A 144,179-nucleotide genomic window follows, 5' to 3' on the forward strand; every position below is an offset into this window, starting at 1 on the left:
CTATTCCTGCCTTGGTGCTTTTTGCTCGTATGGTTTCTTCATGCCTTGGAAGTCCTTCTCTTTTCTGTGTCAATCATAATCCTAGCCTTCCTTTCAGTCCCCTTTCAAGTCCCGCCTCCTAGCACAGTGCCTGGCACATAGCAGGTGCATAATAAATGTTCATTGACTGACCAACTGACCTGACCTTTGAGGCTTATAGTGATTTTTCCTTCTTTTAGATGCAGACTTTATGGTGCAATAGACAGTCTTCTGGTGTGCTTTCTATGGCCACTCCAATGCTATTTTCATTTTTCTTACACAGGAGATTTGTTCAGAAAAGCTTTTATGATCTTCAGCTTCACTAAGAGAGGGCTAGCCTCAGGATTCAAGAGGCACCAGTCCTGCTGTCCTGTCCTAGTCAATTAATAAACATTTATGAAGTGCCTCCTATGTGCCAGACATTGTGCTAAATGCAGGGGGGTACAAAGAGAGGCAAAAGAAAGGCCCAGGGATAGCCAGGTGGCACAGTGGGTAGAGCACTGACCCTGGATTCAGGAGGACCTGAGTTCAACTCCAACCTCAGACACTTAACACTTACTAACTGTGTGACCCTGGGCAAGTCATTTAACCCTGATTGCTTCATCAAAAAAAGAGAGACGGGGGGGGGGGGGGGGCTATCCTCAAGGAGCTCAGTATCTGATGGTCAGATCATATTGGGAATCTTGTGTTTAGTTCTGGATGCCACATTTTAGGAAATGTTAATAAGCTGGTGAGCATCCAGAGACCAGGATGGTGGAGGGCCATAAGGTCAAGGGCCTGCATGGGGAAGCTAGATCAGCCTGGCTCTCTTTGGCCCCAGAGGGGCAGAACCAGGAGCAATGGGGGCTGGAGGTGGGATGGGCTATGGTTCACAAGCTCTTAATATCAGGAAAAGCTTCTTAACAATTAGTGCTATTTATTCATGGGGAGAATGGGCTGTCTCACATGAGGTGACTTTTCCCTCACTGGAGGACTTTAAGCAGAATATGGGTGTATGCTTTGGCTTAGAGCATGAGGCTTGAAATCAGGAAGACCTGAGTTCAAATCCAGCCTCAGACATTTAATACCCGTGTGATCTTATCATTGTCATCATCAAGCAAATTATTATTGTTGTCATTGTTATTATTATTATTAAGCAAATTGCTTGCCTCAGTTTTCTCTTCTGTTAAATGGGAATAATAACAACACCTACCTCCCAGGGTTGCTGTGAGAATCAAATGAGATAGTGATTGTCAAGTGCTTAGCACACAACCTGGCAAACAGTAAGTGCTATATAAATGTTAGCTATTGTTGTTGTCATTGTTATGCTGGGATTCTCCTTGTGGTATAGCTTGGCTTGCCTCTGAGATCCTTTACAATTCTGAAGATTCTGTTTTTCTGGGACCCCGGCCTCCTCAAGGGCAGGTATTCAAGTGAGCACACTCTAAAAAAGGGAGCATGTGTGACGTATGCCTTTTTGCATTGTCCATAGGAGCTAGCTCAGTGTTCCTATATACCTTAGGTGTACAATTGATAGGTTTTATTTTAGGCCATTCTGGGGCATGGGCTTTCTAGGAGTTCTCACGTAATACTCGTTAGTTGGGTGACTATGGGCAAGTCACTTCACCTCAAAGCTTCAGTTTCTTGATCTATAAAGCTGGAGAAGGAGTATGCCTAGTGGATAAGGTGCTGGGTTCAAATTCTTGCCACACATGGGGCTTTCCAGGCTGCAGGAATCACAGAGCCTTCCTAATACCTGGAATGTGAGAGTCAGCTGAAATGCTCTATGTGAAGGGCATTGCAAACATTAATGTGCCATAGAAACATCAGGCAATTTGTCCCCCTATGGGAGCGGTCTCGGGAAAGTTGGCAGCATGCATGCGAGAGGTCCAGTGGAAGAGAGCCCCACCCAAGTTTAAGTTCGGGTTGTGCCATTCCCTAGCTGTGTGATCTTGGACAAGTCCTCATTTGTAAAATGCATGTCGGACAAGTTGACCTCCGAGGTGCCTTTCAGTTCTCACTGGAACTCCAGTCCAATCAAGTCAGCAAGCATGTTTTAAGATTACCCTGTACCAAGGACTTTGCTAAGGGCTGGGCAAACAAACAAAAGCCAAAAGAGGCTGTGCTCTCAAGGCACTCACGATCTAATGTGGGCTACAACATGAAAAGAACTATTAACAGGCAAGTTAGATCACAAGATAAATGAAAGATAAATTCAGGGAAGACACTGGCATTAAGGTGGACCAGCAAAGGCTTTTTGCAGAAAGTGAGATTTTAGCTTAGACTTGAAGGAAGCGGGGAAAGACAAGAGAAGGAGATGAAGAGGGAGAGCAGTCCAGGTAGGGGGCACAGCCAAGCTAAATGCATCGAGGCAGGAGATGGGGTGTCTCGTGCAAGGAACAGCAAGTGTCACTAGAGCACAGAATATTGCTCCTCATACTGCAGTATACGAAGACGGGAAAGCTAGGAAAGGGCCAAGTTATGACGAGGGAAGATTTTGTATTTGATCCTGGAGGCAATAGGGAGCCATAGGAGTTTATTGAAGAGGAGTGACAAGGCAAGATCTGCACTTTAGGAAGATCACTTTAATAGCTGAGTGGAGGATGGGCTGAAGTGGGGAGAGACTTAAGGCAGGCTATATGGCACTAGGCCAGGGCGGGGGAGGAGAGCAGTTGGCTGTGTTAGAAGAGAAGAGGAGAGATGAGATTTTAGGAAGGTGGAATCAACAGGACTTGGGAACAGATTGGGTATTGATGGGGGAGGGCCTGGGTGACTCAAGGGAAAGATCTGCTTGGGGAGGGGTGTCAAAATACAATGCAATAACCATCAACTCATACTTGAAACTTAATAATGAGGTCTTGGGAAACTGCCTGTGAGGACATTTCACTGGACTTTTGGGAAGATTTCTCCAAGCCCGTCCTTTCCTCCCTTATCTCATTTTGACTTGGGAGGATGGGTGTGTGTGTGTGTGAGAGAGAGAGAGAGACAGAGACAGAGACAGAGAGAGAGACACACACACATGTGTGCATGCAGGACACATGTATGTGACACTTTTTATCCTAGAAAGCCAGGCACACTGGCAATGAAGCTGTTGCGGGATCTCCCAGGCTGGCAAGGCTTCCAGTATAAGCTGGGGTTGTTTGCTGTGTCTGGCCACCCCTAACAGTCGACTGACAGGCTTTGCAGAAGCCCAGCCCTCGGTATGACCACTAACCCCAGGCCTCTGTAAGGCTTGCCCTAGGGAGTACCCTCGCTGATGAAACCACAGTTCCTTGAAGGCTTTAGGAAGGACAAAGGGGAGCCAGTCCCTTTTTTTGGGAGGGGAGGTGCTTCCAGTGGGTTTTGTGAGGACAATTTGCATGCTGTTGACAGAAGCTCCCTGCCAACCACCCCACAAAGGGGACAGAAATTCAAAAGCCCCCTCGTTAGTTTCTTGCCAGGGAGCTCTTGCTTAGGAAAGGGCTTAAGTTTCCCCACATTAACTAGTGACCCGCTTGGCCCTTTGCAAAGTTTTGTGTCTGGTGAGCCTGCAGCCCCCACCCCTCAACCCCCGCTGGGTACATTTGCTTGGGGCCAACTGTTGCACTCTCCCTCCAACTCTTCCTTGGGAAAGCTTGGGGCAGAAGGGAGAAAAAAATATTAGGAGAAGCCCTCTAGCAACCCTCCCTCCCTTCGATTGCAGCCAGGGCAGGAGGGAAACCTAGGAGCATGTGCTTTACCCCAGCCGAGGGCTCCCAGGCCCGCCCGCCCCGTTCTGCCCCTGGAATGGTTGGAACCTCGCAGCCCCACCCCTTTGTCCGACCCACAATTGAATACGCAAATTTGGAATCCCGGCGAGCCAATGGCAGGGGCCCTGGTCACGTGACGCCCAGCCCCACCGAGGTGAGCCCGTAAGAAGTTGGGCAGCTCGCAGTCTGGGAGGCAGTGCTCCGGGAGCAGCCGAAGCGCCCGGAGGCAGCGGGCTGCTGAGACTGCCGAGGGGGGAGTGGTGGCGGCGGCAGAGAGGGCGACGGAGAGCCCGGAGGAGCGAGAAGGGGTGTCGGCACTGCCAGCAGCCAGGAGAGAGGGATCGCGGGGTGAAGGCGCCCAGGGGAACACAGACGGTTCCGAGAGGAGAGGAGAGGCTCGGGATAGACCTGGCCGCCTGCGTCCCGTCCCGTGCCACTCGTGCCCTCCGCCCTCCCTCCTCCAGCTCAGGGAGCCCCTTCCCTGGCTCTCCGCGTAGCCAGGCAGGCAGGGCTCCGGGGTCTTGGCCGCCAAGATGCCGATCCTGCTATTCCTCCTAGACACGTCCGCGTCCATGAACCAGCGCACCGAGCTGGGTACCACCTATCTGGACATAGCAAAAAACGCGGTGGAGGTCTTCTTGAAGGTAAGAGGGGCTGGGACCTGGGGGGCTGAGGGCGGGTTGGAGCCGGTCCGCGCAGGTCGGTCCGCGCAGGTCGGGTCGGCGGCCCCGGGCAACCCGGAGAGGGGCGTGGCCGAGCCCAGGCTCGGGCTAAGCTCCGTGCATTCCCCGCACCCCCCCCCCTCCCCTTAGCTCCGCTCACAGGACCCATCCAGCCGGGGAGACAGGTACATGCTGGTCACCTCCGAAGACCCGCCCTACTGCATCAAGGTGAGCCAAAATGCGGGAGGGGGCCCGGTAGGGCCCTCCTGCCAACCCCGTTCCCTGCCCCTCCCTTGGCCCAAGCCGCCCCGACCCATCCTAGCAACCTGTCCCATCAGGGTTTGTTCCCCGCTGCAAGGGATAGGGAGAGACTGAACGGAGCTGGGAGCTGGGGATGGCACGGTAGCTCATTGCAGCTTCTCAGGCTGGCCCGGGTACTGGAGGGGACGGGCACACTCTAGCTTGAACTAGACCCTGCCTGGGAAATGGCAGACATTTCTCTTTGGTGAGAAGGGTGCTGCAGACATGAGAGGGTGGGGTGAGGTGGGGAGAAGTTGGGGTCGGGGGAGGCCCTACCCGAGGTGGTTGGATACTGGGGCCCAGGTTCCTGGCCCCTATACCTGATTTGCCCTCCTTGACTATTGCTGTTCCACACCCTCTCCCTGCAGCTTCCCTGGGCATTAGCAGATCAGTCCCTTTTGCTGGAATCTTCCCGCCTCTTCCCCACCCCCCCAACCCCTATGCCTTAACTTTTAACTTATGAACCTAAGATCGCGCCACTCATCGTATAGCCGGTGAAGCTCCCAAGACTGCATGTCTTTGGAACTGCCAGGCATTCAGTGAGCCCAGAATACAGTGCAATTCTGCAACAATTCTGCAAAGCCACGTGCGTGCGGAGCAATGGGCGGGAATGTGCAAGCTAGATGAGACCCGGGACAGGTCTGTATTCCCGCCGGCGGCACCCTGCGCGTGCACATGACACAGAACGCTATGATAGGCAACATTCTGCAACAAGTATACTGTAACATAAAACATTCTACTACTGTGAGCAAATAACAAGTTCCAGGGTCAACTCACTATACAGCAAGGGGGTATATAACCTTGCAAGCCAAAAGGGCATTAGTTTGAGCCCTGCCTCTGATAGGTCATTTAACTTTTCTATGTCAGTTTCTTAATATAAAATACAGATAATAATTCCTTTAGGTCTTTCCCCTCTCTTCCCCCTCCCCCCCCCCCATAGGATTTTTATGAGAACCAAATGAGACTGTACAGGAAGTATTATATAAGTGTCAGCAATTATTATTAAGGGCCCTTTTCAGAAGAGAGCCCCAAAATGCTACTGGCAGTAAGGAATAGCTTATATTGATAAGGATGTTCTCTGAAATGCCATGCCCTTAGAATCTTAGGATGAGGCCACAGGGCTGGAATCTACTGTGAATTCAGTCCAGAACATCTTGTTCCATCTACCTACCTCCACCCCCAGCTCTCCTGAGTTGGGAATGACCAGCAGTCTATCATATTCTTTTTTTTTGTTTTGTTTTTTGGTTTTTCTTTTTGTTTTGGGGTGGGGGGCAATGAGGGTTAAGTGATTTGCTCAGAGTCTATCATATTCTTGAAATGACTCTGAATTCACTTGTCTCAGGACCTTTGGATCATGGGGGCCCTGATTATTTTACTTCTTCTGCCCCTATCCATATGGAGGAAAATTCTCAACTCTTCTCCTTAAACTTGTGGTATAGTCACTCCTGAGGTTATAATCTTCCTTTCTCTACTAGTCTCTCCTCCCTGTCTACCTCAGCCTACTCGAACCCAAGGTTACCTATCTTGTTCTTCCCTCCTGATCTATCCTCTGAAACCTCCACTCTGTTTTCAACCAACTCCCCTGTATCTCTTTATGTCACACTCTTTCCATATTTTAGAAGTAACAGAAATACGGCTTTCTTCAGAAGCCACTCTATCCCTGGTTATTTTACTTGTGGGCCTGATCTCACTCTGATTGGCTTGGGAGCTTTGATCTGCTCCATTTTCAACCTGGGCTGGTTTGCCCCTCCTTAGGCAACCTGGCGCCCTATCCCCTTCCCACTCTCTCTCCTGTAAGAATTTGGTCTGCACCCTTGTTTGGGCTAAGGCCCAGTGTATCTCAAGAGAACCTCCAGCACTCAGTTTCCCCAGTAGCTAGGGTTACAGGGAGTGCACCACCACTCTCAAACTTCACTCTCTGGCTGAGCAGTTCAATGTAAATTACGTCTGCTCTTAAAACCCTTGTCTAGTTAAAATCTGGCCTCAGGCACTTGACACCGACTAGCTGTGTAACCCTGTGTGACCCTAGGCAAGTCACTTAACCTTCATTGCCCCCGCAAAAAACAAACTCAAACAAACAAACTAACAAACTCTCTTCTCCTTGTTCTCAGTTCTCATTCTCCTTGGCCTCCCCAAAGTCCATGACAGTGTTGACCATCCTCTCCTTTTGGATACCCTTGACTTCCAAAACCAAATTTTGTTCATAAAGTTGTGCTAAAAGGCAAGAAAAGAAAAGCCACTGAAATGAATTGTTTTTATAACTGGTTTGGGTGGACTCTACATTTTTCTTTATAGGTATGAGCTCCACAAGCGATTTAAAAATGCCTACCATGTACTATACTGTACTGGGCATTGAGATGTATGCTACTATTTTCTGTGTTTTCCTTCCCATCTCCCTCCTCCTTTGGTATTTCCTTGGCTCACTATCCTCATCTTCTGTCCATTCAGTAGGGGTGTCCCCCAGGGCTCTTTCCTAGGTCCTCTGCTCTTTTCTACCATCCTTGTTACTCATGTTCACAACTTTGGAATCGTCCTTGACTCTTCCCCTTCCTTTACCCTTTATATCCTGTCAGTTGCCAAGTCTTAGACTTGCCCAATACCTTACATTTGTTCCCATCTCTCTATCACAACCCCGCCTAATTTAGGCCCTCTCACTTGTACTATCTTTTCTCTCCAATCCAATCCACACGTGCCAAAATAATCTTCTAAAATCACAAGTCTGTGAATGATACTCCCCTGCTCAGAAACTTTCAGTGGCTCCCTATTGCCTCTAGGATCAAATGCCAACTTCTCAGCTTGGTGTTTAAAAGCCATCACAATTTCTTCTAATCTACCTGTCTAGGCTTATTTCATATTAATCCCTCTAGGTTTTAGTCACATTGGCCTATTAATTGTTCTCCATACTTGATGTTCCATTTCCTGCCTGCTTTGCATCAGTACTTTTATGTTTGGAAGGCATTTCCTCCTTACCCCTAACTCTCTTAAGAGTGCTAAGCTTCTTTGGGCTCTTAGCTCAGGTATCATCTTCTACAGAAGGTCTTTCCTAATTCCTCCTTTCCCCAGTTTGTTAGGACTTCCTCTTTCAAATTACCTTGCAGGTCTTATCTGTCTACATGTTGTATCCTCTGCCTCTTCACTTTCTTCCATATTGAATGTAAACTTATTGAGGGGAGGTAGATGCCAAATTGTCTTTGTACCTCCAGTGCCTTATACACAATAGAGACTTAACTAAATGACTGACTACATTGGACTGAACTAAATGACTTAACTAGGGTCACCAGGCTAGGGTAGTAGGTGTAAGTCAGGTCAAAGGGCTGGTACCTAGATCAGCTTCCTCACCTCAGTCAGTCAGTCAGCCAGCATTTCTTAAGCACCTACTATGTGCCAGACACTGCTATATGCTAATAAAGGGATGTGAATGCCTATATGACCTTGGGTAGATTATTTAACCTCTCTGATCTTCAGTTTCCTTATTAAGAGGATTGTAGATTTAAAGCCAGAGCAGTCCCTTAGAAAGACACTAAGTTCAAGGTCCTTATTTTACATGAGGAAAATGAGGCATGTAGAAGTTAAGTGACTTGCCCAAGGTCACACAGACACGTATGTGGCAGGATTTTAATCTAATTCTTCCCAAGTCCAAACCCAGTTCCTTGTTCATTGTTCTATGCTTTGCTGTTGTTCAGTCGTGTCCAACTCTTTGTGACCCCGTTTGGGGTTTTCATCGCAAAGATACCATAGTGGTTTGCCATTTCCTGCTCCAGTTCATTTTACAGATAAGAAACTGAGACAAACAGGGTCAAGGGACTCGCCCAGGGATCACACAGGTAGTGTCTGAGGCCAAATTTGAATTCAGGAAGATGAGCCTTTCTGACTTCAGGCCTGGTGCTCTATCCATTATGCCACCTAGCCACCCTTATTCTGTGTTTCCTCTTAATAAGTTAATAGGGGGTGTAGCTAGGGTGGCGCAGTAGATAAAGCACCGGCTCTGGATTCGGGAGGACCTGAGTTCAAATCCGGCCTCAGACACTTAACACTTACTAGCTGTGTGACCCTGGGCAAGTCACTTAACCCTCATTGCCCCACAAAAAAATAAATAACATAATAAGGGTTTGGACTAGATGGCATTTGAGGTCCTTTTCAGCTAAAGATCTATGATCTTGTGATTACACTGCTCCTTATTAAGTCACTGGTTTTTTTCAATGTTTTAAACTAAGTTTTTATTGATATCCCTTTTTTAAAATTTTGTTTTGGGGTGAGGCAATTGGGGTTAAGTGACTTGCCCAGGGTCACACAGCTAGTAAGTGTTAAGTGAGGCCGGATTTGAACTCAGGTCCTTCTGACTCCAGGGCCGTTGCTCTATTCACTGCGCCACCTAGCTGCCCCTGATAATCTCTTTTAATATCACTGTATTTCCCCCCAGTATCCTTCCCTTTATTCCCTCACATATAATAAATAATATATTCATAAAATTATTAATATTTCCCCATATAATAATGTTTATAAAAGACAAAAAAATCCAAGGGAAAAATCAGCATAACTGATCAGTACATCAGAAAAAAATCTGAGGGGCAGCTAGGTGGTGCAGTGGATAAAGCACCGGCCCTGGATTCAGGAGTACCCAAGTTCAAATCCGGCCTCAGATATTTGACACTTACTAGCTGTGTGACCCTGGGCAAGTCACTTAACCCCCATTGCCCTGCAAAAAAATAAAAATAAATTTTTTAAAAATCTGAAAATATGTGCAAGGTGTAATAGTTATAGACCTCCCAGCACTCCAGAGGGGAAGGGAGGGGTATTGTGTCATATCTGTTCTTTCGAGCTGTGCTTGTGTTTCATAATTCACAACATTCACTTGATTTCCATGTGTGTGGTTCTTGTATTACATTTTTTTACTCTGTTCACTTCATTCTTTATTAGTTCATGAAGATCTTTCCATTCTTCTCTGTATTCATCACATACAACAGTACTTACAGCATAGTAATATTCCAATACATTCACATCCCACAATTTATATAGCCATTCCTCAATCAATGCACACCTGCTTTGTTTTCAGCATTACAAAAAGGGCTGCTATAAATATTGGGTGTATATGAGGACTTTCTTCTTCTCAGTGGCCTCCTTGGGTTATAAGACTAGTAGTGGAATCTCTGAGACAAAGGATATGGGCAATTTAGTCACTTTATTTGAATAATTCTAAATTGCTTTCCAAAATGGTTCTACTGATCCACAGCTCCACCAACAGTGTGCTTCTCTTCCCACAGTCCCTCTGACAAACAACAAAACTGGGTTTTAAGAACATGGTATAGCAAATGCCCCAACAGAGTTTTGTCCCTGGTAGGAATCAATTTATACCTACCAAGCTGGAAAGGGTTTGAGTCTGGGTCTAGTAATGGACTATATGTATGCTTCTAAGAACTAGCCTAAGTTCAGAGACATTCATCATCAGGCTTATCACAGGGGAATAAATTTTTAGCCTGGGCAACTCAAAGACCCTCTCAGTAAGTCAGTGAATACCCACATTAAAGATCCTTGAAGCACTGGAGGTCCTTGGAAATAGCCTGGAATCAGAAAGATCTGAGTTTAAATACAGGCTTAAACACTCGCTAGGTGTGCATGAGATCCTGGGCAAGCCTCTTAACGTTGGTCTGCCTCAGTTTCCACATATGTAAGATGGGAATAATAATAATAGCACCTACTTCGCAGGACTGTTGTAATGATAAGCTAAGATGAGATTTATAAAAAGTTCTCAGCACAGTGCCTGATGAAAAGTAACTGCTATAAAAATGCTTATTCCTTCCCACTTAAAGGTCACTTCTTGCAGAATCCTTATTTCTTTTTTTAATTAAAAATTTTTTTAAACTTCAAACATATTTTATTATTTTCCAGTTACATATAAAGATAGTTTTCAGCATTTGTTTTTATTTTTTAAAATTATTCTTTTTTGGGGGTGCGGAGCAATGAGGGTTAAGTGACTTGCCCAAGGTCACACAGCTAGTAAGTGTCAAGTGTCTGAGGCCAGATTTGAACTCAGGTCCTCCTGAATCTAGGGCCAGTGCTTTATCCATTGTGCCACCTAACTGCCCCAACATTTGTTTTTATAAGATTTTGAGTTCCAAATTTTTCTCCCTCCCTTATTCCCTCCCCAACACTGAAAGCAAACTGATATAAGTTATATATGTACAATCCCATTAAACACTTCTGCATTAGTCATGTTGTGAAAAAAGAATAAGAACAAAAGGGAAAAACCTCAAAAAATAAAAACAAAAAAAGTAGAAATATTATGGTTCAATCTGCATTCAGATTCTACAGTTCTTTTTTCTGGATGTGGAGAGGAGTTTCCATCATGAGTCCTTTGGAATTGCCTTGAATCCTTTTCTTTTTTTTTAATCATAAAAGTTCTTTATTATTTTCTACTTACATGTAAAGAGATGGTTTTCAACATTTGTTTTCATTAGATTTATAGTTCCAAATTTTGCTCCCTCCCTCCTCCCCAAGACAGCAAGCAATCTCATATAGGTTATATATGTACAATCACATTAAAAATATTTCTGCCTTAGTCATTTTGTGAAAGAAGAATCAGAACAAAAGGGGAAAACCTCAACAAAAAGAAAAACAAAAAAGTAAAAATAGTATGGTTCAAACGACATCTAGTAGAATACTTGTTTCTCACATTGATTTTTTTTTTTTTTTTGCGGGGCAGTGAGGGTTAGGTGACTTGCCTAGGGTCACACAGCTAGTGTCAATTGTCTGAGGCCAGATTTGAACTCAGGTCCTCCTGAATCCAGGGCTGGTACTTTATCCACTGTGCCACCTAGCTGTCCCAGACGTTGAGTTTCTGTTGTTGATTTTGTTCATCCAGACCTGTGATGTTGTTAATGCAGCGAACTCCCAGTGTGTTAACTTCTTTCATCAATGCAGAACAGCATCAGAGGTAATTAATTTACATAGGGTCACCCAGCTAGCCATCAGAGGTAGGACTTGAACCCAGCCCTTCTAACTCCAAGGGCAGCCCTCTTTCCACTGTACACCCTGCTGCTTTTTTATACCTCTTGACCCACAATTATTTTAATGAGTGAAAAAGCTGAAGCTCCTAAAAGAAAATTTTGCTTTAGAAACAATAGAATGAAACCTTATATAATTTTTTTTTTAGTGAGGCAATTGGGGGTTAAGTGACTTGCCGAGGGTCACACAGCTAGTAAGTATTAAGTGTCTGAGGCCAGATTTGAACTCAGGTACTCCTGACTCCAGGGCCAGTGCTCTATCCACTGTGCCACCTAGCTGCCCCAACCTTTTGTAATTTATAGCATAAATTGGCATTCTGATTGTTTTTTTTTTCCTTAAATTTACTGCTCTATCCACCTACTTTCACTGCAGTTTTTTTTGTTTGTTTTTTTTGCGGGGCAATGGGGGTTAAGTGACTTGCCCAGGGTCACACAGCTAGTAAGTGTCAAGTGTCTGATGCTGGATTTGAACTCAGGTACTCCTGAATCCAGGGCCGGTGCTTAATCCACTGCACCACCTAGCTGCCCCCCACTGCAGTTTTTAAAAAATATTTTCATCATTTGAGATTTTCTATTTAGGAAAAACCAAGTAAGCAGATGCATTTCTGAGGGACTCCAGATTTCAAAGATGTCAATTTTTTTCTTTTTTTTCTTTCTTGTTTTAAATCATAAAAGTACTTTATTAATATCCAGTTACATGTAGAGATAGTTTTCAATATTTATTTTTTTATAATATTTCTAGTTCCAAAATTTTCTCCCTCCCTCTCTTCCCTCCTACCTTTCCAAGACAGAAAGCAATCTGATATAGGTTATATATGTACAATCACATTAAACATATTTCTGCATTAGTCATGTTGTGAAAGAAGAATCAGAACAAAAGTGGAAAACCTGAAAAAAGAAAAGAAAGAAAAGCAAAAATAAGTAGAAACAGTATGGTTCAATCTGCATCCAGATTCCACAATTCTTTTTTTCTGGATGGGGAGAGCTTTTTCCATCATGAGTCCTTTGGAATCATCTTGGATCATTGTATTGCTATGAAGAGTTAAAGTCTATCACAGTTGATCATCCAAAGATGTCCATTTTTAAAAATGGGTTTCCACCCAGACTAGGAGATAGCTTCATAATCCTTCTTCTTTTTTTGTTTGTTTTGTTTTGTTTTGTGGTGCAATGAGGGTTAAGTGACTTACCCAGGGTCACACAGCTAGTCAGTGTTAAGTGTCTGAGGCTCGGATTTGAACTCAGGTCCTCCTGAATCCAGGGCCAGTGCTTTTTCCACTGTGCCACCTAGCTGCCCCCCATAATTCTTCAAGATCCATATATTTTACTTGTGTAGAGATAGTTTTCTTTTAAAGTTACTCCTTTTTGCTCCTCTTTTTCCCAATTGTCCTTCTTTTCTGTGTATATATTTCTTCTCTCTTTTGCTTCTGTGGAAAGACTCAGCACCATAGATTCAAGTTTTTCTATTCTGTCACTTCTACTGTGTAGGCCATAAATTCTGATCTCATGATTCTTATTTCTCCCTTCAATCAGAAACAACCTGCTGTGGTTCTCTTGGGAATCCACAGGGTCCTTTAGCTCATCAGGTGTTGATTCAATTTCATTTGTCTTGCAGTATTTATTCAGAGATGTTTGGACCTGTTTAGATGCCTTGGTAGCCATCTTCTCTTTTTATATCTTTCTTGTTGACTTAAATGCCCGTGTTCAAGGTTTCTGAGTTTTATTCTTCCCAAAATCTTTGGTAATTTCAGTTTTTCCCTTCATTTCCCCTTGTCACTCACTTTATGACTCCTTCCCTTCAAATCCCCTCAGGCTGGACCTCAAAGTGGACTGTCTTCTACACTGAGGGATTCACTTTTCACCAGCCTCAATCCCTGCCTTAAGTGACTTCTGGGAGTACAGAACTGGATGCCAGTCCCTGTTTTTTCAGGCTTAGGATAGTCTCTCATACATGCTGATCTCTTTCCCTAGTTACTTCTATTCTTTATCGATCTGGCTAAGTGTGGCTATAGCAATGTGCCATAGTCACAGGCACAACACATGTCCTCTTTAGACTAAGGTAACAGCAAGGTGATTGCTGAGTGGCTCCTAGAGCACAAGCCCATGAGTCAGGTTTCTAGTTAGGGGCTGGGAGGGAGGGAGGGAGATGCTGAGTTAGCCTTTAAGGATTAGAGATTAGCCTTCTTTGGTGTTAATTTATCAGATTGTTACTTTATTAAGCTTTTTGGTGCCAAGATAGCTGCAGTTACTTGACTTGCACATAATTCTTGTTTTAGAGAATTTGGGAGAATCAAAGAAAATGTCTAGTCCTCCATCTTGTTGGTCAAATGACCCATAAGTTAACTTGGGACTTTGTATATACCTCTACATCCTTTCCTAACTACAAGTTACAGATATACTTGGACCATTTTAATGTGGCAAATGTGACTTAATTTAAATAACTAGGAAAAAAGATATATTCATAAGAGAGACAGTGTGGTACAGTGGAAAGAGCTGAAATTGGGTGTCACAGGCTCTGAGTGTGAATCTGGGCTGTGCCACTTAATAACCTGTGTCATCTTGGGTAAATCACTTCATCTCTCTGGGCCTCAGTTCTCTCATCTCTAAAATGAAGAGGTTGGTTCTGGTGGCTTCTGAGGTCCCTTCCATCTTGATCCAAGGTCCCGAGTCCAACCTGCATCCTTTTTAATTCCTACCTGTCCTTTAGAGATAGTCCTTTCAGCATTCCCTTGTCCTCCTTGGCCCCCTACCCCTTACTCAATAATTCTCCTCTAATACAGGATGTATCCCTAAGTCTGAGTGAAGTTTTAAGCTATTAGAAAGAACTTTGGGGATGCCCTGTATATTGTGCTCCGGATCTTTTTTCCAAAATCAGTTCCATTAATTATTTTTTGTTTTGACACCAGTCATATACTATCAAATGACTTCTACCCATGGGCCTACTATTTTAAATCTTTTGTAAGGCAATAGTCATCCCCTAATTGATCAGTGATTAGCACTGGAGGAAGGATTTTAGAGAACAACCAGTCCAAAGAGGAAAAGGAAGCTGCCCAAGGCTGCACAAGGAAGAGTATCAGGTACAGGATTCAAACCTGAGTACTCTGGCTCCTAAGCCATTGCTCTTGTCACTGTACTCCACTGCCTTCTTTGGGAAGTCTTCTGGGGAGGGAAGCCTTAACTAATCATCAGCACCTCCCCCAGTACCTAGCACAGTGGGTGCTCAATAGAGATTTCTTCCTTGATACTAGAATTGGACCGAGCAGAAAGCAATTTTTTTTTCTTTTTTTAATTATAAAAGTATTTTATTATTTTCCAGTTACATGTAGAGATAGTTTTCGACAATTTTATTTTGGTGAGGCAATTGGGGTTAAGTGACTTGCCCAGGGTCACACAGCTAGTAAGTGTCAAGTGTCAGAGACTGGATTTGAACTCAGGTCCTCCTGAATCCAGGGCCCATGCTTTATCCACTGCGCCACCTAGCTGCCCCCTTGACATTTGTTTTTATAAGATTTCTAGTTTCAAATTTTCCTCCCTCCCCCTCCCCAAGACAGCAATTAATCTGATATAGGTTATATATGTACAGTCACATTAAACATATTTCTGCATTAGTCATGCTATGAAAGAAGAATCAGAGCAAAAAGGAAAAACCTCAGAAAAGAAAAAGAACAGCACCAAAACCAAAAGAAACAGTATGGTTCAAAATGCATCCATATTCCACGGTTCTTTTTTTTCTGGATTTGGAGAGCATTTTCCATCATGAGTCCTTTGGAACTATCTTGTACTATTGTATTGCTGAGAAGAATCCAGTCTATCACAGTTGTTCAGCCATTCCCCAATTGATGGCAACCCCTCAATTTCTAATTCTTTGCTACCACAAAAAGAGTAGCTATAAATATTTTTGTATATGTGAGTCCTTTTCCCTTTTTAATGATCTCTTTGGGAAAAAGTCCTAATAGTGATATTTCTGGGTCAAAGGGTATGCACAGCTTTATAGCCCTTTGGGCATAATTCCAAGCTGCTCTCCAGAATGGTTGGACCAGTTCACAGCTCTACCAACAATGCATTAATGCTCCAATTTTTCCACAGCTTCTCCAACATTTATTATTTTCCTTTTTTGTCATATTGGTCAATCTGATAGGTATCAGGTGGTACCTCAGAGTTGTTTTAATTTGCATTTCTCTGATCAATAGTGATTTAGAGCATTTTTTCATATGGCCATAGATAGCTTTGATTTCTTCATCAGAAAACTGCTTGTTCATATCCTTTGACCATTTCTCAATTGGGGAATGACTTGGATTCTTATAAATTTGTTTTAGTTCCTGATATATTTTAGAAATGAGGCCTTTATCTTAGAAATACTGGCTATAAAAATTGTTTCCCAACTTTCTAATTTTGGATGCATTGCTTCTGTTTGTACAAAAACTTTTTTATTTAATGTAATCAAAATCATCCATTTTGCATTTCGTACTATTCTCTATCTCTTGTTTGGTCATAAACTGTTCTCCTTTCCAAAGATCTATTCCTTCCTCTCCTAATTTACCTATGGTATCACCCTTTATGTCTAAATCATGTACCCATTTTGACTTTATTTTAGTATAAGGTGTCAGATGTTGGTCTATGCCTAGTTTCTGCCATACTGTCTTCCAGTTTTCCCAGCAGTTTTTGTCAAATACTGAGTTCCTACCCCAGAAGCTGGAGTCTTTGGGTTTATCAAACAGGACATTACTAAAGTAATTTACTACTGTGTCTCCTGTGCCTAACCTATCCATTGATCCTCCACTCTATTTCTTAGCCAGTACCAAATAGTTTTGATGACTGCTGCTTTATAGTAAAGCTTCAGATTTGGTACAGCTAGCCCACCTTCCTGTGCATTTTTTTCATTAGTTCCCTTGATATTCTTGACCTTTTGGTTTTCCTGATGAATTTTGTTATTATTTTTTCTAGCTCTATAAAATAATTTTTAGGTAGTCTAATTGGTATGACACTGAATAAATAAATTAATTTAGGTAGAATTGTCATTTTTATTATATTAGCTCTGCCTATCCATGAGCAATTAATATTTTCCCAGTTATTTAGATCTGATTTGATTTGTGTGGAAAGTGTTTTGTGATTGTGTTCATAGAGTTCCTGGATTTGTCTTGGCAAGTAGACTCCCAAGTATTTTATATTGTCAACCTTTACTTTAAATGGATTTTCTCTTTCTATGTCTTGCTGCTGGACTTTGTTGGTCATGTATAGAAATGATGATGATTTATGTGTGTTTATTTTATATCCTGCCACTTGGCTGAAGTTGTTAATTGTTTCTACTAATTTTTGAGTTGATTCTCTAGGATTCTCTAAGTATACCATCATACCATTTGCAAAGAGTGATAGCATTGTTTCCTCCTTGCCTATTCTTTTTTGGGGGGGGCGGGGCAGTTGGGGTTAAGTGACTTGCTTAGGGTCACACAGCTAGTAAGTGTTAAGTGTCTGAGGCCGGATTTGAACTCAGGTCCTCCTGAATCCAGGGCCGGTGCTCTATCCACTGCACCACCTAGCTGCCCCCTCTCCTTGCCTATTCTAATTCCTTTAATTCCTTTTTCTTCTCTGCTTGCTAAAACTAGCATTTCTAGTATAATATTAAATAATAGAGGTGATAATGGACATCCCTGTTTCACCCCTGATCTTATTGGGAAGGCCTCTAACTTATCTTCATTACATATAATGCTTGCTGATGGTTTTAGGTGGATACTGTTTATTATTTTAAGGAAGGCTCCACCTATTCCTAAGCTCTCTAGTGTTTTTATTAGGAATGGGTGCTGTGTTTTGTCAAAAGCTTTCTCTGCATCTATTGAGATAATCATATGGTTTTGGTTAATTTTCTTATTGATGTGGTTGATTATGTTGATAGTTTTCCTAATGTTGAACCAGCCCTGCATTCCTGGTATAAATCCCACCTGGTCATAGTATATTATCCTGGTGATCACTTGCTGTAATCTCCTAAAAGTAATATTTTTTAAAGAACTGCTTTAGGGGCAGCTAGGTGGTACAATGGATAAAGCACTGGCCCTGGATTCAGGAGGACCTGAATTCAGATCTGGCCTCAGACACTTGGCACTTACTAGCTGTGTGACCCTGGACAAGTCACTTAACCCGCATTGCCCCACAAAAAATAACTGCTTTGCATTTATCCTGTGCATATCTGAGTCTAATATCCAACTTTCAAAGCACCAGATAGTATTTTTATAGTTCTAGAAGGGAAAGTAGAATTTTTGGCAGAAAAAAAAAGGGAAAGTTCAACCTCTAGTCATATCATGATGGCACAGGAAGAAGTTAACTAGAGTTTGATTTTACACTTGTACCCAAATCATTTAATTGGTTCCACATCTTATTTGTACATTTGAGTTATGGATAGCAGGGCTTGCTGTTGTTACTTCACAATTAGGAATCAATCATTTTCATTGCCTGTTCTTTAGATTGCCCCAACTTTCTTTAGTATCAAGTTATTGTTCTTTCTCAGTTGAAATGTCTAAGAGTGGCATTGTGCTTAGGTGACTAGAGAGGAGTGGACCTATATTTAGGAAGACTTGCGTTCACATCTCTCAGCAGGTAATCACAACGTCATGAGACTTACTATAGGAGGTTTATGACAAGAGAAATGAACATGCCTGGGAACCCAACAGGCTTGGAAGTTTTTACAGAAGTTTACACTTTTATAAAAAGCAGGACATAGGGAGGAGGGGATACCAGGAAGGGGTGTACCATGGGAGGGGGAACAGTGCACCAAAGGTGTAGGACACCCAAACTGCTTCCCCATGGAGAGGAGCAGGGTGACAGCAAAAGCTGGGTTCTTTTCCCTTGGGAACTGCTGAACTAGGAAGATAGGAGGGTCTTCTTATCTGCAGAAGACCCCAGCTGCACAAGCAGTATCCCAGCCTGGCACAGACGACTGGCGCCTGTCTTGCCTCCCAAGGACACACAGGGAGTCCAGCTTGAGGTACAACAACAAATGATGTCAGCTTAGGGGAGCTTCATCCTTGACACATTCAGGGCCTTCTGCATGCTTGAGTCCAGTGTTTTCTGAAAAAATATGGCAACTCAAAAGGACAAGTTCAAGGGATGCCTTTAACAGATCCTGTCTTTGACAATTCTTATCATTACCATTTTTATTGTTGTTGTTGTTATTGTTATTATTTCAGACTCACGTGTTGTGTGAGTCTGAACAAGTCACTTCAGTCCTCTCAAGCAAAACATTAAGTTATAAATGGGGTTATGAAATCCGGACCCTTAACGAGTCCCTCAAGTCAACCTATGAGGCTTCTTAATTTAAAGAAATAAGCTTTGAATCTTTTTTCAACTTTTAAAAATCGTACTTCCATTCTCCCTACCACCATTTCTAAGCTTTTATTTGTCTGTTTAGTTGAAAAATCTTTCCCTAAGATGCTTCGTGACCATTCTCTGAATGTCTCCACTCTGGAAGGGCTAATGTTGGAGAATATCTGCTAGATTTTTCTTACTGGAAGTTGAGTGAGCATCTTTTACTTGCTGATAACTCCAAGCCCCAAATGCTGGCCTTTGGTCAGACTGATTTCCAAAGTAGACTCTTCTCAGGTTGGCAGCAGATGCATTGTTTCTGCTCTAAATTTCACTGCTCATTCAAACCTGAGGTCCCTTCAGCTATATCCTGTTAGGTGGTTTAATAGAATCTGTAGCCCAGTCTTAGCGGAGCGATGTGCTGTATGGTTTTCTAGTTATTTACTCTAGGTTCTAAGCAGTACTCTTTATCTATTCATAATCGGAACTTGCCATTTCCCGGGTCTCAATTTATATAGCCAGCTCTAAACATCAAAAAAAGCATTTTTTGGTTTATTTTTCCCCTCCTAGAAAAATATTTTCGCTTGGCATTGGAGTAGGTGGAAATGTTGCAGAAGATGGTTTTTGTATAAGTACTCCCCCAGCATCTCTGGAGTGAAATAGCTACATGATCCAGCATGACAGTCATTCTTCATGGGAAGAATTCCTTGCAAGTGGAATTTGGCTGGAAGTAGGTAGTTTGGAGTGCATGGGAAAAAAGGTTCTTTAAGAACTGATCTCCACAGAGCACTTCTTTGCAGTCAGCTTTGGTATGGACTCCAACCTTAAAGCGTTACATAAATGTTAGCTGTTCTATTGACTAGTCATAGAGGCCCAGCTCCAGCTAATCCATAAGAATGATTGAGAGTTAGCACACCAAAGCATTAACCAGAGCTCGGGAAGGCTCTGCTTATCCGTATTTGATAGGGAAACGCATGTGTCTGAAATGTGTGCAAACAGCCTTTCCTCCTGTAAGAGATCTTGTTCAGTCCCACTTAAACTGACCTGATCAGCAAGTCCCTTTGCAGAGAAGAGGTTAAAAGCCAACCCTCAACCCATCCCTGTCTAAATTAACTTAACATCCTAAATTAGAGGGTTGTTGATACTGAGGATTAGGAAAATAACCCATTGGCCTTTATTGTTTGAAAGAAGGCCTAGGATGAAGGAATGAAGAATTTATTAAGCACTTACTACATGCAGAGCACACCTGCTGCCAACCTAGGAAGGGCCTAGTTGGGAATTGGTATGACCCAAAGTCCCTATTTATGGCTTGGAGTTAGCAGCAGGCAAGTTATCATCTGAGCCCTGGGGTTACCAACAGAAAAGGGAGAGACACAGATGGCACATTTATCAGATTTGCCAATGAGACAAAGTTGGAATCCAGAGTCAGTCTCCCAGAAAATCTTGCCAGGCTACAATATTGGGCCAAAGCTACTGTGATTGTAATTTACTAGAGATAAATGTGTAAAGACTTGGATTTAGGCTCCAAAAAATCAACTTCAAAAGCCTGGGAAGAAGGCACTTTAACAAAGATCTGGAGTTTTAGTAGATGGCTGGCTCAGTAAAACTCACCAGTGTGACAGAGCTGCCCCAAAAGGCTAATCTGCTCGTAGGGCCTCACTTCTAGGGAAAAGGAGGTGAGGGTCCTATACTGGGCCCTCTGCAGACCTCAGCTTGAGTATTAGGTTCAGTTCTCAGTGGCAGAGAGGAGGAATGATGTTGGGAAATTTGAGAACATCTAGAAGAGGACAACCAGAATGGTAAAGGCTTTTAGTTAAAGGGATTGGGGATGCTTAGCTTGGAGAAGGGACCCCCTAGGAGAGGGATCTAAGTGCTGGGATTTGAAGGACTACCCTGGGGAAGAATGCCTAGCCTTGTCCTGCTTGGCCCAGAAGGCAGAATAGAAAGCACTTGGGAGAAGTTTCAGATACTCACTGGAGGTCCTAACAAGTAGAGAAGTAGACAGTTTGGGGAGTATGTTACATGATGTGCTAGATAAAAGAACTAAACTAGATGAAGCACGTTATGCAAACAGGGCCTTTTATTCTCTACTCTTCTGGAATGTATGAATGACCAAGCTAATGGGCAGTGTCCTCTAAATGAAGAGGCGCCCTTTTGAAAGTGGGTTTGGAACTTTGAATACATTTTCCTACAGGAAGGGGGAAAAACACCCATTTAAGTGCTTATCTTGTGCCTGAGCCTTTGCTAGGTACTGATAGAAGTGAGGCAAGTCCCTCCCCTCAAAGAGCTTACATCCTACTAGATGCTGGCAGAAAGTTGTGAGTAGTTGAGAACAGAGGCTACATGTTAAATGAAACGAACCTTTGTTCCCCACAGTACTATATTATCACAAATGTGAAACATTCCACTCTAACTCTCTGGGGTGGATAGGCTCTCAGGTTAGTCCACAAAAGTATATTCAGGGCAGTTAGGTGGCGCAGTGGATAAAGCACTGCCCCTGGATTCAGAAGGACCTGAGTTCAAATCCTACCTCAGACACGACACTTTACTAGCTCTGTGACCCTGAGCACGTCACTTAACGCTCATTGCCCCACAAAAAAGCAGGGGAAGTATGTTCAACTCCTAAGGTAAACGACCCCTGAGAGGCAGCAAGATGTGGGATCACCTGCGCTTAAGTCCTGCCTCTAACAGCCCTAGCTATGTGAACTTGCCAACTGCCTTAAGCTCTCTGTTAGGGAGCAGGGGCTGCTGGGATAAGCCAGCATTGGGACTTGGAAATAGGGAGGATTATCACTGCCATATCCTCAGGGTTTGGAAGTTGAAGACTTGTCTTTATTCATTCTCTGGAGAGAATTTGTTCTTGCTATCCTAGAAGTCATTTCCCAGAGGGAGGAGCTTATCTCCTGAGGTTCTTACTCAAATAAACAAATTAACAGGACTGTCAAAAAGAATGAGTTGGTAACTAGTCTCTGCAAATGCTATGAATGCTATTCTCATTTGTATTGAAAGCTAGTTTGATTGCTTTGACTAGTTGGGTTGGACCTGGATTTTTCCATGCTAAGGATGCTAGAATTCATGCAATGAACTTAACTGTTGCCATTCAAAATTTGGTTTTGGTTTTGTTTTACATTTAATTTTTATTTTATTTTTCTCTCAAACATGTAAACAAGTTTTTTTAATAATTTATAAAGTCTGCTTCAATTTGTATTCAGATTCTTATCAGTTCTTTTCTCTGGAGGTGGATAGCTTTTTTGGTAATAAGTCCTTTGGAATTTTTTTTTGGATAATTGTTATTGTTGAGAACTGCTAAGTCATTCACAGTTGATCATTATTCAGTATTGCTGTTAACTGTGTACAATGTTCTCCTATTTCTGATCATTTTGTTTTCTATCAGTTCATGTAAGGCTTCCCAGGTTTTCCTGAAAGCATCCTGTTCATTATTTCTTATAGCACAGCAGTATTCCATCACAATCGTATATAACAACTTGTTCAGCCATTCCCCAATTGAAGGGCATCCCCATAATTTCCAATTGCTTGCCAGTATAAAAAAGAGTTGCTATAAATATTTTTGTACATATAGGTCCTTTTCTTTTTTCTTTGATCTCTTTAGGGTACAGAGCTGGGTATCGCTGGGTCAAAGGCTATGAATAGTTTTATAGCCCTTTGGGCATAGTTCCAAATTGTTTTCCAGAATGGTTGGATCAGTTTACAACTCCACCGACAGTGTATTAGTGTCCTAATTTTTTCCACATCCCTTCCAACATTTGTCATTTTCCTTTTCTGTCATATTAGGCTATCTGAAAGGTGTGAGGTGGTACCTTGTAGTTGTCTTAATTTTATTTCTCTATTCAATAGTGATTTAAAGAACCTTTTCATGTGATATAGATAGCTTTGTTTTCTTCTGAAAACTGCCTGTTCATATCCTTTGACTGTCAACTGGGGAATGCCTTATATTCTCATAAATTTGACTCAGTTCTCTTTATAGTTGAGAAATGAGACCTTTATCAGAGAAACTTGCTATAAAATTTTCTTCCCAATTTTCTGCTTTCCTTCTAGTCTTAGCTTCATTGGTTTTGTTTGTGTAAAACCTTTTTAATTTAGTGTAATAAAAATTATCTGCTTTATATCCTGTAATGCTTTCTCTCATTTGGTTATAAATTCTTCCCTTTTTCATAAATGTGACAGTTAAAATATTCCATGCCCATTACTATTTCTTAGCCAGTATCAGATTGTTTTGATGTTTACCACGTTGTAATACATTTTGGTATCTGGTACTACTAAGCTACCTTCCTTCACATTTTTTAATTGACTCCCTTGGTATTTTTTTACCTTTTGTTCTAACAGATGTATTTTGTTACTATTTTTCTAACTCTGTACGATAATTTTTGAGTAATTTGATTGTTAGAGCATTGAGTAAGTAAATTAATTTAGGTTGAATTGTCATTTTTACTGTATTGGCTCTACCTACCCACGAGTAGTTAATATTTCTACAATTTTTTAGATACGGCTTTATTTCTGTGAAAAGTGTTTTGTAATTGTATTCATATAGTTCCTGGATTTGTCTTGGCAGGTAGACTCTCAAACATTTTATATTGTCTGCAGTTACTTTAACTAGAATTTCTCTATTTCTTCCTGCTGGAGTTTGTTGGTAATCTATAGAACTGATGTATGTGGGTTTATTTTATATGCTGCATCTTTGCTGAAGTTGTTAATTTTTCAACTAGTTTTTTAGATTTTCAAAGTATATACCATCATATTTACAAAGAGTGATAGTTTTGCTTTCTCATTGCCTATTCCAATAACTTCAATTTGTTTTTCTTGTCTTAGTGCTATAGCTAGCATTTCTAGAACAATATTAAATAATAGTGGTGATAATGGGCATCCTTGCTTCATGGACCCTGATGTTATTGGAAAGTCTTCTAGTTTGTCCCCATTACAGATAATGCTTGCTGATGGTTTTAGATAGATACTAGTTATTTTATAGAAAGTTCCATTTATTCCTTTGTTTTTTAGTGTTTTTAATAGGAATGTGTTGTGTTTTATCAAAACCCTTTTTCTGCCTCTATTGAGATAATCATATGATTTGGGGGGGGGCGGGGCAATGGGGGTTAAGTGACTTGCCCAGGGTCACACAGCTAGTAAATGTCAAGTGTCTGAGGCCGGATTTGAACTCCGGTACTCCTGAATCCAGGGCCAGTGCTTTATCCACTGCGCCACCTAGCTGCCCCAATCATATGATTTTTGTTGGTTTTGTCATTGATATGACCAATTATACTGATAGTTTTTTTTTCTAATATTGAACCAGCCCTGGGTTCCTGGTATAAGTTGCACTTGGTCATAGTGTAAGATTTTTGTTCTATATTGCTGTAATCTCCTGGCTAGTATTTTATTTAAAATTTTGTGTCAGTATTCATTAGGGAAATTAATCTATAGTTTTCTTTCTCTGTTTTTGCTCTTCCTGGTTTAGGTATCAATATTTGTGTTGTAAAAGTTCTTTGCCTATTTTTTCCAAATAGAATATATAGTATTGGAATTAATTTTTCTTTAAATGTTTGGTAGAATTCACTAGTAAATCCATCTGGTCCTGATGTGTTTTTTTCCCTTAGGAAGCCCATTTATGGACTTTTCCATTTTTTCCATAAAATGGGCTTGTTTAAATATTCTATCTTATATTAATCTGGGCAATTTATATTTTTGTAAACATTCATCTATTTCACTTAGATTAATCAGGTTTATTAGCATATAATTGGGCAAAATACCTCCTAATAATTGCTTTGATTTCATCTTTTTTGGTGGGGAATTTACATTTTTGATGCTGGTAATTTATTTTTCTTTTTAAAACCAATAATTTTTCTATTTGGTTTATTTTTTATTAAACCAGCTCCTAATTTTATTTATTAGTTCAGTGGTTTTCTTCCAGTTTTATGATTTTTCAGGATTTCCAATTTGGTGTTTCATTGGGGATTTTTCTTTTGTTTTGTAGGGGTTTTTTTCATGAAATTATTATTTCTATGATTTGTTCTTTGACCCACTCATTTTTTTTAGTGAGGCAATTGGGGCTAAGTGACTTGCCCAGGGTCACACAGCTAGTAAGTGTTAAGTGTCTGAGGCCGGATTTGAACTCAGGTACTCCTGACTCCAGGGCCGGTGCTCTATCCACTGAGACATCTAGCTGCCCCGACCCACTCATTCTTTCAGGTTAGATTATTTAGTTTCCAATTAATTTTTATTTGCTTTTGTGAGGCATTCAGGGTTAAATGACTTGCTCAGGGTCACTCAGCTAAAAAGCGGCAAGTATCTGAGGGCAGATTTGAACTCAGGTCCTCCTGACTCCAGGGCTGGTGCTTTTATCCACTGTGCTACCTATCTGTGACCCTCCAATTAATTTTAGTCTATATTTCCACAGCTATTTATTGAATGCAGTTTTTATTGCATTATGAGCTGAAAGGGATGCATTTAATATTCCTGCTTTTATGTATTTAATTGTGAGGTTTTTTATGCCCTAATATATGGTCTTTTTTTGTGAAGTTGCTATGTACCACTAAAAAAAGGTATACCTCAGCTAAAGCAAAATAGATTCTGGTTCAGCCTCTTATTTTTACTCTGTGTGTTTTTCTGTTTCAAGTGTGTTTCTTGTAAACAACATGTTGTTAGATTCTGGTTTTTAGTTCATTCTGCTATCCCCTTTTGTTTTATGGGTGAGTTTATCCCATTAATAGTTAAGATTATTAAGTATTTCTCTTCATTCTATTTTTTCTTTTCTCTCTCTCTCTCTCTCTCTCTCTCTCTCTCTCTCTCTCTCTCTCTCTCTCTCTCTCTCTCCCCCTCTCCCCCCCCTCTCTCTCCCTCCCTCCCTTGCTCCCTCTCTCTTCCCTGTCTTTTCTCAAAAGTCTGCTTTACTTCTGACCACTACCTCCCTTAATCTGCACTCCCTTCTATTAGCCCCCCTCCTACTTCTCTGTTGGTAGATTACTCTACCCAATTGAATGTGTATTCCCCTCTTAATTTGTTTTTAAGTTATATTGGTCTCTTTTGTATTTACTGTAGTCATTTTCCTATTTACTACTCACACCTCCCACACATGCACACATGTGCACATGCACCCCTTGAAAAAAAGTAAACAAATCTGATAGACAAAATGACCATGTCTGACAGAATATGTCAGGTTTTGTACCTTAGGCCCCCATCTCTACTGAGGAGATGGGGAAAAAAGTGTTTCTTCATCTGTCCAAGGTTGTACATTGTACTTAATCTGAATTTGCCTGCCTTTAAGTGGCATTCAACCTTGGGGTACACTCGAAAGAGCAGGGTTTGGAGTCAGTGCCCAAGTTTGAATCTCTGTTTTGTCACATACTTCTGCACCCTTGAGTAATTAAACTCAACATGTGTTTATTAAGCCTCTGGGCCTCCGTTTATTTCATTATTAAAATGATAGCATTAGATTAGATCTACTTCTTAGGGTCCCTTCCAGCTCTAAATCTATTAGTCTAGTCATTGTGGAGATTATTCTCCTGATTCCTTACTGCATCAGTTCATACAGATCTTCCTAGGTTTCTTTTAATTCTCTTTCCCAATTCAGAATTTGAATTACAATAGAAACTTCACAAACCAAGGCGATTCAGACACTTCTATAGCAACTTTTCAAGACTAGAGAAAAAGGGAGCAATTTTTTCTATACTATTTAGCATCATTTAAAATGTAAGAAAGGAAAGAGCTTTGTTTCATTCCTGACTCCTGAAGTCTTCTGGGAAAAACACTCCCTTCGGACTCCATTTTGTTCTTGTTCTCTCTGTCTGTCTCTGTCCCTCTGTCCCTCTCTCCCCTTCCTTCTCTTTTTCTTCCTGCCCATTCTCTCCCCCCATCCTTCTGTCTCTCTGTTTCTGTCTCTTCCTCCCTCCATCTCCCTCCCTCCAGCTCTCTCCCTTCCATTCTTCCTTTTTCTCTCTCTCTTTTCCTCTCTCCTCCCTTCTACCGCCATCCTCTCTCCCCCCTACCTCCTCTTTCTCTTCCTCCCCCTCTACTCCTCCCTCCTCCCCTCTCTCCGCCTCTCTTTGTCTTTATCTCTCGCCATCTATTTCTCTCCTCTTGTGTCTCTTACTCCCTCCCATCTTTCACTTCCTCCCTTCCTCTCTCTTCCTTTCTTTTCCTATTTTTCTCTCCCCTTCCTATTTCTTTTTCTCTCTTCCTTTCCTCCTTGCTCCCTCCTCTCACTCTCTTTTCTTCTCTGTCTTTCCCTCCCTCCCACCCCTCTCTCTTCCACCCTCCTCTCTGTCTCTCTTTGTCTTTTATTTCCTTCCCTCTCTTTCTTCCACTCTGTTTCCCTCCCTCTCTTTCTCTGTCTCTTTTGCTTGCTCTTCCTCCTTCTACCCTACTCCATCCCTCTCTACCCACTCTCCTTTCTACTCTATCTTTGTCTCTCCCTCCACCCATCTCTATCTCCCACTTTCTCCCTCACTGTCAGTTTTTTTCCTCTCTGTCTATTCTTCTGTCTCTGTATCTAACCTTTCTTCTCTCTCTCCTCCCTCTGTCTCTCCCCCCTTTCTGTTTCTTTCTTCCTTTTTCCCTCTCCGACTTTCTGTGTCTCCTTTCCCCCTCTATATCTCCCTCCTCTCCTTTTCTGTTTTCTCTCCCTTCCTCTGTCTCTTTCCCCCCCTTCTCATTTCTCTCCCCTCTTGCCTTCTGTCTCTCCCTATGTCTCTCCTTCCTGTCTCTCTCTCTTCCCCTCTCTATCTTTCCCTTTATCTTTGTTTCTCTCCCTCATCTCTCTACCTCCCTTCTCTGTCTCTATCATTTCCTTTCTCACTCATTCTCTGTCCCTTTCTCTTTTTCTCTTTCTCTTCCTCTCTCCATCCCCCACTGTCTCTTGCTCTCTGTCTTCCCCTCTTGTCAGTCTCTCCTTTCCTCTCCTTTCTTCTTTTCTGTTTCTGTCTTTCCTCCTCTTTCTCATTCTCTCTCCTTCCCTCTGTCTTTCTCCCTCTCTTCTCTCTTTCCCTCCCTCTCCCTGAATCTCTCTGTTTCTCTTCTACCCGCTCTGTTTCTCGCTCTCCCTCTCTCTTTCCCCCTCTGTCTTTCCCCCTTCTCTGTCTGTTCCTGTCTCTCTCCCCCTCTGTCTTTCTCTCTCCTCCTCCTTCTCTTTTTCTGTCTCTCCCCATCTGTCTGTTTCTTCTCCTCTCTTCCCTCCCTCCCTCCCTTTTTATCTGTTTGTGTCTCTTTCTCCTTTGCTCCCTCCCCCCCTCATCCTTTGTCTCTTCCCCTCTGTCTCTGTCTGACTTTCCCTCTCTGTCTCTGTCTCTATCCCTCTTTGTCTCTCTGTGTCTCTTTCTCAGTTTCCCCTCCTGATTATTAACAGTGGTACAGACTGGTTCCCCCTGCCTCCACCCCTTGAACACTCTCTCCCTGGAGTGAAGGATAGAGCCAGCGCTGGCACTGGTTGTAGGGTTGTGGTCGCCATTCTCTCCAGTTAGGGAATAAGCCTTTTACCATCAAGGCAGGTACAGACACTGCTGCCAGATACCAGACAAATAAGTGGAAACCTTTTCAGGTTAGACATGGAAGAGTACTGATAGCTATGTTCCTGCCTGGCATGTAGTAGGCACTTAATAAATGCAGAAGCTCCTGATATTCCATTCTCCATTGAAACTGGAGCTTCAGTTTTTAGGACCTAGAATTGGATTGTAGCCTGGCAAAGCCCGGAGGCTTTGGGAGCCAGGGATCCCAATCTGTATCTCAGGGACATGTAGCCTCCAGCCACGTCTACACGCAGACCTCCAGGGATGGCCAACTTGTTCCTTCCCAAGCCACCCCACTCCACTTTTGTAGGGTTCTGTTGCCAGGCAGCTTTTCCTTGTGTGGAGCCTCCCTGCCTCCCTGAGCCTTCTCCCCATTGCTTCTGATGTCACTCCCAGATAGAACAGTTATTCCCTCTTCCATGTGAAAGCCCTTCATGCCATTGAAAACAACTATCTTGTGTGTCTCCTCTCCTCCTTCCCCCTCTCCAATTCCTTTTCTCTAGGCTAAACATCTCTAGTTCACAGGGTCATAGATGTAGAGGCCCTTAACCTTCATCTAGTCTAATCCCTCATTCTGTAGAGGAAGTGAGACCAAGGGAGATGAGCTTTCTCACCACAGGTCTCACAAGTGGTAAGTGTCAAAACAAAGATTTGAATCCAGTTTCTTGTACTTCATGTTGAGCCCAATTTCCATAGAACCACACTGACAGTCCTCATCATGATGTGTTCTCCAGGCCTCCCACCATCTTGATCACCCTTTGTTGGACACTGCCCTGCCTACATACACAGGTGGACTTATGCTGAGGCTGGCTCAGGGACCTCTTACTGCCCCCATTCTGGACCCTAAGAGACATCAATTGTAAACTTGTATGTCAGATCGAACCTGTTGAGCTGTGAATCATGGTATATCTGAATGATCAGAATCCTCATAGGATTTGATTCCATTTATTGAGGAGATGTTGTGTGTTAGGCACTGGAAAAAAAAAACCAAACATGAAAAAGACACTGCCTCTATGTTTTACTAAGGGTTTAGATGAGTAGAGCCAAGGTAAAGGAGCAGTTTTATTGAGAGTAGCTGATTCACAGAATTCCTTTTGGTAGCTTCTCATTGGTATTTGCTCATGATGATATATGCCTCTGAGCCAGGAATTTCAGCCTGCTATAGATAGCCTTCTCACTCCAGCTGCCCAGAGCATGGCAGCCCTGTATTAAGCCCCTTGTATGTTATCGAATTGATATACAGAGTCTTATTTCATTCAGGAGCTTCTTTTTACTCTGGTCCCTGTTAGGTAGCAGGGCCCCATTTTGACATGGAGGAACAAGATATTGAATATCTCTGGCTGTGTTGTCCAGGGGAATTTCTGCTCGTGGAAGAAGTTAGTCTGGAGGCAGGCCTCTTAGGCCCCTTCCAACTCAATCTGTGCTGGAGGCCAAGTCCGTGATTTAAGATCTGAGATTCTGTGTGATCTTGAACTTGGGAGGAAAGCAGCAACATAGCTCTAGTTGGTCGAGTTTTTCGCACAGGTCAGGATATTTCACTGGCCTTGTAAGCAGCCAGTCTTTTCATTTCCCATACTAGACCAAGAGGAGATGTCGTCAGGTTGGGGAGGAGAGGCTGGGGTAGTCAGAGGTGACTTGGTGCTTAGAGAACCCCAGTAACTGTGGCCCTGATGCTCAGAAATGAGGTGGAGGAATAGCTGGAGAGCATGTTGAATGATATCAGGAAGTCTTGTATGGCAGGCCCTGAGATTGTAGAGAGTTAACTAGGAGGAGGTCTACAAAGTCCCTGTTATTTTCAGAAATTGTGATGGTCTTCATCATGATCTTGGTGCTTATGTCCATCATGAATACTGCAAGGAAAGATAACCACATTTCCCGTGAAGTGATACTTAGTGTTGCCTGTGGGTAAGTGATGAAAACAGACCCCACTCCTTCACTTGCCTATCAAAAGGAGAACCTATGTGTGGCCCACCTTGATTTCTAGTGAGAATGCAAATATTGATATGGTTCAGTTTTGCCAGAAGTATGTTGATTCAGTCAGTAGATGAGGATCTCTACATTTTGTGTACTGGTAGTTGAATAAATGTTCATATATGGTCCCCAAACTCTGGGATTCTTGGTACCCTGTGCCCTACTTTTGACTACCTTACCATTTGGTAACTCATGGAAGCATCCAAAAGCTCTAATTATTTCCAGGTAGCATATCTGACTTTTGAACTTGTCCAAGGTGGGTGTGTGGGATTTGTGGGAAGGATTAGAGAAAGGGCCACATGAATGTGGTGGCAGGACTTTTCTGAAGAGCCCTGTTGTTTTCCCTTCCTTGAAAGGGATAGAGGTCAACCAGGTCAACCACAGACTTGACTGTTCTGCCTGCAGGTTAGTGTGAGGATAGATTATATGCATTAACATAAATTTGGGGCCAGAATTAAACTATCCATTTGAACCATACAAGGTCAGTTTGTAAATATCTAGACCACGACATGGCAGAATCAAGTCTCGCACATATTCTCATCTCCCTTTCTCCTCTCGTCTTTCCCCTGTAAGTTAATCTCGTTCTTGAAGATGCCTAATTGCTCTATAATGCCCTTCTGTGCAGCTATATGACTTGTTTCTACAGAGAAGAATCTAGTGCTTGCAAGACCACACAGATGATAAAAGAAAGAGACATGTTTTAACAAAAACCAATTGTGTATACATTCTCACCATGGCAAAGGAAGAAGTGATTTCTTCAGTTGGAAGGATGCATTTATACTAAAGAGGAGAGGACAATTTGGTTTGGTTTAGTTTTCTGTCCTCTTTCTTGTTGCCATCTTCAGCACTGAGGTCCAGTGAGTCCATTCAAATGGCCAAGGCTAGTCTCACATCTTCTTGTAAATTTCACTTCTCAATCTCTTAGGGAACAACTCTGAATGGATAAGAAACTGCAGTCTTAGTACAGCTAGAAATTTGGGGTTTACTATACTAGTGTTAACATTACTTATTGAGAGTTAGCAAAACTAAGTGCTGGACTTCAAGGCAAAAAGCCCTGGGTTCATATTGTGTCTCTGGGATTAGCTGTGTGACCATGGGCAATCACTTCATATCTCTGAGTCTCAGTTCCTTCCCCTATACAACAAAGATAATGATACCCACATAGCACCTACCTCCTGGGGTATCTCAAATGAGATAAGATATGTATGGAAGGGGGGCAGCTAGGTGAAGCTGCAGTGGATAAAGCACCAGCCCTGGATTCAGGAGGACCTAAGTTCAAATCATGCCTCTGACACTTGACACTTACTAGCTGTGTGACCCTGGACAAGTTACTTAACCCTCGTTGCCCCACCAAAAAATAAAAAGATATGTATGGAAGGAAGGAAGTAGGGACGGAGGGAGGGAGGGAGGGAGGGATGGATGGATGGATGGATGGATGGATGGATGGATGGATATATTAAGCAACTTCTATGTGCCATGCACTGTGCTAAACACTTTACAACTATTATCTCATTTGATATCAACCTTGGGATGTAGGTTCTATTATTGTCCCCATGTTACAGCTGAGAAAACTAAGTGAAACAGAAGTTTAAGTGACTTTCCCTGGCTCATACAGCTAGTACATGTTTAAAGCTGGATTTGAATGATTCTCTGAACTTTGGTGTACAATAATGATGCCAGTTCTTGTTACTATCCAAAAGAAATGACACTTGTATCATACTTGGAAGGGATGAAAAGAATTCAGTGAGTACTCTCTTCCCTTGCAGTGGCTCTGCTTTGTCCCTCCTATACATTTTTGCTGCCATCACCCTTACTCCTTGATGCTTAGATTCTTGCAGTGAGCCCATTGATCTTCCCTTCCTGTTTTACCCCATTCCAAACCCATCTATCCTCTCTACCACTACTAGCTTAATCTTCCTAAAAGTCCATTTTCTTCATGTCTCTCCCCCTGCCCAAGAACCTACAATGTCTTCCACTGCCTCCACAATCCAGTTCAAACTCTTCTGCCATCTCAGTCTTTCTAAAATATTGCTTTTCTTTTTTTGATTTTTTTAAAGTTACATGTATAGATAGTTTTCAACATTTGGTTTTTTCCATATAAATAATTTATTATTTTCTAGTTACATGTAGAGATAGTTTTCAACATTTGGTGGTTTTTTGGTTTTTTTTGCAGGGCAGTGGGGGTTAAGTGACTTGCCCAGGGTCACACAGCTAGTACGTGTCAAGTATGTGAGGCTGAATTTGAACTCAGGTACTCCTGAATCCAAGGCCGTTGCTTTATCCACTGCGCCACCTAGCTACCCAACATTTGTTTTTATAAGATTTCTAGCTTCAAATTGTTCTCCCTTCCTCCCCTCCCTCTCCCCTCCCCAAGACAGGAAGCAATCTGATATAGGTTATACATGTACAATCACATTAAACATATTTCTGCATTAGTCATGCTGTGAAAGAAGAATCAGAGCAAAAGGATAAACCTCCAAAAAAAGAAAAACAAAGGGGCAGCTAGGTGGCGCAGTGGATAGGGCACCGGCCCTGTATTCGGGAGGACCTGAGTTCAAATCCAGCCTCAGACACTTGACACTTACTAGCTGTGTGACCCTGGGCAAGTCACTTAACCCCAGTTGCCTCACCAAAAAACAAAACCAAACAAAAAAAGAAAAACAAAAAAATAGAAATAGTATGGTCCAGACAGCATCTAGATTCCATAGTTCTTTTTTTCTGGATTTGGAGAGTATTTTCCATCATGAGTCCTTTGGAACTATCTAGGACCATTGTATTGCCGAGAAGAATCAAGTCTATTACAGTTGATCAATATACAATGTTGTTGATACTATGTACAGTGTTCTCCTGGTTCTGCTCATCTCACTCAGCATCAGTTCATGTAAGTCCTTCCAGGTTTCTCTGAAATCCACCTGCTCGTTGTTTCTTGCAACTTGTTCAGCCATTCCCCAATGGATGGGCAACCCCCCAATTTCCAATTCCTTGCCACCACAAAAAGAGCTGCTATAAATATTTTTGTCCGTGTGAGTCCTTTCCCCTTTTTTATGATCACTTTGGGGAAAAGTCCTAATGGTGGTATTGCTGGGTCAAAGGGTATGCACAGCTTTATAGCCCTTTGGCCATAGTTCCAAACTGCTCTCCAGAATGGTTGGATCAGTTCACAGCTCCACCAACAATGCATTAGTGTTCCAATTTTTCCACAGCTTCTCCAACATTTATTATTTTCCTTTTTTGTCATATTAGCCAATCTGATAGGTGTCAGATGGTACCTCAGAGTTGTTTTAATTTGCATTTCTCTGATCAATAGTGGTTTAAAGCACAAAATATTGCTTTTCTCATGTCACTACCCTGACCAAGTATCTATAGTGAGAGTCCCTAATTAACAGCTCAATAAAGTATAACCTCTTCTCACTGGCCTTCAAGGTTTCAGTCAAGAATCTGGCCCCAAATGACATATCACACCTTATTTCCCAGTTCTCAGCCAGTACCCTGCCTTCCCTGCTAAGCTGTCTCCTGCTCATTTACCTGTCTGTGCCTTCTTCATGTTCCCTCTGCCTTCCTTGAAATTAAGGACTACTGTTTCCCCTGCTCTATCTCCAGGGACCTATTAAAAGCTTGAAAACTACTTGTTAATTGATTTTGATCTGCCTGGAATCAGAGGGTTGAACCTGATGACGTCTCAAGAGGCACAAAGCTCTGGTTCTTGGCTTCTTACAGTTCTTTGTTTTCCCTTGATAGTACTCTGTGGTGACTAATCATTTGTACAGTCTCTGTACCTCAAAACATTTTAATATCATAGACTGTTCTGTTCCAACCACTTTATCTTATGGATGAAAAAACTGAGGCCTGGGCAGGGGAGGTGACTTGATAGAGTTGTGATTCAGCCCCAGCTTGTCTGACTTCAAATCCAGTGCTTTCCTGAGAACAGGTCCAACTGTCCACTACACCACACTACTTACAGATTGACTCCTGGGCCCCATGTTTTATAAATCTATCTGTGAGGTGGGTTACACAGATGGGACCTATAATAGCCTCCTCCCAGGGCAATGCTAAATCAAATATCCTACAGCCTCCCCTACCAAACAATGATAGATTTTCAGTAATTTACAAAAATTGCCTATCAATAACTTATTTTTTTCATTTCTGGCTCTCTCCCATCTCCCCTGACCAGGAAACCATCCATTATGAGATTTTAAAGGGGGGGGGGCAGCAGGACAAAAAGTAACCAAGACATCCCCTGAGTCTGACAGCATGTGTAATGAGTATTGCCTGTCTTTACTCCCTCACTTCCTCCAAGAAGGGAGGGACCACCCTCCCTTATACTATGTGGGTGAGTCCACACTTAGACACATCAGCTTGTTAGAGGCAGTAACTGGGGGGAAAACTAGACTTATACTGGAGTTACTAGTCATAACACGAACCAGGGAGCTGGTGGGCTTCCTTCCCATGAGGTCTCTTTCTCTCTGGCCCTCAAATACGACGCATGACATTATTCACAGCCTTCCCAGTATATTTTGCTAGCTGATAAAAACAAAATAAATGGTAACACCTCCCCCTTCCCCCCCCCAATTCAGCTAGTCTGCTGTAGAAGTGGCCACTAGGATTTGGATTGGGTTACAAAGAATTACACTTATTTTTCACCTTCATATGGTGCTGACTCGTCACCCAGAGTCTGGCTGAATAATGAGGTACTTACTGGTTTTATCTTTATGTTCTTCTATCTGTTGGACAAGTTGCCTAAATCCTTTCAAATCAATATTTTTCATTGCACAGAATATAGAGGTCAGAAAAAAAATATTTCTGCCTTGTCTGTGAGCCCTGGGCTTGGAATGGGGGGAGGGCACTCTCTGCTCTTTGCCCAGGAGAACCACTTAAATACAACCCGGGCTGGTGCTCTAATTTCGGCCTGTGCCGAGCAACTTTAGGTGACTCAATTGGCAAAGAATTTCAGCAGCTGCCCTCTCTGAGCCTGGATATCATAGCCCATGGTACAGCCAATGCCATAGTGATCCGCCGACGTTTTCCTCTCCTCACCCTTCTCAAAGTCACGTGTGGATGGCCATTTTCTCCCCTACTACTGGGACAGCTGCCTTACGCTTGGCCTTTTTGCCAACTCTCACTTGAGGACACTGGGGGGGTTGGGATGGTTTCTGAAACAAACTTATTGGGACTTGTTTTTCTGTATGTGCCTCTGCTGGGTGTCCCCAAAGTCTTAGTGCACTCAGAGCAGCTCCTCCTCCTCCATTCAGAGGAGCTGGGATTGCTGTGTTCCTTGGTTCTGTATCCCTAGATCTTAGCACAGTGTCAGGCACTTAAGTAGCCAGCTAGCAAAGGCTTGTTGATTTCTTGAGTGGCTACACAGGCCTACGGGCTACATACATCCAGTGTTTTCTTGGTCCTGTTAAGCTTGTTAATGTAAAAGGATTCAGCAAAGTCCTCCGCCCCCTCCCTCCATCCACTGAACTGGACAGTGAGTGGCCAGGGCTGATCATAGGACAAGAAAGCACCATGGCCAACCCCCTTCCCCATTTTCTTTTTTTTAATTAATTTTTAAAATTTTTTTGACTGAAATCCATCTTCATTCCTTCCTATATTCCCCATCTCCCTAACTGAATAAAGAAAAATAAAGTCTTTTTAACAAATATGTATAGTTAAGCAAAACCAACTGCCACCCTGGCCACAGCCAAAAATTTATGCCTTCATCTGCCCCCTGAATCCATCACCTCTCTGGAAGGAGGTACCTGAGCTGCTCCATCCTAGTCTGTCTGTCTGTCTGTCTGTCTGTCTGTCTGTCTGTCTGTCTCTCTCTCTCTCACACACACACACACACACACACACACACACACACACACCTTCATCATTTTCCAGAAGACCAAACCAAGGCCCAGGCCGAGGAAAGGACTTAGCCAGGACCACCCAACTCCTGTCCTTGCCTTCTAGGGGTTTCCCATGTGCCGGTGGCTGCTGGCTGACTGCTGAATTCCCCAGGGCTGTTTGCAGACCTGCTCCAGTCTCTGCCCCATTCGACTCCTCTCAGCCCTGCCCCCTGTAGCTCTGGCCCTTCTTTTCTCAGCCTTTCAGCTTCTCTATGGAATCCCTCTAACCTAGGAGTTTTTAACCTGGGGTTTGTAAACTTGCTTTAAAATTTTTTTTTCTGATAGCCATATTTCGACATAACTGATTTCTTTGTAACCCTGTGCATTTTATTTCATATATTTAAAAACATGATTCTGGGGAGTCCAGAGGTTCCCCTGACTACCCAAGGGGTCCACAGCACTAAAAGAGTTAAGGCTCCATGCTCTGGTCTCTCCCAGCTTCCCAGTGAAAGAGGTGACCTTTCATTAATACTGCCAGCCAATCAGCCTGCTCTTTTCCTTGCAGTGAGCCTGAATGGCAGCAGGTGTGGGCTTTAGAACTGGAAAAGGAACTCAGAGATTTAGTTCAAGCCCCTCATTTTGCAGAGCGGGAAACTGAGGCCCAGCAAAGGGAAGTAACTGATAGAAGGCCACACAGCAGGCATTTGAAGACAAGTCCTCCCACTCAAAATCCAGTGCTCTTTCCACAGCGCCTCATTGGAGTCTTTGGGACTTCACCTCATCTTGGCTGATTCGGTTGCTGCTTTGGAATGCAGGCATTTCTGTGACCTGACCTTTTCTATAGCCCATTTTGTAGCTGTTATCTCCTCCCTTTCAAGCATGACAATTACAGAGTGCACACTCTAAATTTCTGGTATAAAGGATCAGAATCTCGATAGGATACATGCTTCCTTGGGACGACGTCAACTTTTAGGAGCAGATCTGAAAGTCATCACCCATGCAGTGGTTTAAATACATTAGAGGTTGTTGGCCACGAAATTCACTGCGTAGTTTTCAGGTCAAGGTACCCGGACAGGTATCGCTTTTCTTTTACATCTCATTGCCAACATTCCACAGATTCTGTTGGGTTTGGCACAACTAGAACAGGACATGGAGCCATTGGGGCCAGCCCTTTGGCCCCATCATCAGCTTGAGCTTCTTGATTCGACTCTCTTCCCTTTGGTCCCCCTCCTAGAAGCCAAAAGGTTAGAATAAAATAGAGGTGTCCTTTCCTTATTTGTCAGGGTGAATATTCCATAGAATGAAACTCAAGGAATAGGAAGAGAGCTGAGAGGCCATCTAGTTGAACCTAGTCTTGAACGGTAATCCCTTTGCCCATATCCCTGATAAATGGTCATTTAACATCTTCCCGAAGACCTCAGTGACAGGGAGCCTACTACCTGCCAAGGCAGCCCACTCCACCTTCAGACCTGTTAAGAGTCTGTCTGCCTCTTTGGGAGTTCTGGCATGGGCAGGTTCTTTTCACTTTCTAGCTAAGATCAAGGGTTCTACCTGAAGAAGGTGCATCTCAAAGGATTGTTACTTGAGAATGGGAAGATTTATTTTTCAGAGAAGGGAGAAATATAGAAGAACCAGCAGTGGCCAACAGAGACCAAAGGAGTAAAAAGGAAAGAAGAGTGACATGAGTACAGAAAGAAGATGCCCAAGCCCCAAATGGTGCTAAATGCAGTTCACATCCCCTTCATTGCCTGACTACTGGGTATTATTCCATTTTGAATATTGGATGTTCTTTGATCTTACAGGCTGGTTGGAAAGAGAACCATGCCACGTTCATGACTGAACTGAAAAACCTTCATGCCTCTGGACTGACTACTCTCGGACAGGCTCTGAAATCTGCATTCGACTTGTTAAATCTGAATAGATTGGTGTCTGGAATAGACAATTATGGACAGGTAATGACACATTTAAGTGATTATGACTAACTTTTTCTTTTTTTCCATATACCAGATTTTATTCAGCCATTTTTGAGCTTACATTCAAATGTCAGAGATATGTATGTAGACTACACACACATATATCATAAATCTAAAGTTAACAAATACAGATATATACAAAATAAACATAAGTTGGTTTGCTGGGGAGGGCTTTAGTGGTTGGTGAATTTACATGTATAACTTTTTAAGGAGATGCAAGTCTCTCCATTTTTTCCAGAGTGTGGATGCCTTAATTTTTTTTTTAGTTTTCCACATTTGTTTTTATAAGATTTCTAGTTTCAAATTTTTCTCCCTCCCTCCCCCCCTCCCCAAGACAGCAAGCAATCTGATATAGGTTATATATGTACAATAACATTAATCATATTTCTGCATTCATGACTAACTTTTCTAGGTTGTTTTTTTTTTTTTTGGTGTGTGTGTGTGTGCATGGCTAAGAATTTACAGTTAGGCATAGTGAAATTATACAATTTTTTTTCACAAACTTCAAAAGATGATATAACCCTAAACATTTTTTAAAAGAATAGGGGTTTCGGGACAGCTAGGTGTTGCAGTGGATAAAGCACCGGCCTTGAATTCAGGAGGACCTGAGTTTGAATCCGACCTTAGACACTTGACACTTACTAGCTGTGTGACCCTGGGCAAGTCACTTAACCCTCATTGCCCCCCCCCCCAAAAAAAAATAGGGTTTTCTTGGTGTCGATGTTGTTTAGTTGTGCCTTAAACTATGTGTTTCCGTTTCTTCCCATACCATTTTTTATTCTCGTGTATCATAGAAACAGAGCAGCTAGACACAGAGCCCATTGATCTGGTATGTGTCCTGCTCCAGTGGAGACCAGGAGGAGAATTGTTGAGCTGGGCTAGATATTTGGAGTGGGTAGCTACACAACTGCCATCTGAAAGGCTTGAGGATGAAGGAAAGGTCGAGAAGTCCTCAGCATGGCCCCCCATTCCCTGCCCTGCCAACGTTGGGGGGCACCCGGCAGTCAGTAGGCATAGTCACTGTGACTATAACCAACTGAATGGCTGCTGGGACTCTGGGTGAGGGGGCAGGGAAAATACCCAGCTCCCACCTGCGCTAGTGCTCAAGCCTGGTGAGTGTTTGATTTGATCTTGGGATGACTCATATCACCTGTTCGTAAATACATTCATTTCATGATGATTTCAGCTCCAGCATTGAGGTAGATTCTGATATTATGGTCTCCAGGGGGACCAGGGTATAATTGAGTGCCATTTCTAAACTTGCTGTTCTATTTTGATTCTCTCTGCACTTCAGTCCCCTTTGAAATCAACTATGACAGTCTTTTATGTCATTCTTTAATCAAGGTGGGGGGAACCACTCTCCATCAGCATTTTCAGAGCTGTTTGCTGAAAGAAAATCTGTTAATAAAAGGTGATTGTTTCACACACTGATCTTTTTTTCCCAATATAATTTTAGGGGAGGAATCCATTTTTCCTGGAACCAGCTCTACTCATTTGTATCACAGATGGAAATAAGTTAACAAATACTATTGATGTACAAGAGGAGGTAAGGTTGCCATTTTGATCTAACTTTATCTCAATGGCAGGGAATTTGCAGTTAGACCTGGGGGAGGTAGATTTGTTTCCATGAGAAAGAGGTTTTGATAAAACTTTCCATGTTGACCATCCCTGAAAGGCAGGGGAGGAGTGGGGGCTTTGAGTGCCACATTTTAAGATGAACTTTGCCCAATCTTGCCTCATCAGCTTCATCTCCCTTTGACTTCTCCTCTGCCTGGAAGTGAGCTAACCAAAGAACCTTTCCGCTGGGACCAGAGGTTATTTGCCCTGGTGCTGCGTATGCCTGGGACGTACACGCCTGAGCCAGAGCCGCTAGGGAGCGTACCAGTGGATGATTCTGTTATTACACAAATGTGTGAAGTTACAGGAGGTATCAGGCGTAACTTACGGTCTTGAAGTGACAGGAGGGGAGGTTAGGTAGAGGTATAAACATCTACATCTGCCCTATTGCCAACAGGTAGTCTGTCTGCTGCTTACCCCACGAGGGTTATCCCTGCGATGTCTGCTATGAAGGCTCAGCTCAGGAACCCCCCCATACCTAGGAAAGCTCTCCCCGACTCCCCCTCCTTGACCCCAGTTGTTAGGGCTCTCTCTCCCTTCTCAGTTATTTTGTCTTCTCTATATCTGGGTATGTGTTGCTTACCACCTCCTCCAGGAATCCTTCCCTGATTCTCTCTCTTCCCACTCCTTACCCAGCTAACATTGGCAGCTCCCACAGAATTTAAGCTTCTTAAAGATGAGGAATATTTTTGTATTTTATCTTTTTATCCCTAGTTTTGGTCAGTCAAAGGTGAATTTTTTAAGTGCCTATTAGGTGCCAGACACATAGTAGGTGCTTAATAAATATTTTAATTAAATCAGATTGTAATGTGGTGAGGTTTTCAGGCATATTTTGTTTTGTTGAATGATCTGTTAGAAAAAAAACAATGCTCACTTTCGTGTTCTTTCTTTCTTTTTCATCCAGGTCGTTCCTATTGTGTTAGGACTCAAAAAATGTTGTACCAGTGCTTAGAATCTTTAGTTCAAAAAGTTCAGAGTGGTGTTGTTATTCACTTTGAAAAAGCAGGACCAGAACCCGTTTTCCCCATGGAAGAAAAAAAAGGAAAGAAAGGTAGGCATTGGGACTTCTTGGTGGGAAGGAGGATAGGGCACCAGAAGGTGGTGTTGGCTTTTTCCCTGCTGCCTAAAGCAGGACCCACCCCCAGCCTTCCTTGTTTGGCTTCTGGCTCTCTACTGAGAAATTGTCAAGCCATTGTTGATATAGTACAGTACGGTACATGAAGGCCTGTCAGAATCTCATCCTTGCTTCTTTGCCCCACTACCATTTTCTTGAGAGTCAGCTGATGCACAGCAAGGTAGAGGGAGACAGGGAGGTGATTTTTTACTAGTGCTCTTTTGGGCAGGAAAAGCAAGTCACGTGGAAAATCCAATTTTGGATCATTGAAAAAAGCCTCAAGGATACACAAGCCATAGTGTGCTCGTGGCTCTGGTGCACCTGGCTCCACGGCTTTGGCATTGTCTTTTTTTTTTTTAACCCTAACCCTAACCCTAAAAAAAAAAAAAAAAGCAGATCCCCAGTCAGCCCAAGGGTTGATATAAGAAGCATCTACTAGATAGATAGATTGGTCGGTTGGTTGGTCTATATCTACCTATCTAGATTTAGCTAGATGTAGATATCCCAGGCCCTCTTCTGGGTATTTGCTGTGCATACAAAGACAACACAAAAGTCTCTGCCCTCAACAGGCTTCCATCTTACTGGGCAGGAAGGAGAGAGATGTCAAAAAGATCCTTTTTTTTGGCAGGGCAATAAGGGTTAAGTGACTTGCCCAGGGTCACATGGCTAGTAAGTGTCAAGTGTTTGAGGCCAGATTTGAACACAGGTCCTCCTGAATCCAGGGCCAGTGCTTTATCCACTGTGCCACCTAGCTGCCCCAAAAAAGAGCCTTTCTAAAACACTCCTCCCTCAAGGGATTTCATTCAGAGTTGTGGTTGTTTGGTTGTGTCTGACTCTCCTTGACCCCGTATGGGTGGGGTTTTCTAGGCACAGATACTGGAGTGGTTTACCATTTCCTTCTCCAGCTCATTTTATAGATGAGGAAACTGAGGCAAATAGGGTGAAGTGACTTACCCAGAGTCACACAACTAATAAGTGTCTGAGGCCAGATTTGAACTCAGGAAGATGAGTCTTCCTAAATACAACCCTGGTGCTCTGTCCACTACAGTACCCCCTAGCTGCCCTTTTTTCAAAGGTTCCATGGTAAATGACTCTCCTGAGATGGGCATTTAAAGGCCTTCACAGTCTGGTGCCAGGCCTACCTTTTCAGGCTTCAGGTACATCATCCCCCCTTCTGAACCTCCCTCCTGCCTCCATGCCCCAGAAGAAGCTTGTTCTAGACTTTCTTTAGCTCCACATCTTTGCGTCCTTGGCATCCTTCAAAGCTCAGTTTGGGTGTCATCACCTACATGAAGGAAGCCTTTCAGGATCCCCTTAGTGGTCAGTGCTCTCTCCCTACACCTCCAGTTATGATGTATGAATAAACAAATGAATCATTAAAGTATATATCAAGTGCTTCCTCTGTACAAAACACTGTGCTAAGGCTCATGATACAAAAGGAAGAGTCAGACAGCCCCTGCCCTCACAGAGCTTACACTCTAATAAAGGTTTCAGCTACACATCAGGGCCCACGGTCCTTAGGGTACAAAAGGCCTCTTCCTTAGTGTCATTTCCCCTGATAAAACCCTACCAGTTTCTGACCCTGAACCATTTGACACGGGGCCAAGGACCTCGGTGACAAGAGCTTTCTTTTCTGGGCCTCAGTAGGGGCAGCTGCCTGTAGCAGCAGCGGGGACAGGGAGCGGGCCACTTCTCTTTCCCAGGAAGGTGGCTGAGGGCACTAGGCAGGAAGCATGGCCATTCCCAAGGCTCTTAGGTTCAGGGCCCTGGGGTATATATCCCACTGGGGTATGAGGGAAGATTGTGGTCAGGGTGGTGGTTCAGCTTGCCTGGCACATGCTGCCTCCCATCTCTACCTCAGGGTACCTGGCTGCTTCAGCCGGGTTGCCTTGCCTGTGCCATGAGTTCCCAATTGATGTCCAAAGGAGCTGCTTCTCACGGGATGATGGCAATAAGGGCTGGATCAGAAGCAAGCCCTGGGGGATCCTGCCACTCTTGGGGCTTCTGAGCTTATTACATTTCTGTTGTACCATCCCCCTTCCCCTTCTCCCCTGCCTCTGCCCCAGGACTGGAAGCCTCTTGAGAGTAAGGAGCTTTGTTTTGTCTCTGTATCTATCCCCAGTCCCACCCCTCAGGTTTCCTAGACGTTTTGACAAAACCCTTTCTGGATGGGGGAGCAGCCAGTAGATTGGTGGGATCCCTGCTCGAGAAACTATCAACTGAGCTCCAGGCCTGGCTTTGTCACTTACCAGCTGGGTGACCTTGGCACATCGTTTTCTTTCATCTATGCCTCAGTTTCCTCATCTAGTAAAGTGGGGTGATATTCTCCTACTGCTTACCTCCCGGGGTTGTTGGGAAGAAAATGCTTTCTAGGCCATTTTATTCTTGATTGTATCTAAGCATTCCCAAGTTTGTCCTTATGTAGAGCCCACATCAACCTCCCTGGAGCTTCTACCCACTGTTCTTTGTTCTGCCCTTTGGGGCCAAGAAGAGGCTCAGTCCTCCTTCCACAGGGCAGCTCTTCGGATACTGGAGGAGGGCTCTCCTGTGGACTCATTTACAGCCTGATCTTGGGGCCCATCACCATCCTCTCTGTGCCCTTCCAGCTTAGCAGCATCCTTACTCAAATTTGGTACTGAAAATTGGACATGATCTTTGTTAAATGACCAGAGAAAGATCTCCTTCCCTCTCCCTTTTCTTCCAAAGATTAAAGATGTTTTGGGACTCTTCATTATAGGATCACAGATTTAGAGCATGTCAAAGGCCATCTAGCCAACACCCCCCCCACCCCCTTTTACAAGAGATGAAACTAGGGACTCATGCCTTAGGTTACACATCTGTGACCATCACAAGTCATTTTTAGCACACTTTAAGGTTTGCAAAGTGCATTACATAAATTCTCATTTGAGCCCCATGATAACCCTATGAGGTAAGTACTATAGGTAATATTTTACAGATGAGAAAACTGAGTCTCAGAGAAGTAGACCATGCAGTGGATAGAGTGCTGGACCTGCAGCCAAGAAGACCTAAACTTGATCAAATCCAGCCTCAGACAACTTTCTTAGCTCTGTGACCCTTTGCAAGTCACTTGACCTCTGTCTTCTTCAGTTTCCTCAACTGTAAATTGGGGTTCCCAGAGTTGTTGTGAGGATCAAATGAGATAATATTTATACAGCACTTAGCACAGTGTTTAGCACATAGAAGGTGCTGAATAAATGCCTAACTCCAGATCTTTCCATCTCCAAAGCTGACACTCTAGCCACTATGTCTCAGTCCTCTGAAAAAGGTCCTAGGGGCCAGGTCCTTGACTCTGACTCTAGTCCCCTTTTCCACTGGTCCCTGCTGCCTGCTTCCATGTCAAGCATTTGCACTGTCTCTTTTGTGACAGAGTTGGAGAATACACTCCTGAGCGTGGATGCTTACAGGGAAGAAGTTTGAGACCCATTCAGTAGCCTTCATCACTAGACTGAGCACATTCATATAGCTTCTGGCTTAGTGTTTTTACAGCCTGTCTGAGCAGCCTTCAAGGATTTCTGTTAGATCTGGCCAAGTCCTTTTTTCTAAGGTTCAGATTGTAGATTGGCAGCATGTGTTGCTGTCGCATCTTTACTTCTGACTTCAGGAGGAAGAAGTGATCAGTGAGCTGAACTCTGTGGTCTGGAGTCACTCAGTAAAAAAATCTCATTTTGATCCCAATAAATCAGTGATGCTTTTTTGTTTTTAACTTACACAGTCACTCTCCCTTGTAACAAAGCTAAAGAGTGTAACTTTGTTGGGCAGCACATATGTAGCATTCTGCCCCTGTAGTCCCCACCTTCCTACTGAGAGGCCAGAGGTATGTGTATCTGTTCTCTGGAACCAAATGATGTAAAGTGTGGTTTCATTTTACTGTTTGAATAGATTTCATCTTGAGATATATAAACTGTAGGTCAAATGATATTGGAGTTGGTAACATCATGATAATCGGTCTTATAAAAAAGATTTCCAAGCCCATAACCTTTGGAGCAGTGTGCAGTTCAGGGCCTTTGGGGAAAACCAGATTAAGTGCTTTCCTTTCCATTTACAATAGTGTAAAGGAAAGTGTGGACAGTTTCAGGTTTATTTTGTGTTTCTTTGAGACCATTAAGGAATTTACAAGGCAATGTAGCATAGTGGGTAGAATCCTAGATTTGGCATCAGGCAGACCTGCCTTCAGATGACTCCCCCTGACACTAGGCATGTGACCCTCAGCCTCAGGCAATAGCCCTGGCAGGTATAGCTGGGGTGAAATCGGAGGTCCTTACCGTTGACGTCCTGGGGAGTTTTCTCATTTGAACTAGAGCTCTCATGTTCTAGGGCTCAGTAACGTCATGAGAGATGACTTTTTATCCTGGGGGTTGAGAGCAGCTTGTTTCACTTGGGCCTCACTAAAGATATTGCAGAGGCAGGGTTGCAGAATGGCCAGACCCTTGGATGTGAGGGTCACTCACCTCCGACACATCCTAGGTGCTGGGTGACCTTAAACGAGTCACGTAAAGCACTCAGTGCTCCGGGGATGACTCAGGCTCTAGATTGCCACTCACCAGCAGTAGACAGAGTTTCCACTTACAGACACGAAATCTCAGATCTCCTCAACATACAGGGAGAGGGATCAAAATGAATTAGTTTTGTGACAAAGACTAGCTTTGTCCCAAGGAAGGCAGCTTTGTTTCACGAGCATTGTCGATGGACTATAAGCAAACCAGCTCCATTACATTACTTGGCTGATCCCCCGTTTCTCACCTCGTCCCTGTGCAATCAGCTGCCTCAATATGACCATTCTCCTATGGTTATGGTTTTACAGTTAAAAACATTAGGCAGGCTGTGGCCCTGTTCTGGGTTTCAAACGAATTCTCTGATCTAATTATCAAGACAAGAAGAATGCTTATTCTTCCCTATGAAATAACCTCCTCTAGAGTATATTGTTAGGACACCTTTGTCGAAGGGAAAAGGAAGAAAATATCTAGACATTGGACTGCATTACATATTTCTGGGGTCAAACTAATGGGATAATGCATAATGCTTAGTATTTATCATGAAATAACCTTCAGTGAAGTATAGCATTGGAACACCTTTGTTTATGCTAAAAGGAAGTAGTTGTCTTTATGTTTGATTGGATTACATGTTGCTAGTGTGTTTCCATTTCAATCAAGAATAACTGACCAATATGGTTGCTTGGTTTTGTCATTTCATTTTTTCAAATAATGAACATCTACCTTCTCCCCTCACTCCCTTCAAATGGAAAAAAACACTTGTAGTAAATATGCCTGGTCAAGCAAAACAAATGTCCTCATTGTCCCCAGCCAACAAATAAGTGTCTCCATCTGTACACTGAGTTCATCACCTTTCTGTCTGATGAAACATCAAGAGTGGTCTGGAATGGTTGTAGTCATTGTATTCTTAAGTCTTTCAGAATTGACATTAACAAACCCTATTATTATGTTATCCTATACGTTGTTCTGGTTCTGCTCACTTCATTCTTCAGGAGTTCCCAGGTTTTTCTGAAGCCATTTCTTATAGCACAGTCGTATAGTTTGTCCAGCCACTCCCTAATTAATGGACGTCCCCCTTCATTTACACTAATTTGCCATTCCACCACAAGAAGAGCTGCTATAAATGTTTTGGTGCATATGTGCACCTCTTTTGATCTCAAAGGGTACTCACAGTTTAGTCATTTGGGGGGCACAATTTCAAATTGCTTTTCATTCTGGCTGGACCAGTGTTCCTGAAGTCTCTTAACCATTTGTCATTTTCCTTTTTCATAATTTCTATATCCATGTGACCAGTGTGAAGGGGCACTTAAGCAGAGCTTTAATTTGCATTTCTCTCATTTCAGTGATTTTGAGCATTTTTTCATGTGTGTTGCTAGTTAGGATTTTTTCCTTTGAAAATTGCCTCTTCATATCCTCTGACCACTTTTCAAGTGAGCAGTAGTTCATGTTCCCATATATTTGAATCAGTTATTTACATATCTTAGATATGAGGCCTTCAGCAGAGAAACCTGTTACAAAGATTTTTCTCCCTTTCCTCTGTTTTCTTCCTAATTTTGACTGCATTGGTTTTCTTTGTACAGAAGCTTTTGGATTTTATGTGATCAAAATTGTCCATTTTATCTTCACTAAATCTTCTCTATTCTTTGTGTGGTCATGAACCCTTCCCCTGTCCATAGATCCAAAAGGTAGTTTTGCCCTTGCTTCTCTTAGTTTGTTTATGTCCCCCTTTACGTCTAAATCATGTATCCATTTGGAGTTTATCTTGGCATATGGTATAAGACATTGGTCTGTATCTAGTTCCTGTCATATTGCTTTCCAATTTTCATAGCAGTTTTTGTCCAGTAGTGAGTTTGTACCCCAGGAAGCCAGCATCTTTTAGTTTATCAGACATTAGGCTACTGTATTCATTTGCTTCTGTATATTGTGTACCTGATCAGTTCCACTGATCAATCTATTTCTTAACCAGTACCAAATCATGTTGATAATGTTTGCTGATTGCTTAATTTTTGAACTTGGCGCATACGGGTTGGAGTCACCAAATCTAAAAGGAAGCTCATCCAACCCATGTATGACCACTTTTCAAGCTAAGCTGACATCATGGAATCCTGACTAAGTTCTAAAAGACTCTTCCTGACTGATTCTTTCTCTTGTGTTCTCTTAGACGGACACTCCCGGGAGACCCACAAGTCACCAAAATCCTCTGGCCATCAGCAGTGGCACAGTTGCCGAAAGCTAATTTATGTGCGCCCTAACCCTAAAACAGGGGTTCCTGTTGGGCACTGGCCAATCCCAGAGTCTTTTTGGCCTGACCAAAACTCACCCACACTGGTAAGTTTTCTAAAAGAATTCTGGAGAGCAGAGATTACAGAATACAACTGAGACTCCCAGGCTTCCTATAGGTTAGGCAAGAAGTGGGAATAGCAGTCCCCATTTTTTTTAGGATTAAAAGTTACTTGGGGCAGCTAGGTGGCGCAGTGGATAAAGCACTGGCCTTGGATTCAGAAGGGCCTGAGTTCAAATCCAGCATCAGACACTTGACACTTACTAGCTGTGTGACCCTGGGCAAGTCATTTAACCCTCATTGCCCCGCCAAAAAAAGGATTAAAAGTTACTTTCCTTATAATGGCCCTGAGAGGCATATTGGCAGAATTATCATCTCCAGTTCACAGAGGAGGAAACCAAGTCCCCGAGAGGTTGCAGAGTATGAGCTGGGGTTCTAAAGCAGGCCCCCTGATTCCAAGGCTTGCAGTTTTTTCTTTGGTAGGAGGCTAATTTTTGTGGGTACACAAGCTGCAGTAACTTCTGCTGGACACCAGAGGGTGCCAAGTGAATCGCAGGCTTTCCTTTTGTCCCTGCTGCTCTAAATGCAAATGGAGAGTTTAGATAAAGAAGGGCTTCTTACCCTTTTTTTGTCTTGGACCCCTTAGGTGGCAGGCAATCTGCTGAAGCCTAAGGTACCTCTTTCTCAGCATAATGCTTTTAAAGGCATAAAATAAAATAGAATCCTTTCTCCAAAGGAAGCCGATTATATTGAAATATGGTTATCAAAACATTAAAAAAAAAAAGGTGACAGGATGTCTAGTTAAATACCCCTAGTTTGGAGTAAAAGTTACAGCTGCACAGGAACACTAAAAACCTTCTGCCCTGGTGCGCTTCTCTCAATATAGCCCATAGGCCTCTAACTAGGCCCAATAACCCACAGGAGAAATGAGTGAATTAGCTGTGCTGGGTCCTAGAATTGAGAAATGGAGGGAATTTTGTTTCTGTGTTGCCCCTGTGGACAGTCCGGCTTTCCACACAGTAATCATTGGTTGGTTCGTTCCTCTGGCAAAAGCACCCTGACTAGTTGTTCTTGACTCTGAGCTCTGTTTTTTTTCTCCTTCCTGGCCACTCTTAAGCTCATCCCTGTACTATGGTACCCAGAACTGCAACTGATGGTCTAAATGTGATTTGAAGTGGGCAGAGAGTACAGTGGAGCTAGTCCCTCTTTTTTCCTGGAAGCCGTGTCCCTCTTAATGCAGCCCAAGGTCGAATTTATTTGTTTGTTTATTTTTCTTTGTCAGTGTCTCCCGGCCTCCTGTCCTCTCTTACCAGAATCCCCACTTGCTTTCTCTTCCCTGACTACTCACTAGGGTGCTAAGATACTGCTTGGACAACCTCTGACCTCACAGGGTTAAAGAATAAGACCAAGCTTGGCCTGGATTCTTGAGGGAGCTTTTGTTAAGGCTCACTCCCTTGAATTAGAATCAAGTCACATCTTCAGGGTAGCTCCTGCCTTTGCTATAGTTCCAATAAGGAGTGTTATCATTTTGGTTTGGTTTGCCTCAATGTACCAGTTGGTGGTGGAGGTGAATAGTCTGGGTGACCCCCGTGGAAGACAACGCTCATGCCTGGAGATCCTATAACACTCTGGGAGCACTATAACAAAACACAAAGTCTTCTTGGGTCGTTTAACCAAAGATCATGATGGAGTTTGCTTGGCAATAACAGGTGGTCTTATTCCTCTCGTTTTCAGCCTCCTCGTGCTGCTCACCCTGTCGTGCGATTCTTCTGTGTAGACTGTGAGCCCATGGTCATAGAGAAACTGCCTTTTGACAAATATGAACTTGAACCTTCACCCTTAACTCAGTACATCTTGGAGCGCAAGTCACCTCTGACCTGCTGGCAGGTACTTGACTTTCACCTAGTAACAAATGCATGCAGAGTGTTATCCTCATTGGTTTCCTTGGTTAGAATGGAACAAATTCTTCCTGCCTAGAAGGGGAAAGGATATGTCTTGCAAATTCTAACAAAGAGCTTCCATAAGCAAGCATATGGTTTTAGGCCTCAATGTGTATCATTGATCTCCTGCTATGGCCAGTAAGTCCTAGCAGAGATAGAGTGAGTGCTGACCTCAGAGTTGGGAACGTTTGGGCACAACACCCCTTCCACCCCACCCCATCCCGCCCATGCTCTCTGGCTGGGTGTCCCTGGATAAGTCACAACCTCGCCAAGATCTAGGCAAGCTCTGTCAACTACTTTGGTAGTGGCAGTTCTCCCTGACCCAATCACAAGTCCTTGACATTATTGACCTGTTTGACTCCACACCTTCAGTGCCTATAGCTCTCTTCAGGTGGCATGATTCGGTGAAAAGGCCAATCCAAAGTATGTGGATTTGAGTCCTGCCTCGGCCACTTGCTCTCTTTGTGGCCACAGACACATCCCTTGACCTTTCATGTGTTAAATGGACTAAGTCACCTCCAAAGTCCCTTCTAGTGCTGTGCGGGTCATCTCTGGCCTCAACAATCACAGTTCAGCAGAATGGTTCTTAGCTTTCAGGAAGAACAGTAGCTAGAGAAGCTGAATTTTCTCATCAGAGATCTCCCAGCCCAGAAACTCACTGGGACTAGGGCAGTGGTGGGACCCTTGCCTATAAGGTAGCTAGCTAGCTTCCATTTCCATAGTGCTTTAAGGTTTACAAAGAACTTTACATGTGTTATCTCAATTGGTTTCCCTAGCAAGTCCATGGGGTAGGTGCCATTATTATCCCCATTTTATAGATGAGGAAACTGAGGCACAGAGACATTAAGTGCCTTGCCTGGGGTTACACAGCTAGTGTCTGAGGCAAGATTCAGACCCAGGTTTTCCTGACTGCTAAGTCCAGTTGTTGTAACCACTATAGCATACTGCCTCTCATATCCATGTTGTGTACAGCAAAAGTAAGGAGATGATTGAGTAACATCTACCCTGTAACGTCACCTCACCTAAAAAGCTTAGTGATGGGTAGATTGATTCACCCCTGAGTTGTAATTGGCCAGTTATCCCCTCTTTCTCTTTCTCCAATGTAAGACTATTTAATGATCAGGGATGATGAGGCTCTCTCTACTTCTCTAGGGAAAGATTTTTTTCCAAGTGGACAGCTCCTCCATCCAGGATTTGGGATTTCCTCGACTAAGTAGAGAATCTGTCAAAAATACCCCCAGGAAACAGAAACCTGTTGGCCAAAGAAAAAGAGCTTAAATATGGGCGATAAAAGTGTTAGAAATGTAGAGGGGGCAGAGAGGCTAACTTAAAAACTCAAGCACGTGCCCCGAATTTATGAACTGAAGCAAGGAGAGGCAGCTTAATGGAATGAATCAACAATCACTTATCAGGCACCTAGCAGGTGTGCGAGATATATAGGCTAGAGGAGCAGCCTTTGACACACGCTATCTATATGACTGTGGGGGCATGTTACTTCATATTCTGAACTTAAACAGAGGCAACTCTCTGTAACTTAGAGCTAAGTTGCACATAGACTTCAGTGGAGGGAAATTCCACATGCTGGTAATGGGATCACAAGTCCAGGATTTCAGAGCCCTCCCTCCCAAGCTAACTAAAATCATGTTCCTGGCTTTCAATTTAGCCTTTCCATGTATTCCTTTTTTTTTTAACATGTTGTCTCCAAATGAACCTAAGAAATTTTGTTCCTTTGTATAATGATAATCCTGATGATAGCACATGGAGGTTTGCAAAGCCTCTCACTGAAAACCATCTCTTCTAGCAAAATTGTTTTGCTTTTGAGGACAGGCAGGTTTCTAGTTGATTCCATGTGTACTGAAGAGAAAGGGAAATAGGAAAGTGAGCAAAAAGCAAGGAAATTTGGCCCGGTTCGTCAAGAGATGAACGGGGGGGGGGGGGCGGCAGCTAGGTGGCACAGTGGATAGAGCACCAGCCCTGGAGTCAGGAGTCAGACACTTAACACTAACTGTGTGATCCTGGGCAAGTCACTTAACTCCAATTGCCTCACTAAAATTAAAAAAAAAAAGAGAGATGAATCAGGGGCTAGAAATTTGGAGAAAATGAATTGGAGTACTGGCCCTGGATTCAGGAGGACCTGAGTTCCAATCTGGCCTCAGACACTTGACACTTACTAGCTGAATGACCCTGGGCAAGTCACTTAACCCTCATTGCCCTGCAAAAAAAGTGAATTGATCTAAATCACTCAGGGTATGCTTTGCGCAATTCCACTATAACCCACAAAAGTGATTTCCCTTACATAGAATCATTGGATGGAGCCTTGTGTGGGCCATCTAATTGACAATCATGAGGCTAAACTCTGCTTGGGTCTTCTACTTAAGTCACTTACATGCCTCAACTTTTCTTGTAATCTAATGGATAGAGTTGAAATACTTAACCCTGCAATCTCACTGATGTAGGTCTCCCTTCCAGTGGTGTACATCATAGCCCCTGTCCATCCCATGGGACTTATCCCTGTGAAAGGTGCTGGGGCCCTTCCTCTAAGATTACAAGGGCACCAGACTTGCACAGAGATTGTCCATCACTTAACCCTCACTCTCAGTACACAACTGGCCTACCTCTTTTTCTAGCCTAGCCCTATGGCCATGCCATTTGTGCTATCCATCGAAGCCCATCCTAAGTCTCTCCATTCGCCTTTGGGTGACCAGCAATTTTGATTCTTTGGAGATTTTGGTATTCCCTAGCATCCAGAAGGTGGGAGGTGATGGTTGCGCTGCCCTCTGGCCTGGTCAAACCACATCTGGAGTGTTGTGTTCAGTTCTGGATGCCACATTTTAGGAGGGACGAGCTGGAGATTGCCCAGAGGAGGGCTACCAGAATGGTGAGGAGACCGGGGACTCTATCCTACCCAGATCTGTGAAGGAGTGGACAATCCTTAGCCTGAAGGTGCTAAGGGCAAGGGTTGGGGAGGGGGACTTGCTGGCCAGCTCCAAGTTAACAAAGGGCTGCTCTGTGGAAGAGGAAGATTCACTGCTTGGCCCCAGAGGGCAGAGCTAGGACCTATGGGGAGAAGCTCACCCGAAAGATGACCTTCCTAACTATTAGAGTTGGATGGGAGTACCCAAAGGTAGTAGGCCTGTATTTCTAGTTTTTGCTCCAAGACCTTCCCTTTCCTGGAAGTCTTCAAGCAAAAGCTAGATGCCCACGTGGCAGGGATGCCATGGGGGGCTTTTTGTTCAGCCACAGTTTAGGCTGAATACTCCCTTCTGACTTTGATTCTATGCAGTTGTGAAGGGCTTTGAATGTCAAAAGAAGGCGTATAGACTAAATTGGGTAGGCAAGGAGGAGCCATTGAGAGCAAGGTTTTTAGAGCAAAGGGGAAGGGAATGACATGAGCAGACTTGTGTATGAGGATTTACTTTGTTAGTGGTGTGGAGGATGGATTTGTGAGGGTAGGGACTAGAGGTTGGGAGACCAGTCAGGAGGCCACTGCTATTCCAGGATAGTGGGAAGATATGTTCCAGGGTGGGAGCCATGGGAGTGAAGGGAAGGGAAGAGACAGGTAAGGATGTGACAGAGATCTTGTGGAGGGAATGTCACTCCCTCTGTAAAATGAGGAGATGGACTTGGTGACCTCTACGGTCCCTTCCAGCAGCAGCAGACATGGGGGGAGAAGGAGGAGTCCAAAAAGTATCAGGCAACAGTTGGGTTTGTGGGAAAGTCAGGAAATCTGGATCATGGGATGGTGAGACAGTGGTGGTGGTAAGATCAGAAGTTTTGAGCCAAAAGAGACCTCAGAGGTCACCTAGTCCGCCCCTTAATTTTACAGATGAGAATATAAGTGCCTTTCAGAAGGAACTGGTTCCTTTTTGTCTTGTATCCCCAGGGCCTAGTGCCAGACATAGTAGGAGCTTAATAAATGCTTGTTGATTGGTTGGTTGGTTGGTTGAGGAAACTGAGACCCAGAGAGCAAAGGGACTTGCCCAGGGTCACAGGTAGTCATGGAGCTGAGCTCTGAACCCAGTTTCTGATTCCAAACCCATTGGTCTTCCTTTTGCCCACACTCGTTGATTTCTGTAGCCAGAAAGGGAAACAGAATTCCTGTTTGATCCAAACAAACGCCACCTTATTGCCCTCTCCTCCCCAGTGCCTTTCAACCTGGGAATTGCGTTCTTTTAGTGAGGAAGAGGAGGAGGAGGAGGAAAGGGAATAGAGTGCTTTAATGACAAATACATGTGTCCTGTGTGAAAGAAGCTAAGAGGCTTTCATTGGGTTTAGGAGGAGATGGTGTGGTGTGGTCCAGAGGTACTGAGCTCCGAGTCTGAGAGCCTGGGCTGAAACCCTGGGCTGAAACCCTGGGAAACCTTGGGCAAAGCCATCTCACCTCTTGGGAAGGCCAGTTTCTTCAGTTGTCAGATGGGGGTGGTCATCCTTTGCCGCCCTCCTTCGTATGGGCAGTGCTGGGGAAAGTGCTTTGTTGACCACTCAGGGCTGGTCTTGGGACTTGTCAACATAATGCTCTGCTTTGGTTTCCTATATTATCTCCAGAATGTAGCTCTTGCTGGGCTCTGGGCCCTCCCCAACTCATTACAGTTCCTCCCTTTGTCTTCTCATTAGGTATTTGTGGCTGGCAGCGGGAAGCACAGCGAACTGGAGCACCCCTTTGGGTACCTAAAGGCAAGCACTGCCTTAACATGCGTCAATCTCTTTGTCCTGCCTTACAACTACCCTGTCTTGCTCCCACTTCTAGGTAGGTCAGATGTGTTTTGTTGAACTGCTTGTTGTGTATGTTGGAGGTTGGAATGCTGGAATAATGACCTAACCCTGATGCTTTTTTTTAGCATCCAAATTATTTTCTTTTAATCATAAAAGGATGTTCTTATTTTCCAGTTACATGTAAAGCTAGTTTTCAACATTTGTTTTCATAAGATTTTGAGTTTCCAATTTTTCTCCCTCCGTCCCTTTCTTCCCCCCTCCCCAAGGCAGAAAGCAATCTGATTATAGGTTATACATGTACAATCACATTAGACATATTTCTGCGTTAGATACATTGTGAAAGAAGAATCAGAACAAAAGGGAAAAACCTCAAAACCCCTCAGCAAAACAAAGTTGAAACAGCGTGGTTCAATCTGCATTCAGAATTCACAGTTCTTTTTTCTTTTTTTGGATGTGGAGAACATTTTCCATCATGAGTCTTTTGGAGTTGTCTTGGACCATTGTATTTCTGAGAAGAGCTGAGTCTATCACAATTGATCTTTGCAGTGTTTCTGTTATTGTGTACAATGTTCTCCTGGTTCTGCTCCCTTCACTCAGCATCAGTCCACTTAAGTCTTTCCAGGTTTTTCTGAAATCTGCCTGCTCATCATTTCTTACAACACAATAGTATCCCATTACATGCATATGCCACAACTTGCCTAACCCTGATTCTAAACTCGTACTGGTAGTAACCTGGTTTATGTCAAAGAGATCCAGTAACTTTAGTAAAGACTCATCATTGCTTCTCTGAGTTGGTTGGGATCTCAGCCACCATCTATTCCAACTCATATCTGAACAACAAGTGGGCATCCAGCCTTTGCTTGAAGACTTTCATTGGGGAGGGGGGACGACCCACTACCTCCCAAGTCAGCCTCTTACATTTTAAGACACAAGCAAAAAATTCATTCATTCATTCATTTTTAAAAAAGACACAAGCAGCCACTCAGGTCCTTACTATGTGCCTGTCTATCTTGTGTAGTTTCCTAAGTCCAGGATAGGTGTGGCCATGGTAAAATCCAGCTTTAGGACCTGGCTTTTCATGGCCAAATGCTTAAAGGAAGTGGTGCTTCCCTAACACTGCCCACCTCTCCAATGGAAGATCAAGCCATCTCATTCCTCGTTGATTAGTTTTGAGAGTTTTAGCCATAGGATTCTTCTGACCACTGCATTATGGTGTCTCATCAGTTGGCAAAAAGTCCAACTCCAATCCTTTTTTTTTTTTTAGTGAGGCAATTGGGGTTAAGTGACTTGCCTAGGGTCACACAGCTAGTAAGTGTTAAGTGTCTGAGGCCGGATTTGAACTCAGGTCCTCCTGACTCCAGGGCTGGTGCTTTAACCACTGCGCCATCTAGCTGCCCCACTCTAATCCTTTTTTAAAAAAATTTTTTTAATGTATTTATCTATTTTACTTCATAAAGGAAAAGGAAAACCTCCAGGCTAGGAATTTTCCTTGGGGGACAATAACTACAGCAAGGCAGCACTTTATAGGAAAAAGTTTTGAGACTGTGCTTGGAACATCTGCCTGATTTTATTAGGTGTTAATGATTTTCTGAAAGTGTCCATCTGACCATGTTACCCCTTACTCAGTAAAGTCAAACGGCTCCCTGTTACTTCTAGGATCACATATGAAGGCCTCTCTTTGGCATAGGATGTCTTTCCAGCCTTTCTTGACTCGCATCCACAGTCCAGCTACACCAGCCACCTTGCTGTCTCCCATAGGTGACATCCCATCCCCATGTTTGGAATTTTTGGCTCCCTCACCTCTTCCTCTTTAGGATTCATCTCAGATCCCACCTGCAGGAGACTGTTCCTGTCCCCACCTCTCTGCCCAACAACTAGTGTCATCCCTCTGAGATTTCCTTCCCAACCCTCTCTCTAATTTTGTATGTGAATCCTTATTTACATGCTGTCTCCATTGGAATGAGAGTTTCTCAAGGGCAGAAGCCAAGGTTTTGCCTTTCTTTGTGTCCCCAGTACTTAGTAATGCCTGGCCCATAGCAGGCACTTAATAAAATGTCTGTTGCTTGTCTTAGCCATTTCCTTTGGTAATCCAGTGTACTAGTAGCAGCCCATTTCTAAGAACTGGATGCAAACAATTAGCATTCTGCTGAGGTTTTTGGCCCCTCCCCTTCTCGTATGCACACTGCTAAGAGCCATGTGCCTCCTGACTCCCTGAATTTTTATCAATAGCATTTTTCAAAAGCTGTGACTGATGGTTTTCCAAAAGGCTTGAAAGCCCCCTCCCTGTTGCTGACATCTGGTCATATAAAAATATAACGCTATAACCTGAAGTATAACAACTGTTGATTTTCCAATAGTAGTTTCAGTTGCATTAAATGAGGTTGGTTAATTAATTATCTATAGTTTAGGTAACGTTCTTTATATCAATACTGTGAATTAATCGTTGATAATATTTGAATCCATACTGTGGATTAATTAATTGTAGGTAATAATTGAGCCTGATCGTGGACCAAAAGATCCCTTTCAGCTCTGACGCTACCAAATGAGGAAGGGTATTAAATATTAGGGAGAGAAGTGGGAACTTAATTGGGTAGGCAGTGAGGAGCCATTAGAGATTTTGAAGCAAAAAAGCATGATTAGGCCTGTGCATTCTGATTACTTTTCTAGTGGAGTATAGGATGGATTTGTGAGAGAAGAGATTAGAGGCTGGGCGTTCTGTCAGGAAGCTCTTGCAATTGTCAGGCTAATGGGAATGGGGCCCTGTGCTGGAGTGTGGTTACCATGGGAGTGAAGAGGAAAGGAGATAGATATGGGTGTGTGGGCAGACACTGTTTCCTCCTCTTTAAAAAGAGGGCTTTAGACTCGGTGACCTCAGAGGTGCCTCTCGGCTCTCAAATCCGCAAAAACAAGTTAGGACATTGGTGTCAAAATTGAGAATCTTTCAAACCAATTAAATTGGGGAAGGTAAAGATGCAAATGATTGGCTAAACTGCTGATTTATCCATTATAAAGATCTGTTGGGATACAGAATGAACTGAACTGAGGGCTGGGGAGTGGGGTGAGGGTTGTTTGTTTGTTCTTGTCATTATTTGTCTTTTAAGACCCTCCCCTCATTTGGCTTTAATTGCTCAGGTGCTCAGTGTTCTTATTACAAGAGAAGCAGGGCTTGATTTGTCCAGGTCAGAGTTCTCTGATGGAATACAGGAAGGCAGCTGAAGTATAGCCAGAGAACCAGGCTGCAAGTCCCAGCCATGCCCCTTATTAGCCATGTGGCCCAGGGAAAGTCCTTCCCTCCTCTGGGCCTCAGTTTCCTCTTCTGTAACATGAAGTAATGGCACTGGATGACCTTGAAAGGGCCCTTGCTCCTCAGAACTGGCGAGCCCTTCAATAGATGAGTTCCTTAAGTCAGTATCAGTCTGGTACAAAATAGATATTATAATTATAAAAATCAAGTTAATAAAAGGAGGAGGGGGTGGGTAATGATTTTTGTAATGGCATAAATTGATTGAGATGAATCCATAGATTCATTTAGTTTCCAAGCATTTGCTTTTTCACACACTATCAGAGAATATAATTTTTATTCTTTAACCTTTCAAATTAGGGCATTAATGAGAGAAATGCCTTATTATGTAAAATCATCACTCTGAATTTCAGTCCTGATCAAAAACAATTAGAATAGAGCTTCACTGACCCCCCCCCCCACATCCATCCGTTTTCTTCTCAGTTCTCTACCAGCCCTGGTGTCACCGTCACTAGCAGCCTCCTGTTGCCATGGTACCTCTGTGTCTCCAGGCTCACCCTTCCCCCAACTCAATTTGCCCAGATACAAGAATTCTCAGTCACAGCTCTGAACATGACGACAATACGGATTTGCTCATTTGAATAGATGTTGAAACTCACAGTTGGGATAATGCAATCTTTTCTCATTTTGTTTCCCATAATAGATGAATTGTTCAAGGTTCACAAGCTTAATCCAAGCCCGAAGTGGCGTCAGGAGTTTGACGAGTACATAAAATCCATGCCTGCATATTTCCTATCAGTATGTAAAAGAAAAAGAAAAAATATATATAAAAATATATACATGTATATACGTGTGTGTGTGTGTGTGTGTGAGAAATCAAAGAGATGGTTACTGGTCCCAGAGATTGGTGACGCATGAGCTCCTGACTGGTAATATGATTCTTCGCCATGTTACCTTGCATAGCAACTGGAGGGATATGCAGTAATTTGTAATGTCATGAAGGCACAGAATGCAGCTTTTCTACTATTGGGTGAAATAGGATTTTTGCCTTTTTTCCCCTCTTCATTTGTCTTTTGGTGCCCTGAAAATTTTAAGATGGCTCTCCTCAATTTAATTTAAAAACCCACATTCTGGGACTGGGACCATGCCCTTTGGATTATAAGAATAAATGTATCTATGTTCACATACTCTGTGTGTATCATTGGTGTTTTACCTGCTCTCTCGAAACAAACACACATTAGTGCTTAATTAAGTGTAAGGTACTGTGGTAGGTACTCACTGGGGGAGGGCAAGGATGGCCAAGAAGCTGTCTGGTCTGTCTGTTCCATTCTCTTTTTTTTTTTTTTTTTTTACAAATTGAGGCCTCAAAATAGGAAACTAGTTAGGATAATGTGTTCAGTTCTAATCTGGTGACATGCTAAACTAATTTCACCATCTAATTCATTTTCAGGATTGACTGGAGGGAGAAACCTGAAAGTTAGGCCCCTCCATCCATCCATTCCTTGGTTTACATATATAGGGAAAGAAAATAAGCATCATGACCTTTGACTAATAACTGGGTCCAGGGCCCAGAGATGGAGAGCCAGCAATCTGTTGTTTAAAGTTGCTCTCCCCTTTCTTCTGGTGTTTTTACTTCTCTGTCCTGTCCTATTTTCATTACACCTTAATGTCTCATGTGTAGCTCTGTGCATGTGTGTGTGTGTGTGTGTGTATATATATATACATATATATATATATATATATATATATATTTTACTTCTGAGTAGTAAATCATGTCCTTAAACTGCATGTTGAAGTATTTTAAGTTTCACTCTGTTCACATCATTGTGTGTTTTGTTCCCTTATAGCCATTAAAGAAAGCACTAAGGATGATGGGAGCTTCCAGTATTTTAATAGAAAATTTAGAATCTGGACTTAGTTACAGCGTCATCTCTTACCTTAAAAAACTCAGCCAACAGGTAGTATTTTTAACTTGAATTTTAATTTTTAAAAATTGTAAATGTAAACCAAAAAAAGGCTCTGCCCTTAGAAATGTTTGTCTTTTTACTCAGTTCAATATTATTTTATAAATATGTATGAATCTATACCTTCTGGATCATTGACAATGAGATTCTCACTGACCCTTGAAGTCCAATTAGGAATTTGTTAGTAGCATGTGCCAACCTCTATTCTGCTGCCAGCTTGTGTTAAAGCATCATCCCAGTGGTAACTCTACTGTGCTCTGAGAGAGCCAGAGGCTCGGCAGAACCATTGCCAGAACCAGTCTGCTGGGCCATGTTTTTTTCTCACCTTAGATCTAATCTCTAAGCTCTGGTTTCGAGCATCCCTTGTTTGATTTTCTTTTGGTTTATTCCAGACCTCTGGCTAGGTGTAGAAATCCCTTCACTCTCCGATCATCTGTCACTTAACTAGCTTAGAGTGGTGCCACCAAGTTAAATGGCTTTCCCTCGGTGATGGTCACACAACAGGTCTGTCCCAGAGACTGCCTCTTCCTAACTCCAAAGGTGACCCTCTCTCCATTGTGCCCCATTGCTTCACATTCTCCTTTTAATGGGCAATTTTAAGGCATCATGTTATTCCCATTTTATGTCAGGAAACAGGCATAGACTCAACGAACCTCCCAAAAATGGAGGTTCAGGGAGGGACCAGCCAATCAGAGGAAGAGGCTGAAGGGGAAGAGGGTGCTTCTGGTGTGAGAAATTCAGGAGCACCATGAACTTGCAGGGTGAAAAGGTTTTTCTGGCATGGTAGAGAAAGTCTAGAGAGTCAGGAAGGCAGCCTGGGGACATACTTAATTCCAGTGGGGACTATAGCCCAGAATGATTACCAAGAATGCCCTGGCCAAGCTGCAAAGTCTTCAGAATTCCTTCCCACACACTGACCACAATAGGAAAAGGCAAGGGAATAAGCATTTAAGTGTCTACTATGTGCCAAGCACTACGCTAAGTATTTTACAAATGGGATCTCATTTGATGTTCACCACAACCCTTCGAGGTAGGTGCTATTATTTTTCCATTTTACAAGTGAGGAAACTGAATCAGGCAGTCATTATGTGACTTGCCCAGGGTCTCACAGCTAGGAAGTATATGAGACTGGATTTGAACTTGGGTTTTTTCTGACTCCAGGCACAATGCTCTGTGTACTCTGGCGCCACCTAGCTTAGCTTTCTATGACACAGTATGTCCAACAATCAAAGATTAGTGAGTGTGCTTTTCTAAAACTTTTTGTTTTCAAGCAAAACTTAGTTTGAAAAATTGAAATCTCTACTTTTCCCCTGTGACATCCACTGGTCATGTCACTGTGAGCAAATCATTGAACTTCTCAGAGCCTCAGCTGACTCTCTAAGACTACAGGTGTTGGAGAGAAGGTGCTGACTTGCATTAACAAAGGACTTCCTCCTTCATTCTACACTGAGATCACTTATCCAGTTTTTTCAAAAAGGAATTGGTCGGTGAACCCTAAATGCATCCCATTTGAGGAAGTTTAGCCTTTTTTTAGAGGCTGCCCAAGTTCAAATCCAGCCCCAGACACTTACTAGCTGTGTGACCCTGGACAAATCACTTTACCGTTTGCCTCAGTTTCCTCATCTGTAAAATGAGCTGGAGAAGGGGTAGCTAGGTGGCGCAGTGGTAAAGCACTGGCCCTGGACTCAGGAGTACCTGAGTTCAAATGCGGCCTCAGACACTTGACACTTACTAGCTGTGTGACCCTGGGCAAGTCACTTAACCCTCATTGCCTGCAAAAAAAAAAAAAAAAAAAAAAAAAGAGCCAGAGAAGGAAATGGCAAACCACTTGAGTATCTCTGCCAAGAAAACCCCACATGGGATCACAAAAAGTCAGATACAACTGAAAATGCCTGAACAACCTTTTTAAGAGTTTGTTATGAACCATACCTTTCCTGTTAGTTTTTTCTTCTTATAATTAAATCATAATGTTTCCCCAAAGTAGGAGCTTTGGAAAGATTGGTGGACCTGGAGTCAGAGGAACAGGTTGGGCATCCCTCCTCTGCTTCCTACTTGGTCATTAGTGAGCAAGTTATTCAGCTCCCCTGGGCCTTGGGTTCCTACTCTGTTAGTTGGCTAAGATGCCCTCAAAGTTCTCCAAAGTCTGGAAATTAAACCAGTTATTATTGAAGACATTTGTCTTTGTGCACCCCACTGGGCAACAGCACTCCTACCCAATGGTTTTAGTTGTTGTTCATGCCATGGAGAGGAATGGTTGCCTTAGGAGAAACGTAACGATTGTCGCTTGTTTCAGCCATTTAGGATAATACTGATGATGCAGAAGGGGAAAAGGAAGTTGAGAGTCTCCTGAAGTATTCTTTTTTTAAAATTTTGTTTTTGTTTTGTGGGGCATTGTGAATTAAATGACTTACTCAGGGTCACACAGCTAATAAGTGTCAAGTGGTGGAGGGCAGATTTGAACTCAGGTCCTCCTGAATCCAGGACCCATGCTTTGTCCACTGCACCACCTAGCTGCCCCCCCCCCGAAGTATTCTTTTATACATTGTTGACTAAACGAAGATAAAGTAAGTCTGTTTTCATGTGCTATCTGCTTTTTATTTTAGAGCAAAATAGAGGTGGAGAAAAGAAATGCATTGGTGGGGAAGAAACCTCCCTCTGAGGGCGGAATCAAAGTGAAGACTTTCTTCGTTGGCTCCCCTATGATTTCTGGTGATGACTCTGAGCCACAAGAGCTGCCTGAGTCCTCAGAGGATGCTCCCGTTAGCCTGATAGAAATGAATAGAAGACAATCATCCAGCTTCGAGTTAACGATCCAAAGCAAGGTGAAGCATCCCAATCAGCCATCACCTACCATTTCTAAATACCTCCTATTTGTCAGGCACCAGGGATGAAAGTACAGAGAACAAAACAACTCTACTTTTTTTTTTTAAGTGAGGCAATTGGGGTTAAGTGACTTGCCCAGGGTCACACAGCTAGTAAGTGTTAAGTGTCTGAGGCCGGATTTGAACTCAGGTACTCCTGACTTCAGGGCCGATGCTCTATTCACTGCACCACCTAGCTGCCCCACAACTCTACTTTTAAGGGACTCACATTCTAACAGGGGAGATGACAAGAACCAAAATATTTGGAGCAAAAATGCACAGCCAAAATGGTTGAAGACCAGGTAGTTTGGGAGGGAAGGCACTAGCTGTTTGGGAGAAATCAGGGAAGGCTTCATGCAGCAGACAGTGGCTGAGCTGCATCTTCAAGAAAGAGACTCTTGAAGTAGGAGGGAAGGAGAGAGAAGATGCCAGGTGTAGGGGATTGGCCAATGTAAAAGCATCAAGACAGGAGATAGAGGGTGTGGTATGTGAGCAGCAGAGAGGAGGCCACATGAGCTGTATTGCTCAGTTGGACAGGGAGAGTAATGTCCACTGAGGCTAGAATGATAGGAAGGAGCCAGTTTGTGGAGCAATTTATATTTGATTGTAGAGAGACAACAGGGAATCACTGGATCTGGTTGAGTAGGAGTGTGATATATTCAGGTCCCTGTTTAATTTACTTTGGCAATGTATAGAGGATAGATCAGAGAGGGGAGAGACATGAGGCAAGGGAGACCAGTGTGGACACTGTTGCGATAATCTAAGGGAGAGGTGATGAGGACCTGAGCTAAGGCGGTGGCTGAGAATGGACAAAGGGGGTTGATCAGAGCGATGGGGCGGAGGTAGAGAGGGTCAGATTTGGCACTGGGGGTTGAAAGACAATGGGGAAAATGCTGAGGCTAGGAACCTGAGCCACTCAAAGGATGGTGATGCCCTCTGAAATAAGGAAGTTTAGAAGAGGGGCTGCTTTAAGCATTAGCTTGAAGGCATGAATGTTTTCTATAGAACCTGAGATTTGGAATAGCAAGAATCCTGCTTTACAGCAAGCTTTTGGGCATCTACTTGGAAAGCCCTAATTAGGAACTGGAATAAATCTAGATATTGACTGTTCTTACTGACTTGTTTGGAAAACAATATTTTCCCAAGAGTTGGATTTTGTTAAAAATAAGTTTTATTGATGCCCTTGTTTTATAGTCTTTCCTGGAATATACCCTCCCCTCCCACCCCCTGGAATTGAGCCCTCCCTTGTCACAAAGGAAAACTATACCCGAACAAGAAGTTAAAGAGATCCAGTGATCTTGTCTAACAATGTATACAACATCCAGCCCTAGTATTCTCTTGTTATCCTGTTCTAGAAGAGCAAAATAGGATCATCACTCTAGAACTAGAAGGAGCCCAGTCTCTTCATTTGAAATTAGAAATCTTACAAAAACGAATGTTGAAAACTATCTCTATATGTAACTGGAAAATAATAAAATATTTTTATAATTTAAAAAAGAAAGAAAAAGAAGAAACCTGAGGCTCAGAACTAGTATTGAAACTCAAATCCTGTCATTCCAACTTTGGCATTCTTTCAGCAAGTTATCTAGGGGCAGCTAGGTGGTGCAGTGGATAAATCACTGGCCCTGAATTCAGGAGGACCTGAGTTCAAGTTTGACCTCAGACACTTGACACTTACCAGCTGTGTGAACTCGAGGAAGTCACTTAACCCTCCTTGCCCTGCAAAAAAAAATTTTTTTAAAACAAGTTATCAGGGGCAGCTAGGTGACACAGTGGATAGAGCACCGGCCCTGGAGTCAAGAGTACCTGAGTTCAAATCCGGCCTCAGACACTTAACACTTACTAGCTGTGTGACCCTGGGCAAGTCACTTAACCCCAATTGCCTCACCAAAAAAAAAAAACAAACAAAAACAAAAACCAGGTTATCTGTTCTAGACCATTAATGGTTTTCAGTTCTTCAGAGTTTGACTTGCTTTCAATATTTTCATTTTCCTTGTTATTATACTATTTAACTAGTTTTGCTCCCACTGATTTCACTCTGTATCAGTTCACATAGGCCTTCCTATGTTTCCCTAAATCCCTCATATAGTAGTTAAGAGTGCATGGGGGGTGGGGCAAGGTCGGTGGCGAAGTGGATAGAGCACCAGCCCTGGAGTCAGGAGGACCTGAGTTCAAATCTGGCCTCAGACACTTAACACCTACTAGCTGTGTGACCCTAGGCAAGTCACTTAACCCCAATGGCCTCACCAAAAAAAAAAAAAAAAGAGTGCATAGGAAGTTTCAGAGTTAAGGCCAGAGATCAGGAATTTCCTCCCATATATTAAATCACTCTTAACCATTTTACCCCAATTGTGTTCATTTTTTGTACAAAAGCATCTATCCTAATCGGCATTCCTTACCCTTTGGCTAAAACAGGACACAAAACCTCCTCATCTGTACAAGAATCCTTATGATATTCCTCGGAGCTGTCTTTTAGACCAGTTAACTAGAATGAGAGCCAACCTGCTTAACACCTACACAAATGTTGTTGGACAAAATGAAGGTAAGTGGACCGTGAGAGCAAGTGTTGGCCGATTTCTACGTTCACAGAGAGGATTCTTGTTTGGGGAAGTGTTGATCTAGATGGCCTTGGAGGTCTCTCTTAACTCAACTCCTCTGTGCTGCGGTTGATGGCCTTTTTTCCATGTCCTCACAGATCACTCTCATAGTATTCCCATTACACAAATGGGCAACTACCAGGAATATTTGAAGATGATGCCCCCTCCCCTTCGGGAGATTGATTCAGACCAGCCAAAAAGACTTCATACATTTGGAAACCCTTTTAAGCAGGATAAGAAGGTAAGTGAACTAGCCCCATTTTTGCCCAAACAGATAATCTGAATTGTCTTCCTTTTGTTTTGAGGGAGGGGCAATTGGGGTTAAGTAACTTCCCCAGGATCACACAAGCTAGTAAGTGTCAAATGTCTGAGACCACATTTGAACTTGGGTCCTTCTGACTCCAGGGCCAGTACTCTATGCACCTAGCTACTCCTCCATATTACCTTTCTTGATGATATCCTTATTCGTCAAAAATTGTCCTCTTTTGGAGGGCCAGAAATGACCTCTGAACTGGTGTCAGTTTACCAATGAAAGAAGGCCCTAATTGGGGATGGGGATCCTGTTGTTTCCTGATCAGTGCCATCAGCTTGTTTATTGCAAAGCATTGTCATTCTTAGTGTTGGCTGTGTGGTAAATGAATGATCCTGTATAGACAGTTTTTTTGTGGTGGAGAAAGGGAGTTGAGAGAGGCAAAAGGCATAGGGATGCTGACATTGATCATTATTATTTTAGTTGGTTATCCTATTTTTATCTATGCTAAAGGAGTGTACCAGTGGCATGAATAATCCCAAGTAACCAATAGTCTATTCCATAATCAAACCCCAATTAATTGGATTCCAAGTATTCAAAACTCTCAACTGGCATTTCCACAAGCACACATACCCACCTCTTGCATCCAACATTTATGAAGGAGAAAATGCCAAAGAATATGCTAATAATGGGAATTTATTCCCAAAGCAATCTCTCTGGTATACCCAGGGATTAGTACAGTTTCAGGCCCAGTCTCTTACTTCAGTTGGTCCCAACCTTTGCAAGTATGAAGACCCTTTTTTAATGGTAAAACACAATGTAAGCCCCACATTGTGGTAGAGTCCTATGGTACTATTTTACTCTTAGGATCTGGTAGTTAGGAATGTACAAAAGACTATTGTGACCTCACTAATTCTTCTCAGTGAATTTTCATTTGTTTAGTCCCAGCTGCACGTGCTACCTGCATTTGTAAAATAGTCATGCATGTTTGTGAGACATGCAGTCCAAAAAGCAGATAGGTTTACTTATTTATGGACTCAGATAATAGATTCCTGAACTCCTTACAATAACTCAAGGGCCCAGATGTATAGAAACAACTAACTGGCTGTCCTTTACCATGCACTAAACATATCCTGAGTGACTCTTTTGTACACAGCCAGAGACAGAAAAGCTTCATAGAGCTTTAGGACAGAACTAAGACCCAGATATTTGGATTTCTTTCTTTTATTTGGGCCCAAGATCAGGGATTTCTTTTGGGGTAGGGAATTCTGTTAGGAAAGTCCCTTCCCCAAATGCAGGTGAACAAATAAGCTGTTAACTTGGGGCACTGAGAGTTGCTTCACAGAGTAGTATGTGAGGGCCCTGTGGAAATTTATTGCTGCCCCAATGTAGGCCTTCCTAGAGGAGGCCGAGCAGGAGGACACGGAACCCAGTTCAGGGACAGAGTAGACAAATTGGATTGGCCCTGTCCACTGCAGTGCCATCTAGCTGCCCCTTATAATATTCTTTTGGTTTTTTTCAAGGCAAGAGGAAGGTGTGTTCTTGAGGGATATGCTATAGTTGACCACATCTTTACAGCTACATAATTGACTGAAAGGTTTAGAGAATACAAGATATTCCTGTGTTTGTTTATTGACTTAAAAAAAGATTTGATTCAGAAGTGCAAGGAACTTCCCTTAGGGTGCTTCTCCAATATATTTCAAAGTCCCATAAAATTTAGAACAGCTTTGGCCTAACCTGATATAAGAAAAATCAGGTGGGTAAAGAATGTCTGTGGTCAGACTATTATTGACAAATAGATGCAGGGCCCACAGAGCTTGTCCATCAGCATAGATATCTTGAAACAGATACTACAGATGGACTAAAGGCAGGACCTAGAAATGAATAGGAAGAGAAGAGGCTAGACAGCCTTTTGGAAACTGCATAGTGCTTTTAATGAGGCTTTTTGACATCAGTATTCTTCCAGTGATGCTATATGGCTATGAGTCAGCATACTGTAGTCTCTGAAGAATTCAACCTGAGCATCTTCCAGAGAGCAATGGGACAGTCCATGGTGGCTGTGAATAGGCAGCAACATTAGCAAGCAGTTACACTAGAGAAGTTGTATATAAAAAGGAAATCAGAGGTGTGGGCAGAAAAGGAAGTTGACTATTTATGTTGGGAGAGTTAGGGTCAACTGGGGGATAACCCACATGCTCTACTGGGGTCTATGCAATGGCTAGAGAGCTGGGGAAGGCTCCTGGCAAAGAAGTACTAAAAAGTCAGTATAATTCAACTTAACTTAGCAATGATTGACATTTAAATAAATGACTTTCAACAAAAGGAAGGAAAGAATTTAGATAGGGCTGCACCAACCTTAAGAGGACCTCATTACCACGTAAAGGAGTCTGACCATCATCTACAGCTTAAGATCAATACTGTGATTATTGATCTTCTTTATCGTCACTTCAAGGGTGGGGTGGGGGGCTGCTTTTAAAGCCTTGAATCAGCACAACCAAATTACGTTTATTAGCTTATACTTAACTAACCAGAAAGGGGTACTGATACATTTGGGGGTAATAGTTCACCCTAAGGATTAAAATAGAGCTATATTGTTTAAAAGAGATAACTAGTGCATAGATAAATGAATTTTGATTTTTTTAAAAAATGGTTAACCAGAATATATCTCATTCCCAATTACACGTGGCTTTAGATTGCACTACCTATATATTTTACAACAAATTCATGTTCTCCCTCTTTTTCATTTAGATGAATGGTCAAACTAGTCTGCTTTTCCCTGGGCATGTGAGTAGAATCATCAAAGCACAGTTCCCCAGTACAGCCAATTGGAGTTTTGTGTAAAGAAGCAAAATATACAACCCAAATGCAGTGCCTTGGGCATTGTGTTGCATTGCATTGTGCTTTTGTTTTCTGTTGTAATTCATTTGTTAATGCTTTTTAGGATATGATGATTGATGAAGCTGATGAGTTTATGACAGGGTCTCCACACAAAGCTAAGCGCTCTGGAGAACGTCACTCTCTGGGATCCCCGAAAAAAAAGCGAAGCTCGTCTCCATCCCCTGGATCAAAGAAGTCACAAACTGCAAGCACCAGTGGAAGAGAACAGTCATCAGCCTCCTCAACGGTGACATCTTCAGATCTCAAAAAACCCGTTCCATTAAACAAAGGTATAGTTCATAGTTCTGGGCTGGTGACCATTTTCCTTGAGCCTTCCGGAAGAGTTAGACTTGAAACTTTTTAGTAAAATGTTGCTGTTTCAGTACTCTTCTTCCCGTCTTAGCCTTCCCAAACTGCAGAGTGACCACAAGAGATGGTTGAGCATACTATTCATGTATTGTCTTCACATGCCTGGCAAGTAGCTTATGGCTCTAGCATAGCTGGAGTTCACCTTTGTATTCAATAAGCCTTTATTAAGCACCTTTGTTGAGGCCACTTGCTAGGTGCCGGTTTGAACACAGGGCTTTACACATATATGCGTTTATGTTTGTATACACATATGTATGTATATACACAAAAATTATATGTATATATAAAGATATGTATGTATAAACATACATACACACACACAATCTTCACTCTGCCACTTACTACTTCTGTGATCATGGACAACTCATTTCACTCCCCTGTTCTGTCATCTCTATGATGTTGCTCTTCCCTCATCCATGGCTCGGTCATCAGTCCTGAACGTGTCTTGCCTTAGTTCCTGTTCACACTCATTACATAGCCATTAGCAGCAATCAACATTGCCCTTGCTGATGTCTTTCAAGCGCTCTTCACCCCTTTCTATCTTGATAGTAGTGGATGATTCTTCCTCATGATCATCTTGTTCTAATCCACCCCAATCCCCAAATAAACAGGCATCATTCTTTAGAATGTGTAAAGATCACTCCCAAGTCTTCCCCAAAGCTTCGGCTTGCTTTGTCAGCCCTCATTCAGTCAGACATGAGCCAGTTTCTATTGCGCCACAGCCCATAGGCCATGTATTTTGTAGACACCATCGTTTTCTCCTTTTTATTAATTTCTTAGTATAATCCTTCAGCATAAAGCAACAAGCCTCTGACAATTTATGTTTGCACTGGAGAAGTCAAAACACTCTGAGGCAGACCAGTGCAGTTCCACATTTTTTTTCATAGCTTATAAAATGCAAAGGATTAGACATGAAGCCAACAGATTGGGTACTTACAAATGGTGGGCTTTTTTTTTTTTTTTTTTTTTTAGTGAGGCAATTGGGGTTGAGTGACTTGCCCAGGGTCACATAGCTAGTAAGTGTGTGTTAAGTGTCTGAGGCCAGATTTGAACTCAGGTACTCCTGAATCCAGGGCTGGTGTTCTATCCACTGCGCCACCTAGCTGCCCCGGCTTTTTCTAATCTACCATTTCCTGTAGGTATTCATCATGCAAAGGGAAGAGGTGGTCAGGGTGATCCTCTTGAATTTGAGTTACTTTTGTCGGGAGGTTTTTGCACCATAATCATTTTAATTAATTGGCTGGTTTCCTTTTTTCCTCTTGCATTTGAAGAAAGTAATAACTGGTGGTAATTTGCCCCTAAATGAGGAGCCAAACTTTGTGACCCACTGAGTCCTCTCTCAATTCCCTATCTTAATGTGATTTCCAGATGCGAGTGTAGGTCCAGATGACAGCGAAGAAAGGTTGGAAGATGATGAGTTTCCAGGTAGTTCATCATCACAGTCAGTTGAAGCTGTGGATGAAGCTAGCGTTCTGAGAAATGATTTGGATGCTCTGCTCAACGAGTTGAATAGCTTGAGTGGTGGGTTAGTCTACAGAACCGATGGTAACACAGTTGGTAGAGAAGCTGGAAATTGCAGTCACTCCCCACAAGGCCAGAGTTCAGCAGCACAGTCGACTTCAGCATCTGAGTCCAGTTCAGTGAACAACCCACAGGAGGAAAGCGAAGCTAGTTTCAAAGTTCAAATACTGAAGGAGGTGCGAAAGCCCGGAAGAAGTAAGTATTTAAAGAGTCTGTTAGCACAATCACTGATGGAGGGCCTATAGCTGCCATGAGGGGAAAAACCCAAAACTGTCATTTGCTATAGTCAGGTTTTAACCCATCTTTGGTGGCTCTTCTTTGCACTGCTTATATCTCTGTTAAGCAAGACCATCTGATACAGCAACTGTGACTGACAAAACATATAACATTCTACTCTTGCAGCTTACCATTCCTTAAGAGAGAGGAAGGAAGTGTGTTTTAACATCAGTCATCTGGAGTCAACGTTGGTCATTGTATTTGATCTGAATTGTGTTGTCTTTCCTTTATGTCATTGTATTTTGTTCTCCTGGCTCTGCTTACTTCATTCCGCCTCACTTCTTCCAAGTCTTCCTATGTTTCTCTGAATTCTTCATAGTCATCATTTCTTAATAGCACAGTAATATTCTATCAGATTCATGTACCATAGTTTGTTCAGCTATTCCACCAATTGGTGAGCACATAATTTGTTTCCAGCTTTTTGCTACTACAAAAGGGTTGCCATGAATACTTTGGTACATAAAGGATATTTCTGTCATTGACCTCCTTGGGGTACATGCCCAGTAATGGGAGTACTGGGTCAAAGGGTATGAACAGCTTAGTCACTTTTCTCACATAATTTCAAATTATTTTCCAGAAGAGTTGAACCAATTCACAGCCCCACCAGCCATATTAGTGTGCCTTTTTTTTTTTTACCACATCCTCTCCAACACTGATTTATTCCCATCTTTTATCACATTTGCCAATTTGATCAGTGTGAGATAATACCACAGAATTTTCACTTTGCATTTTATGGCTCAGTGGATAGAACGCAGGACCTAGAGTCAGAAAGACCTGAGTTCAAATGTGACCTTAGACACTTACTTAGCTGTGGGACCCTGGGCAAGTCACTTAACCCTGGTTGCCTTAATCTACTGGAGAAGGAAATGCCAAGCCACTCCAGTATCTGTGCCAAGAAAACTCCACAGGACAGCATTGGCGTGCTATGGTCCACAGGGTCACGAAGAGTCAGACACGACTAAACAACAGCAATTGGTGATTTAGATCATTTTTTCATAGTATTGTCCATAGTTTACATTTCTTCTCTTAATAACTGTTCATATCCTTTGGCAAGGTATGGTCACTTATTTATTAGCACCGAGTTCCCCTCCCAGAGTCCTTTTTTTTTTAAGTTTTATTGATACCTTTTTTAAAACATCACAGTCACTTCCCCATATATTCCACTCCCACCCTCCCAATAGAACCCTCCCTTGTAAAAAAGAAAAACAGGTAAACAAAACCAACACAACGACCACGTCTGACAGCCTGTGTGACATTCTGCACCTGTAGCCCCCCACCACTCTGTCAAAAGGAGGGAATTGTGTTTCATCATCTACCCTCTGGAACCAAGGTTGGTCATTGCATTTAATCTGAGTTCGGATGCCTTTTATTTTCCTTGATATTATTGGCACTATTGTATATGTTGTTCTTCTGCTTCTGCTTTCTTCACTAGACTTTACTTCCTACAAGCCTTTTGGTGTTTCTCCGAATTCTTTGTTTTCATAATTTCTTCTAGAACAATAGGATTGGTTGCCTTCATATTCCCCAATCACTTCAGCCATTCTGCAGTTGGTGGATGCCTGCTTTATTTCTAGTTCTTTGCTACCACAAAAGAGAAAGGTGTTCTATATATTTTGGTGTATGTGGGAACTTTGCCATTTGCCCTCCATGGGCCACACGCCTAGTAGTGGAATTGCTTGGATCAAAGGATATGATTGTTTTCCAGAATAGGCACACTGATTCATGGTCTTACCAACAGTCTATTTGTGTGCCTGTTTTCACCCAGCCCCCTCCAGTAGTGACTACTTCCATCTTTTAGCATCTGTGCAAATTTGCTGGATGTGAGGGGAATCTTCAGAATTTGAATTCGCATTTATTGTAATGATGTGGGTCATTTTTTTAAATATATGGCCGTTGATGATTTACAGCTCTCTATTGAAAACCATTTATCTCCTTTGACAAATTGTAGTGTTACTTCTTCACTCTGAGTTCTTGATTGTAGAAATTCCCAGGTGAGAGCTCAGACCATGAGCCTAGGCTCTTCATCAGTTGCAAATAACAACAATGTTGTTAATAATAATTAATAATAATAATAATACATTGCCTAATGGCAAGCAGGGAAATGAATTTTTGAAGATGTGTCCATCAGTAATGTCAGACTCATACTAGGTTGTAATCTGTGTTAGGGGGATGGAAAGCCCTACACTTGGGAAGTATATGCCCATCAATAATGATGTGTATTGGGGGCAGCTAGGTGGCACAGGGGATAAAGCACTGGCCCTGGATTCAGGAGGACTTGAGTTCAAATCTGGCCTCAGACACTTGATACTTACTAGCTGTGTGACCCTAGACAAGTCACTTAGCCCTCATTGTTCCACAAAAAAAAATAATAGTGACATGTATCTCTCTAGAGTAAGTAGAAAGTACAGCAGAGGCATTGTGTAGTGAACAGAGTGCTGGGCTTGGATTTAGGACAACCTGCATCCAAATCTGGCTTCTGAAGCTTAACCACCCTTGTGATTCTAGGTGTTTCTAAAGCACACTCCCTTGGACTTCTTAGGAAGTACATTGCAATTTGTGCTGGGGGAGGGAAAACCCTACTCTGGGGAAGTCATAGATCTTTCATATATTTGTATGTGGAATATGCCAAATGTGGGTCTGAAATCAGCATTTTGTAATAATGCTGTTTATCAAGACAGAGCATACTATCAGAAGAAAAACAGTATATAATAATGGTAAGAGCGAACATTTACCTAGTGCTTACTATGTGCCAGGCACTGCGCAAAAGCGCTTTATGATTATTATTTCATTGGATCCTCACAACAACCCTGGGAGGTAGGTGCCATTGTGATTCCCATTTTACAGATGGGTGAAGTGACTGGCCTGGGGGTCACACAGCTAGTAAGTGTCAGAAATCGGATTTGAATTCATGTCTTCCTGACTCCAGGCCCAGCACTCTATCCATTATACCACCTTGCTGCCGATTAACAAGAAAAAGAAGAATAACAACAACAGCAACAACAACAATAAGCTGTATCAAGCTAGCCTTGATAGAGCATTTTTGGTTTTGGTTTTTTTTGGTTTTTGGTTTATGTTTTTGTCTTTTAATTTTTTTTAATTTTTAAAAAATTTTACGTTTGCAAAGCCCTTTCCAAATGTTATCTCATTCAATCCTCACTGGAGCCCCCTGGGAGGGAGGTGCTCCTGACATATGAAAGCTCTTTAGCTTGAATGCAAACAAAAGGAGGTTTTCCCAGATACTGCCCTTGCTGCTAGCATAGCACATAGTTTTTCCCTAGCTCTGGTTTTCTTTTCCTGAATTCAACAACAATTTTAGTGCTTTAAGAAAAAAAAACCATACAGAAAACACTGTGTTTTTAATACCTTCAGATTATGAAAAGATCTTCACTCTGCTTGAAAAACTACATGGATCTGTGGAAACCCAGAAACGTTTGATTTTTATTGCAATCAAGGAGGCAGCAAGGTTTGTATTGAGCAGAGATGCTCAGGCCTTACAGGCCGAGGACAGGGCAGGGGCAGGGTGGGGGCAGGGAGGGGTTGATAGCTGTGAACTCCACCTTCATCTCGCTTCCCTTTATCACCAAGCGGATGAGCAGGAGCCTGAGAGGAAGCCAGGATCTAGTGCACAGAGAACTAGATTTGGAGTGAGCCAACAGAGTTCAGATCCCTTTACTGCCTGTGCAACTCTGGGCAAGTTCTTTCCCTTCTTTGGGCCTATGCTTTAGCCTCTGAAATGAGGCTGTTGGACTAGAGGCTGCTTACGGGCCCTTTGGGTTCTAACATTCTGAGATCTAGCACTGTGACAAGTTTGTGCTGTCTCTGATGGACAGACAGACCCAGGAGTTTTCTATACTTTCCAGGATCTGAGCTCCTATCATGGGGCAGAGATAATGAAATGAGTGAAAGAAAGATTTCTAGACATAGCCAGTGCCAGAGTCTTTGGCCAAGATTTCAGAGACGGGAAGGCCCGCCTTTGACTACAAGTGCCTTTCTTTCTTTTTTCTTTTTTGCAACAAACACTTATTTTATTTTTTCCAGTTACATGTAAGGGTAGTTTTCAACGTTCATTTTCATAAGATTTAGAGTTCCAAATTTTTCTCCATCCCTCCCTCCCTTACAAGTGTCTTTCTTAAAAGTTCTAGAGTGACCATTGGTGGAAAATATGGAAATAACCAATAGTTTCTCCTGTGACTGTGAGAGTCAAATGAAATAACATTATAGAAAGCTTTGCAAACTTGAAAGCGCTATATCAGTGTTGCTGTTGATCAGTCATTTTCAGTCATGTCTGACGGTGATCCCATTGGGGGTTTTCTTGGCAAATATACTGGAGTGATTTGCCCATTTCCTTCTCCAGCTCATTTGACAAATACAAAAACTGAGGCCACCAGGGTTGTGACTTGCCCAGGGTTACATAGCTAGTAAGCTTATGGGGTCATATTTGAAGTCGGGTCTTCCTGACTCCAGGCCCTATCCACTGAGATACCTAGCTGCCTCCTTATGACGCCAAGCTATTATTTATTGATAAATTCCTTTGCAAGCTTTATTTTCCAGTGTTATAAGCTGATGCTAGTGGCAGACTCATCAAAGCTTATACTTTTTCTTCCCAGCAGCCCTGTAAGGCAGGTAACATAAGAACTAACATCCCTGTTGTTGTTGTTGTTGGGTTTTTTTACTATTTTTTATTTCATTAAATTTTTCCCCAATTACATTTTATAATTTTTTGACATTCATTTTTTTTAAATTTTGAGTTCCAAATTCTCTCCCTCTCTCCTATCCCTCCCCCACCCTCTTGAGAAGGCAGACAATATGATACGGATCATAGCATCTGTGTTTTCCATGTGAGTAGGTCAGAAAGGCTGTCATTTGCCCAGGGTCATGACTAAGGATGGCTAAGAAGCCTGGGGTGAAGATAGGGGGTAGGGATGGCAAAGCCGAGCTACAGACTTAAGGCTTCCAAGTCTGATGTTCTTTCTACTTTTATCAAGCTCCTAACAAGAAGGTGGGTTTATGTTGGAGGTGTGGGATGTCATGCTCATTGGACTACAGACCACATCCCCCAAAGGAGAGTTGTTTGTAACTCTATGAAGACAAGGTCCTTGAGAGCAGGGACTCTTGCCTTTTGCTTTTGTATCGCCAGTGCTTGGTACATAGTAGATGCTTAATAAACGATTGCTGATTGGTTGAGTACACTGAAAAGGAACCCACACTCAGCCTTTAGACAAGCCACATTTGGGGAAAACCCAGGGTCTACATTGACACCAATATGATGACTATAAGATATTCTTGTTTTCAGCCAACCAGAATCAGTAGGATTGTCTGGCATATTTACAAGAGGGACAAAACACAGGAGCTAGGGATTCAGGAGAGTCAGTTCTAGGATTCGACCTCCAGACAGTAAAGATGCAGTTCAATCTCCAACTACACTATATATATCTATGTATGCATATATATGGTAATTTGCTTAACCCATGTAGTCTCTGGACCTGCACACCCCTTTTCCTAATTTGAGATCGCAGACAGGGAGCTGACAGGGAACTATTGCATCTGTATACGAGATGTTGACAGATACAGATAGGGGAGCACACATTGGGGAAGACATCTCGGTATAGGGGTGAGCCTTGAAGAAGAAGGATTCTGGTAGGCAGAGGTAAGGACAGGCAACATGATGTCATCAGTGGGAAAGATTAATAGCCACCTCAGGGAGTACAAATCCACTCGGGAAGAAGAGAAGGACTGACATGCAACAGTAAGGCCCTATCGGTTCAACAACATGAGGATGTATGTGTCCAACACATCTTACGTCATCTTCACCTCCCCCCCAGCACCTAGCATGTAGAAGGTATGTGGTCAATATATGCTGTTTGACTGATTCTTTTTTTATAACTACTTCCAGGTTTAAAAAAAGAGTTTTAATTGAACGCCTTGAGACACTGTTAGAAGAAATCCACTTCAACAACCTCCCAACGTATACTGTTAAGGATGACCAAGAAGACAAAACCACTGATTCTCCTCCAAAGTAACATGTTTGTGAAATGACTAACTTGCTGCTCTCTTGTTCTAATGAATGGATCCCATGTGAACCTCTGCCTTTGCCTGTAAGGCAACTTAATACCACAAGAATCTGAGCACTGCTATGATAGCATATTAATTTGACATCTCTTGGCCAGCAGAAGCTGGGCCTTGTAGCCATAGCAATTTCCTTGGAAGGAATGGGGTGGCTTTTTTGCCTGTGAAGGGTGATGATTCTTTCAGAGGGCTGACAAGTACCTTTGTGTGAAGTGAGTAGCAAGTGGCAAAGTTTGAGTCCTGCTCCCTACAGAGACCATCTCCTTTCTTTGGAAATATGACCTATCCCACTTCCAGCCACCATGTATTCAAAAGTTAGTGGACATTGCCACATCCCTAATCTCATGAACTATTTGTTGTATTTTTAACAGTCTTACTTTGATGTTGCTTGTTTTTACTTTAGTTGTTTCTAGATCTTTCTGTTCCTCTACCCACCCCACCTCACCCTCAATGAGCCTTCCCTTATAAGAAAAAAAATTTCAGCAAAACCAACTGACAGGGGCTGAGTTGGACAGTGAATGCAACATTCCACCACACCCATAATCCCTTATTTCTCCCATGGAAAGAGAGGAGTTTATCTTGGCCCTGCCCTTTAAATGATGCAGGTTTCTGGGTAGACTGAGTCAGAGAGTAAACAGACCTGCCAATTGGGTATTAATGAAGAAGAAAGGCAGCTCTGAGACGCTGCATCCCTGTTGCTTTTTTCTAGCACTGGTTGCATCCCGTCTCATACTCCCTGCCATCTTACTCCTCTTCTCCTACTCAGTAGTCCAGCCAAACTGATTTATTTCCTATTGTTCACACACAGTGCTCCGTTTTCCGTCTCAGTACCTCTACACTGGCTGGTCCCCCTGCCTAAAATGTTCTCCCTCTTTGAATCCTTCAAGACACAGCTCAAAGCCAGCCTCCTTCAGGAGACCTTTCCCAGGCACCCTAACCCCACCCCTCTGCCCCAGCCGCCAGTGTCTTTGCCGCTCAGGTTATCTTGTACCTATTCTATATGGATCTTGTATACACCGATATATGTACATTTTGTTTTTCCCATTAGAATGTATGCTTTTGGAAGATGGACTGCCCTTTTTTCTTTGTATCCTCAGTGCTTCGAAGAGTGTCTAACACACATCTGCTTAATAGATGTTTCTTGATCAATTCCCCCCGCCAGTCCCTCGAACAATCTCTCTCAGACTCTCTTTTGCTTTGTTTACAGATTTTGTGAAAATACATTTGAAATTTCCTAGATCCCTGACCTCAGCTTTCTTTTCATCCTTTGAGGATGGCGCTTCTCAAGGCAGACTTGTATTCACTGTGCTTTGTAAATGCTAAAAGTTTTTCATGTTCTACAAAGAATTATTTTTGAGCAGTACTGTTAAAGTCATTAATTCTGTCATGATTGTATCTGTTTACAAAAAAAAGCTTTGGATTCAAATAAAACATTTTCTAACTCCTTAAAGTGCATGCTTATTGAACCTCTGGGCTACTTGAAACAGTGGGAGCTGATGAATATAGATAGGTCTCAGGACATAACATGGGCGAGGAGGCGGGGCGTGCAGGTATCATAACTAGGGGTATGGAGATGAACACTGAGCAGGAATGCTCAAGTCCAAGGAGAACCAGGTGAGAAATGGCCTCTAAGCCAAGGGAGGAGAGAGTATCCAGGAAACCAATAGCCAACCATCTCAAGAGTTACCCAAGAAGAAAAACAAGAAACGCAGCTGGCCATGTCACCCCATACCCCTCCCTCATCTCCAGGATCAAATAAATAGAAAATCCAGTATCCTTGAAAGCCCTTTACAATCTGGCCCCCTTGCCACCTTTTCAGTTTTCTTATGCCCTTCTCCCCTCTACTTTGTGATCTAGTCACACTGGCCTCTTTGTTCTTCTTTCCTCTTCCCAACTTTGGATATCCCCTGTGCCCAGAATGCTCTCCCTCCTTGCCTCTGCCTCCTGGTTTCCTCGATTTCCTTCAGGTTGCAGCTAAAACAACCTGCAAGAAGCTTTTTCTGATGTCCCTCAGTCCTGCTACTACTCTTCCCTCTGAGATGATCTCAACTGTATCCTGTATATATCTTGTTTAAAGATAGTTGTTTGCCTGTTGTCTCCCCCATTAGACCGAGAGCTTGAGGTACTGTTTTTTGGGGGTTTTTGGTTTTTCCAGGGCAATGAGGATTAAGTGACTTGCCCAAGGTCACACAGCTAGTAAGTGTCAAGTGTCTGAGGCTGGATTTGAACTCAGGTCCTCTTCAATCCAGGGCTGGTGCTTTATTCACTGTGCCACCTAGTTGCCCCCAAGGTACTTTTTTGTGTTTCTTTTTATACCTGGTATTTTGTGCAGTTCTGGGATCATAATAAAGGCTTAATAAATCCTTGTTGACTTGAGTGCAGTAAGGGTTGAGAAAAAAAACCATTGGATCTAGCCAGTTAAGAAATATGGGAACCTTTGAGGGAGCTGTTTCAGTAGGAGTGAATCAGAAGCCAGATCGCAAACAGTTGAGAAGTGAGGGGATGGATGGTGGAGACAGCGAGTATAGACCCTTACAAGAGGCCTGTGGTTGGTATCTGAAAACTTTCAATAATATTTTATAATTTAGGGGGCAGCTAGGTGGCACAGTGGATAAAGCACTCACCCTGGATTCAGGAGGACCTTAGTTCAAATCTGGCCTCAGACACTTGACACTAGCTGTGTGACCCTGGGCAAGTCATTTAACCCTCGTCGCCCTGCAAATATATATATTCTATAATTTATATACGTATCTTTCTTTTAAATAAGTATTTGATCTTTTGTTTTTATAACACAAGTCCCAGTGTAATACTCCCTCTCTCTGCTCCTGGAATGCCATCTCTTAGAACAATTATTTTTTTAAAAAAGAAGAAAGCAGTGGGGCAGCTAGGTGGCACAGTGGATAAAGTACTGACCCTGGATTCAGGAGGACCTGAGTTCAAATCCAACCTCAGACACTTAACACACTTACTAGCTGTGTGACTCTGGGCAAGTCACTTAACCCCAATTGCCTTGCCAAAAAAAAGAAGAAAGCAGTTCAGCAACACTTAGCAACATCTCAAAAAAAAGTTTGCCATAAAATGAAGTGTTCTGTACCCATAGTCCACATCTGCAAGGGAGCAGAGGTACCCTCTCATTTCTTTGGGTTCAAACTAGATTGTTATAATTTCACGGCATTTGGTTTGGATCGTTATTTATTTTTTATGTTAGTGTTGTATAGATTGCCTTCCTAATTTTATTTACTTCCCTTTGCATCATTTCATTTCTCTTCCCTTGCTTCTTAGTCCTTTGTTGTTGTCGTTTTTCAATTGTGTTTGACTCTTTGTGGCCTTGTTTGTTTTTTGTTTTTTTGTTTTTGGTGAGGCAATTGGGGTTAAGTGACTTGCCCAGGGTCACATAGCTAGTAAGTGTTAAGTAGATGAGGCTGGATTTGAACTCAGGTCCTTCTGACTCCAGGGCCAGTACTCTATCCACTGCACCACCTAGCTGCCCCTTGTTTGGGGTTTTCTTAGCAGAGATACTGGAATGGTTTGACATTTCCTTTTCCAGCTCATTTTCCAGTTGAGGAAACTGGGTTAAGCAACTTGCCCATGGTCACACAGCTAGGAAGTGTCTGAATGCGGATTGGAACTCAGGAACGTGAGTCTTTTTGACTCCAGGCCCTGTGCTCTGTGTACTGCAGTGCCACTTAGCTGCCTTCTTGCACCTTACCGAGCCTTTATATGCTCAAGCAATCCCATTCCACCGTCTCTTCCACCAGATTGCCCTCTCTGTCATCCCCACACAATCACTCATATCTCTCCTTATGTACCAACTCCTTGTTGGTACTGTCCAAAAACATGCCCATGTCTCCCCCATCCTCAAGAAAACCTTCCTTACCCTTGTCATCTATCTCCTCTGCCCTTTGGGGCTAAACTCCAGAAGGCCCTGTACCTTAGGAGCCTCTGCTTTCTCTCCTCTCACTCTTCTTGACCCCTTAAAATCCAGCTTCTAACCTCATCATTTCATAGAAACTACTCTCTCCAAAGTTACCAATGATCTCTTTGTTGCCAAATCCAACAGCTTTACCTCAGTTCTCATTCTCCTTGACCCCTTTGCAGCCTTTGACGCTGTTGAACACCTTCTCCTTGATAACCAACTCTCTTCTTCCTTTTTTTGTGGGGCAATGAAGGTTAAGTGACTTGCCCAGGGTCACACTGTAAGTAAGTGTCAAGTGTCTGAGGCCGGATTTGAACTCAGGTACTCCTGAATCCAGGGCTTGTGCTTTATCCACTATAGTGCCACCTAACTGCCCCCTTCTCTTAATTCTTATTTTTTCCCCTGTATATTGCTTGTTTGCTTGTCTCCCCCATTAGATTTTAAATTCCCTGAGGATAGGGCTGTCTTTTGCCTCTTTTTGTATCCCCAGTGCTTACCACAATGCTTGGGACATAGCAGTGCTTAATAAATATTTACCAACCCACTGAAGGGCTTCTTTGTAGTCATATTTTGTACCTCACCACATAGTAATATCCCATTACATTCCTATACCACACCTTGGTTAGCCAGTCCCCAATCTGTGGATATCTACTTTAGTTTTTGACATTTGTTACTACAAAAAGTGCTGTTATAAATCAGTGCTGGGGGCGGGGGGCAGCTAGGTGGCACAGTGGATAAAGCGCCAGCCCTGGATTCAGGAGGACCTGAGTTCAAATCTGGCCTCAGACACTTGACACTTACTAGCTGTGTGACCCTGGGCAAGTCACTTAACCCTCATTGCCCTGAAAAAAATAAAAATAAATTGGTGCTGGCAAACTCAGAGAGAAAGGGGGCCACTAAACTACATGAGGGTCCCTGTGGGCCAAATACTGATTTAGCTTTTAAAATGTAACATTACCAGGGGCAGCTAGGTGGCGGCGTGGATAGAGCACTGGCCCTGGAGTCAGGAAGACCTGAGTTCAAATTCGGCCTCAGACACTTAAGACTTACTAGTTGTGTGACCCTAGGCAAGTCACTTAACCCCAATTGCCTCACCAAAAAAACAAAAACCCAAACAAACAAAAAACCCAATAAAATGTAACATTACCTATGTTTTACTAATTTTTAAAAATTTTATTAAATATTTCCCAATTACATTTTAATCTGGTTTGGGTTGCACTGGGGAATGTTGCAGTCTGCATGTGGCCTGCATGTCTGACTTCTTAGAAAAATAATGTAGTGTATGTAAAGTCCTTTTTCATTGTTGTCCCCCTTGGGGTGTGTGCCCTGCAGTGAATCTCTGGGTCAAAGGTTATGGACATTTTTTTGTTTTGTTTTTGTTTTTGTTTTTTTGTTTTTAGTGAGGCAGTTGGGGTTAAGTGACTTGCCCAGGGTCACACAGCTAGTAAGTGTCAAGTGTCTGAGGTCAGATTTGAACTCAGGTACTCCTGAATCCAGGGCCGGTGCTCTATCCACTGCGCCACCTAGCTGCCCCGGTTATGGACATTTTAATCACTTCATATAATTCTAAATTGTTTTCCAGAATGGCTAGACTAATTCACAACTCTCCCATCAGTGCATGCGTGTACCTTTCTACAATCCCTCCAAAAACTAGTTCTGTCTTTTGTTACCTTTGCCAATTTTCTGGATGTGAAAGAAAACCTCAGAATTATTATTTTAATTTCTCAGATTATCAGTGATTTAGCACATTCTTTCAAATGGTTGTTAGTAGTTTGAAATTCTTCTTATGATAACTGTTTGTTTATATCCTTTGATCACTTATTAAGGAATTGGGTTTTGGTCTAATATGTTAGTTACCTATATATCTTTATTTTTAGTTACCTATATACCTTGACTATCAAACCTTTATCAGAGAGTTTTTCCCCCAGTCAACATGTCCGTGCAAAAGCTTTTCAATTTCACTTCATCAAAATGATCTGTTTTATCTTTTATAATTGCCTCTATTGTTAGTTAAGAATTCACTGCCACCCACAGCTGTGAAAGGTATATGATCTCCCTCCCTTCTAAATTGTTATATTATTTTTTAACATTCAGTTCACATATCCCTTTTTAATTTATTGGGGAGTATAATGTAAGATGTTGGCCCAGCTTCTGAGAGAAACTGCTTTCCATTTTTCTAGTAATCCTTGCCAAATGAGGAGTCCTTTCCTTGTTAATTTATGTTTTCAGAATTATCAAACACTGGTCTACTAAGTTCAGTTATTTATGATTATTTCTTGTCTAGTATTTTCTATTGATCTATTTTTCTATTTTCTAACTCATACAAAATAGGCTTGATGATTACTGCTTTGTAAAATAATTTCAAGCCTGGAACTGCTAATTCCTCCTTCGTTCCTTTTTTTTCTCCTTTCATTATTTCCTTATTCTAGATTTTTTTGTTCCTTTGAATTATTTTTATTTTATCTACCTTTGTAAAATACCCCCTTTGGTAGTCTGATATAGCACTGATGCTGTAAAGCCAATTTGGGCAGTATTGTCATTTTTATTACATTGAAACTAGCCATAAGCATTGAATATCCCTTCAATTATTTAAACTGTTCTTTATTTCTTAAAGAATCATTTTGTAACTGGATCTATACAGTTATTGAATGTTCTTTCGTAGATTGATGCCTAGATATTGCACGCATTTTGCAGTTATTTTGAATAGGGCTTCCCTTTCTAGTATTCCCTCCTTTGTTTTGTTATTGCTATAAAGAAATGTTGATTTTTCTGAGTATATTTTGGAAAAAAATCTGTTACTTCAATGAAACAATTAATTATCCTTTTCTCTGCTGATTCTTTAGGACTTTCTCAGTAAACCATCATCAAACAGGAATAACCGTATCGTCTTTGCCTACCTTTATATATTTAATTTCTCTCTTGTGTTATTGCTATTATTGACATTTCTAAAACCATGTCAAATAATAGCAGGGGAAAGGGGCATCTTTGCTTTATTCTATTTGCTGCAGACCCTTCGGATGTTTCCCCATTGCATGTAATGCTAGCCTTGGCTTTTAAATTCTTTATTATTATATAAAAAAGATCCTTAAAAAAAACCCCAAAAATAAGATCCTTCCATTCCTATGTTATGTAGGGTTATTAGCCTAAATGGGGTGTAATTTGTCACAGGATTGTTCTGCATCTAAATATATAATCATATGGTTTTTATGTTTTTGTTTTTAACATGCTTATTATTCTTGTAATACTGAGCCATCTTTGCATCCTTACTATACATCTAACTTGATCATAGTGAGTTTTAAAATAAATTCCTGTAGGTTTCCCCCCACCCCGGGATTTTATTTAAAAATTTTTATTTGATAATCATTAATATGGGTCTGTTAATTCTTTGCTTTATCCTTCACTGGACGTTTGTCTCATAAAATACTGCTGCTGTTACTACTACCACTAATAATAATAAAGCTAGCATTTATATAGCACTTTAAACTGTGAAAATCACTTTATGTATGTCATCTCATTTGATTCTAATGGTACATTGTAAGAATCACAGAAAAGACCTCCACAGCCCTCTGGTCCAAGCCACATCAGCATGGCCGCTGATGTGAATCAGCATTAGCAGCTGGGTTTTCACTAAAGCATACCTTCCCTGGGAGAAGGGGGGTTGGGAGTAGGCAGGATGCAGTAGGAGATCTGGAAAAGGCTTGCTGGCCAATTTGTTTGTGAAGGGGGATAGTGTGAAATAAAACTAGAAATGTGCAACAGTTAAGCTGCTGAAGGTTTATAAGCCAAAGAGACTGGGTTTTTTTATAGTGGAGTTTTTAAAGACAAGATAAGCCTATGTGAATGTTCCTTATTCTACAGAACAGACACATTCCTGGAAAGATGACTGTAAACCTTATTTCCCCATTGAATTGTTAAAAAAAAGGTTTAAAAATAATAAATTAATTAAATTTTTTTAAAAAAAGGTTTCTAAAGAAAGTGTGAAAAATCCATGGTTATTCTTCCCACATTTCCCCCCTCCCCTCTTTAAGGCAAAAGAGATGCCAGACAGGGGCTTTTAATTTGGGAAGGCCAATTACTTTGGCCCTGCTGCTGCTGGGGCTGCTGCTGCATAAATATTGAACAAATGAAAAACAGAAATGTTTTATTGTTTAAACACTGAATTTAATAGGAAATGAGAAGGACACACAGACACACTTCTTAAATTCTATATATATAAACTTCAACATATAACAGAGGCCAAGCAACTCTAGAATTATCATAAATGAAATTGCAGGTGTTATTTGTTCCTATTTTGCTAATTTAGGGACGAAACACATTCTAGCTAATTTGGTACATTCATAGCTACTAATAAGTGATTCTATATATTCCTTGACCAAGACACGTGAAGAACAAAATGCTGGGGAAGTGAACAACACACTTATGCTAAGCAGTAATAATCAGCGATATTCAAATTGCTAATTGAGGTATCAAGTCTCAAGCGTTTCACAGTACAATTCAACCACTTTGCTGGCATTATGTTAAATAACATCAAAATCATAGAACTTGGTGTACATTTTCATGTACTACAGAAGTCTAGTCTAACATTTAAGTTAAATGTCTACTGGAACAAAGTTGGAGAACAATTTATACAATAAGAACAATATTGTAAAGACAATCAACTTTGAAAGACTCAGAAACTCTGATCACAACAATAACCAATTACAATTCAAGAGGATTTAGGATGAAACAGGCTAACCATCTCTTGATAGAAAGGTGACAGACTCCAGTGCAGGATGACACTTCATTTTTTTACTCACAGCCAAATACAGAAATTCCTTTCAATGACCATGTATGTTTGTAGCAAGGATTTTGTTCTTGAGTTGGTTTTTATTGTTGTTGTTTTTTTCTTTCTCAGTTGGGGGAGGGAGGAGAGAAAGAAGGTGGCTCTTTGGAGAAAAAAAAATTCAAAAAAACAAACAACTCAAACCTGGCTGGATCACACACTAATAGTTTAAGTTTTGTTTTAAGTGTATCATTTATTATCTTCAACCTTCCTCAAGGGAGGCTTCTTTTTTCAGGTCATTTCATGTAAACTGAATAGAGTAAAATGGTCCTAATTTTTTCTTCTCTGAGGTTTCTTCTGTGTGTGTGTGTGTGTGTGTGTGTGTGTGTGTGTGTGTGTAAGAAAGTATGTGGCATGGTCAAAACACCTGACTTTTCCCACTAGTATAAGGCTTAAGAAAATAGCAGTAAGAAGCCTGTGAAATGACTTGGTTTCAGAGAAAATATACTATCACACCCAAACATATTTAAAACTTTAAAATACAACATCGACTGATTAAGTTTGAAATAAACCCATTGATCGAGATGCTTTTTTCTCTTTTTCTTCACCTTTGATGGACCCCTCCAGACGAACTTAGTCCTCACTGTCTGAAGAAACGACTTCTGCCTTCTTGATGGTCCTCCATCTGTCCTTCAGCATCACGTTGGTTCGGTCTTGGAATGCATACCGGGAGAGGATTTTCTTCCATTGGCCCTCTCCATATTTCTTGACCCCGGATCTCAGCTTCATGTCTTCCTCCCAGGTCCAAGTTCTTCTTTTCTTGTTAGGAGGTCTTTCTGAGGTGCTTGCTTCATTATCATCATAGTCGTCGTCGTCTATGGTTTCCACCTCTTCAATGACAATGTTTTTGCATTTTTGCTTGGCCTTTTTTCTTTCAGGGCCCATCTCTGTTCCTGCATCATCCACAATTCTTTGCTTGGATTTCCGACGTTTCATTTGTGTGAGAGAAAAGAAACTCATATCAGACCTGACTTGGAATTTCGGACTCTTTCCAAGTCCCGGGATGACCATGTGGAGATTATTTTCTCCTTCTCTCTTCCTGACATTTCCATTCTCCACAGGAGTGTTTCTCACTATTTTTGTTGCTTTCTTGATTAGAAAGCTGGAGGATTTCTCATTTATCACACAATGCACGAAAATCTTGACTTTCCTTACCAGGCTCTCGTAGCTGAAGTAGTTAAAAAAGGAATGCTTAGGATCTTTCTTTGACACTATTCTATACAGGACCTTTCTCAGAGGCCTATTGGTGTCATTCTTACCAAATACTCTCCTAAAGACTATCTCTGCTTCTCTGAAACCTCTCTTCTCCAGGCAGACTGCCACAGCCTGGATTCTAATTAAATCATAGATGTCTTCAAACCGTTTATCTTTATAGAATCCCATTCTAACCCACATGGCCAGTGCCGATTCCAGGTGAGTATGGCCTATAGCAACATCAAGCCGGATGTCTATGGATTTTCCTTTGCAAATTTTTTTTAAAAACTGGCAGATGTGCACAGTTTTTAGCTGAAGAAGCGATCGGTTTTGGCCCCCACAGGAGACAGCCTCCATAGCGGTGATATTCTGTCTGAACTCCTCAGGGAGGTCATTACAGAAGGCATGGCAGATATTCATGCATAAGTAATCCATCACCCAGCCAGCAATTACCGACCTGACCCGAGTGTGGGTCCAGTCCTCTAAGTCCTCAAACAGAGGTAGGCAGGGTCCCAAGGGCCCTGCGAGCTCCTCCATCCGAAGGAGCTGAAACCACAGTTCATCATCATTCTGCCTGGGCGCCGGCCCAGCTACCTCATAGTCATCATCATCATCGTCCAACAAATCCACCACCTCGACCTTCTCATCGTCCATCACCTCTACTATCTCCACATCATCATCATCATCCTTCACTTCCACCACCTCCACCACCTGCACATCGTCATCATCGTCATCCTTCACCTCCACCACCTCCACCTCGTCATCATCGTCCAACAACTCTACTACCTCTATCACCTTCGCCTTCTTCCTCTTCTCCCTCCTCTCCCTCCTCTCCCTCTTTCTCTTCTCCTTTCTCGCCTTCCTCTCCTCGTATGACTCTGCTTCTGTGACTCGGTGGGCCGTTTTCGCTCTTGCCTTCCCGGGGGCCTTCCTTGGGACCCCCTCCTCCTCGGTCAGAGCAGGACCGGGAGCAGGACCGGGAGCAGGAGCAGGACCGGTAGCAGGAGCCGGAGCAGGACCGGGAGCAGGAGCCGGAGCAGGACCGGGAGCAGGACCGGAAGCAGGAGCAGGACCGGGAGCAGGAGCCGGAGCAGGAGCCGGAGCAGGACCGGGAGCAGGACCGGAAGCAGGAGCCGGACCGGGAGCAGGAGCCGGAGCAGGAGCCGGAGCAGGACCGGGAGCAGGACCGGAAGCAGGAGCAGGACCGGGAGCAGGAGCCGGAGCCGGAGCAGGAGCCGGAACGGGAGCCGGAGCAGGACCGGGAGCAGGACCGGAAGCAGGAGCCGGACCGGGAGCAGGAGCCGGAGCAGGAGCAGGAGCCGGAACGGGAGCCGGAGCAGAAGGGGGAGCTGGGACAGGAGCGGGGGCGGGGGCTGGAACGGGGGCGGGAGCAGGGGCAGTAGCCGCGGGGGGCTTCTCCCGGACCACCTCCAGGACCCAAGTCGGGCCCGTCTTCTGCCAGCAGACCACCCCCTGGGCTGGGGTCGGGCCTGGCTTCCGCCGCAGCACCACACGGACTGGGTTCGGGCCTGGGATCAGCTCCTCTCGAATCACTCCGGGGGCCAAGGACGAGGCCTGCTGCTTCTGCTGCCTCTGCTGCCTCTGCTGCTGCTGCTGCTGCTGCTGCTGCTGCCGCACCGCCCCTCGGGCCGGGGCCGGGGCCGGGGCCGGGCCTGGGGCCGGGGCCGGGGCTGGGCCTGGGGCCGGGGCCGGGCCTGGGGCCGGGGCCGGGGCAGGGGCCGGGGCCGGGGCGGAGGACGAGGACTGGGCCGGCTGCTGCTGCTGCCGCACCGCCTCTCGGGCCGGGACTGGGGCCGGGGCAGAGGATGAGGACTGGGCCGGCTGCTGCTGCCGCACCGCCCCTCGGGCCGGGCCGGGAGCCGGGGCCAAGATCGAGGAGGGGGCCAGCTGCTGCTGCTGCAGCTGTGGCTGCGGCTGTGGCTGCTGCAGCTGTGGCTGTGGCTGTGGCTGCGGCTGTGGCTGCTGCAGCTGTGGCTGTGGCTGTGGCTGCGGCTGCGGCTGCTGCAGCTGCGGCTGTGGCTGCGGCTGTGGCTGCGGCTGCGGTTGCGGCTGCTGCAGCTGCGGCTGTGGCTGTGGCTGTGGCTGCTGTGGCTGCTGCAGCTGCAGCTGTGGCTGCGGCTGCGGCTGCTGCTGCTGCCGCACCGCCCCTCGGGCCGGGACCGGGGCCGGGGCCAAGAACGTGGTTGGGCCCGTCTGCTGCTGTGGCTGCTGCTGCTGTGGCTGCTGCAGCTGTGGCTGTTGCAGCTGTGGCTGTGGCTGTGGCAGCTGCAGCTGTGGCAGTGGCTGTGGCAGCTGCAGCTGTGGCTGTGGCTGCTGCGGCTGCTGCGGCTGCTGCTGCCGCACCGCCCCTCGGGCCGGGACCGGGGCCGGGGCCAAGAACGTGGTTGGGCCCGTCTGCTGCTGTGGCTGCTGCTGATACTGCTGCTGCGGCTGCTGCGGCTGCTGCGGCTGCTGATACTGCTGCTGATACTGCGGCTGCGGCTGCGGCGGCTGATACTGCAGCTGCGGCTGATACTGCGGCTGCGGCTGATACTGCGGCTGCTGATACTGCGGCTGCGGCTGCTGATACTGCGGCTGCGGCTGCTGATACTGCGGCTGCGGCTGCTGATACTGCGACTGCGGCTGCGGCTGCGGCTGCTGATACTGCGGCTGCGGCTGCGGCTGATACTGCGGCTGCGGTTGATACTGCTGCTGCAGCTGCAGCTGCTGCTGCCGCACCGCCCCTCGAGCGGGGGCCGGGGCCGGGGCCGGAGCCGGGACTGGAACCGGGGGCGGGGGCGGGGGCGGGGGCGGGGGCGGAGCAGAGGACGAGGTCTGGGCCGGTTGCTGCTGCTGCCGCACCGCCCCTCGGGCCTGGACCTGGACAGGGGCCGGGGCCGGGGCCGGGGCCGGGGCCGGGGCCGGGATCGGGGCCGGAGCCGAGTACGAGGACGGGGCCAGCTGCTGCTGCTGCTGCTGCTGTCGCACTGCCCCTCGGGCGGGGGCCGGGGCCGGGGCCGGAGCCGGAGCCGGGGCAGGGGCTGGGTTCGGGGCCGGGGCCGGGGCCGGGGCCGGGGCCGGTGCAGGGGCCGGAGCCGAGAACGAGGACGGGACTGGCTGCTGCGGCTGCGGCTGCAGCTGCTGCTGTCGCACTGCCCCTCGGGCCGGGGCCGGGGCCGGGGCCGGGACCGGGGCCGGGACCGGGGCCGGGGGCGGGGGCGGGGGCGGTGCCGAGGACGAAGACAGGGCCGCCTGCTGCTGCTGCTGCTGCTGCTGCTGCTGCTGCTGCTGCTGCTGCTGCTGTCGCACTGCCCCTCGGGCCTGGGCCTGGGCCGGATTTGGGGTGACCTTGTTCCGGGCCACCTCCCGGCCTGTGCCAGGTTCGATCTTCACCTTGGAGAGGTCAGGCTTCATTGGGGCCACCTCCCGAGCTGACGCTGGCGCTCGCGCTGGCACTGACCCTGGCGTTGGGGCCGGGCCCTGGGTCGCTTTCAGCCGGACCCCGTCCTGGACAGGAACTGGGCCCGGGGTCGCTTTCGGCCGGACCCCATCCTGGGCAGGAACTGGGCCCGGGGGCGCTTTCGGCCAGACCCCCTGCTGGGCAGGGGCGGGGGCCAGAGCTGCTTTGGGCCAGACTCCCTGCTGGGCAGGGGCGGGGCCTGGAGCTGCTTTGGGCCAGACCCCCTGCTGGGCGGGGGCGGGGCCTGGCTCTGCTTTAGGCCGAACCCCCTGCTGGGCAGGGGCGGGGCCCGGGTTTGCTTTCGGCCGGACTCCATCCTGGGCAGGGGCGGAGCCAGAGATCACTTTAACCCCTTCCTGGGCAGGGGCGAGGCCGGAGATCACTTTAACCCCTTCCTGGGCAGGGGCGGGGCCGGAGATCATTTTAACCCCTTCCTGGGCAGGGGCGGGGCCGGAGATCACGTTAACCCCCTGCTGGGCAGGGGCGGAGCCCGGCTCTGCTTTCGGCCAGACCCCCTGCTGGGCAGGGGTGGGGCCCAGGGTCCCTTTCGGCCGGGCCCCTTGCTGGACAGGGGCGGGGCCCAGGGTCCCTTTCGGCCGGGCCCCTTGCTGCACAGGGGCAGGGCCCGGGGTCGCTTTCGGCCGGACCCCCTGCTGGGCAAGGGCGGGGCCCGGCTCCGCTTTAGGTCGGACCCCCTGCTGGGCAGGGGCGGGGCCCTGCATCGCTTTCGGCCGGACCCCCTGCTGGGCAGGGGCGGGGCCCGGGGGTGCTTTCACAAGGACACCTGCGGGGGCCAGGCCCGGGGCGGGGGCGGGGGCCGGACCCGGGGCGGGGGCCGGGACCGGGACCGGGACCGGGGCTGCTTTCGGCCGGACCCCCTCCTGGGCAGGGGCGGGGCCCGGGGTTGCTTTCTGCCGCATCACCTCCCGGGCTGGGGCTGGGGCGGGGGCCGGGCCGGCCCTTTGCACGACCCCGCACCGGACTGGGGCTGGGGGCACCCCGGCCTTCTGCAGGATCCCATACCGAACTGGGGCGGGGGTCGACTTCTGCTCGATCACCTCCACGGCTGGGTCTGGGGTCGCCGTCTGCTGGACCACCTCCGGCGCAGGGGCCTGGCCGGCCTTCTCCGGCGCATTCGCGTTCCCGCTCCACATCCTCCGACCACCAAGAACCTGGCAATGAAGAATTAGATGATCCAAATTAGTCGATGTATACAGGTGCCTATCTATTTAAAAGAGATATTCAAGTCCGTTTAAGACTCCTCTAGAGATATTAGCATCCTAAGGTTTCCCTAGCATTAAAGAGTAGCCTGCTAGAGAACTGGACGGATGCAGCCAGCTCTAGAGACCAATCCTGTTTATTTTGGAGATGCTGTCCCTAGGGACCAGAGAGAGAGACTGCAGCAAACCTTACAGCTGCGTAGTACAGAACTGCGGCAAAAAGAGAAAAAAAAAAAAAAAAGGGGCAGAGCAATGATTCTTGGAAAAATGACTAGGTTTAGGGGTGGTGGTTTTTCATTTAGAGAAATTATTTTCTGAACCTAAAAATTGAAGAAAAAATTAACATTGGGATAAGGGGGTAGGGGTGGGGGGTTCCTCTCATTATTACCTGGGCACATTTGACACTGTTAAATAGCTTGTTCTCCCCTGATCTCTAAGCACATTGAAAATATGTTGAAAATGCAGTCATTCAATTTCAAAGGAAAAAATCCAAGCTATCTACAAGCATTTGTTAAGCACCTACTATGTGCCAGGCATTGTATTAAGCACTGATTTTGCGGGGGGGGGAGCCTACTATCAAGGAAGTCACGTTCTAATGGGGGTGGGGGGAGATAACATGCAAATAACTATACAAACAAGCTATAAAGCAGATAATGCAGGATGTCGTCAGAGGGAAAATACCAAGATTAAAGAGGAATGGGAAAAGCTTTTTGCAGAAATGTATGAGAAAAAATTCTCTAAATTTAAAAAGAAAATAAATGCTGGTATGTTAGTTCAGTGTTGGTGAAGCTGAATTGGTTCAAGCAATTTGGAGCTGGCCAGGGCAGTCCATGTTTATAATCCCTGCTACCTGGAAGGCTGAGGTTGATGGATCCCTTGAGCTAAGGAGATCACAGCTTCAGTAGGCTAAACCCAAAGGGTATCCCCCTTAAATCCCTAAATCTGGCACCAATATGGTGAGAGATGAGGGCACTCAGCTGCCTAAGGAGGGACAAACCCGCTCAGGTTAGAAATGTTGATCAGTATTGGGATCCACCCAGCCCTTAGCTTCTGCACTTCTAGCCTCAGTGAGATGGCAAGACCCAGGTAATTTAACAAACAAACAAACAAACAAAACCAACCCAACAACAACAACAAAAAGAGCCACTTGGAACTATGCCAAGAAATTCACCAAACTGTGCATACCCTTTGATCCACCTATACCATTACTAGGCCTATAGCCCAAAAAAAGCAAAGAAAGAGATGGATCCATATATACAAAAATATTTGGAGCAAGTCTTTTTGTGGTAGCCAGAAATTGGAAATGAAGGGGCTGTCCTCTTATTAGGGTATAACTAAACAACTTGTGGTATATGCATGTAAGGGAATATTACTGTGCCATAAGAAAATATGAAGGGGCAGTTTTAGAGGCCACTGGAAAGACCTCTATGAACTGATGCAAATGGAAGAAAGCAGAATTAGGAGAACAATTTATACAATATGATCATACGAGGCATTCCAAAAGTTTTAAACTCTTAAAGCTTAAACTGCATTAAGATTTTTGCAGCACCCCCCTCACCCTCCATTGAACAATTTTTCAAAATTTAACACATCTCTACATAGTCCGGTAAAAAAAAATCCCATTGGCTCTGTCAAAAAGGTATGTTTCTACATTTTAAGTTCATCCAATGCCTCATCTTCAGTCTTGAGGACTCATGATTGATCATTGCATTGATCAGAGTTCTAAAATCTTTCAAAGTTGTTTTTCTGGTTCTGTTCACTTCAATTTGCATCAGTTCATAGAGGTCTTCAGAGTTTACTCTAAAACTGTCCACTTCTTCATTTCTTATGGCACAGTAACATCCCACTATGTTTGCATACCACAGTTTGTTTAGCTATTCCTTAACAAGACAGCACTAATTTCCAATTCTTGATTAACACAAAAAGAGCTACTATAAGTATTTTTGTATTTCAGATTCTCTTCTTCCTTTTAAATTTATTTGGAATATAGTCCTAATAATGGTAACTTTCTTGGCATAGGTGCACATTGCTTTCCAGAATGGTTAAACCAATTCACAGTTTCACTAACATTACCTTGATGTACCTGTTTTCCCACAGCCCTTCAAATATTTGTTCATTTTGCCCATCTGATAGGTATGAGTGGAACCTCAAAGTTGCTTTAATTTGTATTTCCCTAGTTTCTAGTGATTTAGATAGTTTTACATGTGATTGTTGGCAGCTTGGATTTCTTCCTTTGAAAACTGCCTCTTTGTAACCTATGACCATTTGTCTATTGGGGAATGGTTCTTAGTCATAAATCAGCTCCTCATAAATATTAGAAATGAGACTATTATCAGAGAAAATTGTTGCAAAGGTTTTTCTCAGTTGCCTGTTTCTCTTCTAATTTTTACTATATAAGACTTGTTTGGGCAAAACATTTTTAGGTTTATATACTCAAAATTATACATTTTATCTTGTGTGATCCTCTACCATCACTTGGTTGCTGATGAACTCTTGGCCTATCCATAAATATAAAAGGTAACCCCTTCACTGACCTCTAATTTGTTTAGGATATAACTCTTAGGGGCAGCTAGGTGGCGCAGTGGATAGAGCACTGGCCTTGGAGTCGGGAGTACCTGAGTTCAAATCCAGCCTCAGACACTTAACACTTACTAGCTGTGTGACCCTGGGCAAGTCACTTAACCCCAATTGCCTCACTAAAAAAAAAAAAAAAAGGATATAACTCTTTATATCTAAGTCATGGATCCATTTGGAGTATATCTTGGTATATGATATGAAATGTTGGGCTAACCCTAATTCCCATCAGATGACTGTCTAGTTTTCCCAAAAATTGTTGTCGGATAGTGAACCCTTCCTTCAGTAAATGGGATCTTTGGGTTTATCAAACACTATCCTACTGTGCTTTTTGGCTTCCGGATTTTGTGTACTTAATCTGTTCCACTGATCAACCTCTTTTCTTTTTAACCAGTATTAAATCTTTTTCATGATTATTGGTTTGTGGTACTGTCCAATGGGCAGTTGAAGATGCAAGATTGTAAATTGAGAGAGAGACTAGGAGGGGGTATATAAATGTGAGAATCATCTGCATACAGATGATAGTTGAAATGATGGTGGCTGATGAGATCGCCAAGAGCAATAACATAGAGGAAGAGGAGAAAGAGGGCTCAGCACAGGGGCAAAGGAAACAGCCATGGTTAATAGGCATGAGCTGGATGAAGAGCCAGCCAAGGAGTCTTGAGAAGGAGCCGCCAGACAGGTGGGAAGGCAGGAGAGGGCAGTGTCACAAAGACCTAGAGAGAAGAGAGTATCAAGGCAAAGACGGTGATGGCCAGGGTCAAAGGCTGCCGAGAGGTCAAGAAGGATGAGGGTTGAGAAGAAGCCATTGGATTTGGCATTTCAGAGCCCAGGGGTAATTTCTGAGCAAACAGTTTCAGTTGAATGATGTGGTCAGAAGGCAGACTGCAGAGACTTAAGAAGAGAGGAAGAGGGGCAGCTAGGTGGCAGAGTGGATAAAGCACCAGCCCTGGAGTCAGGAGGACCTGAATTCAAATCCTGCCTCAGACACTTAACACTTACTAGCTGTGTGACTCTGGGCAACTCACTTAATCCCAATTGCCTCACCAAAAAAAAGAGGAAGAGCCTGTAGAAGACCTTGTCAAGGAGGTTGGTCACAAAAGGGATGAGAGATGTAGGGTGATAGATAGTGAGAATGGACAGAACAAGCCAGGTTTTTTGAGGATGGGGGTGGGTGACATGAAAATGTTTGTAGGGCATGGGGAAACAGTCAGTAGACAGGTGAGAGAGGGAGGATGATAAAGGGGTCAATCTGCTGGAGAAGACAGGATGAAATGGGATCAGTCTATGCATGTAGAGAGAGGTGTTTTCTTTGGTAAAGAGAAGGGCCACCTCTTCATGTGAGACAGAGGTGAAGGAGGAGATGGTGGCAGGGACCATCTGACTGGTGTGAGATGGGGAGGAGGGGAGAAGAGAGAGCTCTGGGTAAATTGGGGGGCTTCAGTTTTCCAGTGAAATATGAGACAAAGGGGGCAGCTAGGTGGCGCAGTGGATAGAGCACCGGCCCTGAATTTATGAGGACCCGAGTTCAAATGTGGCCTCAGACACTTGATACTTACTAGCTGTGTGACCCTGGGCAAGTCACTTAACCCCAATTGCCTCACCAAAAAAAAAAAAAAAAAAAGGAAAGAAAGAAAGAAATATGAGACAAGGTTCTCAGCTGAGAGGGGAGAAGGGGAGGGAGCCCAGGGAGGTTTAGGGAGGGATGAAAAGGTTTGAAAGAGCTGCTTTGGGGGCAGCTAGGTGGTGCACTGGCCCTGGATTTAGGAGGACCCGAGTTCAAATACGGCCTCAGTCACTTGACACTTACTAGCTGTGTGACCTTGGGCAAGTCACTTAACCCTCATTGCCTGGCCAAAAAAAAAGAGCTGCTTCGGTGAACAGTATAATGAATCTATTGTTGTTCAGTTGTGTCTGACTCTTGGTGACCCATTTGGGGCTTTTCTTGGCAGAGATACTGACTGGAGTGGTCTGCCATTTCCTTCTCCAGCTCCTTTGACAGATGAGGAAACTGAGACCAACAGGGTGAAGTGACTTGCCCAAGGTCACACAGCTTGTAAGTGTCTGAGGCTGGGTTTGAACTTGGAAAGGAGTCTTCCTGACTCCAGGAAAGGCACTCTATCCACTACAGCATGACCTAGCTACCCAGTGAATCTATTAGGGAGATGTAAAAGGATTGCTTTGCCACAGTGGGGGGTCCAGTTGAGTTTAGGTAACATCAATTTGTAGTGGCCCCAGTCAGCATGGTCTCATGATTTTCTCCAGCTTGGTTTTCAGCCCCATGTGAGGAGGGAGGGCAGCACATGGTGGGTGTATCCAAGGCTGGGGCTTGGTAGATCTTTGATAGGAAAAGGGGCAAAAAAAAAGGGGGCAAGGGACTCAAGAATAGAGCTGAGGGGCAGCTAGGTGGCACAGTGGATAAAGCACCGGCCCTGGATTCAGGAGGACCTGAGTTCTAATCCGGCCTCAGACACTTGACACTTACTAGCTGTGTGACCCTGGACAAGTCAATTGCCTCACCAAAAAAAAAAAAAAAGATGAAAGCAAGCAAGTATATTACTTATGGAGCAGACATTCCAAAGAACATGGTGGAAGGGGTGTGAAGCTTCAAAATGGAAAGTTTTCAGTTGAGAGGGATGGGAATATAGGAGCAGTCACTGGAAAATGAAAGTTTTGGACAATGGCAGCAGCAGGTGCAGAATCACTGGGATGGGGGCAGAATGGCAAAAGAATGTTCCTCATTAAGGAAGGAGTTCAGGTAGGTTATCATTATCCAATTCAGCTTCGGGTGTTGTTCTGGGGGTACATCAGACAATTGTGTGCGTCTGGAAAGCTGGAGAGAGGTAGGGTGAGGTGCAAGGAAATGCTATGGAGTTGAAGTAAGCCCTAGAGGGTGCCTGGGAGAAGGGGGGGGGGATCTGCTTTCAAGAACTTTACATTCTATTGATCTTATGAATAAATGAATAGAAGGGGCAGCTAGGTGGCACAGTGGATAGAGCACCGGCCCTGGATTCAGGAGTACCTGAGTTCAAATCCGGCCTCAGACACTTGACACTTACTAGCTGTGTGACCCTGGGCAAGTCACTTAACCCCCATTGCCCTGCAAAACAAAAACAAAAACAAAATAAATGAATAGAAAAGCATTACTACACACATGTTTCTCAAAAAGGGAGAAAGTACCATGCCAGACTCTTTTTGGGGGGCAATGAGGGTTAAGTGACTTGCCCAGAGTCACACAGCTAGTGTCAAGTGTCTGAGGCTGTATTTGAACTCAGGTCCTCCTGAATCCAGGGCCGGTGTTCTATCCACTGCGCCACCTAGCTGCCCCCTCCAGACTCCTTTTATGAGACAAATATAGTCCTGATATCTAAACCAGGGAAGAACAAAGGACAGAAGGAGCGCTATATACATAAATATAGATATATTAATGAATATAGATTGAAAAAAAATTTTTTTTTTTAGTGAGGCAATTGGGGTTAAGTGACTTGCCCAGGGTCACACAGCTAGTAAGTGTTAAGTGTCTGAGGCCAGATTTGAACTCAGGTACTCCTGACTCCAGGGCCGGTGCTCTGTCCACTGCACCACCTAGCTGCCCCAATTGAAAATTTTTTGATGAAATCCCGTCCAAACAGACAATTCATCTAAGAAATCATTCATTATTGTCAGGTTTGATTCATACCAGGAATGCAAGGATGAGTCGACATTAGGAAAACAATCAACATAATTAATCATATTAAAACAAAAAAACATCCAAAACCATATAATTATCTTAATGCAGAAAAAGTCTTTAATAAAATGCAACACTCATTTACAACTTTTTTAAAAATCCTATAAGGTGTAGGCTAGAAATATCTTGGGAAGGACAGTTAGCACAGTGGTTAGAATGCTGAGCCTAGATTCAGGAAGACTTGAGTTCAAATACAGCCTCAAGATACTTACTAGCTGTGTGACCCTGGACAAGTCACTTAATCTCTGTCTACTTCAGTTTCCTCTTCTATAAAAGGGATAATAATAGCACCTCCCTTCCAGGGTTGCTGTAAAGATAAAATGAGATAATTATAAAGTACTTAGCACAGTATGTGGCACATAGTAAGCACTATATAAATGTTAGCTATCATTATTTTCTTATTTTTAATATCATAAAACATTTCTAAAACACAAAGTAAACATCATATACAATGGGGATCCACTGGATAGCACCTTTCCTAATAAACACCAGATCACTACTCTCCTCAATATTGTTTGATAGAGTTCTAGAAATGCTAAGCAATAGCAATAAGACAAGAGAAGGAAATGAAAGATATAGGTAAAGAGGAAATCAAATTATCCCTTTTTGCTGATGACAGGGTGGTTTACTTAGAAAATCCTAGGGAATCAGCAAAGACATCAAATGAGACAATAACCAGCAAAGTTGCAGGCTACAAAATAAACCCTCAAAATTAAGCAGTACTCCTAGATATTAAGAGTGAGTCTGGGGGCAGCTAGGTGGCGCAGTGGATAGAGCACCGGCCCTGGAGTCAGGAGTACCTGAGTTCAAATCCGGCCTCAGACACTTAACATTTACTAGCTGTGTGACCCTGGGCAAGTCACTTAACCCCAATTGCCTCACTTAAAAAAAAAAAAGAGTGAGTCTGGGGCAGCTAGGTGGAGCAGTGGATAAAGCACCGGCCCTAGATTCAGGAGGACCTGAGTTCAAATCCAGCCTCAGACACTTGACACTTACCAGCTGTGTGACCCTGGGCAAGTCACTTAACCCTCATTGCCCAGCAAAACAAACAAACAAAAAAAGAGTGAGGCAAAAATAGGAAGGAAAATTCCTAATTGAAATAAGTAAAAATGCATACTCCCAAAGCACATAAGAGACTTGTATAGATTCAATTCCAACGTTCTCCTTAAAGAAATCAAGAATAACAGTAATATTCAGTGTTCCAAACTGGGCAGTGCCATTGTTATAAAAATAACAATATTACCAAAGTTACTTTCCAGTTTTAATGCTATGACAATTAAACTAACAAAAGGATACTTTACATAATTTGATAAAATAATAACAGAATTACTTTGGCAAAATAAAGGATCTAGAAAAGAGAGGGAAATAATGAAATGAGGTAGTGATGAACATGGAATACCACTTCTAGATCCCAAACTATAATTTAAAACATTAGCCGTCAATACCATTTGGTATTGGTTAACAATAGGGAAGTAGATTAGCAGAACAGACTAAACAAGGGAGAATCAGAAACAATGTTAGTGAATAACCCAGTGTTTGATAAACTGGAAAACATAAATTACTTAGGAAAGAACTCCCTATTTGATAAGAACTGGAAAGCAATTTGGCAGAAATTAGGTTTAGTCTGACGCCTTACTCCAGATTCCATAATACGTTCTAATTAAATACAAGACCGTAATATTAAAGATCATAGCATAAAAAATTAGAAAAGAAACAAATTCTCTAACTCTCTCCCATTCCCCCCCTTTTTGGAAAAGGCAAGCAATATAATCTCGATTATACATGTAAAGTCATGCAAAACATATTTCCATTTTAGCCATGTTGCCAAAAAATAATAAAAAGCAAGAAACATAAAGTTGAAAAAACATGCTTTAATCTGTACTCAGAGTTCATTAGTTCCCTCTCTGGAGGTAGATAGCATTTTGCATCATGAGTCCCTTGGAATGGTCTTGGGGTCATTGTCTTGATCGGAGTAGCTAAGCCTTTCATAATTGGCCATACTTAACAATATTACTGTTGTGTGCAACATTCTCATGGTTCTGCTCACTTCACTCTTCATTAATTCACATAAGTCTTCCCAGGTTTTTTTTGAAACCATCCTACTTGTCATTTCTTACAGCCTAATAGTGTTCCATCATAAGGGGAAGCTAGGTGGTGCAGTGGATAGAATACTGGCCCTGAAGTTGGGAGAACCTGAGTTCAAATCTCACCTCAGACACTTACTAGATGTGTGACCCTGGGCAAGTCACTTAACCCCAATTGCTTTAAACATCCAGGGCCATCTCCAGTCATCATGATATCTATCTTGCCACTGGACCCAGATGGCTCTGGAGAGGAGAATGAGGCTGGTGACCTTGCACAGCCCTTCCTCGCTTCAATCCAATTCAGTGTAAGTCATGACATCACCCCGATGTCACAGTCCTCTTTGGGAACAAAGGACAAACAACAACAATACACATCGTAATCATATATCTCAATTTGTTCGGCCATTCCCCAATTGAAGGGCATCTCTTCAATTTCCAATTCTTTGCCACCACAAAAAGGGCTGCTATGAATGTTTTGTACATATAGGTCCTTTTCCCTTTTCTTTAACCTCTTTGGGATACACACCTACTAGTGGTATTACTGGGTCAAAGGTATGCACAGTTTTATAGCCCTTTATTTGGAGTTCCAAATTGTTCTCCAAAATGGTTAGACTAGTTCACAACTCTACCAAAAATCCCTGCTTTTCCATATCCTGCCATCATTTGTCATTTTACTTTTCCGTCTTGTTAGCTAATCTAATAGGAGTGAGTTGGTATCTCATAAGTTGTTTTAATGTGCATTTCTTTCATCAGTAGTGATTTAGAGCATTTTTTCATGTGACTCGATAGCTTTGATTTCTTCTGAAAACTGCCTGTTCATATCCTTTGACCATTTATCAATTGCAAAATCACTCTTATTTTTAAAAAAAAAGTTGGCTCAGTTCCCCCTATATTTGAAAAATGAGGCATTTATCAGAGAAACTTGATGTAAAAACATTTTCCCCCAGGTTCCTGCTTTCCACCTAATTTTGGCTGCATTGGTTTTGTTTGTGTAATAGCCTCTAAAATTTCATTTTATCAGAATTATCCATTTTACTTCTTGTGATCCTCTCTATGTCTTCTTTGGTCATAAATTCTTCCCTTATCCATAGATCCATGCTCCTCTAAGTTACTTATGATATCACCCTTTATGTCTAAACTATATACCCATTTCAATCTTATTTTGGTATATGGTGTGAGATATTGGTCTGTGCCTACATTCTGCCAAACTGCTTTCCAGTTTTCCTAGAAATTTTTGTCACTTAATGAATTCTTGCTGCAAAAGCTTGGAGCTTTGGCTTTTCAAACACTAAATTAATGTGGTCATTTACTACTGTGTATTGTGTACCTCATCTATTTCACTGATCCACCACTATTTCTTATCTAGTTCCAAATTGTTTTGATGATTACCACTTTGTAATATAGTTTGAAATCTGATACTACTAGGCTGCCTTCCTTCACATTTTTTTCATTAATTCCCTTGATATTCTTTTTCTTCCAGATGACTTTTTTCCCTAGCTCTATAAAACAATTCTTGGGTAGTTTGGTTGGTATGGCACTGAATAAGTAAATTAATTTAGGTAGAATTGCCATTTTTACTATATTGGCTTAGCCCGCCCATGAGCAATTAATATTTTTCCGATTGTTTGGATCTGACTTAATTTGTATGTAAAAACGTTTTATAATTGTGTTCATATAATTCTGGAGTTTACCTTGGCAGGTATACTCCCAAGTATTTTATTATGTCTGCAGTTATTTTAAATGGAATTTCTCTATCTTCCTGCTAGGTTTTGTTGGAAATATATAGAAGTGTTGATGATGTGTGTGGGTTTATTTTGTACCCTGTAACTTTGCTAAAGTTGTTCATTGTTTCAACTAGTTTTTAGTTAATTTTCTAGGGTTCTCTATACCATCATAGCATCTGGAAAGAGTGATAGTTTTGTTTTCTCATTGCCTATTTTTATTCCTTCAATTTCTTTTTCTTATCTTATTGCTATAGCTATCATTTATAATATATTGAATAATAGTGTCGATAATGGATATCCTTGCTTCACCCTTGATCTTATTAGGAAGGCTTCTAATGTATCCCCATTACAGATAATGCTTGCTCTTGTTTTTTGATAGGTACTTCTTATCATTTTAAGAAAAGCTCCATTTATTCCTGTGATTTCTAGTGTTGTATTAGGAATGGGTATTGTGTTTAGTCGAAAGCTTTTTCCTGTATCTATTGAGATAATCATATGATTTTTATTGTTTTTTATATTGATATGGTCAGTTATGTTTATAGTTCTTCTAATTTTGAACCAGTCCTTCATTCCTTGTGTAACTCCTACCTAATCATAGTGTATGATCTTCGTGACATATTGATGTAATCTCTTTCCTAGTATTTTGTTTAAAAATTTTGCATGTAGGTACACAATACACAGTAGTAAATGACCATAGTAATCTAATGTTTGCCTAACCCAAAGATCTAAGCTTATGAGGTAAAAACTAAATATTTGACAAAAATTTCTGAGAAAACTGGAAAGCAGTTTGGCAAAACTGGGCATAGACCAACATCTTACGCCATATATTTAGATAGGGTCAAATTGGACAAATGACTTATACATAAAGGGTGATATCATAAGTAAATTAGGGGAACATGGAAAATTTTACCTAACAGATCTATAGATAAGGGAAGAGTTTATGACCGAACAAGAGATAGAGAGCATCACAGGATGTAAAACTGATAATTTTGATTACATTAAATTTAAAAACTTTTTCACAAATAAAACCAATGCAGCCAAAATTAGAAGGAAAGCAGGAAACTGGCAGAAAAACTTGCATTAGTTTTCTCTGATAAAGGCCTTATTTCTCAAATATATAAGGAACTGAGCCAGATTTATAAATAGGAACTATTCCCCAGTTGATAAATGGTCAAAGGATATGAACAGGCAGTTTTCAGAAGAAGAAATCAAAGCTATCAATAGTCACATGAAAAAATGCTCTAAAGAATTGGAAATTGAGGGGATTTCCAACTGGGGAATGGGGCTTAACAAATTTTGGTATGTGACTATAATGGAATACTGTTGTGCTATAAGAAATGACAAGCACCATGGTTTCAGAAAAACTTGGAAAGACTTATATGAACCGACAAAGAATGAAGTGAGCAGAACCAGGAGAACATTGTACACAGTAACAGCAATATTGTATGGTGAAGAACTGCGAATGGCTTGGCTATTCTCAGCAATAAAATAATCCAAGAGAATTCCAAAGGATTCATGATGGAAAATGCTATCCACTTCCAGAGAAAGACCTGTTGAAGTCTGAATGCAAATCAAAGCATATTATTTTTCACTTTATTTTTTCACTCTTTTGGGTCTGTGCTCTCTTTCACAATATGAATAATATGGAAATATGTTTCTCATGATTGCACATGTATAACCTATATCAAATTGCTTACTGTCTCTGGAAGAAGTGAGTGGAGGGGGGAGAGAGGGAGAGAATTTGGAAATTAAAATATTTTTAAATGAATATTTAAAATTGTCTTTACATGTAATTAGAAAAATAAAATATTATTTAAAAAACAAATGTTAAAATTATTTTATAGATAATTGGGGAAATATATTAAAAAATACTCTAAATCAGTACTGATTAGAGAAATGCAAATCAAAACAACTTTGAGATACCGTCTAACACCTATATGATTGGCTAACATGACAGAAAAGGAAAATGATAAATTCTAGAAGGGATGTGGAAAAATTGGGATACTAATACGTTATTGGTTAGAATTGTGAACTAGTCTAATGATTCTGGAGAACAATTTGGAACTATGCCTAAAGGGTTATGAATTTGTATCTTTGACCCAGTAATACCAATAGTGGGTCTATATCCCAAAGAGATTTTAAAAAAGGGGAAAGGGCCAATATACACAAAATATTTATAGCAGCTCTTTTTGTGGTGGCAAGGAATTGGAAATTGAAGGGATGCCCATCAAATGGGGAATGGCTGAACCAGTTGGGGTATATAATTGTGATGGAACACTATTGTGTTGTAAGAAATGACAAGAAAAATGGCTTCAGAAAAACGTGGGAAGTAATGAAGTAATGAAAGTATGAAGTAATGAAAAGTGAAGGGAGCAGAACCAGGAGGATATTGTACACAGTAACAGCAATATTGTTAAGGATGATCAACTGTGAAAGTCTCTTTTAACCCTACAGAAAAGTAGGAGGGGAAGAGGATAAGGAGGGAAGGGTGAAAAAAGGGAGTGCAGAGCGGGGGAGGGGACAGTCAGAAGTAATACAATTTTGAGGAGGAATAGGTTAAAAGAAGATAGAAAATAGAGTAAATATCATGGGAAGAGAATAGGATGGAGGGAAATAGTTATGATGATTGATTATAATGGCAAATCGTATGGTACCTACTTTGCTGGGCTATTATGAAGAAAATCCTTTGTCAAGTCTAAGGTATTATATACAGGTTATGATGAACAGGATACTATCAGAAAAACCTGGAAAGACCTACATGAACTGAAGCAGAGTGAAATGTACTGTATACATAATAACAGCAATATTGTAAGATGATCTGCTGGAAAGCATGTGGTTATTTTCAGCAAGGCAATGATCCAATATAACCCTGAAGGACTTATGAAAATTGCAACCCATCTACAGAGAAAGAACTGATAGTATCTGAAAACAGATGGAAACACATTTAAAAATTTTTTTCTTTGACAATTCCTTAATCTGAAGTTTTGTTGTTTAACTGTTTTCTCTCACAACCTAGCTAATGTGGGAATGTTTTCCATGACTACTCATGTATAACTTATTTTGAATTGCTTGAGTTCTTGTGGGTGGGGGTGGGAACTGGGAGGGAGGAAGAGAAGTTGGAACACAGAGTTTTAAAAAAAATTATGTCAAAATTTGTTTTTACATATATTTTGAAAAATAAAATTCTATTCAATTAAAAAGAAAGTCTTAGCTACTCTGATCAAGACCATTCCAGAGGATCCGTGATGCAAAATGCTATCCACCCCCAGAGAGAGAACTGATGAACTCTGAGTGCAAATTAAAGTATTCTTTTTCCCTATATTTATTTTCATTTAAAATTTTGTGTCTGTTTTTTTTCTTTTTGCAACATAGCTAATATGGAAATGTTTTGCATGACTTCACATGTAGAATTGATATCAAATTACTTGCCTTCTCAAGAAGAAAGGAGGGGCATGAGGGAGGGAGATAATGTGGAGCTCACAATTTTTTTAAATGTTTAAAAATTTTACATGTAATTGGAAAATATTTAACAAAATAAATAAAAATAGTTTTTAAAAATAAAGAAAATTTTTGCATCGATACTCATTAGGGAAATTTGCTTATACTTTTCATTCTGTTTTTGTTCCCCCTGGTCTAGGTATCAAAACCATATTTGTGTCATAAGAAGAATTTGGTAGGACTCCTTCTTCACCTATTTTTTCTTTTTTCTTTCTTTCTTTTTTTTTTTGGTGAGGCAATTGGGGCCAAGTGACTCGCCCAGGGTCACACAGCTAGGAAGTATCAAGTGTCTGAGGTCGAATTTGAACTAAGGTCCTTCTGAATCCAGGGCTGGTGCTCCATCCACTGCACCACCTAGCTGCCCCGTCACCTATTTTTTCAAATAGTCTATAGGGCATGGGGATTAATTGTTCCTTAAATGTTTGGTAGAATTCACTAGTAAATCCATCTGGTCCTGGGGATTTTTTCCTTAGGGAATTCCTTTATGACTTGTTCAATTTCTTTTTCTAAGATAGGGTTATTTAAGTATTCTATTTCCTCTTCTGTTAATCTGGACAATTTATGTTTTTGTAAATATTCATCCATTTCACTTACATTGTAAATTTTACTGGTATATATTTGGGGAAAATACCTCCTACAAATTGCTTTAATCTCATCTTCATTGGTAGTGCATTCACCCTTTCTTTTTTGATATTTGTAATTTGGTTTTCTTTGTTTTTAATTAAATTAACCAATAGTTTATCTATTTTATTTGTTTTTCATATTTTATTTCTTAGTTCAAATGTTTTTTCTTTCAATTTTATTAAGCTCTCCTTTGATTTTCAAGATTTTAATTTTGTTGTCTAATTGGGGGTGCTTAATTTGTTCTTTTTCTAGTTTTTTAAAAGAAAATTCACGACCAATTCATTGATCTCTTTTTTTTCCCTTTTATTCATGTATGCATTTAGAGATATAAAATTTCCCCTAAGTACTACTTTGGCTGCATACCACAAATTTTGGCATGTTGTCTCATTGTTGTCATTATTTTTTTTGTTTGTTTTTGTTTGTTTGTTTGTTTCAGGGCAATCAGGGTTGAGTGACTTGCCCAGGGTCACACAGCTAGTAAGTGTCAATTGTCTGAGGTCGGATTTGAACTCAGGTACTCCTGACTCCAGGGCCGGTGCTTTATCCACTGTGCCACCTAGCTGCCCCCTGCCCCTATTTTTTTTTTTACAATCCAGAGAATTTTATTCTCAAATCAAGGTCAGCACATTAAAAAGGAATAGTACATACACATGAAATACAAGGGCCCAAGACTTCTTGGGTACTGTGTTTCTTCCTCAGAGCATTTTAGGGAGCACTCAACAAAACAAAACCAGGAAGAAGGAGACAGTGATGAAATAGGCTTCTAAAAATGAGAGCACAGAGATGTAAATCACTTCTTTAGTGAGGGGACCACCAAAAGGATGATTCAGTTTTGTTTTGTTTTGAGTTCTCAATTTTATTTCTCCTGGCAGCTCAACTTTTTCTAGTAAGAAAAGATTCAGGCCAATGCTTGGGAGAGGTTAAAGGTCACAGGATAATTTATGTCAGATCACTGAAGACATACTGAGCTTCCTTGAGTTTTCACGTTTTTAAAAAATAAGTTATTTCAGCCGTTCCTCTGCAGCACAAAACATTGCACAGAATCTCCTTTAAGAATTTAACAGAATCAGTTATTAGTAGATGAGTTGAGCATGCTAACTATTGCTAAAGTGAACAAATACCACTTAACTCATCTACTGGAGCCAACAATGATTTCACCATTCAGTCACAAACCAAAATCCTTAGCCTTTGGTCTTTTCAATCTTTCCAAAAAGAAAAGGCCACTGTAGGGCAGGAACAGACCAAATCTTCTGCTTCAAGCCCTTAACCAAAGAACCTTTTAAGTATCTTTTATGTAAGTTAAGTGTCACAGGGAAACAGCAGCTTCCACTTCCAACAAACATTTCCCTGTTAGCTACTGTCTCTCTATTCTTGGCCAGGAAGGGACCAAGAAACTAGACTCCTCAACTAGTGCCTTGATTCTAGAGTAGGAGTGTTCTCTAAGAAGAAGCTGTTAGCTCCAGCAACTAAGATGGAAAATAGTAATGTTCTTTATCAAAGAAAAGAACCACCAAACAAATATTTATCTTGGATAAATATGCAGAACAAAGTCTACTAGATTTTAATTATTTTCCTTGTCCCCTGCAATCTAGCTCTATAGATCAGTAGCTGGCTGTGATCAACTGTACTTTGAGAAGTTATTCAGATCAACTTTGGGACATTACAGAATAGGTCTTCCTGCATTAGAAAGATTCAGGCTTTGCTACAAATACTTAAATAATCAGCAGGAATATTATCCTCAGCAGAATTGTAAGTGGATGACATCTTTCCTATGTTAAGGGCAAGGTTGATGGGAAGAAAGAAAAGTCTAAGATACCCTCTTTACATAGCAGTGGTTCACCAGGGAAAGCAACTTCGCTCACATGAAAAGGAAGCTTTAGAACCCTGTAGGAGTCAACACATTCATGTCCCTTAGTTTGAGGTTATGGGTCCGTGAAAGTTGTTTCTTTCCTTCCATCGCTGGAAGGTCCATTTTAGGTGGCTTTAAGGCTGCTGGGTCTTCTGCAATTCTAGTAGCCTGAACCCGAATGAGCTCCATTGGTGATGGCTTCTGAGTATGCCCCTATTATTTTTAATATAATTATTGATTGTTTCTATGATTTGTTCTTTGACCCACTCATTCTTTAGGATTTGGTTATTTAGTTTCCAATTAATCTATTTTTCTCTCTCCCCTATGAAAAAGATAAAAGCAAACCCTTGTAACAAATACACAGTCAAGCAAAACAAATTCCAGAATAGGCCATGTCTTGCAGATGGGTCTTTTTCTGAGTCATTGTCAGAAGGTATCAGAGTTCTTTTTTTTTTTTTTTGTGGTGAGGCAATTGGGGTTAAGTGACTTGCCCAGGGTCACACAGCTAGTAAGTGTCAAGGGTCTGAGGCTGGATTTGAACTCAGGTACTCCTGAATCCAGGGCTGGTGCTCTATCCACTGCACCACCTAGCTGCCTCAGGTATCAGAGTTCTTAAGTCTTTCCAAGTTGTTTGTCTTTACAATATTGCTATTGCTGTATAAGTTGTTTTCCTGGTTCTTCTCGCTTCACTCTGTACTATTTCACACAAGTTTTCCCAAGTTACTCTGAAATTGTCTCTTTCTTAAATTCTTTTGGCATAATACTTCTCCTTTACATCCATATATCATAATTTGTTCAGTCATTGATGTGCATCCTCTTCATTTCCACTTCTTTACCACCACAAAGAGAGCTTCTAGAAATATTTTACTATGTATGTGTGCTTTTCAACTTTTTTATTGCCTTGGGGTATAATCCTGGAAGTGGCATCACTGGGTTGAAGGGTATGCCCAGTTTAGTGAACTTTTGGGTATAGTTCCAAATGGTTTTGGAGAACGATTGGACAATTCACAGATCCACCAAGAGCGAATTAATGTATCTTCATTCCCACAGCCTTTGTAAGATGGGAAATTGTGAGAAAATAATTATTAATAATGAATTTCTAGGAGAAACCCAGACATTAATTTTAACCGCTCTCCCCTCATCCCAGAAACCTGCCTGGGATGAGTTAACTTGAACAAAAGGAATGTAGATTTATTCTTTTATTTAGCTAGAGGAAGACACACCTAGACACAGGAACTGACCCTCTCTAAGACCAACCCTCTATTGATGTCAATCAATGGAGCTAAATGATGCTATAACCAATTAGCTTAGATCAATGTACGGTGACCCACCTCTATCTAAGAGGAATAAAACCCCTGGACACATTAGGGTCACTCTCTTTTTGCTCCCCATGCACCCTCTCCTGTGTGTGTGTGTGTGTGTGTGTGTGTGTGTGTCTCTCTCTCTCTCTCTCTCTCTCTCTCTCTCTCTCTGTCGCTGTCTCTCTCTGTCTCTCTTGGCTCAGAGGGCTGTTTCTTAGGGGTATGTAAATGTTAGGCCTGTAAGCCTGTGGCTACTGGCAAAGTCAGGGAGATACTCAGTCAATACTTTAACAATATGTAATATTAATTAATAATAAATGCTTACTGCCTAACCTGGTGCAATAGCTATTAATTTATAAGCAGCAATAATTTGAGAAAGCATAGCCTAGCCACAAATAATTTAGTTAACACACCTGCTTATCTATTGTAATTAGGTCTATTTTTGCTTTTGTTTTGTCTGAGATTGTGATTGCTACCCCTGCCTTTTTTACTTCAGCTGAAGCATAATAGGCTCTACTTCAGCCCCTTATTTTAGTTCTGTATATGTCTCTCTGTTTCACGTGTGTTTCTTGTAAATAATATGTTGTTGGATTCTAGTTTCTAATCCATTCTGCTCTCCCTTTCTGTTCTATGGGTGAATTCATATCATTCACATTCACAGTTGTGATTATTAACAGTGAATTTCCCTCCATCCTGTTTCCTTCTGTTTATCCTTCTCTCTCTTTTTACCCTGCCCCTCTTCAAAAGCCTGTTTTGCTTCTGACTGCTGCTTCCCTTAATCTGCCCTCCCTTTTATCACCTATTCCCTTTCTTTTATCTCCTTGCCTTCCTATTTCCCTCTTGTGTAAGATAAATTTCAGTATTCATTTGAGTGTGCATATATGTTCTCTCTTCTTCAGTATTTCTGTCCTTTTTAAAAAAACAAGCTATTAATTGTCTTTTCATAATTTTCTTGCATTGCTCTAATTTCTTTTCCCAATTTTTCCTCTACTTATCTTATTTAATTTTTTTTAGTGAGGCAATTGGGGTTAAGTGACTTGCACAGGGTCATTCAGCTAATAAGTATCAAGTGTCTGAGGTCAAATTTGAACTCAGGTCCTCCTGAATCCAGGGCCGGTGCTCTATCCACTGCGCCACCTAGCTGCCCCCTTATTTCATTTTAAAAATCATTTTTAGCTTTTCTGGGAATTCTTGTTGGGCTTGTGTACAATTCATATTTCCTTTCCTTTGATGCTTTGCTTATATCTGTTTTGACATAGTTGCCTTCTTTTGATTTTGTGTCTTGATCTTCCCTGTCACCACATTATGGTCAGGTGGTCAGGTTCTTTTTTTTTTTTTTTTTGGTTGTTTGCTCATTTTCCCAGTTCATTTCTTGACTTTGAACTTTATGGTAAATTTGGGCTCTGTTCCTGGAGTGGGGGATATAACACTGTCCCAAGCTTCAGGCTTTTTCACACTGCTATTTTCAGAGCTAGCTCTGGTGATTTAGATGTTTTTGGTATTTCCAAATTGGTGTAATCTAGGGAGAGGTGTGGTTGCTGCTCTCTTAGTCTGTGCTCTGGTCCTTACCCAGGATAGGCCTCTGATCCCTTGGAACCATGAGCAATACTGCTCTTCAGGAGCCTGATTCCTTGTGATCAAAAGTACTGCTGCTTTTCAGGGCCCCTGATCTGTTGTGACTGCAAGTGCTTCTCTCCACCCTGGAACTGTGACCTGGATGCAAGCACGAGCAGTGAAGTTGCCCAACAGCACTCTGTTCTATGCCCAGTGCTAGCACAAGGGTCCCCTACAGTCTCTTTCTGACCATTCACCCAATCTCCTTACCATCTCTGACTTGAGAGCTCCTGAAGCGGCGGCTGCTGCAGCTATTATTCTTATTGCTTCCTCTAAGTCCTATAGCTGGTGTTGCCAGCTCTGGGCCAGTGCCCATTTCAGTGTTACAGACCTCTCCTTCTTCTTCTGACTTCTTCTTCTTTTTTTCTGTGGGGCAATGAGGGTTAAGTGACTTGCCCAGGGTCACACAGCTAGAAAGTGTCAAGTATCTGAGGCCAGATTTGAACTCAGGTTCTCCTGAATCCAGGACCGGTGCTTTATCCACTGCACCACCTAGCTGCCCCCCCCTTCTGACTTCTTAAGTTGTCTTGAGCTAGGAAAATGTCTCACCCTAATCTTTTGTTGGCTTTGCCACTCCAGAATACAATCTGAGGCATTATTTTAAAGTTGGGGGTGGGGGGGAATATTGGGAAAGTTCAGCTACTTCCTCTACTCTGCCATCTTGGCTCCAACCCTGCTATGGGCATGTATTCTTTTTTCTTTTTTTTTTTTTTTTTTTGGTGAGGCAATTGGGGTTAAGTGACTTGCCTAAGGTCACACAGCTAGTGAGTGTTAAGTGTCTGAGGCTGGATTTGAACTCAGGTCCTCCTGACTCCAGGGCCAGTGCTCTATCCACTGCGTCACCTAGCTGCCCCTATGGGCATGTATTTTTAACCAAAAAAGGGATAAAAACTATTACAAAACCTTACATGGATAATTTTTATTACATGAAACTGAAAATCTGCTATACAAACAAAATCATTTCACCTAGGATAAAAAGAGAAGCAGTGAAATGGGGGGGGCGGGGAGGATCTTTGTGTCAAATTTCTCTAATAAGGATTTGGTATCCAAGATAAATAAATAATTAAGAGATATAGAAGACTAAAAGCCATGGCCCAAAAGATAAGTGGTCAAAGTATTAAAACAAACAAGTTTTTCTTTCCCTTCTCTCAAGATGGCAGACAAAAAACCCCAAAAGGAAACACAGAAAAGGGGTCAAAAAGGAAGATGTGGCCAAAAAGGTGGTGAAAAGGTCTCAAAAGCATTGCAGCTGGAACTGGTCCTGGCCCGAGGGATTGGTAGATACTCAAGGTCTGCCATGTGTTCCCAAGAGGTCATGTACACGCGGAAGTACAATGCACCAAAAAACCTGTATTGAAAGGAAAAAGAAAGAGAAGGTGCCTGCTACAATCTCAAAGCCGGTTGGTGATGATAAGAATGAAGGAACCCAAGTGGTGAAGATTCGCAAAATGCCTACGTATTACCCTACTGAGGATGTATGTGCCTAGAAAGCTACTAAGTCGTGGCAAAGAGCCCTTCAGCCAGCACGTGGGGAGACTTCCATCTGGCATCACCCGGGCACTGTTCTGCTCATGCTCACTGGCCAACACAGGGGCAAGCGAGTGGTTTTCCTGAAGCAGCTGACTAGTGGCTTGCTATTGATGACTGGACCTCTGACAATCAACCGTGTTCTTCTGTGAAGGAAACATCGGAAATTTGTCATTACCACCTTTACCAGGGTTAACCTTTCGGGTGTAAAAATTCCAAGTCATCTTACTGATGCTTACTTCAAGAAGAAGAGACTCCATAAACCTAGACACCAAGAAGGAGAGATTTTTGATTGATTTTTTTTTTTTGCAGGGCTATGGGGGGTTAAGTGACTTGCCCAGGGTCACACAGCTAATGTCAAGTGTCTGAGGCTGGATTTGAACTCAGGTACTACTGAATCCAGGGCGGTGCTTTATCCACTGTGCCACCTAGCTGCCCAGAAGGAGAGATTTTTGACACAGAAAAAGAGTAATACAAAATTACAGAGCAGCGGCCAGGCTGACCAGAAAACTGGACTCTCAGATCCTGCCCCAAATCAAGAAAATTCCTCAGCCCTGCATGCTGCATTCTCTTTCTCTCCAACGGAATCTATCCTCACAAACTGGTGTTTTAAATGCCTTGCAAAGAACTATTTGGAATATTTTTTTAAAGTTTTGGAAAATAAAAAGGATGCTGATGATCCCTAGGGCCTAACCCTATGCCATGGCTCAGTTGTAGCAGCAGCCTATGAGGGTGCTTTCTTTCCTTTTTATTTTTTTTCTTGTAGGGTAATGAGGGTTAAGTTACTTGCCCAGGGTCACACTGCTAGTAAATGTCAAGTGTCTGAGGCCAGATTTGAACGCAGGTCCTCCTGAATCCAGGGGTGGTGCTTTATCTACTTCACCACCCAGCTGCCCCTGCTTTCTTTCCTTTTAGCTGCTTATAAACCTCCTGGTACAATGTCCTATTCCCTTGCCCCCTCCCAACTGGCTACAGCTGAGATGAATTTTTCTCCCTCCTCATCTCAAAAATTGCTAGTTATGACTCAGTGCTATATAGTTAAAAGATAACATTATTATCATTGCTGAGCAAATTATGATGCTCATGCGTGAATTTAGAACTCTAGACCTGGAAGGGATCATCATAGTGTCCAACTCTCTCACTCTACAAATGAGTCAATCGAAGCCTAGAAAGTATAAGTTACTCACTCAAGGGCACATTGGTAGAACCCAGTTCTTCTGACTCCTAATCGAGTGTTATTTTCAGTTATACCACAGTGCTTACCTGTATTGACACACATTCTCAATTTACCTGGACACAAGGTAGCTGAAAGGCTGAACATTCAGGAACTCACATGTCTCCTCTGTGTGTTGGCTATTTTCTGTGTCATAATGGCAAGAAGGCCAAACTGGGAATCAAGGGACCTGGATTTGAATCCCAACTCTGTCACTTACTAATTATATGACCTTGGGTAAGTTGTTTCATCTTTCTGGCCCTTCATTTCCTTACTTAGAATCAGTACTGTGCTGGCAAATGTTTACCAACTGGCTCTCCAGGAAAAAAAAAAGTACGCATGACATACTTTCACTTTAATCACTTTATTAACATTTTCTCCATCATTTTCTTAAGCCTCGACGATCAACAAAATAACAAATCAAACCATAGTTTGCAGTTTGTTGGTTTCTGAGGTAGAAATGCTCATTCTGGAAATTTAACAATCAGCTCTAGAGCCTGTGCAAGCTGGCCCCAGCACACCCCTGCCTATAATCAATTAGCAAGCACCCCCAATGTGCTAGTCACTGTACTAGGGGCTGAGAGGACAAATACAAATGTGAAAGGGTTTCTGCTCCTAAGAACCTTATGTTCTTTTAATTTTATGAATAAAAAAGCATTTTTTGGAGGGCAATGAGGGTTAAATGACTTGCCCAGGGTCACACAGCTAGTAAGTGTCAAGTGTCTGAGGTCAGATTTGAACTCAGGTCCTCCTGAATCCAGGGCCAGTGCTTTATCCACTGCACCACCTAGTTGCCCTTAAAAAAAAAAAGCATTTTAAGCACAGTTAAACACCAGAAATATAAACATAGGAAGACAGGCCCTGCCATCAAGGAAGGGACTTACATTCTAATAGAAGACAATCACATAAACAGGTGAATGAGTTGGTAGGGGGAATGTGCCTACATCAGGGATATGGATGCAGGATGGCCCAGAAGTTGCATGGCAGACCTAGGACTAGGTAAGATAAGGTGAACTCTCACCAATGAGAACCCAGAGTCCAAGGGGCTGGAGTCTAAGTTCTTATAGGAATATGAAGAGAAAGCCAGAGTGTCTTGGAGATGACAAGGAAGCAACATGGTGAGCACGAGAACAGGTCATTGAAGGTAAAAGCTCATCAATCATTTTATAGGTATAAAATGAGGGTGTTGAACAAGATGGCTCCTAAGGTCCCTTCCAACACTAAATCTATGACCCTATAAACTCAATATTCTCCCTCCTGTTTATTTGGTAAGGTTATTTGGTAATGCTAAAGGGGCCTTTGGGAAATAGTTCCTTGTGCTTTGTGTGTGTGTGTGTGTGTGGTGGTTTGTTTTTGTTTTGTTTTTTTGGTGAGGCAATTGGGGTTAAGTGACTTGCCAGAGTCACACAGCTAGTAAGTGTTAAGTGTCTGAGGTCACATTTGAACTCAGGTCCTTCTGAATCCAAGGCCAGTGCTTTATCCACTACGCCACCTAGCTGCCACCTAGCTGCCCCTAGTTCCTTGTGCTACAAGACCACAGCCCACTGTTACTATTATGTCGATGTTAAATAATAAAACACTGGAAAGAGCTAGACAAAGATGTTGGTCAGAAGATTCCTGCAGAGAAATATGTTTAATGTGATTGTACACATATAACCTATATCAGATTATTTTCTGTCTTGGGGAGGGAAGGGAGGGAGGGAGAAAAATTAGCAACTAAAAATCTTATGAAAATAAATGTTGAAAACTATCATTACATATAACTGGAAAATAATCAAATACTTGTATGATTTAAAAAAGGAAGATCCCTTCAGAAAAGCAAGAAAAAAACTACAGAGTCTGAATGCAGATTGAAGCAGACTCTTTTCACTTTATTTGTTGTTGTTTTGGGTTTTTCCTTTCTCATAGTTTTTTCCCTTTGTTCTGATTCTTTTTTCACAACACGACTAAGGTGGAAATATGTTTAACATGATTGTATGTATATAACCTACACCAGCTTTGATGCTCTCTTAGGGAGGGGGGAGGGAAGAAGAAAAATTTGGAACTCAAAATCTTACAAAAATGAAAGTTGAAAACTAGCTTTACACAGAATTGGAAAAAATAAAATATTATTAAGGGGAAAAGAAGAAAAGCAAAGATGTATCCAGCATGGAGAAGGAGAGAATCTCATTTTCTTAGTGACTAATAGAGATGCTCATGGCTATGGGGGTGCTGTGAGGAAACAGAAGTCTGTTGTTGAATTCACCCACTCCTCCCTGGAAGCTCTGGATTTTGGCCATGATGTTCCGGGGAGTTTTCATTTTAAGGTCTCTTTCTGGAGGTGATCAGTGGATTCTTTTGGTTTTTTTTTTCTTTGCCATCTGGTTCTAAGAGTTCTTGGCAATTTTCTTTGATAATTTCCTGAAATGATAAATAAAAATTGTGGCAATTTAGCATTTGCTAAATGATTCACTATCCTACTCATGGCAACAGCTTTTCCAAACCTTTCATCCCTAGTCAGATTATGGCTACTTCTTCGCTCATCCTCTCATTTGAGAATTTGTGTCCTATTTTACCGAACAAATGGAGACCATTCACCAAGAACTGCCTTTTGTCATCTCCTCCTCTTCTCACCCCACTCAGATGCCTTCTGCCACTTTTGATACCTTTTACTCCTGTCTCACATGAAGAAGTAGCCCTTCTCCTTATCAAAGCAACCCCCATGCGAATAAGTGATCCCATTCCATCTCTACTCCAGCAGATAGCTCTCTATTATCCTCATTCTCACTTATTTTCTTTTTTTAATTGAATACTATTTAATCAGCAAAATTTCCCATTCTCTCTCTCTCTCTCCCGTTCTACTCTTCCCCAGCATTAAGAATAAAATAGGGGCAGCCTAAGTGGCGCAGTGGATAGAGCACCTGCCCTGGAGTCAGGAGTACCTGAGTTCAAATCTGGCTTCAGACACTTAACACTTACTAGCTGTGTGACCCTGGACAAGTCACTTAACCCCAAATGCCTCACTAAAAATAAAATAAAAGCAAAACTCCAACCCCTGTTACAAATATGTATAGTCAAGCAAAACAAATCTCTACCTTGGCCATGTTAAAAAATATATATGTCTCACTCTGTACTCTCAGTTCAAAAAGATTCAACTTTATGTAATCAAAATTGTCCATTTTGTCTCTTCGTGAATCTCTCTATACTTTGTATGATCATGAACTCTTCCCCTATCCATAGATCTGATAGATAATTTCTTCTGTGTTCCACTACTTAGCTTACAATGTCATCTTTTATGTTTAAATCAAGTGACTGTTTTGAGCTTATCTTGGTATAGGGCATTAGATGTTGCTCTATACCTAGTTTCTGCTAGACTGCTTGTCAGTTTTCCTAACAGTTTTTGTTGAATGATGAGTTTTTGCCCCAATAGCTGGGATCTTTGGGTTTATCAAACACTAGGTTACTGTGTTCATTTGTTTCTTATACAGAAACAAATTGTGTGCCTAATCAGATTCACTGATCAACCTCTTTTTTTGCCCAGTACAAAATTGTTTTGATGATTATAGTTTTCTGGTATAGTTTGGGATCTGATACTACTAGGCCCACTTCTTTCCCAATTTTTTTCCCTTGATTTCCTTGATATTCTTGACCTTTTGTTCCTTCAGATGAATTTTTTTCTAGCTCTATAAAATAATCCTTTGGTAGTTTAATTGGTATGACACTGAATAAGTAAATTAATTTAGGTAGTATTATAATTTTAATTATATTGACTCAGCCTACCCCTGAGCATTTAATATTTCTCCAATTATTTAGAGCTGTCTTTATCTGTGTGAAGAGTATTTTGTAATTGTGTTTATATAGTTGGTGTGTATGTCCTAGCAGGTAGACTCCTTTATATTGTCTGTAGTTATTTTAAATGTAATTTCTCTTTCTATCTCTTCCTGCTGGGTTTTGGTTTTTTATACAGAAATGCTAATGATTTTATGGATTTATTTTCTATTCTTCAACTTTGCTGAAGTTGTTAATTTTTTCCACTGGTTTTTTAGTTGACTCCCTAGAGTTCTCTAAATAAACCATAATCTCAGCTACAAAAAGTGATAGTTTTGTTTTATTATTTTTTTTTTTTAGTGAGGCAATTGGGGTTAAGTGACTTGCCCAGGGTCACACAGCTAGTAAGTGTTAAGTGTCTGAGGCCGGATTTGAACTCAGGTATTCCTGACTCCAGGGTCGGTGCTCTATCCACTGCGCCACCTAGCTGCCCCGGATAGTTTTGTTTTTATGTTTATTCTCTTAATTTATTTTTCTTTTCTTATTGCTATAGCTAGTATTTCTGTTTTTGGTTTTTGTTTTTTGGTGAGGCAATTGGGGTTAAGTGACTTGCCCAGGGTCACACAGCCAGCAAGTGTTAAATGTCTGAGGCCGGATTTGAACTCAGGTCCTCCTGACTCCAGGGCCGGTGCTCCATCCACTGCGCCACCTAGCTTCCCCCTATAGCTAGTATTTCTTTTTGTTTTTTGTTTTTTGTTTTTTAAGTGAGGCAATTGGGGTTGTGTTAAGTGGCTGAGGCCGGATTTGAACTCAGGTACTCCTGACTCCAGGGCTGGTGCTCTATCCAAATTTTTTTTTTTTTTGGTGAGGCAATTGGGGTTAAGTGACTTGCCCAGGGTCACACAGCCAGTAAGTGTTAAGTGTCTGAGGCTGGATTTGAACTCAGGTCCTCCCGACTCCAGGGCCGGTGCTCTATTCACTGCGTCACCTAGCTGCCCCGCTAGTATTTCTAATACAATATTAAATAGTAATGGTGATAATATACATTCTTGCTTCACTCCTGATCTTATTAGAAAAGTTTCTAGCTTATCCTCCATTATAGATAATGCTTGCTCTCAGTTTTCTATAGATACTACTTATCATCTTAGGGAAAGTTCATTTTATTCCTATACTTCCTAGTATTTTTAATAGGAATGAGTGTTATCTTGTGTCATAAGCTTTTTCTGCATTTGTTGAAAAGTTTTTGTTGGATTTTGCTGTTAATATGTTAGATTATGTGTATAATTTTACTAATAATGAACCAGCTCTGCATTCCTGGTCATAATGTTTGGTCATAGTGTATTATCTTTGTGATATTTGATATTTTTACATTTATATTCCCCACTGGCACCACCAGTCACTTAACCATACACTCTGAATAGACCCCTTCCCAGAATCCCCTGACTTTCTGTCTGTCTCTTCCTTAAGCTGCCCTGGGCAGAAAAAATGACTCACTGTGACTTCTTGACTTTCCTGTTCAGAATTTGGTCCGGTACAGACTCTGGAAGTATCAGGGGAGAGCTAGACTTTAATGCTTCTTCTCATTCTGCCATCTTGACTCCACCTCCCTAATGGCTTCTTCTCAACCCTCATCCTTCTTGATCTCTCGGCAGCCTTTGACCCTGGCCATCACCGTCTTTGCCTTGATACTCTCTTCTCTCTAGGTCTTTGTGACACTGCCCTCTCCTGCCTTCCCACCTAGCTGGCGACTCCTTCTCAGACTCCTTGGCTGGCTCTTCATCCAGTTCATGCCTGTCAACCACGGCTGTTTCCTTTGCCCTTGTGCTGAGCCCTCTTTCTCCTCTTCCTCTATGTTATCGCTCTTGGTGATCTCAGCAGCCACCATCATTTCAACTATCATCTGTATGCAGATGATTCTCACATTAAATACCCCTCCTAGTCTCTCTCCCAACTTACAATTTTGCGTCTTTGGGGGGGGGCAGGGCAATGAGGGTTAAGTGCTTGCCCAGGGTCACACAGCTAGTAAGTGGCAAGTGTCTGAGGCCGGATTTGAACTCAGGTCCTCCTGAATCCAGGGCCGGTGCTCTATCCACTGTGCTACATAGCTGCCCCAAATCTTGCATCTTCAACTGTCCATTGGACATCTTGAATTGGATGCCCCATAGACATCTTCAATTCAACACGCCAAAACTGAACTCATTATCTTTTTCTCCCAAGCCCTCCCCTCTTTCTAACTTCCTCATTCCTGTCAAAGACACCACCATTCTTCCAGTCACCCAGGCTTACTATCTAGGTGTCATCCTTAACTCCTTACTCTCCCTCTGCACCCCCCCCACTCCTGCCTTCTCCACATTCAGTCTGTTGTCAGTCCTCTGGAGTTTGCCCTCCTCTCCTCTGATTCTACAACTGTCCAGGTCCAGGCCTTCAGCACCTCAGCCCTGGGAGGACTACCACAACAGCCTTTTGTCCCTCAAGTCCCTACCATTCTCCACTCAGCTATTGTTAAGTTATTTTCAGTCACGTTTGATGCTTTGTGACCCTATTTGGGGTTTTCTTGACAGAGATTTTGGAGTGGTTTGACATTTCCTTCTCCAGTTCTTTTTACAAGTGGGAAAACCAAGGCCAACAGGGTGAAGTGACTTGCCTAGGGTCATGCAGCTTGTCAGTGTCTAAGGCCGGATTTGAACTCAGGTCTTCCTGACTCCAGGTCCAGAACTCTATCCATTGTGCCCCCTAGATGCCCCACTCAGCTATGTGGAAGAGAATTTCTTTTAGAGCAAGTCTGAAAGAACTGTGGATTCTAAATGTAGATTGAACCATACTATTTCTACTTTTTGGTTGCTTTTTTTCTTTATTGAGGTTTTTCCCTTTTGTTCTGATTCTTTTTTCACAAGATGACTAATGCAGAGATATGTTTAATGTGATTGTACATGTATAGCCTAGATCAGATTGCTTGATGTCTAGGGGAGGGGGAAGGGAGGGAGAAAAAAAAGTTGGAACTAGAAATCTTTTGGAAACAAATGTTGAAAACTAGCTTTACATGAAACTGGAAAAATAATAAAATCTTTTCATTATTAAAAAAAAGTGCGGGTCTGACCTTGTCACTCCCTCACACAATCAACTCCAGGCGCTCCCTATTACCACCAGGATTAAGTGAAATGATCAAATGATCAAATGAAATCCTCTGTTTGTCTTTTAAAACCCTTCCTAATCTGGCCATATTTTACCTTTCCATCCATATACTCTGGGATCTGGTGACACTGGCCTCCTGCTTGTCCCCCCACAAGACACTCCAGCTCCCAACTCAATGCATTTTCACTCACCATCCCTCATGCCTGGAAGGGTCTATCTCTCCATGTCTGTCTCCTGGTTCCCCTGGCTTCCTTCAAGTTCTAGTTAAAACCCCACCTTCTACAAGGTCTCTCCTGGTTGTATTTAATACCAGTGCTTTCCCCTGTTGGTTATTTCCAATTTATCCAGGATACGGCTTGTTTGTGCACAGTTACCTATACTTTGTCTCCCCCATCAGACTGTTCTTGGTATTCCCAGCCCATGGTACAGTATCTGTCACATAGCAGGGGCTGAATAAATGTTTATTCACGACTGGGAATATGATGGCCAGACTTTTGTCTGTAATTTTGAAACGTTGGATAATTCTTAGCTTTTTTCTCTTTCCACTGTCTTCTGGGCCAGTTATTTTGGATATATTTCATAGATTTTTTTTCAGTTCATTTTTGGTTTTGTTTTGATAGTGTGTGTCAATATGGCCAATCCAATTGATCAAAAAATGTTGGCTGCTTGGGAAACAAGATATATTACAGCAGGGGTTCTTAACCTTATGGGAGATCCTGAACCCCCTTCTTTGGCAGTCTGGTGAAGCTTATGGACTCCTTCTCCAAATCATGTTTTTAAATGTATCAAATATAAAACAGGATTACAGAGGAAACCAGTTATATTGAAACAAAATTCCTTAATGTTACTGCCTTCCCAGAATATCTCAATTTTGTCATATATCTGTATATATATGTGTGTGCAATTTATGTATATATGCATGTTTATCCTGTTTGTACATATTTGTTTGCATATTGTCTCTTCCCTTCCTCCATCCCCCCCCTTACTAGAAGAGAAAAGTCCTTTTTGCCCTTCTTTGTATCCCTAGCGGTTAGCACAGTGCATGGCACACAGTAGACACTCAAGAAACGGTTGCTGACTTGAAATATGCAGTAATTAAAATATTTACAAAAACAATATTGAAGGGGGCAGCTAGGTGGTACAGTGGACAAAGCACTGGCCTTGAATTCAAGAGAACCTGAGTTCAAATCCAGCCTCAGACACTTGACACTTACTAGCTGTGTGATCCTGGGCAAGTAAGTCACTTAACCCTCATTGCCTCACCAAAAAAACCCCGACTATATTGAACCCCAAGTTAAGACAACTAGCTAATATGGGAATTTTTCCATGACTACTCATGTATAACTTACTTTGAATTGCTTGCATCCTTGCCGGGGGGGGGGGGGGGGGGGGAGGCGGAGAGAAGTTGGAACACAAAGTTTTTTAAAAATTGATGTTAAATTTTGGTTTTACATATATTTTGGAAAATAAAATTCTATTCAAACTGCAAAAAAAAAAAAGAAAGAAGAAGCCTAGAAAGGGGAGACCTATGTACCTATCCTGAAGATGTCTCATTCATAGATACAACCTTTTGACAACCTTGTACAAGGCCACTTTATCCACCATTGGGTAAAGCTGACATTTTTGCATCTTTGGAAGTTTCAGGGACATCAAAAGCACCTTGGTCTTTTTTTTTTTTTTTTTGGTCTTCATTTTCTTTATGGAATTGCACTGGCCTTCACAGAATTACAAAGCAATTTACCTTCTGCCAGGGAAAGGGATTCTTATTCACTAATAATGGAAAGAAAACCATTGTCTTGTAGTATTCTACTGCTTCTAAAGCACAATTAATTTGCTCATTTCTTCTGGGATGTCCTTGATTGGCCTGGTCTCAGCCGATGCAAGTTTGAAGTAACAATAAATGTACTGACCTCAAGAACTCTAGTTGCTAGGCTACCTGGACCATGTTTATATCATCTTTTTCCTGTTGTATAATTGAGGGCAAAGTCTAATCATACTGAAGTATGTTTTCCATTTCAAAATGAATCAATTTCATAAAATGCAGGAACTTTCCCTTCTCTCTCTGTACCTCAGCACTTAGTACACTGACTTACCTAAATGGGAGCTTAATAAATGCTTATTAGCTTGTATAACATGGGTCTATTAACAAATTAGACACTGCTACTCAAAGATGCAGTCTTAATCCTAGGATTACTGATAGAGTGGCCAGCTCTTCAAGGCCATTGGTGGAGCTGTCTCGTTTCCCAGACAAAGAACCGAGGCTCATCGAGGTGAAAGACCCTACCCAAGGTCACACAGATAGTAGCAGAATTTAAATTCCAGTCCAGCTCTTCTGCCTTCAAATCAAATATGCTTTTCCCTGTGCCATTACTCTCTTGGCTCTGCTTCTGACTTTACGGAGCAGCTGTAGGCACAACCAGGGACTTCCCCCAGTGACTGGGGCCTTGTCACCTTCTCACCCATCCCTCCTTCATACTGACACACCTCTCCCACTGGGGAATTTCTCCCAAGGTCTCCATTTTAGGATGGGAACCCAGGCTGGCCAGACTTCGCTCCCCTCCAGACTTCACTTTTTGCTTTCTGGACTTGGACCGCCAAGTAGCTGCGGGTTCAGCCTGGAATTTCCCTCAGTGCCTGGGCCCTCCTCACCTAGGAACAACCATGCACCCCAGTGGACTTCTCAGCGCGGAACATCAGTCTACCAGGCTGACCCCTGCCTCCCATGGGTGAGTTCCTCCCAGGACCTCCATTTGGGGGAGGGGACTAGGCCAGCCATCCCTTCTTCCCCTCCTGCCTCTCCTTCTGACTTTCTGGACTTGGACACCATGTCTCAGCTGCAGTCCCAACCTGGCACGGCCCTCCATCATTTTGGCCCCTTTCTCCCATTGGTGAGTACCCCACTTGGCCTCCATTTGGGGCAGGGGCCCAGTCCAACCAACTGTCTTTCTAATCCTGGCTCTGTTTCGGACTTTCTGGAAATGGACACCATGCCTCAGTCTCACTTGGGGACAAGACTTCACCATACCAGACCCGTTGTCCCAGTGGTGGGCTCCTCCCGCGGCCTCCATTTTGGGGAGGGGACCAGGCCAGCCATCCCTCCCTCCCCTCCTGCCTCTCCTTCTGAATTTCTGGACTTGGACACCATGTCTCAGCTGCAGTCTCATCCTGAAACATCCCTCCACCATTCCAGCCCCCCTGTGCCATTGGCGAGTTCCTTTCAAGGCTGTCATTTTGGGGAGAGGCCCAGACCAGATAACCATTCCCCTCCTGCCTCTGTTTCTGACTTTCCGGACTTGGACACCATGCCTCAGATGCAGTCCCAACCTGGCACGGCCCTCCACCATTTTGGCCCCTTTCTCCCATTGGTGAGTACCCCACTTGGCCTCCATTTGGAGCAGGGGCCCAGCCCAACCAACTGTCTTTCTAATCCTGGCTCTGTTTCGGACTTTCTGGAAATGGACACCATGCCTCAGTCTCACTTGGGGACGAGACTTCACCATACCAGACCCGTTGTCCCAGTGGTGGGCTCCTCCCGGGGCCTCCATTTTGGGGAGGGGACCAGGCCAGCCATCCCTCCCTCCCCTCCTGCCTCTGCTTCTGACTTTCTGGACTTGGACATCAGGCCACAGCTGCAGTCCCCACCTGGCCTGGCCCTCCAACATGCTAGCCCCTGCCTCCCAGTGGTGAGTTCCTCTGGGGCTCTACATTTCAGGAATGGGCCCAGGCCGGCCAGCCATCATTGTCCTCCTGGCTCTGCTTCTGATTTTCTGAATGGAAACACTATACCTCAGCTGCAGTCTCACCCCAGAACCTCCGTCCCTCATCCCAATCCCCTTCTCCCATTAGCCAATTCCTCTGGGAGCCTCCCTTTACAAGAAGTGACCAGGCCGGCTGCCCTTTATTCCCTTCCTGGCTCTGCATCCCAATTTCCGGACTTGGGTAACATGTCTCAGCTACCACCTCATACTGGAACATCCTTCTACCATGCTAACTCGGGTCCCCCATTGGTTAGTTCCTTCCAGGAACCCCATTTTGGGGAGGGACCAAGGCTGGACAACTTTCATTGCCCTCCTGGCTCTGCTTCAGACTTTCTGGACTTGGATGCTAGGCCTCAGCTGAAGGTTCACCCTGGAATAGCCCTCCGCCCTCCTGGCCCTCGGTTTCCATTGGTGAGTTCCTCCCAAAGCCGCCACTTTGGGGAAGGGCCCAGGCCAGTCTCCCTTCATGCCTCTCCTGGCTCTGCTTCTCAGTTTGTGGACTTGGGTTACATGCCTCAGCTGCATTCTTACCCTGGAACTTCCCTCCACCACACTGGCCCCCATCTCCCAGTGGTGAGATCCTCTCAGGACCTCCATTTTGGGGATCCCCTCAAGCCTACCAACCTTCATTGCCCTCCTGTCTCTGCTTCTGAATTTCTAGACTCGGACACCATCTCTCAGCCTCAGTCTCGACTGCCCCCCAGAACACCCCTCCATCATACCAGCCCCCATCTACCAGTGGCAAATTTCTCTGGGGGCATCCATTTTGGCGAGGGGTCCAGGCCAGTCAATCCCCGTCCCCTTCCTGTCTCTACTTCTGACTTTCTGGACTTGAACATGATGCCTCAGCTGCAGTCTCACCCTAGAACATGGCTCCGCCCTCCTGGCCCTGGGCTCCCATTGGTGAGTTCCTCCAGAGGCCGCCACTTTGGGGAGGGGCCCAGGCCAGTCTCCCTTCATGCCTCTCCCGGCTCTGCTTCTGCCTTAACAGACTTGAAGGCCATGCCTCAGCTGCAGCCTTACCCTGGTTCTTCCCCCCACCATGCTGGCCCTCATCTCCCAGGGGTGACTGCCTCTCAGAGCCTTCATTTTCAGGAGCCCCCTAGACCGGCCAACCTGCATTACCCTTCTGTCTCTGCCTCTGGATTTCTGGATTTGGACACCAGGCCTCAGCTACAGTCTCGGCTGCACCCTGGGACATCCCTCTACTATACGGGCGCCCATCTCCCATGGGTGAGTTCCCCTCCAGGCCTCCACTTTAAGGAGGGGCCTAGGCCAACCAACCCTCATTGCCTTCCTGGCTCTGCTTCCCATTTTCCAGATTTGAATCCCATGCTTCAAGTGCAGTCTCACCCCAGCACAAGTTTCCATCAAGCTACCCCTCTTTTCCCATTGGTGAAGTCCTTTCAGGGCCTCCACTTTGGGGAGGGGCCCAGGCCAGTCTCCCTTCATGCCTCTCATGGCTCTGACTCTGCCTTTCTGGACTTGAACACCATGCCTCGGTTGCCATCTCAGCTGCCTGCGAGAACAACCCTCCACAATGCTAGCCACCATCTCCCATCAGTGAATTCCTCCGAGGGCCTCCATTATGGGGAGATCCCCAGCCCAGCCAACTTTTCTTGCCCTTCTTTCTCAGCTTCTGAGTTTCTAGACACGGATGCTAGGCCTCGACCACAGTCTCAGTTGCGCTCTGGAATACCCCTCCACCATAACAGTCTCCGTCACCCACCAGTGAAGTCCTCCCGAGGCCTCCATTTTGGCAAGGGGCCCAGGCCAATCTCCCTTCATTCCCTTCCTGGCTCAGCTACTGACTTTCCAGATTTGAACATGGTGCCTCAGCTGCAGCCTCACCCTGGAACATGGCTCCACCCTCCTGGCCCTGGGCTCCCAATGGTGAGTTCTTCCCAAGGCTACCACTTTGGGGAGGGGCCCAGGCCAGTCTCCCTTTATCCCTCTCCTGGCTCTGCTTCTAACTTTCCAGATTTGAACATGGTGCCTCAGCTGCAATCTCATCCTGCAACATCCCTCCACCATCTTGGCCCTTGTATCCCATTGATGAATCCCTCCCAGGGTCTCCATTCTCAGGAGCCCCCCAGGCTGGCCAACTTTCATTGCCCTGATGTCTCTGCTTCTGAATTCCTGGACTTGGACACCATGCCTCAGCTGCAGTCTCAGGTGTACCCTGGACCATTCTTCCACCATCTCAGTGCCCGTCTCCCATTGGTGAGTCCTTCTTGGGGTCTTTTTAGGGAGGGGCCCAGGCTAGCCAACTTTCATTCCTTTCCTGGCTCTGCTTCTGCCTTTCCAGACTTGGACACCATGCCTCAAGTATAGTCTCACCCAGGACCATCCTTCTACCAAGCCACTCCCCCCACTCTTTTCCCCAATGGTGAGTTCCTTTCAAGGCCTCCCTTTTGGGGAAGGGTCCAGACTGATCAAGCTTCATTGCCCTCCTGACTCTTCTTCATATTTTCATGCCTTAGCTGCAGCCTCACCTAGAACCATCCCTCCCCCACACAGGTTCCCTTTCCCCGATGAGTGAGTTCCTGGGGGAAAGGGTCAGGGGTGTTCCATTTTGGAAGGTGCCTGAGCCGGCCAACCTTCATTTCTTTCTTTGCTCTGCTACTGACTTCCTGGACCTGGACACTGTGCCTCAACGGCATTCTCCCCTTGGAATTTCCCTTTGTCATGGAAGTCCTCTCTTCCCATTGGTGAGTTCCTCTGGGGCCTTCCTTTTTGGGGAAGGGCCCAGGTGGCCAACCTCCATTCTCCTCCTAGCTCTGCTTCTGAGCTTCTGGACTTAGATTCTGTCTCACCATTGAAATCTCTACACTTTGCTGGCCACCTTCTCCCACTGTTGAGTTTCTCCCAGAGCCTCTATTTTGGGGAGGGGATCACATCAGCCAACTTTTATTCCTCTTCTGGCTGGTACATCCAACTTTCCTGACTTGGACACATTGCTTCAGCTGCATGCTCACTGTGGAACATCCTTCCGACAGTTAGGCCTGCTTCTCCCATGGATGAATTCCTCCCAGAACCCAAATGGCATATTTGTAAAGCACTCAGCCCAGTGCCTGGCTCATGGGATGTATTCAATAAATGCTTGTTGCCTGCCTGTCTATAGCATTCTGCCTCCCTGTGTTACATATTACTAGGAGTCTACTAAGTTATCTTATCTTGATTTTGAAAGAAGGGGAAAAGCAACAGGATAGAATTGAGTGAAAGCATCTTTAATGCTAGAAAAGAAATACCGCCATCAAAACCTAATCCATTGCTTTTAGAGACCCGGGGGGGGGGTAGAAAAGGAGAAGAAGAAACACCCTCAGAAGCAGGTTAAGGATCTTAGTTCTTATAGGACATGGCAAGATCATTTAACAGAGGGAAAAACAACCCAAACCTGGTTACTTCTGTGCTATTGCCATGGCTAATCACAAGGAAGATCACTCAATACACCAGAAAACAGGGCAGATAGAGCCAGGATGGTATTGGCAAGTGGTTCAAAACACAGGTTGCTCTGAAACTAAAATGGAGGCCAACCCAGTAAGAGAGCAAGTATATTGGTTACTCAATTAGGGTAGCTCCTTTTTTTTTTTTTTTGCGGGGCAATGGGGATTAAGTGACTTGCCCAGGGTCACACAGCTAGTAAGTGTCAAGTGTCTGAGGCCGGATTTGAACTCAGGTACTCCTGAATCCAGGGCCGGTGCTTTATCCACTGTGCCACCTAGCCGCCCCAGGGTAGCTCCTTTTGAAAAAAAGGTAGGCTTCTAGGCTTGCCAGAGTATCAAAATGTTTCCCTGGTTTCTTAAAAAGGTAAGTAATTGGGGGCAGCTAGGTGGCACAGTGGATAAAGCACTGGCCCTGGATTCAGGAGGACCTGAGTTCAAATGCAGGCTCAAACACTTGACATTTACTAGCTATGTGACCCTGGGCAAGTCACTTAACCCTCATTGCCCTGAAAAAAAAAAAGGTAAGTAATCCTGTTCCAGAGGAGTCTAGAGAAAACAATCCACAAACACTGCCAGTGTCACTGAAATTGTTTGCTATGGGCTTAACTAGTCTTCAGGCATTGTGCAGTTCTTTGAGTAATCACATCGTCCAGGGATCTCACTTAGTCTCTTAAATTGTATCTTTATTGCTTGATTCCTTTCTTTATTTAGGACAGCTCTATTAACAGGTCAGCTTGTGTATAAGCTGACCTATATACTCACTTAGTTTGACACAGTGCCCCCATTCCCCCTGCTATTTTTAAGCCTCTGGAAGACACTAATTTTCACAACTGTGGAAATTAAAAAACAAAAACAAACCAACAATTTAGGAGCTTAAACCTGTCTGTGACAATCACTTTGCTAAATCTTGGGGGCTGGGTTCTGATTAAACAAGTAACTTTAAAGTATCCAACATTCAGAATACCTGAGATGTTTTAAGAGAAAGGATGGGGGCAGCTAAGTGGTGCAGTGGGGGCAGCTAGGTGGCACAGTGGATAAAACACTGGCCCTGGATTCAGGAGGACCCGAGTTCAAATCTGGCCTCACACATTTGACACTTACTAGTTCTGTGACCCTGGGCAAGTCACTTAACCCTCATTGCCCTGCAAAAAAAAAAAAAAGAGAGAGAGAGAGAGAGAGAGAGAGAGAAAGTACGTCATCCTCCCAAGAGAAACTGCTTTGGCCTAACTGTAGCATTCTCATCTAAGCCCTCTCAAAAGCCAACCACTGATTTTCATTGGTCAAATGGTTCCTAAAATGTTATTTCTCCCTCTTTGTCACATAGCATTAAAGAGTTTTTAGAACCAGACACCTGAGACCAAGGAGAAGAGAAGGAGGCAGTCCATTAACACTTTATTGAAGGTAGAAGCAATCAAGGTATCCAGTGTGAGGGATTTCTTTCTCATAGTTTGCTTGCTACAACTTGAAAGTCACATTTTCATTCTCATACTTGGTATTTAAATGCTTTCCATTGAGATTAGAGCAATTTCTAGTTGGATTCATATCCAAAGTAGGATCAGTACCACTAGGCAGAGTTGAAAAGTTGCAGTTTGGTGGTAATACTTTTAAACCTAAGAAAATATTCTAAGACTGTAAACTTGCCACCCCCCCTTTTTTTTTAGTGAGGCAATTGGGGTTAAATGACTTGCCCAGGGTCACACAGCTAGTAAGTGTTAAGTGTCTGAGGCCGCATTTGAACTCAGGTCCTCCTGACTCCAGGGCCAGTGCTCTATCCACTGTGCCACCTAGCTACCTCGTTGCCACCCTTTTTTAAAGTTGGGTCTATAAATTACAGTGAAAATGATATTCTGAAAAAAAAGAAAATTATATTCTGGTAGAGAAAAGTAGCCTATGAGAAGCTTCCTAAAGATCAGATCAGTCATCTGGCCAAGTTTTCTTAAAGAATAAAATTAGTTTACACCGTAAAACAGAAATAAAGTTAAACACATCTTCACATTCAGAAATGGACAGTGTGAATGAAAGAAAAAAACCCTGGGCAGCCTGCTATAAATAAGTTATGTAACATCATAGATATTTTATTTTAGATATCATTTAACAATTAGTTAACAAGGGAAGAAGATCGCACCTCTCCCCCTATTTGAATCACATAGCCATCCTATATCTTTAGTAATAAATGGCATGGATGTAACTCAGCCTGGGAATATTTCTTAGAAAAAGCTTTTCTCCACCATCGTGGGGTCCTGCTATTAGGAATCTGGTAGATGGGAATGAAGCATCTTTTCTTTCCCTCCTCCTCCTCCTCCTCCTCCTCCTCCTCGTTCTGCATAGTCACATAACCTAACAAGTTGTAGGTTACAGGACTTGACCATACAGACTGTGTCAAGATAATGGAATGTGATAGATGAGGTTTAGCAGATACTCAGGGGCCCACCTGGAGACTGGTTTAAACTGATTGAATTGGATAAGGTGACTGACTGCTGACTGGATTAGTGGCTTACTTCCCTGGCTGGTACTTAATGGTACTTAAGAAAGTAATTGTTCTCAGAAACTAAAAAATGACACTAGCCAATCAGCTTGAAGAAACTCCCATTTCTGGGAGGGGAATAGGAAGGAGGAAGTAGACATTGTCGAGGGAGCTGGGCCTCTCTGTGGCTGTGAGACATTGGCTGGTGGCAGAGAACTTCACAGGGGAGTTTAGGAAGGCAAGGATTTCAGGCTATAGGAAATCTGTTCTCAATCTTTCTCTTTCTTTTACTATCTTTCAATAAACCCTTAAAAAACCTAAACTCGTTTATCAGTGATTTTACTCAGTTTCCCCCCAAAACTGGGGGGACAGATTAGAACCCACATTTAAAATTTTAAATTACACAAGACCAAACTGTATAAACCTTTGAATATCCCCATTTTACAGATGAGGAAACTGAGGCCCAGAGAGGTGAATTGACTTGCTCCTGGACACACAGCTCCTAGGTGGCAGTGCCAGCACTGAAGGCAGAAGCTCCCAATTCCCACTCTGTCAACTCTTCTTCCTACTACTCTGAACTTGGTCTCTGAGGACATTTTTTTTTTCTTTTTACACTGAACTTTTGTTGTACTTAATTGTTTGAACTAATAGAAAACTCAAATTTCACACAGAGAAATTTTTGCTTCAGTGGTTTTTAACAGAGCCTCTACTAAGGGGAAAAAAGATGAGTTGGTGACTGACTCCAAAGTATAATTTGTATACAGAAGGAAGCTCCTTGTGACTGTTTCTTCATGTGAATCATAAGAAGGTAATACTTAACTTACCTATATCTCACAGTGTAACTATAAGGATAATTAGGGTACTGAATGTGAAAATCAGCTGGGGGAAAAAATAAAACAAGAAAAATACCAAACGAGAAAAAAAATTGGTTAGAAACACATTAACCCTAAACTCTGATGCTGGTTCTTTTTCAGATCTATTTTCAAAAACTAAAAAGACAGCATAACCAGTAAACACATAGTCTTACAGACAAAGAAATCAACCTAAGTATCTTTAAACGGCTTGAGCTTGATAAATAAATTTTTGTTAGGACCGATAATTTCTGTCACACAAATGCCCAGTATCAACACAGCTGCTGCCATGGGAATCCCAGAGAGGTAGGGGGAAATCTTTTCTGGAGGAGGTAGTAGGATATAACTATGTGGAGAAAAGTCAGTGGTCAATTTTTCCAAACTGGAAAATTTTTATGTGTAACCACTTTTGAGAGGTTTTGATGATCCACAATTTTGATCTCCAAATACATGTCAGCAAAGAGCATTTAAACTTAAGAAATGGAAACCAACAACTTTTTCTGTCACTTGTCCTGCAAAATACAGTAGTCTACATAGTATTTCCACAAAAAACCACTTCTAAACTGTAGTGAAAACCAAAAGAAAATAAACTATCACAAAACTTCATTGTTCTTCCAAGAAATCTTTTCAGTAAAGTGTTTGAATATATATATATATATCATCTAAATATACATCTATAAATATATATTATATGTAAATATAATATATATTTCAGCTTAAAAAAGCTTTAATGTATTAAAAGATCAGACCCATTTCACAGCACTGTTGTTGCAATAACTTAACACTGTCCTGTTCATTCACGTGGGAGTCATTGCATTCACACTGTACTAAAATCTGGTCCTTAGTTCTGTTTGAAAGCCTCGAAGAGTAAAATCAATATTGTTCCAGAAATTTAAAAAATAATTTTATACCCCTATTCCAACATTCCAGCGCTGTTATGCCAGATTATTATTATATTATGTAAAAACATTAATGATGCAGAGGTTCCAGTTTTCTTAACTTTGGTGTGGAGTTACAAGATAGATAAACATGGCTTGAAGAACTTACTGTCCTGGCAGCCTGGAACAATCCTCTCCCACGGTGATTAAATAGATAATAAGATGGGTGGTTTCTTAATGTGTCATATGCCATTGAAAGAGATGGTCAAGGAGGGCCCCTAGGTGGCGCAGTGGATAGAGCACCGGCCCTGGATTCAGGAGTTCCTGAGTTCAAATCCAGCCTCAGACACTTGACACTTACTAGCTGTGTGACCCTAGGCAAGTCACTTGACCCCCATTGCCCCACCAAAAAAAAAAAAGAGTTGGTTGAGGAGATTGGGATCTCAGAGCCACACTCTGTGCCATGCCTTCTCCCCATGAGAAGAAGTCCAAGGATTTCTCTCTTGGTTTCTCTTACCAGCACCTAAATAAACTATTGTCTAATTCTATTGGAAAAAAAGAAAGAGATGGTTGAAAGACAGGAATTAACCTTTTTTGGTGAATGTTGAGAAGAATTTTAAATGGAAATAAGCATTTTAACTGTACAAAAGCTGATACAAGCTCAAAAATGTTTCTATTTTAGCCATGAAACTAGAATGTAGTTCGATCGATAGATAGATAAGGATAGGGATAGAGATAAAGACATGTATTTTTAAATATAAGAAAAGTGTTCTGAAAACCAGTATGTCCCCATTTAAAAAGGATTTTTATTATTTATTTTATTTATTGTCTATTTATTTGTTTTATTCTAGCATCTCCACAAGTTACAAAGTTAACAAAATCAGCTCTGACAGGATTTAAACTACAGAAGGAATTCTATTAAAGATGAAAGAGGGAGCGCTAGGTGGCGCAGTGGATAAAGCACCGGCCCTGGATTCAGGAGGACCTGAGTTCAAATCCGGCCTCAGACACTTGACACTTACTAGCTGTGTGACCCTGGGCAAGTCACTTAACTCTCATTGCCTTGCAAAAAAAAAAAAAAGATGAAAGAGACCTTAGGGATCATTTAGTCTAATCCCCTTATTTTACAGAGGAGGAAACTGTGTCCCAGAGAAGGGAAATAATCTGTCTAAGGTCACATCTGATAAGTAATGGAGCTAAGACTAGAACCCTGATCTTTGGTCTGGGAAGCCGGTACAGTAAACCAACAAGGAGATTTCCTAAGTCTCAAGTTTCTCTCTACCCCAATCCATCCTCTACTCAGTTGCCAAGGTAATTTTTCAAAAATGGAGCCCAATGAGATCCACTGGCTTCCTCTAATTTGCAGGATCAAACATAAAGTTCTGTGGCATTTAAAGTTCTTCAACAGCTGGTCCCATGCAGTCAAGTCAGGAAGCATTCATTTATTAAGTGCCTACTATGTGTCAGGCACTATTCTAAACACTGAGGAGACAAAAAAGTCCCTGTTCTCAAGGAGCTCACAGTCTAACGAGGGGGACAACATTCAAACAGCCATGTGCAAAAAAGATACATACAAGATAAATTGGAGATGAATCAACAGAGAAAAAGCTCCATGATCAAGAACTGGGGAAGGTTTCTTGCCTTCTGGTGGGATTATAGATGAGACTTGAAGGCCAGGGAAGCCAACAGGCAGAGATGAGGCAGGAGAGAGTTCAAGGCATGGGGGAAAGCCGGTGAAAATGCCTAGAGTCTGGAGATGGGAATGTCTTAGTGCTAGAAATAGTAAGAATGTTGTTAATCCAGTATTAATTGGATCCTAAAGTACATGGTGAGGAGTAAGGTGTAAGAAAAATGGAAAGTTCAGAAGGTACCAAGTTATGAAAGGTTGGGTGTTGTTTTTCAATTAAAAAAAACATTTTATTTAAAATTTTGAGTTCCAAATTCCATCTATCCCTTCCGCCCTCCCTCCCTTTTCCCCTCCCTGAGACTGTAAGCAATTAGATATAGTTTATACATATGCAATTATGTAAAACATTATATGAAAGGTTTTAAAAGCCAACCAGAGGATATCCTCTGGGAAGGGAGATAGATACATAGAGGAGGAGGAGGCTGTGAAAGGGGAAAGAGAAAAGTGGTTAGGAAAAGAGAAAGAAGGAAAAAAAAAGAAAAAAGAGAAAGAAGAGGCAGAAAAGAGGCAGAGGGGAGGATGACATCTAGCTTGTGAGCCTGGGTGGGAGGCTGCTGGTACCTTCTACAGCCATAGGGAGGTTAGGAAGAGGGGAAGGTATGTCAGAAACAGAAGGAATTCTGTTTGGTACTTGTGGAAGTTTACAATGCTTCTGTGAATTTCAGTTCAAGATGGCCTAAAGGCTGTTTGTAAAGCAGACCAGGAACTCAGGAAAGAGACTAGGATTGGATCCATAGTTCTGGAAATCATCTGCATAGAGATAATTGGATCCAAGAAAGGAAGGCCCAGGACAGAGCCTTAGGGGACACCAGTGATTAGGATATCACCTGGACAAATATCCTACAAAGGAGATTGAAAAGGAGCAGCCTGAGAGGAGAATTAGGAAAGAGCAGTGTCCTGAAAATGGGGAAAGTATCAAGGAGAAGGAAGTCCCCTTGCCCTTCCTACCTTTTCAGTCTTCTCACACTTTAGCTCACCTCCATACACTGGCCTCCCTGTTGTTCCATCTCCCAGCTCTTTGCTTTTTCACTGGCTGTCCTCCACGTGTAGAATAGTCTCCCCGCGGGGGGCAGCTAGGTGGTGCAGTGGATAAAGCACCAGCCCGGGATTCAGGAGTACCTGAGTTCAAATCTGGCTTCAGACACTTGACACTTACTAGCTGTGTGACTCTGGGCAAGTCACTTAACCCCCAATACCCCGCAAAAAAAGAAAAGAATATTCTCCCGCCACATCTCTGACGCTCACCATCTCTGGTTTCCTTCAAGTCTCAGCTAAAATTCCACCTTCTGTAAGAAGCCTTCTTGGTCCCCCCTCAATGCTAGTGTCTTCTCTCTTAAATGTACAGTTGTCTGTATATTGTCTCCTGCTTTAGAAAGTGATTTCCTTGAGGGCAGGGACTCTGTTTTTTGTCTTTCTTTGTATCCTCAGTGCTTAACATAGTGCTTGGCACATAATAAGTGCTTAATAAAGGCTTCTTGATTTATGCTACAATCTATTTAGTGCCACTCTGTTTTAATCTCTGGTCTCTTGTGAGTGCTGCCTTCAAAAGTTGTTGTTTGAAAAGTAAAGGGGGGACAGCTAGGTGGCACAGTGGATAGAGCCCAGATCAGGGACTAAAATTCCAATCTCCTGACTCCTGGTGTCCCACTGGAACCTCAATGCCATTTACTTGTTATATAAATCATGTAAATCTAAGTCTAAATCTTACATTTTCAGCTTGATCTCTTTTCTGCCACCAAATAGTATTCTACTATGTAGATATTGGGATATAGTCAGTTTCAGTTGACTCACTCTGGACTATGACACAGTCTCCATTGAAATAGACCCTTAGACTTATGAAAAATGCAATCCATCTACAGAAAAAGAACTGATGGTACCTGAATACAGATGGAAGTATATTTTGTTGTTGTTGTTAGTTCCTTTTTTCTAAAGTTTTTCTGTCTGCTATGTTTTATACAACTGCACATGTATAAATTATATTGAATTGCTTGAGTTCTTAAGGGAGGAATAGGGAGGAAGGATGAGAATTTGGAACACAAAGTTTTAAAAATCGATGTTACAATTTGTTTTTACATGTAAAATGGGCAAAATTATAAATAAACTTACTAGATATAGCTAGGAAAAAAGAAATAGACCTTTAAAAGTCCTTATAACTTAGTTAGAATCACTAAAACTTTAGTTATTGAGAACAATCAGCAAGTATTTTCTTAGTATAGGCACTTTTCTTAGTATAGCTACTTTAGTCCTGAAACCTGCCTTCCAGGCTCAAGGCTTCCTAGCCTGCAGGGCCAAATGTGGTATTCATTGTATATGTGTCTAGAAGCTTAAATGTAAAGCACATTCCCATGTGCTTTACAAAAATAAATTTTAATTAATCAGCAGCATAGATATTTCTAATTTGTAGGAGGTGAGCTTATATAACAAAAACAGGGCAATAGGAATCAAAGCTGTATTTATCAAATACCTTTTTCTCTCTTAACAGCCAAGAAATCATACCAATTAATATTAAATACCACACATCAAAGAGTGATAGGATAATGAAACTATTGACATCAATGCTTTATTTATCTGATTGTAGCCAAAACGAGTCAAAATTGGGCACATGTTTCTTTGTTCTTTGGGAGTCAAAGAACATGAGGAACTTTTCAAGCATAAAGAGAGTGAATGGAAGCAATGCCCAAGGTGGTTATTTCAAGTACAACACTAAAACATAAGGACTCTTGTAAGTTTTCCTGTTCCTTAGATTAGACCATAACTTATGAAATTTGAGTAAAGAATAAATATGTAGCTTTTTGTCTAAGGAAGAAAGAATTTAGTAGAATAAAAAATATCAAATGAGAAGCTAAGAGACTCAAAATCTTTTTGTAAAATGGAATATAAACTTACATCTATTGGCAGAGTTTCGTCTTCCTTTTCTGTTAAATACATATAAGAATGATCTAGAAAAATCAGAAGCTTATGAGTAACTAATTCACCTGGAGCCAGCTTTCTTCTCTTAAAATATTCTAATCAATATTAAAGGCTTGGCAAATTCACAAGCCAAATAGAATACTGCTAATTCCAGGCTTTTCAAAAGCTTCTGTGTTCTAAAGTAGTCCCTATGTTTCCTTCATCTTGTGATATACTTTATTTTCATAATCACAACCTACTTTGTCTCTTTATAAAAAAGAGAGACAAGTTTTGGGCAGGGCAAGTATTAGCCAGACATCCAGAAATTATTTTCTTCAATGTTAGGAGAAAACTCTGAAACAGAAACAAAAGAAAATAATTTTATTTATTCTACTAGTTGGTAAAACACACATATAATTCTCTTATTTCAAGAAAACTTTCTACCTTCCGATCTCAACCCCCGAAATCGTGGGCAGAAATTTTCATCCTGACATCAGTATCTTATGCTTCCTCTACTATGAGTTACCCTATTTATATATAGTTGAGTTTCCTTATCATAGGGTTCATATTAAAAAAATGGATTTAGGGGGCAGCTAGATGGCGCAGTGGATAGAGCACCGGCCCTGGATTCAGGAGTACCTGAGTTCAAAGCCGGCCTCAGACACTTAACATTTACTAGCTGTGTGACCCTGGGCAAGTCACTTAACCCCAATTGCCTTACTAAAAAAAACAAACAAAAAAATCATTAAAAAAATGGATTTAGGGGGCAGCTAGGTGGCGCAGTGGATAAAGCACTGGCCCTGGATTCAGGAGGACCTGAGTTCAAATCTGGTCTCAGACACTTGACACTTAGTAGCTGTGTGACCCTGGGCAAGTCACTTAACCCTCATTGCCCCACACAAAAAAAATTGGATTTATTAATAGCAAAATTGTGAACAACCAATATGGCAAAAACTTGACATTACATAATTAGTGTATGAAAGTAGATCTTAGGGGCAGCTAGGTAGCGCAGTGGATAGAGCACCGACCCTGCAGTCAGGAGGATCTGAGTTCAAATCCGGCCTCAGACACTTGACACTGGCTGTGTGACCTTGGGCAAGTCACTTAACCCCAATTGCTTCACCAAAAAAAGAAAGAAAGAAAGAAAGAAAATAGATCTTAGTGATATATGCTAACACCAGCATTAAAAAAGTGTTCTGGGGCAGCTAGGTGGCATGGTGGATAAAGCACTGGCCCTGGATTCAGGAGGCCTCAGACACTTGACACTTACTAGCTGTATGACCCTGGGCAAGTCACTTAACCTTCATTGCCCCCCCCCCAAAAAGTGTTCCAACATAGCTAAAGACTCACAAAGCTTCTTCACTTAAACAGTGTTTATATTGGGACATTGCACTAATTTTAGGGACAAAAAGAAGCATACTTTTATACTTATATAGCATAACAGACTATAATCAGCACACAGAGTGAATATCATTTCTCACTGTGTAAAATCAAAATATTTGGGGAAATTAAAATTGACATCCTTCAAACAAAGGAGAAAAGAGGAAAGAAATGATTTTTCCATTCTGTCACACTTGGGCAGAGCAAAAACAGTCAAGGTATCCAACAGGTGAAATGGGTTTTTTGCCACACTGTGGTAGGCTTTCACAGTCACAAGCTCAAAGGGTCTTCTGAAGCCATCTAAGCCTAGAGTCCTCTCATTTTACAGATGAGGAAACTGTGGCCCACAGAGAAATGACTTCCCAAGGTCAGTTGGGTAGCAATCATCAGAGATGGGATTTGAACCCATGTGTCTTTTCTTTTCTTTTGCACAAGGAAATAAGGGTTAAGTGACTTGCCCAGGGTCACACAGCTAGTAAGTGTCAAGTGTCTGAGGTCAGATTTCAACTCAGGTCTTCCTGAATCCAGGGCCAGTGCTTTATCCACTGTGCCACCTAGCTGCCCCCCCCAACCCATGTGTCTTTATGGTAAGGAGAATTTATATTAAAACTCAAGCATCATTCTAAGAACTATTGAAAACAAAAATCATATTCTGAGTTAAAAGAGAGCCTAACTGAATCGGCCCAATTCCCAGCTTACTTTTTTTTGCCTCTAGGCTTAAAGTCTATTTTGACTTTTAAGAGCTACTATTTTGATCACCCTTAGGGTTATATTGCAGAAATCAATAATATTGCATTGCAGAGCACAGAATCCAAGTTTTGAAGTATTATGGCCTTAATATATAACAATTTAAAAAAATGTTACTGCATAATGAATATTACCAGAGCAACAGCAAGGAGTGTTGATAAGAACAGAACTTGTTTGTAATGGATTATTTCTTTAAAATCCAAAACCAGACTTAAAGATAGAGAAAAAAATTTTAGACTATAAAGGGAATACTTGGGGACCAATTACTTTCTATTTATTTAGTTAGTTAATTTGCGGGGCAATGAGGGTTAAGTGACTTGCCCAGGGTCACACAGCTAGTAAGTGGTCCTCCTGAATCCAGGGCCCGGCCTTTATCCACTGCGCCACCTAGCTGCCCCAAGGGACCAATTCCTTTCAAAATCAAATTAAATAAGAGGTCTTAAAAGCCCAACACAAAAAGTTTTCAGAACTCTTAATATTTTAAGAATATGGAATTTTCGGTATCGTGCGCCCTCTACCGACACAGCTGACAACCCTTCATAATTTAGTAGTTAGCTGGTCTTGGAGAAATGTTGTGGGCTCCAAGCCTCATCACCCTGCAACAAGTCTCTTTGGATTTAGCTATGCTGATCTTCGGTGGGCAGGAAACCTTTCCACTTTAGTAGACTAACGCTATCCACAGCTTGATCTCTAATGCCACTGCCCTGGAGAACACTGAGGTCACCTCCATGCCAAATAACAATTTTAACACGGGTATATGAGTTAAATTCTACAGTTGTGCATTAACACATCCTAAAAAGCTTTGAAAGGGTTTACAGACCTAGTCCACTTTTTTTCCTTGTCTATGTCGAATTGACTTGCCGAATCGGTTCTGTAAACTCCTGGCAGCACCCACGGCCCGTCCCCTCCCCCCCGCCCCCAACATGACACCTTAAGAGCTAATAACTTTGTAGTGAGTTTCAAGACCCACCACAGCTTTTTCTGGGCCCCAAGTTTCAGTGCAATTTAACAGTCATTTGCTGTCAGGTTTCTCTCTCCCTCCACCCCAGGTCGCCCATCCTGAGGATCAGCTATCTGGGGATCAGGTCTTGTCTCTTTTTCTCTCTCAGCTTCGCCTCTCTAAACCTACTCTCTGCAATCCCCGGGCTCTGTTTATTTACTTATTATTATCTCTCTGTGTGTCTCTCAGTCTCTGTGTCTCTAGCCTCGGGATTCCATCAGTTTCCTCCAGGCCTCCCAACCAGCCCCCTGTCGCTGTCAAGCCTCCTTCCAGATCGCCCTATCCCCTGTCCATCAGTCAGTTTCCACACGTGAGCCCCACTAACGGAAGTAGACCCGGAAGGGCCGGCCCGCCCCGCCCCTCCAGGGCCCGCCTCTTCCGCTCCCAGTGTGTCAGCGAGTTTCTCTTGCACTGCGGGGACGGAGGCGTGGGCCACAGCGAAGAGGCCGAAGCCCACCAGCCCTTTCCAGAAAGAAGCAGTCATGAGTCCCGTAGGGCAGGAGATGAGGCGAGAGCTAGGGCCGCGGACGCGGCGTCGGAGCGACGGCGGAAGGCCCTCCTCTGCTCTGCCGGTAGTGGCGCGGTCTGATGACGTCACAACCCGGCGGCGGGAGGGAAAGACAAACTGAGGCAACCTACCCGAGCCGGCCCGGGATAGGAGAGTGAGGTGTGGGGCAGAAAGGGGTGTAGCTCCTGGAAAGCAGAGGGCGAAGCGAGCCCCGTTACCTAGGCCATAGGTGTTATTTCTAGGGAAAGGGGCGGTGTCTCGCGTCGAGAAGTCGGGGCTGGCCTTCGGGGCGCTAAAGTTGGCCTGCCACCTTAGAGGTCGGGGAGTTGGAGGCCTGCTGCCTTCCGAACCCACGGCCTGGAATGTTTTGTGGGTTTTTTTTGATGGGGCAGTGGGAGTTAAGTGACTTGCCCAAGGTCACACAGCTAGTAAATGTCAAGTGTCTGAGGTCGTATTTGAATTCAGGTCCTCCTGAGTGCTTTATGCACAGCTACCCCCCAGAAATGTTTTTGATTGACCTAGCCAGCGCTAGGGCTTTCGAGGAAAGGCGTTTAGATGGTGACGATTCTCTGAGTGGGGGAAAAAAAGTTCACGGAAGCCGCCCAGACTTCTGGGTTCCCCGAGCACCCCATCATTTGACAGGGGAAACTGTTGTTCCCTTGACCCGGGGATACTTGAGTTGGGGACCTTCAAGGGGTCTGTGAAGTTTCATGAGAAAGCAATGACAGCTTTGTTTTCACTAACTTCTAAAAGAAATCTAGCATTTCTTTCATTGATTTAAACACAGAATGCTGAGGCGGTCCATAGGTTTCACCAGACTGACTGACTGCCAAAGGGGTCCAGGACACACATCAAAGTTTTCAAACCCCTGGCTTAGTTCAAACTCCTCCTCCCCCTTATTTGACCAAAAGGCAAACAGCTCTTGGCCCTCATTTGGCCAGGAAAAAAACTGAGTCCTTAGTCCTTTTCCCTCCCAAGCATTTGACAGAGGAGAAAGCTGAGGCTCAGAGAGGGTAAGAGATTTGCCCAGAGTCTTTCAGCACATCACCAAAAAAGTGTGTGCAAAGAGCCGAACCCACCAACGTTCAAACAAAATGTAGTAACTCTAGGGACCACCTTAAAGAGAAGAAGGAAGCAAAACGTAGAGCTCACCAGGTGGCGACTACCGTTAATAACATCCATTGGGAACAGGCATTATTGAACCTTTTTAGAAACCACAAGGTGAGATTTCTAAATTTGTGGATGATAATGAAATTCTTCTAGGAAATGCAGCATCAAGCCAATATTAGTCTTCACTATGCTTTTTTTTTTTTTTAAAGTGAGGCAGTTGGGGTTAAGTGACTTGCCCAGGGTCACACAGCTAGTAAGTGTCAAGTGTCTGAGGCCGGGTTTGAGCTCAGGTACTCCTGACTCCAGGGCCAGTGCTCTATCCACTGAGTCACCTAGCCACCCCCAGTTGTGTATCACTCTTAGAAATACCAGTTCGTAGTGAATACAGCACTGGCCCTGCATTCAGGAGGACCTGGGTTCAAATCTGGCTTCAGACACTTGACACTTAATAGCTGTGTGGCCCTGGGCAAGTCACTTAAACCTCATTGCCCTGAAAAAACAAACAAACAAAAAAGAAATACCAGTTCCTACAGATGATAGGTTATTGTCCCATGGTAGGAATTTTCCTATGTTTCTGATTATATGCAGTTCACCTTTGCCTTCCCAATGGTCATTCCCCACCCCACCCCCCCATTTACCATGCAGTCTCCTGGGTCCATACTTTCCCACTCTTCAGAGTATCAGTTTTTCCCAAGAGTTCTTATTTCCCTTCTAGATCTGGATGAGTGGTCTTTCTAAGTACCAAGTCCCTGCAGATTATATCCATTGTAAGGTCCTGATCTCCTTTTATAGAATATCTCTCTTCCCCTGTTGGAAACTTCATCAACAGTTCCCACTCCCAACAATGAAATAAGATTTCCCTTCCCCCTTTCTTTCCCCATTTCAGTCTCTCCCTTTGTCTCCTTACCCATTCTCTTATACCCTCTCTTCTCCCTGAGAGAATACAGGAGTTATTTCCCCTTCATTGTTGACCTTTGTCTTGATTACAGTTCAAAACACATTCCTTTCTTGTTTTTCTCTATTCCCATCCCTTGTAGAGACCTTCTCCTGTAATTTAGTCCCCCCAAAACACTGAGGCAGGGTATTGTGGGGTTTAGTCTATGTTTCAGGCATGTTTTTCCACTATCACTTGTTTGCTTTCTGTTTTTATCTTGTCTCCTTGTGTACTTTTAGAAAGAAAATTTTTAATGGTCTCTCTTATTATTTTGTTGTTGTTGTTGTTGCTGTTTTTGTTTGCCTTTTATTTCTGTTGTTCGTAGTGTTGGAAAAGGGAATAGTTGGTTCAAGTTTGTGTTTCTTTCTAGAAATCCTACTTTTTTTTTTTTTTAGTGAGGCAATTGGGGTTAACTGACTTGCCCAGGGTCACACAGCTAGTAAGTGTTAAGTGTCTGAGGCCGGATTTGAACTCAGGTACTCCTGACTCCAGGGCCGGTGCTCTATCCATTGCGCCACCTAGCTGCCCCTATTCTTTTCTATTCTTTTTTTTTTTTTTTTTTTAGTGAGGCAATTGGGGTTAAGTGACTTGCCCAGAGTCACACAGCTAGTAAGTGTTAAGTGTCTGAGCTCGGATTTGAACTCAGGAACTCCTGATTCTAGCGCCAGTGCTCTATCTACTGCACCACCTAGCTGCCCCAGGTTTTTCTATTCTACCAATTATTTCTGCTATGCAAGCCATAAATATGCTTTCACAAGGCCTATTTATTTTTAAAACTATTCAGGAGTATCCTGTCATGGTTCAGGAATATTTTAGCAATCCACAGGTTCCTCTACCTTATCAGGTGCTGATTCATTTTCCTTTGTCTTGCAACATTTCTTCATAGACATCTGGATTATTTTGGTTGATTCAGGGGCCATATTCCCTTCTGTTATTGATATCTTCCCTGTTGGTTCCTCTAATTGTTCTCAGGTCTTTAAGTGAGTTTCATGTCTCCTAATATCTTTGGTAATTTGTCTTTTTTCTTCTCTGTTGGTCCATCTATGACCCTTTCCTTTTGGTGACCATTTCCCCAGGCTCTTAGTATAGCCATTTTAGTGTCCTCCCATACTGGGAAATTAATTTTGGGTCTATGACCCAAGTGACTTCTAGGGGGACAGACCTAGGCCTGGATGGATGCTAAGCTTTTCCCCTCCAGTTTAGTGGAGTGATACACAGCCATACACGTGTCCTGGCTCAGTTCTCTCTGTTCCTTAGTTCTCTGATCTCTTTTGCAGCACAGAGTGCTAGCACTCAGAGAACTATCCCAGCCAGGACAAGCTTCTACATTTTGGTTTTCTGCAACACTGAGAGAGACCGGGCGGAGAGAGGGACATTTGAGTTCTCTTGTAAGGCCTTGAGTTGGTTTTTACAGCCCTGACAGAGTGATATGTGGTGAGGGAGGGGCTGCTGAGTGAGCATGTGGGAGGTTAGGGAATAGCTTTCTGTGCTGTTAGTTCATCGGACTTTTACCTCTTTTGAGTTCTTGGTGTCCTAGACCATGGAGATAGCCAAAATGACTTTGTTTTCGTTGTGCATAATTCCTCTTTTGGAGCAGTTTTGAGAGGTGATGAAACTGAAAGATATGACAATTTTTTATCTTGTTGGTCATGTGACCTGGAAGTCTTACTATAGCCTCCTTTCAAATCCTCTTACCTTCTCTTCTTTCCCCAGTCCAATCCATCTTCCTCCGTCCTTTGATGATCTTATCAATGCCCTTGGGTTCAATTATCATGTCTCCCAAATCTCCATAATCTAGCTCCAATCTTTCTCCTGACCAGGAATTCCTGTCAGTATCTCCAGTTCAACATGTTTAAGTTAAAAACTGATCCCCTTTACCCTCCCTCTCCCAAACCTCACCACTCCTCCAAACTCCCTTGTTTCTGTTGAAGGCACTACCGACCTCTTCCCTCTTCATTCCTTCACACAACACCAAAATAATACTACTAATGCACAGATCTGATCATGGCACTGCTCTGCTCAAAAAGCTTCTGTGTCTCCCTGTTATCTCTAGGGTAAAATAAGACCAGTACTTATATTGCTCTATGGAGGTAGATAGCATTTTTTCATCATGGGTCATTTGGAATTATTTTAGATCACTGTCTTGATCAGAATAGCTCAGTTACAGTTAATAATCGTTTCGATATTTTTGTTACTGCACATACACTGTGTTCTAAAGAAACTGTCCTCTTGCTGTTCCCCAGACTTTATATTCTGTCTCTCACCTTTGTGCTCCTGTTCTCTCTGCATTTTAGAATCTTTGATCTTCCTTCATTAGAGCTGAGGCTCAATTGCCACCTTCCTAATGAAACTTTTCCTAATCCCACAAATTGTTAGTATTCTGTCCCTCTTCAGATTATCTTATATTTACTTATGTATACCAGTTTGTAATGAGAGCCCTTTCTAATCTCCTTATATCCGCCTACTGACCCATCCATAGACTCTGAAAGCCCCAGTATTGGAAACTTCTGTTTCAGCATTAAATAAGCCTTTTAAAAAAATTTTGGTTTTTTGGTGTGAGGCAATTGGGGTTAAGTGACTTGCCCAGGGTCACACAGCTAGTAAGTGTTAAGTGTCTGAGGCCAGATTTGAACTCAGGTCTTCCTGAATCCAGGGCCAGTGCACTATCCACTGTGCCATCTAGCTGCCGCATTAAATAAGCCTTTTATAAATTGTTGTATAACTGTTAACACCCTACAGGAAAGAGTTGAAACCTAAAAGAAATTTGGGGTCACAAACTAATATCAGTCACTTTGGAATAATAAAAGTAAAGAAAGCCTCTTTACACTTTTCCTTACTATTTTTTTCCTTCCTCCC

The 144,179-nt window shown here is 42.9% G+C and overlaps 1 protein-coding gene across 1 annotated transcript; it reads left to right on the forward strand.

The window, feature by feature from the left end:
• The first annotated feature begins 4,258 nt into the window (after positions 1-4,258).
• Positions 4,259-77,592, forward strand: LOC122733693 (integrator complex subunit 6-like). The gene is made up of 19 exons (XM_043974305.1): positions 4,259-4,369; positions 4,538-4,615; positions 38,077-38,226; positions 39,704-39,793; positions 39,991-40,174; positions 40,769-40,881; positions 41,548-41,580; positions 47,668-47,817; positions 49,505-49,657; positions 54,325-54,457; positions 58,368-58,462; positions 59,512-59,622; positions 62,232-62,450; positions 64,905-65,031; positions 65,185-65,327; positions 68,278-68,503; positions 69,951-70,298; positions 73,749-73,842; positions 76,273-77,592. Exons 1-19 carry the CDS (start codon positions 4,259-4,261, stop codon positions 76,397-76,399), a joined length of 2,685 nt encoding a protein of 894 aa, XP_043830240.1. The 3' UTR covers positions 76,400-77,592.
• The last annotated feature ends 66,587 nt before the right edge of the window (positions 77,593-144,179 follow it).

This window comes from Dromiciops gliroides, chromosome X, assembly GCF_019393635.1.
Source record: "Dromiciops gliroides isolate mDroGli1 chromosome X, mDroGli1.pri, whole genome shotgun sequence".
In the NCBI taxonomy this organism is placed as follows: Eukaryota; Metazoa; Chordata; class Mammalia; order Microbiotheria; family Microbiotheriidae; genus Dromiciops; species Dromiciops gliroides.

Bases quoted from the DNA above. Each gene is read 5' to 3' on its own strand.
- LOC122733693 (XM_043974305.1), top strand. From the start codon at position 4,259: ATGCCGATCCTGCTATTCCTCCTAGACACGTCCGCGTCCATGAACCAG. The intron at 39,794-39,990 runs GTAAGGTTGCCA...TTGCCTCATCAG, and splicing joins CTATTGATGTACAAGAGGAG to CTTCATCTCCCTTTGACTTC. The intron at 41,581-47,667 runs GTCAAAAAGATC...CACTCCCGGGAG, and splicing joins TGGGCAGGAAGGAGAGAGAT to ACCCACAAGTCACCAAAATC.